General features: G+C 44.9%; 2 protein-coding genes, 1 long non-coding RNA gene and 14 pseudogenes across 6 annotated transcripts; 12 read left to right on the plus strand and 5 right to left on the minus strand.

Annotated features, from left to right (window-relative positions):
- Positions 1-17,529: 17,529 nt before the first annotated feature.
- On the minus strand, positions 17,530-20,667 carry LOC136536439 (uncharacterized; annotated as a pseudogene).
- A 9,159-nt stretch (positions 20,668-29,826) lies between these two features.
- LOC136538653 (presenilin-like protein At2g29900) lies at positions 29,827-31,401 on the minus strand. Its single transcript, XM_066530621.1, has one exon. It carries the CDS (start codon positions 31,330-31,332, stop codon positions 29,971-29,973), a length of 1,362 nt encoding a protein of 453 aa, XP_066386718.1. The 5' UTR covers positions 31,333-31,401; the 3' UTR covers positions 29,827-29,970.
- A 6,609-nt stretch (positions 31,402-38,010) lies between these two features.
- On the minus strand, positions 38,011-44,387 carry LOC136538654 (pentatricopeptide repeat-containing protein At5g55840-like; annotated as a pseudogene).
- Positions 44,388-61,134: 16,747 nt separating this feature from the next.
- LOC136536440 (AT-rich interactive domain-containing protein 4-like) lies at positions 61,135-62,587 on the plus strand (annotated as a pseudogene).
- A 418-nt stretch (positions 62,588-63,005) lies between these two features.
- Positions 63,006-64,556, plus strand: LOC136536441 (AT-rich interactive domain-containing protein 4-like; annotated as a pseudogene).
- A 358-nt stretch (positions 64,557-64,914) lies between these two features.
- Positions 64,915-65,799, plus strand: LOC136536442 (AT-rich interactive domain-containing protein 4-like; annotated as a pseudogene).
- Positions 65,800-66,069: 270 nt separating this feature from the next.
- LOC136538655 (AT-rich interactive domain-containing protein 4-like) lies at positions 66,070-67,009 on the plus strand (annotated as a pseudogene).
- On the plus strand, positions 67,010-67,591 carry LOC136536443 (AT-rich interactive domain-containing protein 4-like; annotated as a pseudogene).
- A 199-nt stretch (positions 67,592-67,790) lies between these two features.
- Positions 67,791-69,387, plus strand: LOC136536444 (AT-rich interactive domain-containing protein 4-like; annotated as a pseudogene).
- Positions 69,388-70,133: 746 nt separating this feature from the next.
- On the plus strand, positions 70,134-71,688 carry LOC136536445 (AT-rich interactive domain-containing protein 4-like; annotated as a pseudogene).
- A 447-nt stretch (positions 71,689-72,135) lies between these two features.
- Positions 72,136-74,058, plus strand: LOC136536446 (AT-rich interactive domain-containing protein 4-like; annotated as a pseudogene).
- Positions 74,059-74,805: 747 nt separating this feature from the next.
- On the plus strand, positions 74,806-76,360 carry LOC136536447 (AT-rich interactive domain-containing protein 4-like; annotated as a pseudogene).
- Positions 76,361-77,161: 801 nt separating this feature from the next.
- Positions 77,162-80,312, plus strand: LOC136536448 (AT-rich interactive domain-containing protein 4-like; annotated as a pseudogene).
- Positions 80,313-86,309: 5,997 nt separating this feature from the next.
- Positions 86,310-88,070, minus strand: LOC136522969 (uncharacterized). The gene is made up of 3 exons (XR_010776031.1): positions 87,708-88,070; positions 87,015-87,247; positions 86,310-86,625 (listed from the first exon to the last, which is right to left on the minus strand). It is a non-coding gene; the product is annotated as an uncharacterized lncRNA (long non-coding RNA).
- Positions 88,071-89,667: 1,597 nt separating this feature from the next.
- Positions 89,668-112,246, plus strand: LOC136538656 (uncharacterized; annotated as a pseudogene).
- Positions 105,050-108,488, plus strand: LOC136522974 (probable NAD(P)H dehydrogenase (quinone) FQR1-like 2). 4 transcript variants are annotated; one of them, XR_010776034.1, is made up of 5 exons: positions 105,050-105,472; positions 107,134-107,249; positions 107,665-107,734; positions 107,812-107,892; positions 107,970-108,026. XR_010776034.1 is itself a non-coding variant. In XM_066516761.1 (4 exons), exons 1-4 carry the CDS (start codon positions 105,120-105,122, stop codon positions 108,038-108,040), a joined length of 621 nt encoding a protein of 206 aa, XP_066372858.1. In that variant the 5' UTR covers positions 105,050-105,119; the 3' UTR covers positions 108,041-108,488. The 4 variants fall into 4 exon arrangements, 3 of the variants coding, with proteins under 3 accessions (XP_066372858.1, XP_066372863.1, XP_066372872.1); XM_066516761.1 differs by lacking the exon at positions 107,665-107,734 and having other exon boundaries at positions 107,970-108,488; XM_066516766.1 differs by lacking the exons at positions 107,134-107,249; positions 107,665-107,734 and having other exon boundaries at positions 107,970-108,488.
- A 1,717-nt stretch (positions 112,247-113,963) lies between the features above and the next one.
- LOC136536449 (F-box/FBD/LRR-repeat protein At1g13570-like) lies at positions 113,964-114,874 on the minus strand (annotated as a pseudogene).
- Positions 114,875-119,421: the final 4,547 nt, after the last annotated feature.

The raw sequence follows: 119,421 nt of genomic DNA on the forward strand, positions 1-119,421 counted from the left end.
ACGCCCGCGCAATGTGGTGTGGAGGCGTGGTGTGGAGTGGAGGCGTGGTGTTGCCGTGGTCTGTCGGGTTGCCGTGGTGTGGTGTGAGGAGGCGTGGTGTTGGGAGGGGGAGTTAGAGTGGCAGATAGAGTTGGGAGGCGTGCGGAGTTAACATTGATGAATAAAATTTTCGGGTCCGGAGTATGCATCAGTGCCGGTTCCGTAATTCAACCGACAGTAAATAGATATTACTGTCGGTTTGAATTAATAACCGGCAGTGATATGGTCCTTTAGTGTCGGTTTTAGCCCAGCCTCAATCATTTTCTCGTTTTCAAGCCTGGAAGCGTACATCACTGTCGGTTCTCACGAATCCGACAGTGATGAGGCCGGCAGTGATGTCTAAATCTGTAGTAGTGAAGAACAAAATTTTGATATGGTATGATACAAAGATAAATAACAAATCACAAAAGTAACAAATTACTTGCATTAGGTTGTTGTATAAGAGCATTGTCTAAAATTATCTTAAAATTCAGGCACCTGAAATATAGGAGAAGTGAGTTTAAAAGTAATGAAAAATAGGAGTACTTCATATTGTGTAAGACACATGCAAATACACTTCCCAAAAGATGCTTTAAGAAAGTGACGTTTTTGAGTGTTACAGGTGATGATCGACATTAAGACACCTACGATAATTTTGTTAATTTTAAATTTGCGCGTAATATTTCAGTGCACATGCATCCATTAAGGAGTGTCTAGGTGTATGTGCGTGAGTGTATTTCAAAAGAAATTTCACAATGATGGTAGACTTCATTTTTCTCATGGCCACCAGAGCCCCTACTCTGTTGCTATGCTTGCCATGGCGCCAACCATCTGTTGGTTCTCTCGTGCGTCTATGTTTTCTTTAATTGTCGTTGTCATTATCATCATCATCATCATCATCATCATCATCATCATCATCATCACATGCCGGTGCCTCTGCTACAATGGTTTGGGCCACCTGGCCCGTGCCTGTAAGCGTCCGCGAACGGTTCCTGCTCCAGGGGTCGACGACGGGAGCCGCCGGTGTCGTCGCTTGGGCATGCAGGCTGGTCGTCGACTACAGCCACCTGCCCTCGTCGGTCCGGCGGAGTTGGGTGGGGCTATGTATGTGCCATCAGCCGGTACGCCTGTCGGCCGAGGACGTCGGCGCTGACGCACGAGGCACCCAAGACGGCCACAGGAAGGCACCAACGCCCCCTCCACCGACGCAGCGGCCGACCTTGTGCCAACCAACGGGATGTGCCTTCCTTGGGTTGACCCGTTGACACCACAGGTTGGCACCAATGCCCCCTCCACCGACGCTGTGGCCGACCTCGTCATGCCGGCCAGCGGGACGTGCCTTCCTTGGGTTGACCCGTTGATGCTGTTTGTTTGGCCTCACGACGTGCTCCCTGTTCGCAACGCCGCGGATGACCCGATGCTCGAGGAGTTGGTAGCCTCGATCGCCCCTAGCCGGATCGATCCACTGTTCGTCGTCTTGGAGGAGCCTTCGGGTGTGGGGATCCCAGCAGGAGGGTCGCTCCTTCCGGCGTAGCTTTGTGCTGGCCCATCTCACTCGGCCCCTTCTTTGGAGGAGGAACACTCGGACCACGCGAGGACGCCATCCAGAGTTCCATCCCCACATGTGGCCTTGTCGCCCATGGGCGCGGCGGCGGCTGTGGCGCCAGCTCCGGTGTCACCAAGTGGCATCTCGCAGTATCTACGGTCACAACTTTGCTCTGCCATCACGGAGCCGATCTTGGTCGAACCTCCATGTCTTCGTGTTCCTAGGAGGCGTCGTGCGGTTGAATGCACATCCTCACCGCCACGTCGTAGTGGGAGGCTTGCAGCCAAGAGCAGATGCAGAGCCTCCAACCTGATCGTGCAAGCCCAGAATGTGATGATGGCAAAATGGGGACTCTGCCAGTAGGATCAGGCGCCGTAGGCAGATGCGGAGGGTGATTTTGATAAGTACATGGCCGTATTCAGCGAGCCTCTCTCGGAGTCCAAGCACGAGGCAATTAGGATGCTCTTCCTGGCAGGCTACGCGATTGATGGCATCCAACTAGTGGAGGGGGTTGACCTCGAGGTTTAGCCTACCTTGGGGTACCCGCTCTAGGTCGTCCAATCGTTGCCTATGGCCTAGTTTACTAGCTCGCTGTACCTTAGCCCGTTATTGCTTTTAGTTCCTCTTGTGGTAGTAGCCGGGCTTTGTCGTAGTTTTCTTTACTTTTTTTGCTTCTGTTTTTCTTCCTTCTCCTCGCCTAGGAAACCTTTGGTTACCTAGTGTTGAGTCGTTTGTTGTTTGGTTCGATGTTGTCTACTTCATCTTAATGAAATACGTGCTACACGGCATGTTTGAGAAAAAGAGAGAGAGAGCGATGGATACTGTGATCACAATGTCCCTGTGTCTACCCCAGTGACCTTGACGTATGGGATGGAGGAGGTGAATGTTGCACGTGTTCTGATGATGATCTCAGGACATTCTGGCATGGACTCAGCTTATGAGCATTGCGGTGAGGATTATGAGATGGATGGCAACTTGGCCTACCTAGAGTAGAAGAGTGAGATGTGTTGGATTGATCTCTAATCCTAACTGGACCCAATGGCCTAGTTGGGCCTTTGAATCATGCCCTGATTGGGGGCGCCCAGCCCACCATGGCTGGAGGGCCTCTGTCACCCTGCGCTATAAAAAGAGGTGGGGGCCGGTGGCTCTAATCACGAGGTTGACCTGAGCCGAGCTCCCCACCGACATCTAAACCCTAATCCGATTAGAGAGGGGTGTAGCCAGTGATGGGAAGCCACCAGCCGCGCCACCCGCTCCATCGACACTGTCTTCACCACTGGTCGCCATCGCGCATCTCTAAAGCCTTCTTCACCGGCTGTTGTTGCCCTAGCGCAGACATCGACTCCATGGCGTCCACTGAACCCTCCACCCTGCGGTGTCAGGTTCAGCACCTTCTCCCTTCCCTCTCTTTCTCTTGTTCTACATGCTCTAGTAGATGTTCTAGGTTTCATGATACTATTCAATAGCAAGTAGCCCCTCGGATTTATCCCTAGTATGATCTACAGTTCTAACAATGGTATCGGAGACCGTGTTTTCTAGGGTTTTAAATCTAGAACGGGTTATCGACCTAACCCTAACTGGGTAATTAAGAAAAGAATAGAGGGTTCGGTTGAACCCTAACCATAATTGGGTTAAGGAAAGGAGAAGAAGAAGAGGGTTTCAGCCTTAAGAACGTAAGAGCCGAACCCTAAACCCGTGAAGACATCATGGGGAAGATAAACAGTGAAACCTAAAAAGAAAAGAAACCCTAACCCTAACTATCCCCAATCGGTTGAATCCAAGAACAGAAAAGAGAAGCAAATCCGAAGGGGAGGAAGGGGAAGGGGTGGCCTACCTCGCCGCCATGCAGTGCTACTGCCTCGCCGGCGCACGGGGAAAAGAACACCGAGCCTAGGGCGCTGCTCGCCGGGCTCTGGCTAAAGGGGCGTCGTAGCTAGGCCGCTCGACGGCGGCGCGCTCAACCGCTGGGGAGCTCGCACACCGATGAGGGGGCCGGCGACAGCGCCATCGCTCCACCGCTTCGCCTCGCTGGGACTCGCTCGGTTGCCGCTGTGCTGCACTAAGGAGAGAGGCGAAGAGAGAGAGAGAGAATGGCATAGAATGACCGCTAGGGTTTCGAGGGAGCCACTGCGGTCAGCGTTTTGATCATGCAACGCGCGCAGACGGCCGTCGGATCGGCGCAGACGGCCGAGACTGATCGGGCCGACTCGTGGCCTAGGCGAGAGCGCGTGGGCGGGCGGCTTTGCCGGCCCAGGCCTAGGTTGCGGCCTAGGAGGCACAACACGCGCGTCAAGGGAGTTGGGCCGGGCTGTTTTGCCGGCTGGGCCGAATGAACAGTGAGGAAATGAATCAGTTTTTTCTTTTTTCTTTTTCCAGTAAATATTTATTCCACGGAAAATGAATAAATGGCTTAAAGAAAATAGAAAAAAGAATTTTCTTGTGGGTAAAATTCACTAAATTGAATTATTTTCCATTGCGTATTTAAAGATGTTATTTTCATTATTAAATTCAAACCAACGGGAGAATTTAATTTTGAAAATGGATATGTTTTAATTGATTATAATATTGTTATTATTCTGACCAATATTGATTAATGGCAATATTATGATGTTTTGTCTTGCATTAATTCTATTTCTACCCAACGGTGATGTAGAATTAGTGTAGAGAACAATTATATGTTTTAATTTTGACCAACATTGGAACTAAGGCATGCAATTGTTATTGTTATTATTTATGTTCTCACTCTATTTGAATTATGTTTTCAGGCGGATACAACTTGATGGGTTGTATCAAAGAGATCCCCACTCTCAAAGGTAATAACTACACTGAGTGGAAGAAAAAGATCGACCTGGCCTTCATCTTGGATGAGGTGGACTGGGTAGTCACCACACCGTGTCCCATAGAGCTTGTGGCATCGGTGAGGGAGACAAACGAGGCTGATGCCGCTTGGGCAACTAGAGAGAGGGATTTTGCATCCCAAAGAATGTCCTATGACCTTGAGCATAGAAAGTGGGTCACTGCCAACAAGAAGTGTTTGATTGTGATAAAGAACATGATTGAGCCTGCAATTATGGGCTCAATCCTAGAGTTTGACACCGTCACCGAGTATCTCAAAAGAATAAAGAGTCAGTTCACTGGCTCTTCAAAGACATATGCTACCCAGCTGATAAAGCAGCTGGTGACAGAGAGGTACTCAAGTAATGGTGGCATAAGAGAGCACATACTAAGGATGAGCAATTTGGCATCCAAGCTAAAACCAATGGATCTGGCTCTCAATAATGAGTTCCTTATCCATCTGATTTTTGCTTCCTTGCCAAAAGAGTTTGACATTTTTGTTGTCAACTACAACATACAGCCCGAGAAATGGGACATGGAGAGGTGTGCAAGAAGAGGAGAGAATGAAAGCTGCCAATGGTGGCTCTATCAATTATTTGAAAGACAATAAGAAAAAGAATAATAATGCTAACTCCTCTTCAAAGTCAAAGGGAAATGGTCCCATGATGCATCAGCCTCAGCAAAACAAGTTCACAGCAGAGAAAGATCAATGTCTCTATTGCAAGAAGACGGGACATTATAAGAAAGATTGTCCCGATTACTTAAAGATGATCATGGCAAAGAAAGGTGAGAACATTATTACGTTCATAAATGAATCCCTATATGTACAGTATTCAAAATCTACTTGGTGGATTGATTCAAGTGCAACTGTTCATGTTGCTAATTCTTTACAGAGATTTCGTTCGACGAGGACTACGCAAAGAAGCGAAAGACACGTTAAAGTTGCGAATGGAGTCCGAGCAGAAGTTGAAGCCATTGGCGATCTTTCTCTAGAGCTTGCTGATAGTTTCAAACTTATACTTAGAGATGTTCTTTATGTTCCCTCGTTACAGAGAAACTTAATAAGTGTTTCATGCTTAGACAATGATGGATACGATTGCCATTTTAGAAATGGCAAATGTAAGATAACATTTAATAATGCATGTGTTGGTCTTGCTATCTTACAAAATGAGCTTTATTTGTTATCACTACGTGATGATGTGAATGTTGTATGCGATAATGGGAACGTTGCGTGCGACAATGTGAATGTATCCTCGTCTGCGGATGTAAACAGAAAACGAAAGAGAGCTCACGATGCATTGTTGAAATTATGGCACTGTCGTTTAGGCCATATTTCGAGGGGGAGAATAGAAAGACTAGTTAAGAATGATATTCTTCCTCCATTAGAGCTCTTAGATTTAGAACAATGCAGAGAATGCATTAAAGGAAAGTATGTAAAGAAAATTAAGAAAGATACCAAAAGAAGCGTAGGAATTTTACAGATTATTCACACAAACATCTATGGTCTGTTTCCTATAAAGAGTGTGGATGGTTATGATTCGTTCATAACATTCACAGATGATTACTCCCGTTATGGCTATATTTATCCAATCAAAAAAAGAACAGAAGCATTGGATAAATTTAAGATATTTAAGGCAGAAGTTGAAAACCAACACAACTTAAAGATTAAGATAGTCAGGTCCGACTGTGGGGGGAGTAGTACGGTCGGCATACCCCATATGGCCAAGTTCTTGGACCTTTTGCAAGGTTCTTATAGGAGAATGGCATAGTAGCCCAGTATTCTACACCGGGCGAACCTCAGCAGAATGGAGTAGCTGAAAGATGCAATCGTACCCTAATGGATATGGTGCACGGTATGATAAGTTACTCCACCCTACCGATGAGTCTGTGGATGGAGGCGTTAAAAACCACCATTCATATTCTCAATAGAGTACCAAGTAAGCCTGTGTCCAAAACGCCGTATGAGTTGTGGATAGGAAGAGTACCCTCACTAAACCACTTACGTGTGTGGGGGAGTCCTGCTGAGGCTAAAGTATTTAACCCAAATATTGGGAAGCTAGATCCCAAAATAGTTAGTTGCCATTTCATTGGTTACCTAGAAAAGTCAAAAGGTTTTCATTTGTACTATCTAGATAGACATGCAAAGTTTGTGGAAATGAGACACGCTGTCTTCCTAGAGGATGAAATGATGATGGGGAGCACGGTAGCTTGAGAAATTGACCTTGAAGAGAAGTGGGTGTATGCGCCCACTCCGATGATTCATGAGCCATTTTTCTCACTACCTGCTGTCGCTGCACCAACAGTACAAGATACTGTGGTGCCAGCGCCTGTTGTTATTCCGCATGTGGCAACAATGAATGACGATGAGGAACCTGTTCTTCAGGATCCTATAGAACCAATTGCCACACATGAGGAAGAGCAACAACAACCTCAAATAGAAGATGTGCCAAATGTGGAGGCCCCTAGAAGGTCTCAAAGATTTAGAAAATCAGCTATTCCTGCTGACTATGAAGTGTACAACACTGAGGAATTTCAAATGAAGGATGATCCCACCTCATTGGAAGAAGCCATGAGAAGTGATCATTCATCAAAGTGGCTTGAGGCCATGGAAGATAAAATGAAATCTATGAATGCCAATAAAGTTTGGGATTTAGAAATAATTCCTAAAGGAGCCAAAACAGTAGGTTGTAAATGGGTCTACAAAACAAAACTTGACTCTCAAGGGAATATAGAGAGATATAAAATGCGACTTGTGGCAAAAGGCTTTATGCAAAGAGAAGGGATTGATTACAATGAGACCTTTTTTCTAGTCTCATGTAAGGATTCCTTCAGAATCATAATGGCATTAGTGGCACATTACGATTTAGAATTATATCAGATGGATGTAAAGACGACATTTCTCAATGGGGACTTGGAGGAAAATGTTTACATGGCACAACCGAAAGATTTTGTCATGGAAGGAAAAGAACGAATGGGATGCCACCTAAAGAAATCCATTTATGGATTAAAACAAGCTTCAAGATAGTGGTACTTGAAGTTTGATCAGACAATAAGAAATTTTGGGTTTAAAGAGAATGTAGAGGACAATTGTGTCTATACAAAGTTTAAGAATGGAAAGTTCATCTTCCTTGTCCTGTATGTGGATGATATCTTACTTGCTAGTAGTGATGTCAGTCTACTACTAGAGACAAAGAAGTTTTTGTCCTCAAAATTTGATATGAAAGATCTTGGGTAAGCTTTGTTCATTCTAGGGATCGAGATTCACCGAGATAGAAGTAAAGGGGTATTAGGACTATCACAAAAGGCATACATAGAGAAAATCTTAAAGAAATTCAATATGCACAAATGTAGTCCCTCACCTGCTCCTATAGTCAAGGGCGATAGATATGGGGATTTTCAATGCCCCAGGAACCAATATGAGATTGATCAAATGAAAGCAGTTCCATATGCTTCGGTTGTCGGAAGCTTGCAATATGCTCAAGTATATACGCGCCCTGACTTGGCATTTATTACCGGGTTACTTGGCAGATTCTAGAGCAATCCTAGAATAGAACACTGGAAATTAGTAAAGAAAGTCTTGCGTTATTTGCAAGGAACGAAAGGCCTCATGATGACGTATAGAAGATCTGATTCACTCCATATAGTGGGGTATTCAGATTTTGATTATGCGTGAGATGATAGAAAATCAACATCTGGATATGTATTCACTCTCGCAGGGGGAGCTATTTCATGGAAAATCTCAAAACAAACTATCACTACATCGTCCACAATGTATGCCAAGTTTGTAGCGTGTTATGAGGCAATGGGGCAGGTGAACTGGCTAAAGAAGTTCATACCCGATTTGAAGGTGGTTGACGACATCTATAGACCACTTAAGTTATACTACGATAATAATCCGGCAGTACAGTATGCTCACAACAATAAGTCAAGTGGTACTACCAAACACATTGATATAAAGTATTATGTTGTGAAAGATAAAGTCCGGGATCAAGTCATAAGTCTTGAGCATATAAGTACAGTAAAGATGCTCGCGGATCCGCTTATAAAAGGCTTACCACCCAACGTGTTCAGAGAACATGTAGCCGGCATGGGTTTAAGGGAAAGCCTATAATTTCTAGACAAAAGAAGGCCCAAAGATAAATATCTATTTCAGAACATAGTAGTGTGTTGTAGCTGTTAAATCTATCGGCAATGGACCATGACGATGAGACATGCTCTATGCGCTAATCTGTAATGGAATGAACAAAAGTAAATGATATGAAAGTAAAAGATGGAAAGAGATCAAGGGGGAGATTGTTGGATTGATCTCTAATCCTAACTGGACCCAATGGCCTAGTTGGGCCTTTGATTTGCGCCCTGATCAGGGTGCCTAGCCCACCATGGCTAGAGGACCCTATCACCCTACGCTATAAAAAGAGGTGGGGGTCGACGGCTCTAATCACGAGGTTGACCTAAGCCGAGCTCCCCACCGACATCTAAACCCTAATCCGATCAAAGAAGGGTGTAGCCAGTGACGGGAAGCCACCAGCCACGCCGCCTGCTCCATCGACACTGTCTTGACCGCCGGTCGCCACCGCGCATCTCTAAAGCCATCTTCACCGACCGTCGCTGCCCTAGCGTAGACATCGACTCCATGGTGTCCACTGAACCCTCCCCCCTGCGGTGTTAGGTTCAACACCTTCTCCCTTCCCTCTCTTTCTCTCGTTCTACATGCCGAAGCTTGGGTTGCATGGGCATCTACGCCCTTCGGCCAGGTCCCATCCGGCACATCGGAGACATACACAGCATGATCCTGTCCACAAGTTTTCAAGAAGATGTTTCAACATCAACAAGATTTGACACTACAAGGACTACCAACTATATACTCTTACCAGTGGTGGTGTATTTGTGATGCTGTATGCCACTTGCTGCCCTATGTTGCTTAGTTTGGTGTTACTTGAAAAGAGCTCTAGGAGGCGAATATAGGCGTCGCCCTTATTTATCTTCTCGGGGGCTTCCCGAGTGGTATCTTCATCACCTGTTGAAAGCTCTAGTTTAGTTTTGGTAAATTAATGAAACCCTAAGTGCTAACCTAGTTTATCAAAGTAATCATGACATAGGTAGCACATTCAAAGTGGTGAAGCAAATGAAGATCATGACATGATGATGGTGATGCCATGGTGATGATCAAGTGCTTGGACTTGAAAAAAAAGAAAGACAAAAACAAAAGGCTCAAGGCAAAGGTATAAATGGTAGGAGTCATTTTGTTTTGGTGATCGAGACACTTAATGAGTGTGATCACATTTAGGATCAATAACCATACTATTAAGAGGGGTGAAACTCGTATCGAAATGCGGTTATCAAAGTGCCACTAGATGCTCTAACTCATTGCATATGCATTTAGGATCTAGTGGAGTGCTAACACCCTTGAAAACATTTGTGAAAATATACTAACACATGTGCACAAGGTGATACACTTGGTGGTTGGCACATTTGAGCATGGGTGAAGAAGATACAATTGAAAAGGAGTTAGTCATGCTGGTCACAGTGACCGGACGCTAGGGTCCTACTTCCAGTCAGTGCAAGCTACAAAGACATTGGCGACGGTCTCTAACCGGACGCTAGGTCACTTAGTGACCAGACGCTGGAGGATTGCGTCCGGTCCTGCTGATGTGGCAGTGCACAGGGGAGACGCCGAGTGACCGGATGCTGGGTGAGTCCGATCAAGCATGACCGGACGCGTCCGATCATGATTTCTCGCTTCTGGATGCTTACTGGAAATGACCGGACGCTGACGTCCAGCGTCCGATCACTTCACAGCAGCGCGTCTGGTCGCCACTTAACCGTTGGGATCGGGCACTCAGTATTTGAAGAGAGGGGACACGTGGCATGCATCGCTCGATCGGACGCTAAGGTCCAGCGTCCGATCAATCTGACCGGTGCATCTGGTCGGCCTGTGTTCAGTGCAGTGAGGAGCCCAATGGCTCTATTTCGTGGGGACATCTATTTAAGCCCCATGGCCAGCTCAAGCTCACTCTCTTGGATATTTGCATTGACATAGCAACCTTGTGAGCTTAGCCAAAGCCCTCCCACTCATCTCCATCATTGATTCAATATCTTTGTGAGATTGGGAGAGAATCCAAGTGCATTGCTTGAGTGTTTGCATCTAGAGGCACTTGGTGTTCGTGTTTCACTGTGGGATTCGCTTGTTACTCTTGGTGGTTGTCGCCACCTAGATGGCTTGGAGCAGCGAGGATCGTCGAGCGGAGGTTGGTGATTGTCTTCGGCTCTGATGGTATAGTGCTAAGCACTCTCCATGTTCTCCAACGGTCAAGTGCTAAGCACTCTCCATGTTCACCACGGTATAGTGCTAAGCACTCTCCATGTTCTCCAACGATAAAGTCCTAAGCACTGTCTATGTTCTCCATGGCATAGTGCTAAGCACTCTCCATTTTCTCCACGGTATAGTGCTAAGCACTCTCCATTTTTTCTCCATTTTTAAGTGCTAAACACTCTCTATTTTCTCCACTGTATAGTGCTAAGCACTCTCCATTTTTCTCCATTTTAAGTGCTAAGCACTCTCTAATTTTCTCCAACGGTAAAGTGCTAAGCACTCTCCATTTTTCTCCATTTTTAAGTGCTCAGCACTCTCCAAATTTTACTCCAATGTCCAGTGCTAAGCACGGGGATTTCATCCTTTTCACTTGTTTCTTTGATCCTGTTACAAGATGCTGCTCTATCTTACAACAGGCTCGGAGACTAAGTGTGTACACTTCACCTAGCAGTGAGTGTATTGTTTTTCCTCTTACTAGTCTTCAGCTAAGCTGGGGGCTGGCTGTGTGCTCGGCTAAGCTAGGACTCAGTTGTTCTGATTAACTGATCGTTGTACTTCTTTGATCCTGACACCAGGTGCATTCTTCACCTACTGTCAGGCTCGGGGACTACAATGTATACATTGCACCTTGCGATGCTTGTATCAAATTTAACGGTTGGCTAAGTTCCTGTTTTCTTTCTCAATCATTGATATTCTTTGATCCTGACACCAGGTGTCTTCTTCACCTACTATCAGGCTCGGGGACTAGAATATATACATTGCATGTTGCGGTGCATGTATCAATACTAACATCCTCTTTGACTAAGTCATGGATGATGATCATCTGACTTCGTCAACGAAGCCTAAGTGTGTACACTTCACCTAAGGTGAAGAATTTTTTAAATTTTAAACTTGAGCTCTTTACATCCTTCTGGCAAGGCTTACTTGAGTATGTTCGAGGCCGGTTGACCAGTTAAACTGGTTGGCACTTCATTTTGTTGATCGGATTACCAGTTAAACTGGTCAAATTGCCAGATTAACTGTCTGACTCCAAGTGAAACTGCTCGGACATGCTCAAGATAGTGTTGCTCAGCAGATACAATGCGCTCGGGGACTAGCTGTGGGGGGTATAACCCTAAGTACCCACGGCAATGGACATGGACCGCACCACCAGGGGAGGTCCATCCCATAAGATCAAGGCCTACGGTGCTCGGCTCTAGTCGGTGTGCACCGCAAGACAATCAGAAGACATCTTGGCAATGAAGGAAGATCTGTTCGGATATGATAGATATCGTATTCCTTGTAAATACTTACCTTATAGCCAAATAGATCTAGACCTAAACCGACCTGTAACCCTACCCTCCAGACTATATAAGGCAGGTAGAGACCCCCCTCGAATGCATCTCATATTCAATACAATCCATCAAAGACACAGGACGTAGGGTATTACGTCGATCAGACGGCCTGAACCTGTCTAAATCACTTATCTCTACGCTTGTGTCACCATCCGTCTCCTATTACACGCACCTCCACCGATTCATCTACTACCATGGGCATACCCCTCGGTAGACTGCCGACCATATTTCATCGACAGTGACCACTGGTCGACTCGCGATGAGCGAGGCGGCAAGCTCGTCTAGCATGGGGTCAACCGAGTCGAGCCAAGCTGGAGGTCCTATGACCTCACACAGCGCCTCCACCGGCGAATCTGGCTCAAGGAAGTAATGTGTGGTAGTCGAAGCAGCGGCGTCATCAGCGTAGTTGGCAAACACGCCCATGCTGATGTCTATCTCCGACTCACCCCTGCGCCGTCGGTGTTGTCTCCGGCATCGATGACTACCATATGCACACCCCACGACTCCCTGCGCGGTCCCATCAGAGGTCGATGGATTGCCGAGGGGTGCATGCTGGGAGGCCGGTGGGACGTCGACTCGAGGCGAGCGACGAGGCAAGCCACCACCCTTAGGCGTTGACTTAGACCGCTTGCAGTCCCTCACGAGGTGGTCGAATATGTGGCAACGCATGTGAAAGGATCAAGATGCCCAAGAGGGGGGGTGAATTGGGCTAATTCGAAATTCTCTTGCAATAAACAAATCCTACGGATAGCCCAATTAACCCCTTGTGCCTAGAAAAGTGTTTCTATCAAACTAATGCACAACGAACTCACAACCTATGTTCCAACCTTACTCTTAGCAAGCAATTCTATGGATGTAAAACAAGTATTGAATTGCTCAAAGTAAATACTCAAAGTAAGTGCTCAAGGTAAATAGAGAGGGAAAGGAACGCGGCGATGTTTTGCCGAGGTATCGAAGAGTCGCCACTCCCCACTAGTCCTCGTTGGAGCACCCGCGCAAGGGTGTAGCTCCCCCTTGATCCGCGCAAGGATCAAGTGCTCTCTACGGGTTGATTCTTCGACACTCCGTCGCGGCGAATCACCCAAAGCCGCTCACAACTTGAGTTGGGTCACCCACAAGCTCCGCCGGGTGAACACCAAACTCCCAATCACCACCAAGCCGTCTAGGTGATGGCGATCACCAAGAGTAACAAGCACGAACTCTCACTTGACCACGCGAAGCCTAATGAGAAGATGGATGCACACTTTGCTACTCTTGATTTGCTAGTGAGGCTACTCTCTTGGATTCTCAAATCACAAACACCTCACTAGGATCTTGCTCTTCTTGGCACTCACAAACGTGTTTCTCAGCTGTTGGAATGAGCAAAGGATACTCCACTCACGAGTGGAGCTTCTATTTATAAGCCAGCCTGAAAAACGAACCGTTATGAGCTTCTGCGGGATGACCGGACGCTCCGGTCGTGATGACCGGACGCTCTGGTCAGTTCAACCCGCGAACCAGTAGTAACGAGTCGACCGGACGCTGGCAAAGTCCGGTCAGCACTGACCGGACGTGTCCGGTCGCATAAAACCCTTACTGGAACCTTACTGGACTCGACCGGACGCTGAACCCTCAGGGTCCGGTCAGCACTGACCGGACGCGTCCGGTCACTCTTTTCCAAGTCTGGACCCTTACTGGAGTCGACCGGACGCTAGCCCTCAGCGTCCGGTCACAAGACCTTCCAGCGTCCGGTCACAACAGACTTAACCACCTCAGTCAAATGAACTGACCGGACCCTGCGGCCAGCGTCCGATCGCACCGGAGCCAGCGTCCGGTCAGTGTTTGACCCTCCATTCACTTCCAACTTTCGAACATATGTGAATGAAGTTTGCTCCAAAGGATCTTAGGCATTCATAGGAGCTACCTAGATCTAGTTTTAACAAGTGTGCACCACACCTAACTCACTAGACTCAACTAGGTCAAGCTACCCGTTCATACCCCCCTTCATAGTACGGCCAAAGGAAAAACAAAGTCCTAAACTACTCTAAGTGTCTCTCCAACTCCAATCGACACTTAGAACTAGTCATCCTTAACCTTGTCGTCCATCATTTGAAAACCGAAACGATTTCCATCGTAGGGGCATGACAACCTCGATTGCCCAATCGATCTCCATTACCATGACCTAACTTAATTGCCTCTGCAAAACACACGTTAGTCATAGTAAACTTGTATTGACATTAATCACCGAAATCCAACTAGGGGCCTAGATGCTTTCAGCATGCAATGGTGTGGCAATCGGCAAGTCGCTACCCGGTGCGAGTAGGAGAGGCAGTTGAAACATCTGTCGTGGAGTTGTGTGGGGATCTTCTGAGTCTCTACGTGCAGACCCGGGCCACGGCGAGGCTCAACTGAGATGGCCACAGGTCTCGCCTCCTGTCGAGGTAGGATCTCCCGCCACCCATCGGTGTTGGGGACGGAGACCTGTCTGCGGGCGCTGAGGAGATGGGGGCCGAGACCCGACCATCCACTAGACGAGCAGGCAAGCCGTGCACTAGCTGAGGGCGCGGCCGGCTGCGCTTCCTCCGCCTTCGCACAGGTCCCTGTCCAGCGTCCGCTCCGCCGCGCCCCAGGACAACGATCGAACGAGTCTGGGCGTGCACGGTGGACACGGTGGTCAGCTTCGCCGCACGACGAGCGGCCTCCAAGTAGGTTGTGGGACGGTCATTGTTGGACTCGTCGCCGTCGTCGTCCACTCATCGACGGCTCTTCGTGCGCCCTCCCAAAGCCACGGCCGGTGAGAGCGTGGAGCCCGGCGTCGGCGATGGTGGAGACTGAGAGGGAGTCTGTGGAGGCGCTCCAGAGCCGGATCCCGCTGGGGCGGGCTCGATGGAGCTGCTGCTGGAGGTGGTGACCATGGCGCAGGGGCCCGGCGCCATCGACGGCGTGGACGGGGAGGACGTCCCCAGGGGCGCTCCCGCGCCGGAGGTGGCAGCGCCGGCTGCGGTGGAGGTGCCCGACGTCGTCGTTGTTGGGGGCATGGAGGGCCGCGGGACGGGGGCGCTCCAGCGCTGGAGGTTGCTGCAGAGGTGGGGTGCGCCAACGTCGACGTTGGCGGTGGCATCCCAGCGCCGGCCGCGGTGGCCACAGTGGCTGTGCTCGGCGTCGTCGGAGGCGGGAGCGCGGAGGGCTGCGGAGGCTCCCCAGCACCAGATCCCATCAGGGAGGCCTCGGAGCTGCTGCTACTGGAGGCGGCAGCCACGGCGGCGGGGTCCGATTCCAGCGGCGGCACGGACGATTGGGGATCCCCCAGGCCAGTGCCGGATCTCGCGGCTGCGTCGGTGGTGGGGAGGAGAGGGGAGATGGAGATGGAGATGGAGGGGGAGGCGGGGGCGCCGGCGCCGGGGTGGAGCCATCAGTGTCGGGCCTTCCTAGGGTTCAGCCGGACCAGAGGTTTCCTTGTCCAGTGAAAGTGAAGGGCAGGGCCTCTCGTTGTTGGTTTTCCCTTAGGGCAAGCAGGCCCTTACAGATTATTGCAAACTTGCAATGGTTCTGCCCCTCTGTCGTAAATGAGACGCTTGTGAATTTGTTCAGCCCATTGGCTCATTACTCATTCTTATCTTTCATTTGGAATGGTCACTATCTAGTACAGTACGTACGTATCCTGCAGTAATGCAAATGATATTTATTTTGATTTTTCGTGGTATTACGAGTATGACATGGGCTCCGTTCGCGTGCCCTTAAACCCAGCTTGATCCGTTTTTTTTTATTCAGAACAGTGTTTTTTTCTCTTACAAATTCCTTTAGATTTATCTAGATTTCTCCATATTCCTCCAAACGAACAGGGCCATGGTACGCATGAGTCACTGTTTCTCCATGGTGGCTTCACTGCTTTTCTCTCTGTCCCTTTCAGCAGCTTTTGTACCATGATGCTTTTATACTCATAATCTAATCTATGTTTTTTCTCTATAATATGCACGTGATCCACCAATGTTGATGCAAGGAGAGAGTCTATCATAACTCACTCCTGGACACTCAGCCGCACCGCAGAAAACGTTGATTTGATGCCAAGAAAAAAGTCCATAACTCACCCCTCCTTTAACGAGAAAATCAGCAGTATTGGCTGACGCCACATCATCTGCCTTACGTGGCGCCACAAGAGAGTTAAATCCAACTTTTTTCCTGTTTGGCGGGGCTTCTTCGACGGCTTTAAGGAGCCATTTAAGGTTTTTTTTTTTGCTAAATGAGGTAAAACAAAACGGCTTCATCAAGAAAGCCTCTTAAATCGTGCTCTCACAAAGATTTGAGGTGGGATGGAGCCCAAAATAATACCTTCACCCGGCTTCACCTTATCCTACATGACGTTCTGTGATAGCATGTTTTAAGAAACTCAATATATGAAGCTGTTTTGCTAAACGATTTACTAAAACGGCTTCAGCTTCACCGATGGAGCTATTTATAGGGCTGCCCAAAAAAAATAGCTTAACTAGTGAAGTGGAGTCGTGCCAAACGGGGCTTTAAGATACTTCATAAGAGTAAAAAAATTACAGAAGTACTTTTAAAAAAAGGCTATCTAAATATTATTTCTGGAATAAATATGCATTTAAAAATAGTAAAATTCTGATTTAGCTGTAGAAAATTTGTTTCCAACTCAGAAAAATAGGAACTACTTACATTTTTTTTCTCTCTAAAATTATGATCTTGGCCGTTGTATCCAGATCGGTGTATCCGGCGCCATAGCCCACTGGTGCCGAAACGCTCGGATAATAATTGAACAGAATACTGAGAAGTTATTATAACCCGCAATAGTACAAAACACACATGGCAACCGCTGCATTCGGATGGCAAACAGAGACGGCACAACGCCTAAGTTCTCACTTTTAGTTAGCTATAGAAGTATACCCCGTGTGTTGTCATGGGATTTTCTTAAAAATAAATCTATTATATACATAGCATTACTATATGGTATTTCGTATACTGTGTATACATATATATGAATTTAACTTACATGTTATTTTATTTATCAGATCCGGTAAAAAAATGAGTAAGCTAGCAGAATAAAAACCAATATAATATTTGATTACATTATAGAGGAACATGTGAAGAAACAAATAGCGTATCTCAGTGACTTGTATGTTAATAAATTAAAGATTTAAAGTATTTTCACATGATAGAGATGGCATGGATATTTTTTTGTAATCAATAAAGGATGACATGGACTTAGTGGGAAATGATGTTGACACCTTACATGAAGAGATATAACATTTAGTGGGATCACCTAAGGGGGAATGACGTGGACACCTTACGTTAAGAGAGAAATCATTTATTGGGGTCTAGCTTTATAAGAATAAGTTTAGCTTTATAAGAGTAAATGATACATACACCTGTCCTTGCCCCCAGAATAACATGTTACCACTATCCAACTATGAAAACGCCTCTGTAAGTTTGTATCAGCATGTATAGCACTGAAGAAATTCAGAGGCACACGAAGTTGAGGATTACTATTACTAAACAAATCTGGGACGCTGCATAGCTATGGCACGGGCATTCAAGAACTCTGCACACTTGGCATCCCTACTGGCATCGAAATAGATGCAAAATCGTCCTCGCATATGTCAACAAAATCAATTATGAAGTCGTTGTCACAGAACCTTTACTCACGTTACTTTTGCAAGCCATGCTCTCAAAGGCAATGTCACGCCCAATGTACTTCTCTAGATCTGGATGGATAATCTTTGCCCCTTCATTCTCAGAGTAATAACAGCGACCTTTTGCACACACAAAAAAACAGTTATCAGTTCAATCATCTGTGAAAAGGAAAGGCTATCGTCAGTTCGCCACTTCATAGATTGCATACTTATAAAAGGAAAAGAAAAGGTAAATCACTAACTGCAGCATATAGCAAAAATGCAGACAACCCAAATGTACACAAAGAACACTGGTAACCGGCATGTAATAAAATGTGTTCAAGCCTACTAATTCTGAGAGTACTCTGAATGTTTCCCGCGTAGAAGCAGCTCTAAAAGGCCAATATGCTGTTCTCAGATATGTATGCGACATGCTTCATGTGGCAATAAAATTAAGGATGGTGGCAATTTTAATGAGTTTAGGCTGTCTCTAGGCCCATCAGGAAACCAAAACCTAAAATGGGTCTCTAACAGAATACCTATAGCCTCCAACAAAGTACCTATATGGAAGACCTATTTTGGGTGTCAGGAGAGGTATAACCCAAATCTGAGTATCCTCTCTCCTAGAGACTCATTTATAGAAAGGGTTCTCTTTTGGGTCTTGTTGTTGGAGAAGACCAAAAATAGGTATTGAATCCTTTGTCTATAGCTCTATCCAAATGTAAAATAGGTCTTGTATTTTGAGTAGCGGCTCTTGGAGACGGTCTTAGCAACTTTGAGAGTGATGCACTGCCATTGCCCATTGGTATTTGGACCCTGCTGGCGTGTTAGTGCCGGAACGTAAGTGCAGTAGTATTTTATGGTGAGGTGCCTTTCCGTGTATTACTGCTGTGACAACTACGTGCATACAGAGGTGACAGTTCTACCCAGTCAGATGCCTTATTCTACCCCTTTTCTTTCCTTCAAACATTTTTAGTATAATCTGAGTCACCGCTGGCTTACACAAGACATTGTCAAAAAGAGCATATGTAAAAGGCTAATATGGTATATGTCTTAATGAACATATGACTTAGAATATTCAAATGGAAAGAAAGCATACCAGGATGTCCCATGACTGGCCAGCAGGACAATTCATCGATGGCATCTTCATCGTTGGAGCACTCGGCAAAGAACAGTATAGGAACTGTGTCAGGAGAATGCAAATCTCTCGGCCTTGCCAAAAAGTTAATGTGAGCTACGTTTGAATTCAGGCCACAGATAACTTGAAGCTCATACTCAGGTCCCTATATATATGCATAATAACATGGTACAGAAAGAGTCAGTGGTTACTATTCATAATAGTTTATATAATACTTTATTGCTCGCAAAAAAAAAAAGTTTATATAATACTTTATAACTGGAGTAAGCACAGAACATAGCCCAGTTTGCTGCGTGTATTTCTTCAGCATGGCATTAACCTTCCTGCAGACGAAGCTTTCCTCTTCCCTAAAATCTTTCAGAATGCTCGACAGGAGCTTGGATGCCCCTGCAGAGAGTACAGGAACTGTAGTCTCAACTGAACCATTGGGAGTGGACCAGTATTCAGACAGCAACTGCACGATGAGCTCCACATCCAGCACAAATGAATTCCTCTCAACCGGTAAGGGCACCATTGGGAAGGTTGACACGAAAAAATTTACAACTGCATCAGGATCCGGATGCTGTGCTGCGGTGGCTGCAGCCTTGTATGGACTATACACTATACAGGCTCCACATAGTTCTTTCAATGTGTCCTTGCTGCCTTGCCATTTCGATTGCTCCCCAGAGATTGACCTCGGTCGAGAGCAGACAGCGCATGCTTGGTGTTCAGACATCATGCGAAAGCAAGTGCGGATGTAAGCAACAAGGACACGAAGGGAGCGGCGTGCGACCAGAACAAGGCTCCTTGAGCAGATCATGGTGGTCATAGCGAGCTCTCCTTCTGGCCGCGGGAACATCGCCTCGTACCAGAGAGTGTTGAGCACAATGTTGCAGACAGGATCCGTCAAAGGCCCGTAGCAGTGGCCAGCCTTAAGGAGACCCCGGTAGTAGCGCATACGCAAACCATCCGTCGGCAGAATCGCAAACGCCTTGAGGTAGAATCCATAGATTTTGTGAAGTTTGTGAGCACAAACGGTGGCTGCTTGTTCTTCTTCTCCTCAAGGAACTGAGGCGGAGTAACTCCGACAAGGCTTCCAAGCTTCCGATGGGGTTTGATCAGCAATCCATTGATATTCTCGATGGCGGTGCAAGAGAGGCAGCCGCCGCCTTCGGTTGTCATGAGCTGGCGCAATTGCTCCATGCGAGAAGCGAGCGAGTAGGACCTGTTCACGAAGGCTCTTGGCTTGGGGTGACAGGCAGCCAAGGCGGCGCACTTGAGGGCAGTCTTGGTCGTCCGGGAGCCGAAGCTGAAGCCCCTCTGGAGTTGCGGTCCTCCTCCACGAGCCGCACGGCGCAGAGAAGGTCGGCATTGGCCAGGTGGAGATACTCGAGCGCCTCGCAGCCGGGGAGGGCGCGGAAGTAGTAGGTGAGGAACGCGACGAGCGCCACCAGCGACCACCCGGCGATGGACATGTCGCGGAGGAGGGAGCGAGCCGGCGGCCAGCAGTTGACCTTTGTGGGGCCGTTGATGGCCCGGGAGAACGCCTTCTGTCGCCGCCTCCTCGTCCTCGGCGTCATCTCCTTGTTGCCGTCATCGAGCATGGACGTCGACGTCACTGCGGATGCGGGCTCGCGGCGGTCGGGGACGCGGCGGCTGTAGGAGGAGATGGTGTTGACGATGATATTGGAGACGGGGTCGGCGAAGCCGACGCAGAGGCCGGCCTTGAGGAGGCGCGGGATCAGCCCTGGCATCTCGTCCACCGGCAGCCGCTCCAGCGCAGCGGCGTAGAACCCGTTGATGCGCAGCGCCGATTTGTTCTGGGAGATGCGCTTCGATCTGTTGCATCTGCAGGGGCGATCCGCGTGGGCACGCCCGCCCAGGCGACGCTTGACACCCATAATGCCAAACTACTCCATCACGCACGCCCTCCGCAGGCAGTTGGAAATACAATCGCTAAACGTGTCTATATATATTTTTTAAGATCGAAGCATGGAATTAGGCTAAAATCGCGGCTGTAGGAGGAGATGGTGTTGACGATGATATTGGAGACGGGGTCGGCGAAGCCGACGCAGAGGCCGGCCTTGAGGAGGCGCGGGATCAGCCCTGGCATCTCGTCCACCGGCAGCCGCTCCAGCGCAGCGGCGTAGAACCCGTTGATGCGCAGCGCCGATTTGTTCTGGGAGATGCGCTTCGATCTGTTGCATCTGCAGGGGCGATCCGCGTGGGCACGCCCGCCCAGGCGACGCTTGACACCCATAATGCCAAACTACTCCATCACGCACGCCCTCCGCAGGCAGTTGGAAATACAATCGCTAAACGTGTCTATATATATTTTTTTAAGATCAAAGCATGGAATTAGGCTAAAATACTTGTGCGCGCATATGTGGGCAAGCAAGGTGACCAAATATAGGCTGCAAAATAATTACATTCTTTGATCATGTAATAAGCAGCTAAGGGTGCACCGTTTCGATCTTTATCATGGAAATGTGGCAGGTTAATACATTTCACATGTCACAATAATGATGAGTCAGGCAACCAACATGGTGTGTATTGCTTTTCATACCTGAATTATGTCTAGCTCAGATGTTTGTCCTTCTGTTTGTGTTCACCAAAGCATGGCATAGATAAGCCAGGATTATGTATATGAATGAAATAAAAATTGATCACATAGATATAGTAGTATATACCTAGTCCCAAAAGGCATAGGAGGAGCAAGCATCATAGCAGGAATCTAAAAATCCCCAAAAATCCAATGGACGATGTGGTGCTTGGTGGTACTCTTTCGAGGTGCCAAGTTATAACCTCCACTGGTACCCCTCCTACTCACAACTATGTTGCCACTATCCTGGAAGCAATACACGATCACAACGTCTCTGTACAGACGAATAGTTTGATAGTCAAACTGTGTATGGAAATTTTACTTTGTTACCTACCGAATAGAGCAACAGCTAATAAATCTGTAAACTGAAGCTCAATTGAAGGAAAAAGATGTGATCATAACAGAAAAGCTAAATATAATAGAAAAGTCCAGCATGCCAGCACATGCACTTTCTCAATAAAGTTGAGGATCACTGAACCATAGTGCAGGAGGCAGGAAAAGAGGTCATGCTTCGTACAACCAGCAGTGTAGCACAAATTCGTTTAAAAAACAACAATCGTTAAAAAATCATTGTCCATTCGAACACATGGAGTTGTCAAATGTGCATGGAAAGAGATACAATGAACATAGAATTTATGGATGCGCTAAAATACAGGGGCAATGATGCTACAAATAGCGGACTGTATTTATCAAAGTAAACAAACACGATGCATCGACATGACAGAAATGGATCCACTAAACTAATATATAAGCAAAATAAGACGATAATCCTAATAACCAATCTGAACAAATTATCTATCTTTCAATAGTTACTAAGAGGAAATGTCATATTTACCTAAGAAGTTATCTGGTTGCAGCAGTTTAACCTCATAGTTCAAAAATAATAGCATACTCAGTCCTTGGCCTTACGATTCAATTACAGTCTGCAATGAATCCAAAAAATAAATTTGTATTAGGCATATAAGCTATGCACCTAGTTGCAAAGAAGAGAAGAATGATTAAGGAAAGAGCAGGAATCAGAGCAACAAAAGAAAGAGCAAGAATAAAAATATCTTAATATTGAATCGTAGCAATTTTTGCGGATAGCAGTGAAGCGCGGGAAACAAAATTGGATTGTTGTCGGGGAGAAGTAGGTCATCATTGCATATGCTAAAGTGTTTCAGTTCATTAATAATGCAAAACAGGACCATGCATATGTAATGGTTCGTATCACTCCATAGGCTAGATGCCTCAATTAAAAAAAAGTGGAATAGAAACATCATAAAATAGTGGCGGCCACCCCCCTACCCTCGCGGCACGGCGGCGCCGCGTCTTGAGAGATGGAGAGAGACGAAGCGGATAATAGAGTTGGAGGGGAGAGAAGCAGCGGTGTGTATAGAGGACATAGGAGCATAGGATATTTTTAGATGGCAGAGTGGAAAACGCCGGGGTGAAACACAACCACGAAACTGGAAGCAAGCGGCCAAAACTTTTCACCGTAACGTGGCATCCCTGAGCGCACGCCAACTGCAGCCGAAATGCAGGAAGCAATATATTGTCACTTGGGATCAGAAAAAAGATCATAAAACAGTGAATGACCGCATCTTCTCATATGGTATAGTTGAGAAGAAGATATTTGTTTCCAGCAACATTGTCATTGACATGTGGCCGAAAAAGGTAAAATAGCAATGGCATGTAAATATTGTCAGGTTTGGCATATGGGAATGCGTCACTAGCAACTCTGCAAAGATCATAAAAGGGTCGTAATCATGACTGCATACTCTTATTTAACTCTGCAAAGCGGATGGGATTTGCTCGAGGACAACCCATTCATTTTGGCAAAAATCACTTCGTATATTTCAGAAAAAGTTATCTATCTCCAGCATCATTGGCATTGACATATGGTCAACCAAAAAAATACAAAATAGCAAAGGCACAAAAATATGGTCAGGTTTATCAGAAGCACCTCACAGGTACCATCATATGCTCAAACTGCAATCGTTACATCATCAGCAACGGCATATGCTGAGACAAAAATAAATAAAGCAGCACCATAGGCACACTTATATATATTGATGAAAAGATTACAGCATCAACACAGTGGCACAAAACTTATGCGTAAGCAAAATAAATCCATATATACGGGAAATGAAATAAGGGATCAGAGACATAAGGTAGGAAAGGAGATAAAGGGAATTTTTTGGCACCTGATTCACTGCATAGATTGAATGGGGAGCGGACAAATCCAACCATGCAGCCGACAGATCCGGCCATCCGTCACCTGAGCCGGCAAGGGAAGGGGAGGGAAGCAAGAGAGAGAGCGCACCTTTACCTATACAGCGGCCGGGCAGTAGTCGGTCCATGGCCACCTCTCCCGCGGCCCGCGCCCACAGTGTGCAGCGGTGGCGACGGCCAATGGGCCTGGTCGCAGTGACGCGCTCGCACCCACCCCCGGCCAGGGGCATGGCCGCTGAGCATAGGCAACTAGGGTTTGGTCGAGCACACGCGGAGCGGCGGGAAGGGGCAGCGCGGGGGAAGCAGCGCCGGCGGCTACCGCATGGCCTAGTCGTGCCGCTCTGTGGCCGAGGATGTCCACCGCTGTCAGGGCGCCCACTGTGGGGGCCCACACGCGGCGCTACGCAGCAGGCCGGGGGCACCGTCGCCCCACCAGCGCGGCGCACGGTCGTCCGGTGGCACTGGGCCCAGCTGGCACACTACCCCGTCGGGCGAGAGGGATAGGGAGAGGGAGAGAGAGGAAGGGAAGGTGGGCGTGGACGCGACAGAGGCAATGTCTGTGGGAGTAGAAGTGTCGAGGTCGGGAAGGAGAAGAATCGAGAAGGGGAATCGTGTAGAAGTAGAAGCCGAAGCTAGGTATATATATGGTCTTGTGGATTCGGACGAGAAGACAGAGAAGCTAAAGGAAAGAAAAGAGGAAGCCGGAGAAAGTCACGAGAAGCGGTAGAAGCTGTTTTCGAAGAGAATCTGCTTCAAGCAATAAGGGCCATGGGATGGAGGATCGGACGGTTGGGGTCATTCAGGCCGACGTGGATGCTGTTTCTGGTGGCCAAAGTAAACTGCTTTGATAAGAGTAGATTTGGCGTCACTGTGACTTGGGAACCGACGGCGTCAAGGATCTTCTACTTCGTGGCCAGCGCTGGCGGCATGTTGCTGCCCCGTGGTCTTGAAAACGGACGGAACCTGAGTCCTGACCCACCCGTTTTTCCACATTTTATCCAGGACGGAAACAGGAAAGATTGCCCCGTGGCCCGTATGGAGAAACTACAAATCGAACCCTTTGGTGTTGAGGAGAATAAAGCAACATCCACCTTCCCTATGTCCTAAAAAACTTCATTTTTGCATTCAAAATTTATCTAAAAAATCATCATTATATGGTAGGGTATGTAATGAATACATTCACATTAATTTATCGCACCAATTAATTAGACCCAAGAATGGTAACTAATATTATAGTAGAAGGTTATTACCCCAACTCCGCCTATGTTGTCTCAACATAGCAGGTCACAAGCCCTGGTAAAGGAGGAGGGTTGTGATAGGCGTGGCGAGCCAACATTAAACCTAGCCATTCTAATGGAGATGAAACCCGAAAAAAAACTGTTGGGGCATAACCCGGGTATGGTGTTAAATGAGCAAGGACCAAGTCATCACCCCCGCGATGTGTCGTGTCACGATCTGGGCATGGTGTCAAGTGAGCAAGGATCGGGTCGTCGCATCCTTAGTGGCGCGCTACATCGGCGCCCAGGTGTAGTGAAAAATGAGCAAGGGTCTTCATATCTGAGTCGACGGGTGCGAAGGATAAGAAAGCTAGTCGAACCAACTAAGATCTATTTAGGTAGTTGGAATGTACGGTCGCTTACAGGTAAGTTAAGAGAATTAGTTGATACCGCGACTAGGAGGCGTGTAAATATATTATGTGTTCAAGAGACTAAATGGAAGGGTCAGAAGGCGAAAGAGGTGGACAATACAGGTTTCAAGCTTTGGTACACAGGGATAGTCGCAGATAGAAATGGAGTAGGAGTTTTGATTGATAAGGGCCTCAAGAATAGTGTGGTGGGAGTGAGAAGGCAAGGAGATATGATTATCTTAGTCAAGCTTGTCATTGGTGATATGGTCTTGAATGTAATTAGTGTGTATGCCCCCCAAGTAGGCCTCGATGAGAGTGCTAAGAGACAGTTCTAGGAAGACTTAGATGGCCTGATTAGAGCTGAGAAGCTTTTTATAGGAGATCTTAATGGGTATGTAGGTACTACAAGCACAGGTTTTGAGGCAGTTCATGGAGGTTTTGGGTATGGTACTAGGAATCAAGAGGGAGGAAGTTCTAGACTTTGTGGTAGCTTTTGACCTGATGATAGCCAACACTTTCTTTAGAAAGAGAGAATCTCATCTAGTGACCTTAAGTAGCGGACAACACTCTAACCAGATTGACTTTGTCCTCGCAAGAAGAAAGGACAAACGAGCACGCTTGGATTGCAAGGTGATACCAGGGGAGTGTGTTGTTTCTCAACATAAACTTTTGGTGGTAGACTTTTATTTTCAGGTGCATGCCCGTAGGGATAAACAAGCTAAAATTGAAAGAACAAAGTGGTGAAAACTGAAAGGGGGGACGTCAGAGGTATTCAGGGAAAGGGTTATCAAAGAGGGCTCTTGGAAGGAAGAAGACGACATAAACAACATGTGGGAGAAGATGGCAACTAACATTCGGAAGGTGACCTCAGAGGTGTGTGGAGTAACCAAAGAAAGTGGAGACGAGGCTAAAGATGGTGGTGGAACGAGGAAGTCCAAAGGGCTATTAAGGAGAAGAAAGAATGCTATAGACGCTTGTACCATGACAGGAGTGTGGACAACATAGAGAAGTACAAGGTGGCAAAGAAGACTACAAAGCGAGCTGTAAGTGTGGCAAAGGGTAGAGCGTACGAGGATCTTTACCAACATTTGGGTACGAAGGAAGGAGAGAAGGACATTTATAGGATGGCTAGGGTTCGTGAGAGAAAGACAAAGGACTTCAACCAAGTTAAGTGCATTAAGGATGAAAGGGGACATCTCTTGGTGAAGGAGGATGAGATCCGACATCGATGGCAAGAGTATTTTGACAAATTGTTCAATGGTGAGAATACGAACACAACCTTTCAGTTGGATGACTCTTTTGATGACACCAATAGGCGCTTTGTGCGGAGAATCCAAGAATCTAAGATCAGAGAGGCGTTGAAAAGGATGAAAGGAGGTAAGGCGATGGGACCGGATGGTATCCCAATCGAGGTATGGAGATGCCTAGGGGATATAGCTATAGTATGGCTAACCAAGCTGTTCAACCATATTTTTCGATCGAACAAGATGCCTGACGAGTGGAGAAGTATATTGGTACCGATCTACAAGAATAAAGGGGATATTCAAAGTTATACTAATTACCGGGGAATTAAGTTGATGAGCCATACTATGAAGCTATGGGAGAGAGTTATCGAGCATTGCTTGAGAGCAATAACGCGGGTCTCTATGAACCAATTTGGTTTCATGCTTGAAAGGTCAACCATGGAAGCCATTTTCTTAATAAGACAAGTTATGGAGCGGTATAGGGAGAAGAAGGACCTACACATGATTTTTATTGACTTGAAGAAGACTTATGATAAAATACCAAGGAATGTTATGTGGTGGACTTTGGACAAACATAAAGTCCCAACGAAGTACGTCGGACTCAGTAAGGACATATACAACAATGTTGTGACTAGTGTTCGAATAAGTGAAGGAGACACGAATGACTTCTCGATTAGGATATGACTACATCAAGGGTCAGCTTTGAGCCCTTATCTGTTTGCCTTAGTGATGGATGAGATCACAAGGGACATACAAGGGGACATCCCTTGGTGTGTGCTTTTCGCAGACGATGTAGTGCTAGTTGATGAAAGTCGGACAGAAGTGAATCAGAAACTGGAGTTATGGCGAGAGACTTTGGAGTCCAAAGGTTTTAGACTCAGTAGAACTAAAACTAGGTATATGAGATGTGACTTCGGCACTACTACTCGGGAGGAGGAAGATATTGGTTTGGAAGGTCAAGTAGTGCCTAGGAAGGATATCTTTCGATATTTATGATCAATGCTACAGAGACGGTGATATTGATAAAGATGTTAGCCATAGAATCAAAGCAGGGTGGATGAAGTGGCGCCAAGCATCTAGTGTCCTATGTGACAAAAGGGTACCACAGAAGCTAAAAGATAAATTTTATAGGACGGCGATTAAACCTGCTATGTTGTATGGTACAGAATGTTGGCCTACGAAAAGACGACATGTTCAACAGATTAGTATTACGGAAATGCGTATGTTGCGTTGGATTTGCGATCATACAAGAAGGGATCGAGTTCGGAATGATGATATATGTGATAGATTAGAGGTAGCACCGATTGAAGAAAAGTTTGTTCAACGCCGGTTAAGATGGTTTGGACATGTCCAACGGAGACCTCCAGAGGCACCGGTGCGTAGTGAAATCCTAAGCCAGGATAGTAACATGAAGAGAGGCAGAGGAAGACCGAAGTTGACTTGGGTAGAGGCAATAAAAGAAGACTTGAAAGGATGGAATATACCCAAAGACTTAGCCTTAGATAGCAGTGCTTGGAAAATAGCTATTCACGTGGCTGAACCTTGATTGCTTCTGCTAAGTTTCAACTCTAGCCTACCCCAATTTGTTTGGGACTTAAAAATTTTGTTGTTGTTGTTGTTGAAGGTTATTACCCCAGCGACAAGTCGATAACCTTGTTTTAGGGGAAACACCTCTAATATATAGGGGGTACTAGAGCTATTTCACTCTATACCAATCATGGAGTATTTGACAAGTTCATATGTCCATTTGCACATTTTGCAGCTTACTATATATAACCAAAGTAACAACCATACAAGTTGTTGCATGATGGGGTGCAATTTATTCTTTAAACAAATATTTGTTGAGCCATAGAAAAGGTGAACTTCTGGAACTTATGAAAAATAAAATAAAACAAACACCTGAGAAGAATCTAAGATCTAATTAATTGGACCCAAGGACGGTAACTAAATATTATTGTACAATAGTCTTAAAAGCGAGGCCAAAATGTAAATTGACCAATAGACATCAGTTCAGTTGTCACATGGAATTCAAGGTACAAGAGAAAACCATAATAAAAATGAGAGTATTAAAGCACAACAGCCATGAAGACATGGTGTTGGTAAAAAATAGTATCTCCATGTCACCATGTGTCAAAGTATACTGACATTATTGAGCTCAAAGAGCCAAAAAGAATGACCCGAACTTTTAAAGTTCATAACCTGATACCTCATGTCTCTTCACCCAGCTTATCATCATTAGGTTATTGCATCAATTTTTTATAAAAATGTCTGTGTACAAAAAGACCTATATTGAGTGAATCGAAATCTGTGAAACCCACTATCAACTTTTCTGTTGTAATCACAAGCCAAAAAAATAAAGGTCAAAGAGAAAAAACAGTTAGACTTCGAAATTCCAGACTCTAAAAATAATATCATATTAGCCGCTATTGTACTTTTTTCTATAACCAAGACATGTCAACAATGAACATAAGAAAATGGAATTGAAACTATTAGCTCCATAAGAAATGCAAACAAATCATTCTTGTGCTATACATGTGAAGTAAATCTGAATATGAGTTAGTTCTATCTCTGAAAAAAATAATAAATCAAGATCCATTCAAGACCTTACCATTTTAGGAGAAAATATAACAAGAATTATAAGGGTTTAGACTTTTGTCGAGGCACCCTGGTTTGAACATAACTCTGCAAAGGGAGATATATGAATGTATAGAGAATAAATGCTGCATCCTCATTTCTTGAAGAATAGGAAAAGCAGCAGGCTGCTAGTCCGCATCAACCTCCCTCCTTCAAGCACATCTGTTGTTGCCACCACTGCCAGACCCAATGCCAACCATTGCTTTGTTCCTATGTTGCTTCAAATACAGAAAGGGATGCAGGATTCTATGTAAGGAAATAAAGAAATCATTAGTAGCAGAATACATATAGCAATCAGAAAGTGAGGCACCCCATATTGAACTGGACTACCAAAGCAGTTCTCAGGTTCATTTAAATGGTGCTGAAAAGGCACCTCGGTCCTAAATTTTAAGAAAATAGCATCTTTTTTTTTTCATCTGTGCTGCCAAAATAATTTGAGAAAAGTTACAGCAGACTGAAAACAAAACCTTCTTCATCACCTACCTGCAGCCTGACAAACTTTTTTTCGTTCACATACAAAAAATAAAGAATGGTCCCTCTAGAAAAGGCATATTTATAGACTTATGGTTAGATAGTTCAAGAAAAATTCCAAAACATATAAAATGCACACAAAATGTTCGTATTGTTTTTATTACAAAGTCTCAGATGTTACTCCCCTAAAAAAACTCAGATGTTACAACATAAACAGATGGGCATGTACCTAAGTTGGGACATACAGAACAAGACTGGTAGTGGAAAATATGACAGGAATTCCAAATATCTTCATATAGGATGTGCTCGGACCAGTCAAATTAACATTTCCAGAAAATTAAGAGCTAATCAACTGGTAAAGGTGCCAATCATGAACTACAATAGTACAGCAATAAGCAATGTTCTGTTAATGTTAAAACATCAAAAGATTTGTGGAGCACTGCACAACAAATTCCTCAAGCAGTGTTCTTGTGAGCACATAAAACACAACGCCGAGGGCGATGGACACTGGTAGGGCAGGCAATGCCTTGCGGAAGAACGCCAGCAGGAGCAGAGTGATGCCAAGCCCTGCAATGATGGCAAGGTAGCAGGCATACACTGTCATGTAGTCATACATCGCTGCCCTACCGACCAAAACGCTGTAGAATATGAAGTCCCCCAACCCGAGCTTGATCGCCCCAGATGAGCTCAACCCAATGCCATCTTCATCTTCCACCGCCTCTTCCCCAGATCTTTGTGGGCGTGGCTGGATCAAAGGTACACTCATTTCAGCAACAGCCACTCTATGCTCTGGTAATGCTGAAACCTCCCCGGCTTGTGCAACAGTAGAATCAGAGGAGCTGAAAGCAGCCACCAATGTCACCCTGGGCCTTGAGTTACTAACATCACCGTCAGCTTCATTATCATGGGATGATGAACTGTTTCCAGAGTTGGCATCAAGATTCCTCCCCAATACCTCCCCAATCACCTCAACCGTGGAGCTGGCATCCAAATCTGCACCAGGTTGCGTCCCTTCCCTCCACAAGCGCCAATTCCGGCCATGGCGGGGATCCACCGGCCTGGCCTCGTAGACCAAGGCCGGTATCTCCTCGTTCCTCTGTATGGCGAGCTCAAGCAGCACCCTCAAAGGGCCACCAGGGAGCAGCACGGCCGCGAGGTCGTAGATGGCCATGGCGACGAGCAGCGCCCAGGTGGTCCACTCGGGCAGCAGCGTGAACCAGAAGGCGGTGAGCACGGCGATGGCGACGAGCGCGGCCTGGTGGAGCGCGATGGGGACGGAGGCCGGGGCCAGAGCGGCGAGCGCGAGCGCCCCCGCGGCGTTGGGCAGGAGGAGCGCGAAGGAGACGGCGTCGAGCGGGAAGCGGAGGCGGGAGAGGAGGAGGAGCGCGACCTGGCCGCCAAGGACGAGGAGGACGGCCAGCGCGGAGAAGCCGAGGTAGGCGCGGAGGCAGGGCGTGCAGCGGAGGTAGAAGAGGAGCGCGAGCAGGAAGGTGGCGGCCGTGACGGCGACGACGAAGGTGATGGCGGTGATGAGCGCGGTGGGTATGTCGTCGTCCCCTCCTCCGGAGACGCCGCCGGTGGCGGCTGCGATGGAGGCGGAGAGGGGCGAGGGGGAGGAGGGCGAGGAGAGGAGGGAGACCAGGAGGACGACGAGGAGCATGCAGGCGGAGACGGGGTAGACGATGCGGGTGATGTCCTCGCCGAGCGAGTCCAGCACGGTGGTGCCGGCGGGGGCATCGCCGGGCACGGCGGCCGCGGCGGCGGCGTCTGCCATTTGGTGGATGTGTAATGGGGATCGCTTCCGCTGGCGTTGGGCGAGTACTGACTTGTTTGCGTCGGCTCAGTTCAGTCCTCCTGTGTACCTCCCTCTTTTTCTGTCTGGTGCCTCTCTTCCCATAATTCTCAAGTTTTTTTTTTTTTTTTTTTTTTTTTTTTTTTTTTTTTTTTTTTTTTTTGCCGAGTCTAAATGCCTAATGCCCTACTTCGTGAAATTACTTGCATCTAGAATTTTCGGGTATAACTAATTCTCCATCTCTGTCCAGCAAAAGTGATTTGCAAGTTTGTAACAAACTGTGAAACAAGCTTACTATGCCCCAGGGTACAGGAAATGTGGCCATGGCCCTCACTCAATTCGCTGGCATCGAACACAGTTCAGTATTGAGGAACAGAACTGCACTACTGCAGTGCTACGTCTGAGAACACTGACCATTTCTAATACCAGAGTACTGCTGCTAAGTAGCAGCATGTTCGTTTGGTCATAAACGATCGTAAATTTTCAGTCAGAATAGTATTTTTCTCTCACACCAAACCAACCAGCAGTAATAATCTACGATCGTATCAGCACCAGCCGAACAGGCCGTAAATCTATCAAGGGCATTCATGGCATCAATATCCTTCACATTAGTATGCGCAGAAAAAAAAATATCCTTCACATTAGTAGCTAAGTTATAGTTTTTATTTTTTTTGTCACCGAACTGATACGGAATAACAGAAACCACCGAAAGCTAACTTTTGGTTCAGGACCTGTTTGTTTCCGGGAGTGGGTAACGCGCGGCCACGTTGAGCGAACGCAGCTCCGGGGCCGCATTCGCGATTTCCCACCGTCCAGTTCAACTTTTCGCGTTTCGTGTCGCGGGCGGCCGGCCAACGCGCGTCGGACGCGGAGCGTTTGGCGGGCTGTTTTCGCGTTTGCCGCTCAAACGCGCCGCAGAAGTGGAAACAAACAGGCCCTCAGACTTTGGACTCCTGCTGCTGCAGTTCCTGTCATTGAGACCTGAAAGGTTGAGACAGAGCAATTGGCTACCCACTTCAAGCAGCTGCTTTCCTGCTTGAGACGCTGCAGAGTTGGGTGATGCTGCAACCTTTTCATGATCAGAAACTTCCTTGCGGCTTGCCAATCCTTTGCTGGATGTGAAGACCTTGCCGTAGAGGTTGCAATCGTGGGTTGCTGAGTTGCTGTCACCGTCAACACTTGCGAAAGACCGATGAATTTCAGCTTCACATCAGAGTTACGGCTTTCTGGCATCAACAACTCAGCATCCCCAGTTTGGAGGTGACCAGAGTAATCCAGCTCCATCTCACTCTTCTAATACTCATACTAATACTTATAAGCCGAGTGCCTGAGTCCATGCCAGAATGTCCTGAAATCATCTCATCAGAACACGTGCAGCATTCATCTCCTGGCCTCCTCTATCCCATATGTCAACATTATGCCCCCCCTCTCTCTCCCTCTCCCTCTCCCTCTCTCTCTCTCTCTCTCTACCCATTGCGGGAGGCGAAAACCTTGAAGCACAATTGACATTGTCTTTGGGACCAGTGTCAGGTATGTTAGATAATCTATTGCTTTCTTGTATGAACACACAGTAAGGGAAGGTGGCGTCGAAAAGACTCCCTGTTGTGGTACTATAGCCGCTGTAGAGGCAGACGCCGAACAGCTCACATGCCGTATTGTAGCCACATGCAGGGACAAGCGTAGAAGTTAGTCCCTGCTGTATTATCTAGTACCTATTGCAGCATAGAAGCTGTACTAGGACTAGATAGATAGAGTTGTATATATAGTTTGCTACTGCAACTCAATAAAGAGAGTTTAGTTTTGCCATCTCCTATACAGGGCTCCGGCCAACGCTGGTGCTTATACTGTGTGTATGCTCTGTTTCCCTCTTCTTCTACCTCTAGCCATAGAGCGTGTGGTCGGACAACCTCCGTCTTGCTCGGCCGTGGTCGGCAAGACTGGTGAGTGGTCGACTCACCTGAGCCGGTGATCCTGTGGGCTAACAAGTGGTATCAGAGCCGTATAAGAGTCGTCGCTGAACAAACCGCTGACGATGACGAACGGTTCGGAAATGGATGACAACAGTGGTACTATTGTGGCTGCCCAACCACGACCGGAGGTCGTTGTTCACATGGTGCGGGAGATCAGCGGCACCAGTTGGCCGACGCTGACTTGCACCAACTATGGAGAGTGGTCGGTGACCATGAAGGTCAAGCTCAAAGCCCGATGGCTTTAGAATACTATTGACAAGGGCACCGACAATGAGGAAGATGACATGTCAACGTTGGAGGCTATCCTCGCTGCTGTACCGGCGGAGTATAAGGAGCCGTTGGAGGTGAAGAGCTCTGCTAAGGAGGTGTGGGAGGCTATTGCGGCGATGCGCGTCGGTTCCGACCGCGCAAAGAAGGCGACGGCCCAGCTTCTGAAACAGGAGTACACCAACCTCAAGTTCAAGGATGGTGAAACGGTGGAGGATTTCTCCCTCCGCCTGCAGACGCTCATCAGCAAGCTGAAGAGCCATGGCGTCACCATCGACGAAAAGGAGGCGGTCTCCAAGTACCTCCACTCCGTGCCAGCTAAGTACATCCAGATCGCTCTCTCCATAGAGACGATGCTGGACTTGTCCACCCTCACCATTGAGGATGTGACAGGCCGTCTGCGGGCAGTGGACGAGTGCCTAGAGCAGGCGACAGCAACGAAGGACAGCGGCAAACTGCTGCTGACAGAGGAGGATTGGGCTGCTCGGAGGAATTCCGGGGTAGCCTCCTCTAGTCGCGGTGGCAATGGCAAACGCTGCGGCAAGGCTTCTTCGGTGAAGAAGAAGCAGGTCGACCCCAACACCTATCGACGCTGTGGGAAGACAGGCCAATGGGCACGGGAGAAGAAGGCTGAGGCTCATCTGACGCAAGCTGATGATGATGATGAGGCCACTATCCTGATGGCGATGTTATGTTCACTGCACGACGTCGAGGCCGAGGAGAAGGAAGAGGCGACGACGGTGGAAGGACCTGGGAAGGCCCTGAAGGCTGTCAACCTCGACGAACCACGCGCCCAAGACCACCTCGGACGTGTGGACGCCGACTAGGAGCAGCGGTGGTACCTGGACTCTGGTGCCAGCAACCACATGACAGGCTCCAAGGCATCCTTCTCCGAGCTCGACGACGATGTTACCGGTACAGTGAAGTTTGGTGATGGCTCAAGGGTGGCAATCCAATGGCGCGGCACCATCATCTTCAGGTGCCAGAACGGGGAGCACCACGTGCTAACGGATGTATATTACATCCCGCAACTACGTTCCAACATCATCAGCATTGGTCAGCTAGATGAGCGTGGTAGCGAGGTACTGATCAAGGATGGAGTCCTTAGGATCAGGGACCGAGAGCAGCGACTTCTCGCTAAGGTGAAGAGGTCCCTGAACCGGTTGTATCTGCTCAACCTGAAGGTAGAGCAGCCGGTGTGCCTGGTAGCAAGGCACACCGAGGAACCGTGGCTATGGCATGCTCGGTTCGAACATCTCAGCTTCGACGCACTTGGTCGGCTGGAGAAGATGGTCTGAGGGCTACCCCACATCAAGCACGGAGGCGAGCTGGGTGACAGCTGCCTGGCCGAAAAGCAGAGGAGGCTACCGTTCCTAAAGGCGGCCAAGTATCACGCGAAGGCTCATCCACGGCGACCTCTGCGGGCCAATCACGCTAGCTACAAACGGTGGTCGGCGGTACTTCCTCCTGCTCGTGGATTATTGCAGTCGCTACATGTGGCTACAACTCCTGACGAGCAAGGACGAAGCGACGGCGGCGATCAAGAAGTTCAAGATGCGCGCGGAGGTCGAGAGCGGCAGGAAGCTCCACGTGCTGAGGACTGATCGCGGTGGCGAATTCACTTCGGTGGAGTTCGTTGCGTACTGCGCGGATCAGGGTGTGGTGCGACACCACACCACGCCATACTCGCCACAACAGAATGGCGTGGTGGAGAGGCGAAACCAGACGGTGGTCGGCATGGATCGATCCATGATGAAGGCCAAAGACATGCTAGCAAGGTTCTGGGGTGAGGCAGTGACCACGACGATGTTCATTCTCAACCACGCTCCGACCAAGGCCCTGACGTGCAAGACGCCGTTCGAAGCTTGGTATGGGTGCAAGCCAAGCGTGTCCTTCCTCCGAACATTCGGCTGCATCGGCTATGTTAGGAAGACGAAGCCGGTCCTCACCAAGCTGGAGGACAGGAGCACACCGATGGTGTTCCTGGGCTACGTGGAGGTTACCAAGACGTACTGGCTCTACGACCCACGCGGAGACAAGGTGCTTGTCTCGCGCGACGTCGTGTTCGACGAGAAGGCGGCTTGGGACTGGAGCAGTCCGAGCATGGGGAAAGCTGGCGGCTTCACCAGCACTTTCGTCGTCGAGCACCTGGTCATCCACGGTGGTGGAGACGCTGGGGAAGAGGTGCCGAGCACTCCAGGAGGAGTGCCGAGCACTCCAGCAGCATAGCCGAGCACTCCTGGGACAGTGCCGAGCACTCCTAGAGGGATATCGAGCACACCAGGAGTGGTGCCAAGAGGTTCTGCAGTGGTGGCGACCACTCCAGGACGAGTGCCGAGCACTCCCGTAGCGGAGCCAAGAGGTCTTGCAGTAGTGCCGACCACTCCAAGACTAAGGCTGAGCACTCCTACAGTGGTCCCGAGCACTGCAAGAGTAGTGACGAGCTGTTCAGAAGTAGTGCTGAGCACTGCAGGAGTAGTGACAAGCTGTCCAGAAGTAGTGCCGAGTACTGCAACCAGGGTGCTGAGCACTCCAGGTGCTGTGCCGAGCACTCAGGCGGAACAGGGAACTCCATCGATGCCGATCGAGTTCGCCTCACCTCCAAGTGACATCAATGAGTTCGTGGATGCCTTCCACGAAGGTGAGGAGGTGCGGTTCCACAAACTAGACGACATCGTCGGCGACACAGGGCCCTTAGGCCTGGCTGGTCGGCTGCTCAATGATCAAGAGCTGCTGCTCGTCAGTGCAGAGGAACCACCCATGTTTGCGCTGGCCGAGCACGACGGAAACTGGCGACGGGCAATGCTGGAGGAGATGAAGGCGATCGAGGAAAACGAGATATGGCAGCTCGTCGATCCACCTCTAGGATGTCGTCCGATCAGCCTGAAGTGGGTGTACAAGGTCAAGAGAGACGAGCTCGGTGCCATTGCCAAGCACAAGGCGCGCCTTGTCGCCCGAGGCTTTGTTCAGCGCGAGGACATCGACTTCGAGGAAGTCTTTGCACTAGTAGCGCACATGGAGTCTGTTTGTTTGCTACTAGCCTTGGCAGCAGTAAAGGACTGGCACGTCCATCACTTGGATGTTAAATCGGCCTTCCTCAACGGTGAGCTGGCGGAGACGGTCTTCGTCAGGCAACCTCCAGGTTTCGCCGTCAAGGGAGAGGAGCACAGGGTGCTCCGACTGCGCAATGCGCTCTACGGGCTGCGGCAGGGCCCACGAGCATGGAACGCCAAGCTTGACGTCACGCTGGACGAGCTTGGGTTCCAGCGGTGCACAACCGAGCACACCCTCTACACACGACGACGAGGGAAGGAGGAGCTCGTCGTCGGCGTGTATCTGGACGACTTGATCATCACCGACGCGCACACGGAGGGCATCAATAGCTTCAAGCACGAGATGGCAGCTCGTTTTCGAATGAGCGATCTTGGCGCACTCTCCTACTACCTCGGCATCGAGGTGAGACAGGGGAAGGAAGAACTCACGCTCGATCAAAGCGCGTATGCCTCGAAGCTGTTGGAGCGGAGCGGCATGGCTGAGTGCAAGCTATGCGTGACTGCAACGGAGGAGCGGCTAAAGCTGACGAAGGCCAGCACCACGGCAAAGGTGGATGCAACACTCTACCAGAGCATCGTCGGCGGTCTGCGCTACCTAGTTCACACGAGGCCGGACATTGCGTTCACCGTGGGCTACGTCAGTCGCTTCATGGAGGATCCCAGAGAGGATCGCTAGGCTGCGGTGAAGCGGCTACTGCGCTACGTCAAGGGGACGGTGGATCATCTTTTCCAAGACAGGCGGGAGTAGGCTGCAGCTCACTGTGTTCAGCGATGCAGACATGGCGGGGGACATCGACGGACGGCGGAGCACCTCTGGAGTATTCGTCTTCCTCGGGTTGGCTCCAATTTCATAGTTGTCGCTGAAACAAAATGTCGTGGCGCTATCTACATGCGAGGCAGAGTACGTAGCGACGGCCACAGCGGCGTGCCAAGTTGCGTGGCTGCGCCGGCTACTGGGCGAGCTGACCAGTGCGAAAGCTCACCCACCAGCATTGATGGTGGACAACCAGCCCGCCATCGCCCTCGCGAAGAATCCGGTTCTGCACGACCGAAGCAAACACATCGACGTGAAGTTCCACTTCCTCAGGGACTATATCGATGGAGGGCAGATCGTCATCGAGTTCGTCGAAACTAGTCAACAACACGCGGACGTCCTCACACGCTCGGACGTCTTCGACTCATGGAGCTGAAGGAGATGATCGGTATGAAGGGGATACAAGGGATAGCAGTAGGATTAGGGAAAGAATTGTTAGATAATCTATTGCTTTATTGTGTAAATACACAGTAAGGGAAGGCAGCGCCGAAAAGACCCCCTGTTGTGGTACTGTAGCCGTTGTAGAGACAGGCGCCGAACGGCTCACCTACCGTACTGTAGCCACATGCAAAGTCAGGCGCAGAAGTCAGTCCTACTGTGTTATCTAGTTACTGTTGCAGCATGAAAGTTGTACTAGGACTAGATGGATAGAGTTGTATATATAATTTGCTACTGCAACTCAACAAAGAGAGTTCAGTTTTGCCATCTCCTATTCAGGGCTCCGGCCAACGCCGGTGCTTGTACTGTGTGTATGCTCTGTTCTCCCTCTTCTTCTACCTCTAGACTAAGCCGGTGATCCTGTGGGCTAACAAGGTACTCGTCGTCGCTAGAATCACACATTCACACAGCAACCAGGTACAATGTCGCCTCTCCAGGAGACCATACCCGTGGCACCATCTCTGATGTTGGGAAGGCTAGGTATGGTCTTGGAGAGCTTCTTTTGCTTGCGTTTGCCGTTGTGAAGATTCATGTGGCCTCTGAGTGAATAGTATGATGGGAAGCTTTTCCTGCATAGCTATGCACCAGTGCTTCCTTCCTCTTGGTGGCATCCCTGAAATGTACAGAGCAAGAATCAAAGAAGTGATGGACATGGTATGGATGCAAGGAGGAAATAAGATCCAGGAACAGAAACGCTACACGGACAAGCATAAATCTTGATTCATGATATGGATGCAAGGAGGAAATAAGATCCAGGAACAGAAACGCTACACGAACAAGCGTAAATCTTGATTCTTGAAACCACTCCTCGCAATAAAGTGGTTATTTGTTGCAGAAATAAATTTGGGAAACCCCTTGTTTTGAAATTGACTACGGTGTGAACTTGCAAAATGCCTTGAATTTTACCCAAAACCTTGAGCTTTTTCCTCCCTTGAGGAAAAGAAAAGGGGATTCCTTTTGGATACAAAAAGAAAAGAAGAAGAGGATATTCAATTGGATTGGTACCAAGAGAGAATAGGCATCATGTTCAGTGAACGACAAAGTGATGAAACCTGAAAATTTCCAATTCACAGTGCTGAACTACAAGTGGGACCAAGATCGATACCATTGCTCAAGCGCAAACACAGGCTGAGCTCAGCACAGCACTGGGTTCCACCCCCACACAGTTCCTATCTGTGGTTTAGTAGGCTCTGCCTGGGACCAACACACTGTTGCCCTCCACTGATCATCCTCTGCAGCACAATGTTATGAGAAATGTCCTGATAATGTGACGTGTGGTTGTTCGAAGTATTTGAGATGATGACAGCTTTTTGCAGGTTCTTTTTTGCTGCAGATTGATGATAAGTTCATCTGTGGAACAAATAAGTGAACCAGAGGACAAGATGAGAGGAATGCTCACAAAAGAATCATGAAGCAAGTGAGCAATTAATCTGTACAGCATATAAAAAACATTAGGAGAATTCGAAATGTGGTTTCCCGAGTGGCTTACTTGTCTATTTAATGTGGTTTGGATTGTATAGTTATGTTTGTTCTTATGAACTGAATGGTAAGATACAGGCAAATGAAGATACAAACACGGAAATTGCTCAAGCACGATCAACAGAAAAGTTGTTTCTATACGTCTATAAAAAAATACCTGGTAACACCCAACTCTGCAGGACTGCAGCTATAATAGTTGGATTTTAGGGAGATATGGTCATTAATATTCCTCACTCTAGCCAACCAATGCAGATAAAAGATCCACTGAGATTCCATGCATAATTGTTAGCAATACTAACTAAAAGAAGGGGTCAACAAGCACATAAATGTAGATACAACAATTGGCATAGTAACACTTCTTACTTGCGAATGCCTGCTGTAACTTATGCATATCATACCTAATATCACGGATCAGCACTCATAATCCCATTTACCTGCCCCTAGGATCCACTGAAATATGTGAGGTTCCTCTTTCTCCCTGGGTAATTTTGTATTTCTGCAAACACCAAAGTACCAAACAGATGATAAAGTGAAGACATAGTATTATCACAAAAAAAATACACAATAATAAAATTAACACAATGCCTAACCTGAATTACCTTTTAAGTAAAATCACATATTCAACATATCTAGAAATGGTTCCATGGATCCCTCAGTGGAGGAACACAACAATGTAAGGCATCACAAGCACTACTCAGAAAAGATACCAATAGTTTTGTACCAACAATACTGGTCAAATGCTCAAATTCCTTTACGTTGCCGAGATTCAGTGGGATTACAATCGCTAGCAGCACTACACACGGGTTCAGGATCTACAGGTAGTAGCTCAACACCTCTAAAAGGCACTTCCTTTCTGCAGTTTCTTATCATGTTCAGCCTTCTAATTGCATCCTCCATCCGTCTTTTAAGATTTTCAAACTGCTTATATGCCGGAACAAGACCCCTTTCTGCTATATCCTCCAGTAGTTCCTCTCCATTCTGCATTCTCCCTGTCGAATACATAGCTCCAGTGAGTGTGATATAGGTAGTAACATTCGGCCAAAGACCCTTAGATTTCATCTCTCCATAAAGATCAAGTGCATCAGAGATATGGTTGTCTTTGCATAAACCAGTAATTAGAACATTAAACATCAACCTTCAATCTACACAACTCCATTAGCCTCTTCAAGTGCAAAGCATCAGCAATCTTGGATTCTTTGCAAAGACTGTGCATTAGAGTAGTGAAAGTAGCAACAGTTGGCACCATTCCTGAACGCATCATACTACTGAAAACTATGACTGCCTCCTCAAGTTTTCCACATCTACAAAGTCCTCTAATAATTGAGCTCTCAGCAACTTCAGCAGGCACAATGCCAATAGCTTTCATTTCTTCTTTTAGCCTGAACGCTCTATCAATCTCACCAACCCGACATTTTGCATTGACCAATGCAATATAGTGTGTATGGTTTGGTTGAAGCCCTACTTGTAACATCTCATGTAAAACTTCATGACTCTGGTCCAAGTAATTTTTTCTGATCAATCCATTTATCATGGCACTAAAAGTTTGACTGCTGGGTGACATATGTAACCACTTCATACAATTGAAAAGTTGTAGTGCATTATGCATCTTGGATTTCTCACTGAAAGCTGTAATCAGTATATCAAAAACTAACCTATCAGGGAAAATGCCTTCTAAGATAATCTTCTCCAAGAACTTAACTGCAATGTCAATCAACCCACACTCAGAAAGACCAAGAATGAGCAAGCGATATGTAACATTGTCTGGCCTGATTCCTTTCCTCACCATATATTTGTACAGATATAAGGACTTTGAAAATTGTCCCCTCTTGACATACCCACGCATAAGTATGTTATAGCTAGCAGAGTTTGGATAAACCTCATTCTGATACATATCGGACATCATCCTTTTTATAGTATTCACGTTTCCACCCTTGAGGTACCCATTCATCACTGAATTATAGGCAATACAATCTGCATACAGGCCTTCCTTGCATATGATCTCCTGGAAAACATAAGAAGCAGCCTTCACTTGGCCTTCATTGATCAACCCATTCAGCAAGCAGGTATATGTAACAGTATCAGGGACTACTCCTTTCTCCAATATCATCTGCAACATGACTAACGCAGGCAAAATCTTACCTTTCCTGCAAAAACCACTGAGAAGAATGGTGTAGGTATGGATATCAGGTAAACAGTTGTTTTTTATCATTTTCTCACATAGATCCAAAGCTTCATCTAGGGTTCCATATTTGCAAATCCCAAGAAGTAGTGCATTGAAAGTTTTCTCATCAATAGCAGAAGGTATGTCAAGAAGACAGAACATAAACTCCTTTGCTTGTACCAAGTGCCCTCCTTGACATAATCCTCTAAGCAAATTCTGATATGTGCAAACATTTAGAGAATGGCCATATCTAACCATATCATCATAAACTGAAAATGCCTCAACTATGTTACCTCTGTGGCAATAACTATCAATTATGCAGTTAAAGGAGACAGAATCAAATGATATATTCATCCTGGACATGTATTGTCTGAAGTGTTCAGCCTCTGTAATCATTCCCTCTCTATAGAAAGCACGTAATAATGCATTATGGATAACTGGATTGGCAACTAGCCCCCTTCGATAAATGTCCACAAAATGCTTTAGTGCTTCCTTGACATACCCTGCCTTACAATAGTAACAAATCAGAGTTGTATATAGCACATCATTAGGTAAAATTCCACTTTTCTGCATCCTTGACAAAATTTCTTTTGTTTCATGCAACTTAGCCATCCTGCACATACCATTGATCAATGCTGAATAAGTGACGACATCTGGATCAATTCCATCCTCAAGCATACTCTTCAAAATTTGTTTAGCATTGGAAATCTCACCCACTTGACAGAAACCATCAATGAGAATAGTACACGTCGTCTTATTGATGATAATACCTCTTGATTTCAGATCTTCCATAAGATCTAGAGCAGGTCCCAACATGGAAACTTTGCAGTAACCGTTCAACAAAGCACTATAAGTTAGTTCACTTGGCAAGACACCAGTAATTTGCATTTCCGACAGAACACTTAGGGCCTCATCAATTCTCCTGTTTTGGCAGTACCCATCAATCATTGTAGTGTAAGTAGCTACACTTGGAACCAAAGTTTGTCTCAGCATATGATTAAAGACATAGCGAGCATGATTTATCTTACCTTCACCAAAAAAACCATGGATCAAAGTATTGTAGGTACATTCATCAGGTGTTAAGTCATCTTTCCTCATTGTTTTGAGCAAAAGGAAAGCACGCGCACTCCTCTTTATTCTACATAATTTATCTATCATGATGTTATAGGTGTATATATCTGCCTGTATACTATCCCTCTCCATATCTTCTAGAACACACAGGGCAGCCTTAAATCTCCCCTTCTTAACACACCAATGTAGTATTGTATTATAAGTGACAGAATTAGATAGGTGACAGCTCTTCATCTTCTGAAGCATATCTTCAGCCTTTCTAAATTCACCATTGGTGCATAGGGAATTCAGAAGAATGTTGCAAGTGGTAACATCCAGAGGAAATTTACGAGCCAAACTCTCTCAAGAACAACCAAACATACTTTGATTCCCCTTCCTCCACAAGTGCCTTAAGGATGGTATTGCAAGCAACAGGTGAAGCCTTAAATCCACAGTCATCCATAAAGAAAACTGCCACAGCTGCGTCTAGCACTTTTCTTTCCTTGACATACGCTTTGACAAGGAGTTCAAAAACGACATGATTGGTGGAATCAAAACGTGAAATGGTCTGCAAGAGGGACGTAAAGATAGCAGTGCAGGAGAAGCCCGTCACAGCAAGATGCCTCAACACTAACATTGCTTGCGAATGCATTTGAGCCTGGATGAGAATTGGAACAGCCATACAGTAAATGTAGGTAATTCGGTCTAAACCTGATCGCTCCACAATAGAACTCAGTATCTTCAAGGCCAGCTTTCCATCAGACTTGCCAAGGCTCCCAAATTTGTAGGCCATGTGATTCAGGGTCTCCCACCACGTCATAGTCTGAATAGTAATTATGCTACTATCAATTCCATGTGCTGAAAGAAAGAACCAAATCAATGAAACAGCGATTTGATACCACCCAGAAAGAAGAATAGCACTCAGGAATCTGATGGGGCTTAGAGTTTGACTTCTAACTTCTAAAGGAAATGCTACTTCAGTCTCTAGGATTGGCATCTGGTACTGGAGTAGCGCACACTATCATATGCAATTTATGTACATTTCTCTGTGGAGATAATCTTGAGTTGAACTGATTGACAAACAGAGAACAACCCTAATCAGAGTTTGACATGTCCATTATTACAGTGATTATTATCAAACACATTAAGGAATCGGTTTGCAACAGATGCTACAAATAGATGATGAGAGGATCAAGATAGAAAACATGTGTGGAATGCACAACCACCAGCATTCTGAAATCTTCAGATTTGCACGATGTAATGAGCGCTTCTAGTAATTGCAGAAAGCATGAAGTCAGGGTAATTCTTATAGGTCTGGGGTTTCCATTTTGCACTAGAAAGATCAACTAAAGTACTAATACCCAATATCTTTCCCCCTAATCCTTAGAATTAACGAGCTACGGAACATAGAAATAACATGCACACAAATTTGCTGACTGACTGTGACTGTTCCTATTTGCTGACACTGGTTGGGCTCAGGCAGTTTGCGTTTTCGCAGAGAATTTTACCTGAGGTGGTGTTGGAGCTAGCAGCGATACGGGGGCGGGCGGGTGGCCTAGCCCAGGAAGGGAGCTGCGAGGAGCAAGCCGCCGCATTGCACTCGACGATCCTGCGGCGATACGAGGAGTGCGCCAGCGACGAGAACGGCCGCCGTGCCATGGTAGCTGAATAGTTAGCGAACTTCTGGCGTTGGCGTGATGAGAAGAGGGGACTCCGGCGCAAAGGCGAGCCTGTCGCACGGCGGGGTGTCGAGCGGCGGCGCTGTGGGAAAGCCGGAGTAGGAGAGGAAAGGGAGTCGAGTGACTTGCGTCTACAAAGCCACGCGCCACATCCACCTTCCAATTTTTGATCCGATGGTCGCCAGCGTTTCAAGGAAATTTAACTATAATCTGCGAATGCAGGATAATGACTGCTCCGGCGTCTCTATGTCCGGACGAACCAACCCGCTCGCGTCGTTCACCTAAGCCCCGCTGCTCCTTCCATCAGGTCTACTACGCGGCGAAAGATCCGGTGATGATAAGCAGCATGTTCGGCAGGCGGTAAACGAAGGTGGATTATTTATTGTTCGCTGGTTTGGTGTGTGTCGTAAAACCGACCAATTTATAAGAGTACAAGTACAATGGCAGCCTGCAAGCGGTCGCACTGTCATACTTGATCGAACCCATATAAACCCGGTAGTCCGTCGAGTACCACCAGTGGCGGATCTATGATTGGGACAAAGGAGGGGCTGAACAAAGAAGATTTAGGACTAAAGCTAAAAATTAAAGGTGAATTCACACTAAGCTACAGTATTAATGAAGGATTAAGGCAGCTTAGGGGGGCTGTAGCCCCGGCAGCCCCCCCCTTTAGATCCGCCACTGAGTACCACGACGTGTCTCGATAAACGATTTACAACAACCAAGATCGTACATGATTCAACATACATGTTACATATTACATAAAGTTCACAGATACATTTCATCATCAGAGTATGAATAACAGTTATTACAAACCGAGTTTGATAGATAAAGCGGAAGCAATTAAGTTCGAAAATAAAGTTTCCAACATAGTTTGATACAGTGCCAAGTAGGATCACGGTCCACAAAAGCAAAGATAGGGATTAATAAAGAAGCCTGCCCAAGGCTCACTCCTCATCCACGGCGGGATAGAAGCAACTCTTGCAATAACCATGATACACAGTGCCATCTGCAACAATGGAAAATAAAACCCTGAGTACGAGAAGGTACTCAGCTAGACTTACCCGTCATAAACCAGAAATAAAATAACTCTAAGGATTATGCAATGCTGTACAAGTGGAGATAACTCGACAACATTTTGCATAAAAACAATTGACTTAGTTGTACCATTACGATTTCTTTATCAAGTTAATTATAACTATCCATTTCTAGATTAGCAGCTATCCTGTGCCAAACATGTGGTATATCAATTTAGAAGCATACAATAGTAACCATAGCAGGTATTGTAATTCCATATTCATCCGAACCATCATGTTCCATAACACAGTTACTACGATGTTGGGACTAGCCAAGTTTCTCACTATCCGGAAGAGACGGCTATTCGAATCGATTTCAACCAGCTGGGAATTTATTCCTAACATAAACCCAGGCATACCGCGCGAAGGCAGCCTTAGGTCACATTTGGTACAACTCAGATCTACATTTCGCGGGTCCGTACCGCGCCACACAATCTGGGACACCAGATGCTAGGATGTTCAGGCCTAGTCTGCCCTTGGACTCAGTCTGATCGCCCCCCGCAAGGAGCGCACAACAAAACGGGTCCCGGCCTGAGTTGAATTACTCGGCTTCGGGGTCGGAACGAGTTATCCGGCCAGCTAAGTGAGAGGCATGCGTTCAATCTTGTCAGAAGCGCCAACAACGGTACGGTCCTTAATCGACACAGACGATGATAGATCCACACCCAAGACCTCCATGTCTTGTTGCTTCTCTATCGACATCCCGCCCAGTCTCGATTTTCTTTTACCCCATGGTTCTGTTCCACGATAGCAATATAGTCAACCGTGCTCCGGTATCCACCTATATCTCGCAGGTGACAGGACATCACTCGACTTCTACCGGTCTAAGCATGGCTAAGCATATATTCGATCCTGGACCTATACCGGTTAAAGGTGTAATATCTGGACAAGGAATGTATATGCATCAAGTGGTTCCATTCAACTCTTATAACCTAATGCATCAATCATAAGTACTTAAGTTATTTCAGCAACGTTATTTCTTCCTCCGATCTGGTCCCCTTCCTCTACCTCGTCGAATTCCAGCAACGTTATTTCTTCCTCCAATCCTAGATGCATGAATATGACATAAGATATAGCGAATGCATATATGTTAACAAGTGCATCATGTTCTACTGAGTAGGTGCATATCTCTTCTTGATTATGTAAATAATTACTTCGACAATGCATCTACTACTTCACAAACAACAGCTACTTATTTTACTCATAACTGGAGTTCTAATTATCCAAATGCAGTGATCTTAGACTTTCTGGAAAGCTTATAAAATTACCCACAACTTTGTTATTAACTATTTTTACAGCAAACATAAATTTTTAACATGCAACTTATCAAACTCCAGAATCTGTACGGAAACTATTCTAATTTGCATTACAATGTAACAATACTTCTACTTCATGTAATCATTCATAGTTTGACAACACAAAGTCTACCACCAGTTTAAGCACACCAAATACACTCAAGAAAATATAATGGTGAAGCCCAAACTATTTCTTTAAATGCCTTTATCATTTTATTTAGATACATAGGTTAAATAATAAATATATATCAAATGTGCATAATAAATTCTTAAAAATTTACAGTGCCTTACTAATGCTACCAAAAGACTACTGTAAAAGTTTCATGCCATTTTATTCAGTAAAACACTATATACAAAAAAGACAAAGCATAAAGGCTTAAAATAGCATAAATAGAAAACCTTAGTGAAAAGTGTCAAGCAACAGATTTTCTATTTTTCTTAGCATCCTTATGGTACTAGGATTACCCCCAACAAATTTCATGAATTTTGGATTCATAATTAATTTATAAAAAATCATACAAGGATTAACTATTTATAAAAGAAAAATCTATAACTATAAATCTACACATGCACTGATCCTCAAATTTTTACCAAAGCTCATACATGACAAGAATAGCTTACCACAAAAATTTCATAATTTTTGGAGCACAGGAACTCAAGATATAAAATAAACAAATTTGCATGCATTCAAAAACACATTTCAAACTTCCATTTAAATCTTCCAAAAATTCTACTATAAGTGTCAAGACTATATTTTTCCTAAATACTACACTTCCTAAGGAACATAACCAAATTTATTTCATAATTTTTGAAGCTACCAAATTAGAGATCTAAAAATTACAAAACACACACAAATCTAGAATATTTGAACTATCCTATACTCTCACTACCGCTGACTGGTGGGACCCGCTGGTCAGAGGACCCACGCGTCAGTGAGACAAGAATAGAGTCGCTACGCTGCGCGATGGTGGTGCGGCCAAAGCTCGCCGACGGTGAACTTGCCGGCGGTGACATCATTCCGAAGGTGATCTACTCAACCTCGCGCACACGTTGCACTACTTGGTGGGACCTCTCGTCGGAGCTAGCGACTACGGCGGCGTCAATGGCGGCATGGAGGTGCGGGTCGACGACGTTATGCTGATGGAAGCCACGACGACTCAATCAAACACGCCTACACGCATCGACACACGACTACGGAGCTATTTCACTGGCTATCGTTGCTAGAAGTGGTCGGAGATGTCCCGACCACGGCGTCGTGGCGCGACGGCGAACTCCGGCGAGGCTGTGTGCGGGGCTGGAGCTTACCAAGCACCGGCAGCGGGCACGGGTGGATACGGTGGGTTGTTGGGGAGCTGGTTGAGGGGTTGCGGTGGCAATTGAGTAGCTAGATGCGGCTTGTGCCGTCAACGACGATGGTGGCGCTGCGGTGCTGCTGCTGTGCTTGCGGTTGCTGCGGACGGCGAAGGAGGAGACCGAGGCGAGTCGACTAGAGAGCATGGCTAAGTGTGGGTGGGTGCGGGCGATGTTAAGGCGCGCACTGGCCTGCCCTGGCCACACGTGGCGAGGCTTCAGCGACGCGCGGCGCTTGCTGGCCAACACGCGGCGGCTCGGCTCTGAGCCGGTCGGCCACTGAACCAGAGTTCAGTTTGTCAGTTAACCCCAAAGTCAAGTCTGACAGCGAGTTTACACGGCGATTAAACTGTCAAACCGTAGCTCCTTAGCGTAAATGATCTACATGACTTATGTAGTCCTATGTACCAGCTACATCTTTTGTTAAGAGATCATGCTCTAATTCACAACCAACACTGAGTAATGTCATCCCCAATGTCAGCCTATCAGTCTGTCAATGAACAATGACTTAGAAAAATTTCATAAGTGTTGAAATGTTTGTTTTGATGATTCTTGTGATCCAATTTCAACTATGTTAGGAGCTGAATCATTCAATGACCCAAAAATAAAAGTTGTTTCTTATCTCAAATACTACAACTTTGCTTTAGTGACCACCTCCATGCAAGGTCTCTAACACCTAGTTCAAACTTGGTCAAACATGTCACATTTAAATGTTGATACACTTCAAACTATGGCTTAATTACCTATTTACCCTTAACCATGAACATCAAAGTTGCTCATAATGATACTCTAAACATGTTTAAGCAAATTGTAAGGTCACACAATCATTTCATGTATTAGTCACTCATAGAGCTATTTAGTGTAATCACATGAAACATGACTTAAGGGCTTGATCATGGGAAGTGACATTCATGAACCATGTTCCATTTGCTAACCTAAGTATTGCCAATATATTTTTGTGACTCATATCAACCATCTACATGTATACACTCATGATCATATGCATAGACACATGGAGACATGAAATAATGAGAAAGTTGCATATGTTCAAGGAAACATGCGATAACAAGCAAATGTTGCAGATGTTTCAATCTAATGTTTCAATTGTAAATGCTTGTTTATGAATGCTTGATGCTCATGCTCATGTTATGCAAGTCAAGTTATGCAAGGCTAACACCCGAGGTGTTACAGCCCCTCCCCCTTATAAAAATCTCATCCCGAGATTTGCAAGACCTACCATTCTTGGAAAAAGGCAGGATAAACTTCTCGTAAATAATCTTCTCTTTCCCATGTAGCATCTTGTTCACTATGATTGTTCCACACCACCTTATAGAACTTAATAATCTTACTCTGTGTTACTCTTTCCATCTCTTCTAATACTCGAATTAGCTTTTCCTCATAGGTCAAATCCGATTGAAGCTGCACGTTGGTGGGTGCAATAGCTTCTTCAGGTACTCGAAGACATTTCTTCAACTGAGAAACATGGAAGACATCAAATATTGCACTCATCTCTGGTGGAAGTTGTAACTTATACGCAACATTTCCTTTCTGTTCCAAAATCTTGTATGGCCCTACATATCTTGGTGAAAGCTTCTTTTTCATCCCAAATCTCTTCACACCTTTCATGGGCGATACTTTCAAGTATACATAGTCACCCACTTCAAAAGTTAGTGGTCTTCTTCTTCTATCAGCATAACTCTTTTGTCTTGACTGAGCTACCTTCATATGTTGTTGGATGACACGTACTTACTCTTCAGCTTCATTGACAAAGTCAATACCAAAGTATCTCCTTTCATCGGGCTCAATCCAATTCAATGGAGTTCTACATTTTCTGCCACATAATGCTTCAAATGGAGCCATCTTGATACTCGCTTGATAACTGTTGTTATAGGAGAACTCAGCTAAAGGTAACCATTTCTCCCATGAACCTTTTGAAGATATAACACAAGCTCTAAGCAAATCTTCTAGGATTTGGTTCACTCGCTCCGTCTGTCCTAAAGTTTGCGAATGGTATGCCGAACTTCTTATTAGCTTGGTTCCCAAGGTCTGGTGTAAGTGCTCCTAGAAACGAGCTATGAACTATGGTCCTCGATCTGAGATTATAGTCCTAGGTACTCCATGTAGTCTCACGATCTGGGAAACATATATCTCAGCGTATTTCCCAACTATATACCTTGTGTTCACGGGTATAAAATGTGCTGACTTGGTGAGACGATCAACAATAACCCATATTGAATCGTGACCTTGTGGTGTCATTGGAAGGCCTGTGATAAAGTCCATGCTGATTTCCTCCCATTTCCAACCTGGAATAGGCAATGGCTGAAGTAATCCGGTGGATTTCATATGAACAGCTTTTACTCTACTACAGTTATCACACCTAGCGACATAGGCTGCGATCTCTTTCTTCATCTTAGTCCACCAAAAATGGGTTTTCAAATCTTGATACATCTTACTACTACCCGGATGGATAGACAATTTGGACGAGTGAGCTTTATCTAAAATTTGGTTCCTCAGCTCACGGTCTTTTGGTACCACAAGTCGGTCCTCAAACCATAAAACACCTCTTTCGTCCAATCTGAAAGGCTTGGTCTCTTGCTCTTGCATTTTTCTTTTGATGTGACTTATTCCTATATCTGTCTACTGCAGCTCTATGATTTTGCTCTCAAGTGAACAACTGATCGTGATATTGTGTAGTACAGCAGGATGTAACAAGTTGAATCCATCTTCCAATAATGCTTCTATAGTGTTGCAATGAGACTTTCGACTGAGTGCATCTGCTACTACATTAGCTTTTCCCGGATGGTAGTGCACTTCTAAATTATAGTCCTTAATCAATTCTAACCATCTTCGTTGTCTCATGTTCAGCTCTGGTTGGGTAAAGATATACTTGAGACTTTTGTGGTCAGTATATATATGACATACATTGCCCAACAAATAATGTCTCCATATCTTTAATGCATGAACAACTGCTGCAAGTTCTAAATCATGTGTAGGGTAGTTGACTTCATGCTTTCTCAATTGCCGAGAAGCATATGCAATAACTCTTTCTTCTTGCATGAGCACACATCCCAAACCTATTCCCGATGCATCACAAAATACATCGAAAGGCTTTTTAATGTCTGGTTGTGCTAGCACAGGTGCTGTAGTCAACAAAGTTCTGAGGGTGTGAAAAGCTGCTTCACATTCTGGTGTCCATTTGTACTTCTCATCCTTCTGAAGTAGTCTGGTCATAGGCTTAGCTATCTTTGAAAAATCTGGAATAAAACGATGATAATACCCTGCTAACCCTAGAAAACTCCGAACTTCATGAACCGAAGTTGGGGCTTTCCAATCCATGACCTCTTGTACTTTTGATGGGTCTACAGAGATTCCATCCCTTGATAAGATGTGACCTAAGAAAGGTACTTTGCTCAACCAAAATTCACACTTGCTAAATTTCGCATATAGCTTATGCTCCCTTAATCTGGATAAAACAATCCTCAGATGCTCTTCATGATTTGACTCATTTTCTGAATAAATCAATATATCATCGATAAACACGACCATGAACTTGTCGAGCTCAGGCATGAATACCGAGTTCATCAGGTACATGAAGTAGGCTAGAGCATTTGTTAGTCCGAAAGACAACCAAATACTCATATAAGCCATACCTAGTAGAGAAAGCAGTTTTAGGTATGTCCTCCGGTCTGATCTTTATTTGATGGTAGCCTGATCTCAAATCAATTTTGGAGAACACCTTTGCCTTCGCTAGCTGATCAAACAAGATGTCGATGCGGGGCAATGGATATTTATTCTTGATGGTCACAGCATTGAGTGGTCTGTAATCTACACACATTCTTAGTGACTTGTCCTTCTTTTTCACAAACAAGGCTGGACATCCCCACAGAGATGAACTAGGTTGGATAAGACCCTTGTCCAATAGATCTTGCAATTGAACCTTAAGTTCCACTAACTCATTAGGTGGCATTCTATAGGGCCTTCTGGATATGGGTGCCATACCGGGCACTAACTCGATCTTAAATTCCACATCCCTATCAGGTGGTAAACCTGATAATTCCTCTAGAAATACATCCAGAAACTCACAAACCACTAGGATATCACAAAGTGTGGTGGTTTGGATAGCACAAGCTAAATGTTGGAGTTCAAAATTGCAGGAGAGTTGTACTAGAAAAGCATTCCCTCCCATGGGTTCTCTCAATATAATAGTATGGGTGCTAGTGTCAATAAGAATACCATGATGCTTCATCCAATTCATGCCTAAGATTACACTTATCGATAACCCGGGCAATATTATCAAATCCATTGTGTACTCCCTCCCTTGTATAGAGATGAGTACATTTTTGACTATCTTTTTGGTAGTAATAGTACCCCCTGCTGAACTTATGTTATAACCCCCTTTGCTTACTTCAATTATTTCTTGATCATGTCTAGATGCAAATGCTTGACTCATAAATGAATGAGAAGCTCCCGAATCAAATAAAACAACAGCGGGATGCTTGTTGACGAGAAACATACCAGTCGTGACAACTTCTCCAGCGGACACTTCCTCAACAGCGGTATAATGCACGTATCCCGAACGTGCCCTTGCGTTTGCCTGCCTCTGATTGTTCTGATTTGGGTTGCCATTCTTCTTGGGGTGGGGGCATTCCTTGGCCCAATGACCCATTTGGTTGCAGTTGAAGCATGGCTGATTATTCCGAGGTCCTGTGGAGCTCCCCTGACTGTCAGTCCCTTTTGGTAAGGCAATAGTGAACGCCTTACAGAATGGTTTCTGAGGTCTGCCGTTCTGAGCCTTAGGTGGTGGAGGCCTAAACTTGGGTGTAGGTGGACGGAATTGTGGCCTAGCTGTGATAGGTGCTTTTGACTATGAAGATCTGGAGGCACCTGCCTCATATGCCCTCTTGCGACCCTTAGCAACGACATGCATGTTATTGTGGTTTTCTTGGGTCAAGGCATCACTAATAAACTCATTGTACATGGCACACCTAGAATTGGCCATGGTCTTCATCAGTTTGGTACCCAGACCCCGCTTGAAACTCTCTATCTTTTTCTCCTCGGTATCCACAAAACCTGGAGCGTATCTGGACAGGTTGTTGAATGCATGCATATATTCTATGAGGGTCTTCGTTCCTTGAGTGAGCCTCATAAATTCAGCCGCTTTCATGCGCATCAGGCCCGGGGGAATATGATGTCCCCTAAAAGCCAGCTTGAACTGTTCCCAGGTCACTCGCGCATTAGTAGGCAAAGACGATAGGAAATGTGTCCACCAGATCCCTGCTGGTCCTTGCAGCTGATGAGAAGCATACTCAGTTTTCAGATGCTCTGTGACCCTTAGTAGACGAAACTTTTGCTCAATGGTATTGAGCCACTCGTCAGTCTGTAGTGGTTCCTCAGCCACCTTGAAGATTGGAGGCTTCGTATCCAGAAATTCCTTGAATATACTATGCTGATTTGGCTTGGCCCCTGGTTGATGTGGGTGGCCACGAGCGGTGTTTTGCGCGATGAGGCGTAGAGCTTCTTCCATTGTCCTTTGGCTCCCCAAGAACTAGGTAAAGAACTCCTGAGCGGACAGCAGCGGTGGTGGTGGTAAGTCATCATTATTGCCATCCTGGCTGCCACCAGCTCCAGCACAGGTGCGCATCATCTGCGATGTTGCAACAATAAGCGATTATCGGTTGATGCCACAAGATTGCAGATGAATCATAATCATGCCAAACTGAAATTACTGTAGAAAACTCTCAAATTCACAATAAAAATAGAGGCATAACAATTCATTCTCGCAACATGACATCACCAATTTGATCGCTCATTGGACTCGTAGCATGTTAATATCCAAATCATGAGCTCAGATAGCTCAACTGGAATTAGGGTTTTAACCGGACGTGCGATAGTCATGCAAATAACAATTTTACCTGATAGTTTGAATTACCAATACCAATTCCTAACTATAGGTCCATTCCAAATCCAATGATGATATATTAGGCACTTATACTAAATATTACATGGTCTAATCCTCGTCATGATCACTATCGAGGTTAGAAATAGGACCATCTCCTTCCTCCGGCTCCACCTCTTCCTCTTCCGATTCTGCTTTCCCCTCCTGCCAGAACGGCGGTTGTGTGCGGGCTGGTATAGTGAGCCGCACCTCATACCATGGCTGTCCTTCTAGGTACTCATCAATCCAATGATAAAAGGGGCAGTTCATGGTACCCCACAAAGTGCAGAACTCTCCACAAAAGGGTAGGTGTTCCGAAACATTCAGGAAATTCTCACTCCCAACGGTTGCTGCCATCTGTACCATCAACATGTACTCTTGGTGAGACAAGGCCATAATGGATAAGGGTTACATAACCGAGTAAGAATTTTATAAGGGGAGGAACAATGTAATTATGTGAATGATAATTATCATGATGCATGCTCGTTCCATACGTCCTCACAAACTTAGGAAAAATTTGTTTCTAACGGTAGACACGGTGGCATACATATGTTCTCTCATATATAGCGTAAGTAGTCGAGCTACACGTTTTGTTGTTAGTGTACCTGCATAAGAATTTCATTTCAGCCCAAACCCATAATGAAATATGTAGAATGTAAATTTAAATACTTCCATATACGTATACCCATACATATACTTCTGTATCAAGCTACCCGATAATAATTTAAACCCACAATTAAATACGTACCATATACACATGCAAGCATACATACATAGCCATACCAAAGCTAACTCTCCCCGACCGCACGCCCACATCTTGCGGTCATACACTCATCATCTTACCTTGGTGTAGAGGCAGTTGATCCATATATTACCATTCAAGTGAATGGCATCCATACTATAGCACACCGTATGGACGACGAATTAAAAATCCCCATGTTAGTACTTAAATAGCCACCTAATAGTCCTTAATTTGGGCATAAGGAAAGTGATCATTGGCACACTTTAGATTTCAAATACCTATTAATATAACTATTAGTTGCTAGAGAAGGGTTTTTGGAAAACAAAAACTTTTGTTTTAAATACACTTGTGACAATTAACGTTGAATCTTGCTCTGATGCCAGCTGTCGTAGAACCGACCAATTTATAAGAGTATAAGTACAATGGCAGCCCGCAAGCGGTCGCACTGTCATACTTGAACCCATATAAACCCGGTAGTCTGTCGAGTACCACGACGTGTCTCGATAAACGATTTACAACAACCAAGATCGTACATGATTCAACATACATGTTACATATTACATAAAGTTCACAGATACATTTCATCATCAGAGTATGAATAACAGTTATTATAAACCGAGTTTGATAGATAAAGCGGAAGCAATTAAGTTCGAAAATAAAGTTTCCAACATAGTTTGATACAGTGCCAAGTAGGATCACGGTCCACAAAAGCAAAGATAGGGATTAATAAAGAAGCCTACCCAAGGCTCACTCCTCATCCACGGCGGGATAGAAGCAACTCTTGCAATAACCATGATACACAGTGCCATCTACAACAATGGAAAATAAAACCCTGAGTACGAGAAGGTACTCAGCTAGACTTACCCGTCATAAACCAGAAATAAAATGACTCCAAGGATTATGCAAGGCTGTACAAGTGGAGATAACTCGACAACATTTTGCATAAAAGCAATTGACTTAGTTGTACCATTACGATTTCTTTATCAAGTTAATTATAACTATCCATTTCTAGATTAGCAACTATCCTATGCCAAACATGTGGTATATCAATTTAGAAGCATACAATAGTAACCATAGCAGGTATTGTAATTCCATATTCATCCGAACCATCATGTTCCATAACACAGTTACTACGATGTTGGGACTAGCCAAGTTTCTCACTATCCGGGAGAGACGGCGATTCGAATCGATTTCAACCAGCGGGGAATTTATTCCTAACACAAACCTAGGCATACCGCACGAAGGCAGCCTTAGGTCACATTTGGTACAACTCAGGTCTACATTTCACGAGTCCGTACTGCGCCGCACAATCTGGGACACCAGATGCCAGGATGTTCAGGCCTAGCCTGCCCTTGGACTCAGTCTGATCGCCCCCCGCAAGGAGCGCACAACAAAACAGGTCCCGGCCTGAGTTGAATTACTTGGCTTCGTGGTCGGAACGAGTTATCTGGCCAGCTAAGTGAGAGGCATGCGTTCAATCTTGTCAGAAGCGCCAACAATGGTACGGTCCTTAATCGACACAGACGGGGATAGATCCACACCCAAGACCTCCATGTCTTGTTACTTCTCTATCGACATCCTGCCCGGTCTCGATTTTCTTTTACCCCATGGTTCTGTTCTACGATAGCAATATAGCCAACCGTGCTCCGGTATCCACCTATATCTCGTAGGTGACACGACATCACCCGACTTCTACCGGTCTAAGCATGGCTAAGCATATATTCGATCCTGGACCTATACTGGTTAAAGGTGTAATATCTGGACAAGGAATGTATATGCATTAAGTGGTTCCATTCAACTCTTATAACCTAATGCATCAATCATAAATACTTAAGTAATCATTTGTAAAATACTGGGAGACTTAGAATGCTCCGGGGCTTGCCTCGCAGAAAGGAAGTGGGGTGATGGTTAGGACACTCCGGAAGCTCTTCTGGATTCTGCTCCACGCCTTCGGGAGCTGCGACTTGAGGATTCTCCGGCTGGTCCCCTTCCTCTATCTCGTCGAATTCCAGCAATGTTATTTCTTCCTCCGATCCTAGATGCATGAATATGGCATAAGATATTGCGAATGCATATATGTTAACAAGTGCATCATGTTCTACTGAGTAGGTGCATATCTCTTCTTGATTATGTAAATAATTACTTCGACAATGCATCTACTACTTCACAAATAGCAGCTACTTATTTTACTCAGAACTGGAATTCTAATTATCCAAATGCAGTGATCTTAGACTTTCTGGAAAGCTTATAAAATTACCCACAACTTTGTTATTAACCATTTTTACAGCAAACATCATTTTTAACATGCAACTTATCAAACTCCAGAATCTGTCCGAAAACTATTCTAATTCGCATTACAATGTAACAATACTTCTACTTCATGTAATCATTCATAGTTTGACAACACAAAGTCTACCACCAGTTTAAGCACACCAAATATACTCAAGAAAATATAATGGTGAAGCCCAAACTATTTCTTTAAATGCCTTTATCATTTTATTTAGATACATAGGTTAAATAATAAATATATATCAAATGCGCATAATAAATTCTTAAAAATTTACAATGCCTTACTAATGCTACCAAAAGACTACTGTAAAAGTTTCATGCAATTTTATTTAGTAAAACACTCTATACAAAAAAGACAAAGCATAAAGGCTTAAAATAGCATAAATAGAAAACCTTAGTGAAAAGTGTCAAGCAACAGATTTCCTATTTTTCTTAGCATCCTTATGGTACTAGGATTACCCCCAACAAATTTCATGAATTTTTGAGTCATAATTAATTTATAAAAATTCATACAAGGATTAACTATTTATAAAAGACAAATCTATAACTATAAATCTACACATGCACTGATCCTCAAATTTTTACCAGAGCTCATACATGACAAGAATAGCTTACCACAAAAATTTCATAATTTTTGGAGCACAGGAACTCTAGATATAAAATAAACAAATTTGCATGCATTCAAAAACACATTTCAAACTTCCATTTAAATCTTCCAAAAATTCTACTGTATGTGTCAAGACTATATTTTTCCTAAATACTACACTTCCTAAGGAACATAACCAAATTTATTTCATAATTTTTGAAGCTACCAAATTGGAGATCTAAAAATTACAAAACACACACAAATCTAGAATATTTGAACTATCCTATACTCTCACTGCCGCTGACTGGTGGGACCCGCTGGTCAGAGGACCCACGCGTCAGTGAGACAAGAACAGAGTTGCTACGCTGCGCGATGGTGGCGCGGCCAAAGCTCACCGACGGCGAACTTGCCGGCGGTGACATCATTCCGAGGTGATCTACTCGACCTCGCGCACACGTTGCACTACTTGGTGGGACCTCTCGTCGGAGCTAGCGACTACGGCGGTGTCAATGGCGGTGCGGAGGTGTGGGTCGACAGCGTTACGCCGGTGGAAGCCACGACGACTCAATCAAACATGCGTACACGCATCGACACACGACTATGGAGCTATTGCACTCGCTATCGTTGCTAGAAGTGGTCGGAGATGTCCCGGCCACGGCGTCGTGGCACGGCGGCGAACTCCAGCGAGGCTGTGTGCGGGGCTGGAGCTTACCGTGCTCCGGCAGCGGGCACGGGTGGATACGGTGGGTTGCTGGGGAGCTGGTTGAGGGGTTGCGGTGGCGATTTAGTAGCTAGGTGCGGCTTGTGCCGTCAACGACGACGGCGGCGCTGCGGTGCTGCAGCTGTGCTTGCGGTTGCTGCGGACGGCGAAGGAGGAGACCGAGGCGAGTCGACAGGAGAGCGTGGCTGAGTGCGGGTGGGTGCAGGCGATGTTAAGGCGCGCACTGGCCTACCCTGGCCACACGCGGCGAGGCTCCGGCGACGCGTGGCGCTTGCTGGCCAACACGCGGCGGCTCAGCTCTGAGCCGGTTGGCCACTGAACCAGAGTTCAGTTCGTCAGTTAACCCCGAAGTCGAGTCTGACAGCGAGTTTACACGGCAATTAAACTGTCAAACCGTAGCTCCTTAGCGTAAATGATCTACACGACTTGTGTAGTCCTATGTACCAGCTACAACTTTTGTTAAAGGATCATGCTCTAATTCGCAACCAACACTAAGTAATGTCATCCCCAATGTCAGCCTGTCAGTCTGTCAATGAACAATGACTTAGAAAAATTTCATAAGTGTTGAAATGTTTGTTTTGATGATTCTTGTGATCCAATTTCAACTATGTTAGGAGCTGAATCATTCAATGACCCAAAAATAAAAGTTGTTTCTTATCTCAAATACTACAACTTTGCTTTAGTGACCACCTCCATGCAAGGTCTCTAACACCTAGTTCAAACTTGGTCAAACATGTCACATTTAAATGTTGATACACTTCAAACTATGGCTTAATGACCTATTTACCCTTAACCATGAATATCAAAGTTGTTCATAATGATACTCTAAACATGTTTAAGCAAATTGCAAGGTCACACAATCATTTCATGTATTAGTCACTCATAGAGCTATTTAGTGTAATCACATGAAACATGACTTAAGGGCTTGATCATGGGAAGTGACATTCATGAACCATGTTCCATTTGCTAACCTAAGTATTGCCAATATATTTTTGTGACTCATATCAACCATCTACATGTATACACTCATGATCATATGCATAGACACATGGAGACATGAAATAATGAGAAAGTTGCATATGTTCAAGGAAACATGCGATAACAAGCAAATGTTGCAGATGTTTCAATCTAATGTTTCAATTGTAAATGCTTGTTTATGAATGCTTGATGCTCATGCTCATGTTATGCAAGTCTAGTTATGCAAGGCTAACACCCGAGGTGTTACAGTGTGGTGTGAGAGAAAAGTACTATTCTAGCTTATAATCCACGATCGTATACAAGCAAGCGAACAGACCGAAGGACTGCAGTGCCAGGTGTACGATCTGTGTGTCCGAGCCCAGGATACCAGTGGCCTCGAAGGGTCCTCGCCGGCTATGCGGAGTCAATTTGGTCGAGGGAGGCGACAGCGTGGCTGCGAGCCTCCATTTCATAAGCAACAAATATATGTTACACTTTAAAAGCTCATGTTGTAAGCTTCTGTTTCAATTATTGCAGATATTCTAGAGGTATGTTGCAAGTGTTTTATATAGATGTTGCAAAAGTATATCGTGATGTTGCATATATTGCAATGGTTGTTTCATTTGTTTTTTCAGACGTATGTTGCAAGAGTGTTTATCTGGATGTTGTATATGTTTTACACATATATTGCAAGTGTTTTATCTGAATGTTGTGTATATTTGCAATGATTTTAAGTATTTTTTCAGGTGTTTTTGCAAGTATTTCAGATGCATGTTTTAAGTGTTTCATTTTTCTTCATACGTATGTTGTAAGTGTTGCATCTAGATGTTTTAAAAGTAGATCGGGTGTTGCATCTCACTTCTCGCCTTCCACTGACTCACCTCAGTGCCTCTTCCTCATCTTCTCTTGTCTTGCATCCTTCTCAAACTACGGAGGGGCACGCCGGGGCTGATGGAGGGGGCGCGTCGGGGTTGGTGGCGTGGACGCGAGCGCACACGGGGGATGGTGGTGCGGACGCAAGCACGCTCCCTCCCTTTCTTTGTTATGCGGGCAGGCCAAACGTCCTAATATGGCTAGAGGGGGTGAATAGCCTATTTAAAATTCTACAAAATCACTAGAGCAATTTGATTAGTAAAACAAACGGCGAAATATAAACTTGCTTTAGCTCAACAAGGGTTGCAAGCCATCTACCCAATAATTTTAGTTGCAATGATATCTAGTCATACAAGTGGCTATATCACTACTCACTAAGAGCTCTCAAGAAGGCTACACTAAAGAGCTCCACTAGATAAAACTAAGCTACAAAGCAAGCTCTTAATTCTAGCTACACTAAAGAGCTTGCTACAACTAGTTTACGGAAAAATAATGGAGTGAGTAAGGTGATTATATCACCACGGCGAGGAATGAACCAATTACAAGATGAATACCAATTAATCACCAGGAAAAATCCAAGAGACAAGTGACACCAATTTTTCTCCTGAGGTTCATGTGCTTGCCGGCACGCTGTTTCCCGTTGTGTCGACCAACACTTGGAGGTTCGGCGCTAAGAGGTGTGCACGAATCTCGTCCACACAATTGGACACCGCAAGAATCTACCCATAATTGAAGTAACTTAATGACACGAGCAATCCACTAGAGTTACCTTTTGGCTCTCCGCCTGGAAAGGTACAAGACCCCTCACAATCACCGAAGCCAGCCACGAACAATCACAACACGTGCCAAAGCTCCTTCGCTGCTCCAAGCCATCTAGGAGGCGGCAACCACCAAGAGTAACAAGAAATCCACAGCCACAACGATCCCTAAGTGCCACTAGATGTAATCACTCAAGCAAATGCACTTAAAATCAATCACAATCTCACTATGATAATAAATCAATGATAGAGATAAGTGGAAGGTGTTTGCTTAGGCTCACAAGAATATCAAGTATGTCAAAGTGCCAAGAGTGTGAGCCCCAAGCCAGCCAAACAAATACCATCCCTGCTAGTAATGAAGTGTTAAGAAATAATTACATATAAAGTGTTAAGCTTGGCCCCCGCCTACCTGGCGATGCTCCGAAAACAAATGTCATCCCTGCTGGTAATGAAGTGAAAAAGGAAGAAGGGTGTTCTCAAGGTTTTCAAGGTAAGAAGATGTGGACATGAAATTTCTTGTCTGCGGAGTACCATGCACCCTGGATGCATGTTTGTTGGGCGCACTAGAAGAAGGTTTGAATGCAATGTTGAATATTGAGATTCGTGCGAGTAAACTTGAGCCAGTGCACCTCCACCTCTTCAAGCTAAATCTTCCACATGGAGTTGTTACAATGCGCTACGATATCACAACTTGCAGTTCCGCACACGTGTCATTTCTTGTTTCTGGCTGTGCCCAAACTTGTTTTGATATCAGCTTCTAGAGAGCCATATCAAGAGTGAAATTATTGAGAAGAGGCAGTTAGTTTGTGCTCTATTGAATAGTGAGGATAACAAGCCATCTTAATATGAGCCTTTACCATCCCTGTGCGTGACTTGTGGAGCTCCTACTTTTCAAGTCTGGATAACCCTGCCTAAATGGGCAGCACATGTTTTGAAACATCTTGCACCAGAAATCTCCTACAGAAGCTTGGTTGCACTTGGAATCACTTGGGTAAATGGTACACCAGTGTCCTCATTTGATAGGCAGGATGTTGATCGACTTCTTTTCTTTTGCTCTAACCAATGTAGAGATCAAGCTATTCAAAATGTCTCCCATGCCCCTGTATCAAGCTGGTCAGCATCATTTACTAAGGATAGAACCACTGGAAGTATCGACTCAAAACAGATGTCACTTGGTGCAAAAGGAGTTCGAGGGGATAATAAGATGTCCCCATCATTGAAACCAAGGTTAAAGCCTGCAACAATGAGACCCCTTCCCCACTCTCGCAAGCAACAAATCCATCCCTTTATGGGGTTTCCTCAAACCATCATTCATGATGCTAGTCAAGTTAAGCCTAGCTTGCCAGCACCTCATGTAAAGCACAATGTAGTACCTGTTTTCGTAGTGACTTAAAGAAAATCATCATCTAGGTCACCACCATCCTGGTCATGTGTTCAGCCATCAATCCCATTGAATCCTCTACTAATGAAGAAGCATGGGCGCAATCAGTTGCCTATCCACATTCGCTCTGAAGAAGACTTGTTGAAAGATGTCATGCAGTTTCTTCTTCATAGGGGCCAAATCCGACTTGTACCTCTAGGAGGACCGATAGAATTTCCTGATGCTGTGTTAAATGCAAAGCGTCTTGATTTATATAACTTAATAACTTATACAAACAAGTGGTATACCTTAACGCAACGCACGAACAGCTGGCTGTTCCGCTGCAACCCGAAAAGCACCCTAAATAAGAAGCGAGCAAGCCATTAATTTATGTATAGCACACTTTTTTGTGACGACATTTCCTATCCTATACATCTAGAGAAGTGTCAGACACAATTCTGGATAAAAGTGTCACAAACACTTCTAGATGTTCTGAGACATTTAATAATTCGTGAAACATTTCATCGAGAAATATGTAAATTTTTTTTAAAAAATTCAAGTTATTTCTGTGGACTCCAAACATCAGAGAAATATGTCAAATGGTTCACAAATGATCAAACTGTTCACAAATTATTCGCAAATTTCACAAATTGTCACGGCGTAGTACCTGTTCTTGCGCTGCTGCGCGCCGCGGTAGTTCCGCACCGGCCGTGTGGCCGCCACCCCCGCTGCCCACTTGGCCCTCATCGAGGCCACCGCCTTCCTCGCGAGCTCGACGATGCCACCGACGCCTTGCATCCTGGATATGAACTCGAAGTTAATAGGTAGGCAGTGAATTATTATCCAGCTAATATTAACTATGTGCAATTAGCTAGCTAACTACTATCAGCTATTGGATCAAACAGGCCTCAGAAGCGAACAAGCCCTTTATGTATAGCACACCCTTTTTCAATGATGACATTTTTCCTATCCTAGACATCTAGAGAAGTGTCAGAAACACTTCTGGATTAAAGTGTTAGAAACACTTCTAGATGTTCTGAGACATTTAATAAGTGGTGAAACATTCCACTAAGAACATCACACATTCACACTCATGGTATAGTATAACCCACTTGATTTAACCTTCATCATGATTTCACAAAAGTCAACATGTTCAAAGCAATCTTTGGCTATAAATAGCACTAGACACACACACCATATATGGTATATTGGAGGAATTCATTTTCATCTTATACAACATCTCATTTTCATCATGCGTTAATGATGGTCATTCAGAGTTTCTGCAGCCATACATGGGATGCATTTCAACTTGCACATGCCTCCTTTCGACTATACTGTGTAAGAAATAATTACGTACAAAGTGTTAAGCTTGGCCCCCACCTACTTGGCGATGCTCCGAAAACAAATGTCATCCCTGCTGGTAATGAAGTGAAAAAGGAAGAAGGGTGTTCTCAAGGTTTTCAAGGTAAGAAGATGTGAACATGAAATTTCTTGTCTGTGGAGTACCAAGCACCCTAGATGCATGTTTGTTGGGCGCACTAGGAGAAGGTTTGACTACACTGTTGAATATTGAGATTCAGGCAAGTAAATTTGAGCCAGTGCTCCTCCACCTCTTCAAGATAAATCTTCCACATGGAGTTGTTACAATGCTCATTTCTTGTTTCTGGCAGTGCCCAAACTTATTTTGATATCAGCTTCTAGAGAGCCATATCAAGAGTGAAATTATTGAGAAGAGGCAGTTAGTCATGCTCTATTGAATAGTGAGGATAACAAGCCGTCTTCATATGAGCCTTTACCATCCATGTGTGTGACTTGTGGAGCTCCTACTTTTGAAGTCTGGATAACCCTGCCTAAATGGGCAGCACAGGTTTTGAAACATCTTGCACTAGAAATCTCCTATAGAAGCTTGGTTGCACTTGGAATCACTTGGGTAAATGGTACACCAGTGTCCTCATTTGATAGGCAGGATGCTGATCGACTTCTTTTCTTTTGCTCTAACCAGTGCAGAGATCAAGCTATTCGAAATGTCTCCCATGCCCATGTATCAAGCTGGTCAGCATCCCTTACTAAGGATAGAACCACTATAAGTATCGACTCAAAACAGATGTCATTTGGTGCAAAAGGAGTTGGAGGGGATAATAAGATGTCCCCATCATTGAAACCAAGGTTAAAGCCTGCAAAAATGAGTCCCCTTCCCCACTTTCGACTATACTATGTAAGAAATAATTACATACAAAGTGTTAAGCTTGGCCCCCACCTACTTGGCGATGCTCCGAAAACAAATGTCATCCCTACTGGTAATGAAGTGAAAAAGGAAGAAGGGTGTTCTCAAGGTTTTCAAGGTAAGAAGATGTGAACATGAAATTTCTTGTCTATGGAGTACCATGCTCCCTGGATGCATGTTTGTTGGGCGCACTAGAAGAAGGTTTGAATGCACTGTTGAATATTGAGATTCATGCGTGTAAACTTGAGCCAGTGCTCCTCCACCTCTTGAAGCTAAATCTTCCACATGGAGTTGTTACAATGCGCTGCGATATCACAACTTGCAGTTCTGCACATGTGTCATTTCTTGTTTCTGGCTGTGCCCAAACTTGTTTTGATATCAGCTTCTAGAGGGCCATATCAAGAGTGAAATTATTGAGAAGAGGCAGTTAGTTTGTGCTCTATTGAATAGTGAGGATAACAAGCCATCTTAATATGAGGCTTTACCATCCATGTGCGTGACTTGTGGAGCTCCTACTTTTGAAGTCTAGATAACCCTGCCTAAATGGGCAGCACAGGTTTTGAAACATCTTGCACCAGAAATCTCCTACAGAAGCTTGGTTGCACTTGGAATCACTTGGGTAAATGGTACACCAGTGTCCTCTTTTGATAGGCAGGATGCTGATCGACTTCTTTTCTTTTGCTCTAACTAGTGCAGAGATCAAGCTATCCAAAATGTCTCCCATGCCCATGTATCATGCTGGTCAGCATCCCTTACTAAGGATAGAACCACTAGAAGTATCGACTCAAAACATATGTCATTTGGTGCAAAAGGAGTTGGAGGGGATATTAAGATGTCCCCATCATTGAAACCAAGGTTAAAGCCTGCAACAATGAGACCCCTTCCCCACTCTCGCAAGCAACAAATGCATCCCTTTATGGGGTTTCCTCAGTCCATCATTCATGATGCTAGTCAAGTTAAGCCTTGCTTGCCAGCACCTCATGTAAAGCACAATGCAGTACCTGTTTTCGTAGTGACTTAAAGAAAATCATCATCCAGGTCACCATCATCCTGGTCATGTGTTCAGCCATCAATCCCATTGAATCCTCTGCTAATGAAGAAGCATGGGTGCAATCAGTTGCCTATCCACATTCGCTCTGAAGAAGACTTGTTGAAAGATGTCATGCAGTTTCTTCTTCAAAGGGGCCAAATCCAACTTGTACCTCTAGGAGGACCGACAGAATTTCCTGATGCAGTGTTAAATGCAAAGCGTCTTGATTTATATAACTTAATAACTTATACAAACAAGTGGTATACCTTAACACAACGCACGAACAGCTGGCTGTTCCGCTGCAACCCGAAAAGCACCCTAAATAAGAAGCGAGCAAGCCATTAATTTATGTATAGCACACTTTTTTTGTGACGACATTTCCTATCCTATACATCTAGAGAAGTGCCAGAAACACTTCTGGATAAAAGTGTCAGAAACACTTCTAGATGTTCTCAGACATTTAGTAAGTGGTGAAACATTCCACCAAGAACATCACACGTTCACACTCAAGGTATAGTATAACCCACATGATTTAACCTTCATCATGATTTCACAAAAGTCAACATGTTCAAAGCAATCTTTGGCTATAAAAAGCACTAGACACACACACCATATATGGTATATTGGAGGAATTCATTTTCATCTTATACATCATCTCATTTTCATCATGCGTTAACGATGGTCATTCAGAGTTTCTGCAGCCATACATGGGATGCATTTCAACTTGCACATGCCTCCTTTCGACTATACTGTGTAAGAAATAATTACGTACAAAGTGTTAAGCTTGGCCCCCACCTACTTGGCGATGCTCCGAAAACAAATGTCATCCCTGCTGGTAATGAAGTGAAAAAGGAAGAAGGGTGTTCTCAAGGTTTTCAAGCTAAGAAGATGTGAACATGAAATTTCTTGTCTGTGGAGTACCATGCACCCTGGATGCATGTTTGTTGGGCGCACTAGAAGAAGGTTTGGATGCACCGTTGAATATTGAGATTCGTGCGAGTAAACTTGAGCCAGTGCTCTTCCACCTCTTCAAGCTAAATCTTCCACATGGAGTTGTTACAATGCGCTGCGATATCACAACTTGCAGTTCTGCACACGTGTCATTTCTTGTTTCTGGCTGTGCCCAAACTTGTTTTGATATCAGCTTCTAGAGGGCCATATCAAGAGTGAAATTATTGAGAAGAGGCAGTTAGTTTGTGCTCTATTGAATAGTGAGGATAACAAGCCATCTTAATATGAGGCTTTACCATCCATGTGCGTGACTTGTGGAGCTCCTACTTTTGAAGTCTGGATAACCCTGCCTAAATGGTCAGCACAAGTTTTGAAACATCTTGCACCAGAAATCTCCTACAGAAGCTTGGTTGCACTTGGAATCACTTGGGTAAATGGTACACCAGTGTCCTCATTTGATAGGCAGGATGCTGATCGACTTCTTTTCTTTTGCTCTAACCAGTGCAGAGATCAAGCTATTCAAAATGTCTACCATGCCCATGTATCAAGCTGGTCAGCATCCCTTACTAAGGATAGAACCACTGGAAGTATCGACTCAAAATAGATGTCATTTGGTGCAAAAGGAGTTGGAGGGGATAATAAGATGTCCCCATCATTGAAACCAAGGTTAAAGCCGGCAACAATGAGACCCCTTCCCCACTCTCGCAAGCAACAAATCCATCCCTTTATGGGGTTTCCTCAGTGCTTCATTCATGATGCTAGTCAAGTTAAGCCTAGCTTGCCAGCACCTCATGTAAAGCACAATGCAGTACCTATTTTCGTGGTGACTCAAAGAAAATCATCATCCAGGTCACCATCATCCTGGTCATGTGTTCAACCATCAATCCCATTGAATCCTCTGCCAATGAAGAAGCATGGGTGCAATCAGTTGCCTATCCACATTCGCTCTGAAGAAGACTTCTTGAAAGATGTCAAGCAGTTTCTTTTTCAGAGAGGCCAAATCCGACTTGTACCTCTAGGAGGACCGACATAATTTCCTGATGCAGTGTTAAATTCAAAGTGTCTTGATTTATATAACTTAATAACTTATACAAACAAGTGGTATACCTTAACACAATGCACGAACAGCTGGCTGTTCCGCTGCAACCCGAAAGGCACCCTAAATAAGAAGCGAGCAAGCCATTAATTTATGTATAGCACACTTTTTTTGTGACGACATTTCCTATCCTATACATCTAGAGAAGTGCCAGAAACACTTCTGGATAAAAGTGTCAGAAACACTTCTAGATGTTCTCAGACATTTAGTAAGTGGTGAAACATTCCACCAAGAACATCACACGTTCACACTCAAGGTATAGTATAACCCACATGATTTAACCTTCATCATGATTTCACAAAAGTCAACATGCTCAAAGCAATCTTTGGCTATAAAAAGCACTAGACACACACACACACCATATATGGTATATTGGAGGAATTCATTTTCATCTTATACAACATCTCATTTTCATCATGCGTTAACGATGGTCATTCAGAGTTTCTGCAGCCATACATGGGATGCATTTCAACTTGCACATACCTCCTTTCGACTATACTGTGTAAGAAATAATTACATACAAAGTGTTAAGCTTGGCCCCCACCTACTTGGCGATGCTCCGAAAACAAATGTCATCCCTGCTGGTAATGAAGTGAAAAAGGAAGAAGGGTGTTCTCAAGGTTTTCAAGCTAAGAAGATGTGAACATGAAATTTCTTGTCTGTGGAGTACCATGCACCCTGGATGCATGTTTGTTGGGCGCACTAGAAGAAGGTTTGGATGCACCGTTGAATATTGAGATTCGTGCGAGTAAACTTGAGCCAGTGCTCCTCCACCTCTTCAAGCTAAATCTTCCACATGGAGTTGTTACAATGCGCTGCGATATCACAACTTGCAGTTCTGCACACGTGTCATTTCTTGTTTCTGGCTGTGCCCAAACTTGTTTTGATATCAGCTTCTAGAGGGCCATATCAAGAGTGAAATTATTGAGAAGAGGCAGTTAGTTTGTGCTCTATTCAATAGTGAGGATAACAAGCCATCTTAAAATGAGCCTTTACCATCCATGTGCGTGACTTGTGGAGCTCCTACTTTTGAAGTCTAGATAACCCTGCCTAAATGGGCAGCACATGTTTTGAAACATCTTGCACCAGAAATCTCCTATAGAAGCTTGGTTGCACTTGGAATCACTTGGGTAAATGGTACACCAGTGTCCTCATTTGATAGGCAGAATGCTGATCGACTTCTTTTCTTTTGCTCTAACCAGTGCAGAGATCAAGCTATTCAAAAGGTCTCCCATGCCCATGTATCAAGCTGGTCAGCATCCCTTACTAAGGATAGAACCACTAGAAGTATTGACTCAAAACAGATGTCATTTGGTGCAAAAGGAGTTGGAGGGGACAATAAGATGTCCCCATCATTGAAACCAAGGTTAAAGCCTGCAACAATGAGACCCCTTCCCCACTCTCGCAAGCAACAAATGCATCCCTTTATGGGGTTTCCTCAGTCCATCATTCATGATGCTAGTCAAGTTAAGCCTAGCGTGCCAGCACCTCATGTAAAGCACAATGCAGTACCTATTTTCGTAGTGACTCAAAGAAAATCATCATCTAGGTCACCATCATCCTGGTCCTGTGTTCAGCCATCAATCCCATTGAATCCACTGCCAATGAAGAAGCATGGGTGCAATCTGTTGCCTATCCACATTTGCTATGAAGAAGACTTCTTGAAAGATGTCATGCAGTTTCTTCTTCAGAGGGGCCAAATCTGACTTGTACCTCTAGGAGGACCGACATAATTTCCTGATGCAGTGTTAAATTCAAAGCGTCTTGATTTATATAACTTAATAACTTATACAAACAAGTGGTATACCTTAACACAACGCACGAACAGCCGACTGTTCCGCTGCAGCCCAAAAAGCACCCTAAATAAGAAGCGAGCAAGCTATTAATTTATGTATAGCACACTTTTTTTGTGACGACATTTCCTATCCTATACATCTAGAGAAGTGTTAGACACACTTCTGGATAAAAGTGTCACAAACACTTCTAGATGTTCTGAGACATTTAATAAGAGGTGAAACATTTCACCGAGAAATATGTAAATTTTTTCAAAAAAAATTCAAGTTATTTCTGTGGATTCCAAACATCAGAGAAATATGTCAAATGGTTCACAAATGATCAAACTGTTCACAAATTATTCGCAAATTTCACAAATTGTCACGGCGTAGTACCTGTTCTTGCGCTGCTGCACGCCGCGGTAGTTCCGCACTGGCCGCGTGGCCGCCACCCCCGCTGCCCACTCGGCCCTCGCCGAGGCCACCGCCTTCCTCGTGAGCTCGACGATGCCACCGACGCCTTGCATCCTGGATCTGAACTCAAAGCTAATAGGTAGACAGTGAATTATTATCCAGCTAACATTGGCTATGTGCAATTAGCTAGCTAACTACTATCAGCTATTGGATCTAAACAGGCCCTCAGAAGCGAACAAGCCCTTTATGTATAGCACACCCTTTTTCTATGACGACATTTTTCCAATCCTAGACATCTAGAGAAGTGTCATAAACACTTTGGGATAAAAGTGTCAGAAACACTTCTAGATGTTCTGAGACATTTAATAAGTGGTGAAACATTCCACCAAGAACATCACACGTTCACACTCAAGGTATAGTATAACTCACATGATTTAACCTTCATCATGATTTCACAAAAGTCAACATGTTCAAAGCAATCTTTGGCTATAAATAGCACTAGACACACACACACACCATATATGGTATATTGGAGGAATTCATTTTCATCTTATACAACATCTCGTTTTCGTCATGCGTTAATGATGGTCATTCAGAGTTTCTGCAGCCATACATGGGATGCATTTCAACTTGCACATGCCTCCTTTCGACTGTACTGTGTAAGAAATAATTACGTACAAAGTGTTAAGCTTGGACCCCACCTACTTCGCGATGCTCCAAAAACAAATGTCATCCCTGCTGGTAATGAAGTGAAAAAGGAAGAAGGGTGTTCTGAAGGTTTTCACGCTACAAGAATATATGAAGAAGATGTGAACATGAAATTTCTTGTCTGTGGAGTACCATGCACCCTAGATGCATGTTTGTTGGGCACACTAGAAGAAGGTTTGAATGCACTGTTGAATATTGAGATTCGTGCGAGTAAACTTGAGCCAGTGCTCCGCCACCTCTTCATGCTAAATCTTCGACATGGAGTTGTTACAATGCGCTGCGATATCACAACTTGCAGTTCTATACACGTGTCATTTCTTGTTTCTGGCAGTGCCCAAACTTGTTTTGATATCAGCTTCTAGAGAGCCATATCAAGAGTGAAATTATTGAGAAGAGGCAGTTAGTTCGTGCTCTATTGAATAGTGAGGATAACAAGCCATCTTCATATGAGCCTTTACCATCCATGTGAGTGACTTGTGGAGCTCCTACTTTTGAAGTCTGGATAACCCTACCTAAATGGGCAGCACATGTTTTGAAACATCTTGCACCAGAAATCTCCTACAGAAGCTTGGTTGCACTTGGAATCACTTGGGTAAATGGTACACCAGTATCCTCATTTGATAGGCAGGATGCTGATCGACTTCTTTTCTTTTGCTCTAACCAGTGCAGAGATCAAGCTATTCAAAATGTCTCCCATGCCCATGTATCAAGCTGGTCAGCATCCCTTACTAAGGTAGAACCACTGGAAGTATCGACTCAAAACAGATGTCATTTGGTGCAAAAGGAGTTGGAGGGGATAATAAGATGTCCCCATCATTGAAACCAAGGTTAAAGCCTACAACAATGAGACCCCTTCCCCACTCTCGCAAGCAACAAATGCATCCCTTTATGGGGTTTCCTCAGTCCATCATTCATGATGCTAGTCAAGTTAAGCCTAGCTTGCCAGCACCTCATGTAAAGCACAATGCAGTACCTGTTTTCGTAGTGACTCAAAGAAAATCATCATCCAGGTCACCATCATCCTGGTCATGTGTTCAGCCATCAATCCCAATGAATCCTCTGCCAATGAAGAAGCATGGGTGCAATCAGTTGCCTATCCACATTCGCTCTGAAGTATACTTCTTGAAAGATGTCATGCAGTTTCTTCTTCAGAGGGGCCAAATCCGACTTGTACCTAAGGGAGGACCGATAGACTTTCCTGATGCATTGTTAAATTCAAAGCGTCTTGATTTATATAACTTAATAACTTATACAATCAAGTGGTATACCTTAACACAACGCACGAATAGCTGACTGTTCCGCTGTAGCCCGAAAAGCACCCTAAATAAGAAGCGAACAAGCCATTAATTTATGTATAGCACACTTTTTTGTGACGACATTTTCTATCCTATACATTTAGAGAAGTGTCAGACACACTTCTGGATAAAAGTGTCACAAACACTTCTAGATGTTCTAAGACATTTAATAATTGGTGAAACATTTCACCGAGAAATATGTAAAAATTTTCAAAAAACAATTCAAGTTATTTCTGTGGATTCCAAACATCAGAGAAATATGTCAAATGGTTCACAAATGATCAAACTATTCACAAATTATTCGCAAATTTCACAAATTGTCATGGCGTAGTACCTGTTCTTGCGCTACTGCACGCCGCGGTAGTTTCGCACCGGTCGCGTGGCCGCCACCCCCGCCGCCCACTCGGCCCTCGCCGAGGCCGCCGCCTTCCTCGCGAGCTCGACGATGCCACCGACGCCTTGCATCCTGGATCAGAACTCGAAGTTAATAGGTAGACAGTGAATTATTATCCAGCTAATATTAGCTATGTGCAATTAGCTAGCTAACTACTATCGGCTATTGGATCCAAACAGGCCCTCAGAAGCGAACAAGCCCTTTATGTATAGCACACCCTTTTTCTATGACGACATTTTTCCTATTCTAGACATCTAGAGAAGTGTTAGAAACACTTCTGGATAAAAGTGTCAGAAACACTTCTAGATGTTCTGAGACATTTAATAAGTGGTGAAACATTCCACCAAGAACATCACACGTTCACACTCAAGGTATAGTATAACCCACATGATTTAACCTTCATCATGATTTCACAAAAGTCAACATGTTCAAAGCAATCTTTGGCTATAAATAGCACTAGACACACACACCATATATGGTATATTGGAGGAATTCATTTTCATCATGCGTTAACGATGGTCATTCAGAGTTTCTGCAGCCATACATGGGATGCATTTCAACTTGCACATGCCTCCTTTCGACTATACTGTGTAAGAAATAATTACGTACAAAGTGTTAAGCTTGGCCCCCACCTACTTGGCGATGCTCCGAAAACAAATGTCATCCCTGCTGGTAATGAAGTGAAAAAGGAAGAAGGGTGTTCTCAAGGTTTTCAAGCTAAGAAGATGTGAACATGAAATTTCTTGTCTGTGGAGTACCATGCACCCTGGATGCATGTTTGTTGGGCGCACTAGAAGAAGGTTTGGATGCACCGTTGAATATTGAGATTCGTGCGAGTAAACTTGAGCCAGTGCTCTTCCACCTCTTCAAGCTAAATCTTCCACATGGAGTTGTTACAATGCGCTGCGATATCACAACTTGCAGTTCTGCACACGTGTCATTTCTTGTTTCTGGCTGTGCCCAAACTTGTTTTGATATCAGCTTCTAGAGGGCCATATCAAGAGTGAAATTATTGAGAAGAGGCAGTTAGTTTGTGCTCTATTCAATAGTGAGGATAACAAGCCATCTTAAAATGAGCCTTTACCATCCATGTGCGTGACTTGTGGAGCTCCTACTTTTGAAGTCTAGATAACCCTGCCTAAATGGGCAGCACATGTTTTGAAACATCTTGCACCAGAAATCTCCTATAGAAGCTTGGTTGCACTTGGAATCACTTGGGTAAATGGTACACCAGTGTCCTCATTTGATAGGCAGAATGCTGATCGACTTCTTTTCTTTTGCTCTAACCAGTGCAGAGATCAAGCTATTCAAAAGGTCTCCCATGCCCATGTATCAAGCTGGTCAGCATCCCTTACTAAGGATAGAACCACTAGAAGTATTGACTCAAAACAGATGTCATTTGGTGCAAAAGGAGTTGGAGGGGACAATAAGATGTCCCCATCATTGAAACCAAGGTTAAAGCCTGCAACAATGAGACCCCTTCCCCACTCTCGCAAGCAACAAATGCATCCCTTTATGGGGTTTCCTCAGTCCATCATTCATGATGCTAGTCAAGTTAAGCCTAGCGTGCCAGCACCTCATGTAAAGCACAATGCAGTACCTGTTTTCGTAGTGACTCAAAGAAAATCATCATCTAGGTCACCATCATCCTGGTCCTGTGTTCAGCCATCAATCCCATTGAATCCACTGCCAATGAAGAAGCATGGGTGCAATCTGTTGCCTATCCACATTTGCTATGAAGAAGACTTCTTGAAAGATGTCATGCAGTTTCTTCTTCAGAGGGGCCAAATCTGACTTGTACCTCTAGGAGGACCGACATAATTTCCTGATGCAGTGTTAAATTCAAAGCGTCTTGATTTATATAACTTAATAACTTATACAAACAAGTGGTATACCTTAACACAACGCACGAACAGCCGACTGTTCCGCTGCAGCCCAAAAAGCACCCTAAATAAGAAGCGAGCAAGCTATTAATTTATGTATAGCACACTTTTTTTGTGACGACATTTCCTATCCTATACATCTAGAGAAGTGTTAGACACACTTCTGGATAAAAGTGTCACAAACACTTCTAGATGTTCTGAGACATTTAATAAGAGGTGAAACATTTCACCGAGAAATATGTAAATTTTTTCAAAAAAAATTCAAGTTATTTCTGTGGATTCCAAACATCAGAGAAATATGTCAAATGGTTCACAAATGATCAAACTGTTCACAAATTATTCGCAAATTTCACAAATTGTCACGGCGTAGTACCTGTTCTTGCGCTGCTGCACGCCGCGGTAGTTCCGCACTGGCCGCGTGGCCGCCACCCCCCGCTGCCCACTCGGCCCTCGCCGAGGCCACCGCCTTCCTCGTGAGCTCGACGATGCCACCGACGCCTTGCATCCTGGATCTGAACTCAAAGCTAATAGGTAGACAGTGAATTATTATCCAGCTAACATTGGCTATGTGCAATTAGCTAGCTAACTACTATCAGCTATTGGATCTAAACAGGCCCTCAGAAGCGAACAAGCCCTTTATGTATAGCACACCCTTTTTCTATGACGACATTTTTCCAATCCTAGACATCTAGAGAAGTGTCATAAACACTTTGGGATAAAAGTGTCAGAAACACTTCTAGATGTTCTGAGACATTTAATAAGTGGTGAAACATTCCACCAAGAACATCACACGTTCACACTCAAGGTATAGTATAACTCACATGATTTAACCTTCATCATGATTTCACAAAAGTCAACATGTTCAAAGCAATCTTTGGCTATAAATAGCACTAGACACACACACACACCATATATGGTATATTGGAGGAATTCATTTTCATCTTATACAACATCTCGTTTTCGTCATGCGTTAATGATGGTCATTCAGAGTTTCTGCAGCCATACATGGGATGCATTTCAACTTGCACATGCCTCCTTTCGACTGTACTGTGTAAGAAATAATTACGTACAAAGTGTTAAGCTTGGACCCCACCTACTTCGCGATGCTCCAAAAACAAATGTCATCCCTGCTGGTAATGAAGTGAAAAAGGAAGAAGGGTGTTCTGAAGGTTTTCACGCTACAAGAATATATGAAGAAGATGTGAACATGAAATTTCTTGTCTGTGGAGTACCATGCACCCTAGATGCATGTTTGTTGGGCACACTAGAAGAAGGTTTGAATGCACTGTTGAATATTGAGATTCGTGCGAGTAAACTTGAGCCAGTGCTCCGCCACCTCTTCATGCTAAATCTTCGACATGGAGTTGTTACAATGCGCTGCGATATCACAACTTGCAGTTCTATACACGTGTCATTTCTTGTTTCTGGCAGTGCCCAAACTTGTTTTGATATCAGCTTCTAGAGAGCCATATCAAGAGTGAAATTATTGAGAAGAGGCAGTTAGTTCGTGCTCTATTGAATAGTGAGGATAACAAGCCATCTTCATATGAGCCTTTACCATCCATGTGAGTGACTTGTGGAGCTCCTACTTTTGAAGTCTGGATAACCCTACCTAAATGGGCAGCACATGTTTTGAAACATCTTGCACCAGAAATCTCCTACAGAAGCTTGGTTGCACTTGGAATCACTTGGGTAAATGGTACACCAGTATCCTCATTTGATAGGCAGGATGCTGATCGACTTCTTTTCTTTTGCTCTAACCAGTGCAGAGATCAAGCTATTCAAAATGTCTCCCATGCCCATGTATCAAGCTGGTCAGCATCCCTTACTAAGGTAGAACCACTGGAAGTATCGACTCAAAACAGATGTCATTTGGTGCAAAAGGAGTTGGAGGGGATAATAAGATGTCCCCATCATTGAAACCAAGGTTAAAGCCTACAACAATGAGACCCCTTCCCCACTCTCGCAAGCAACAAATGCATCCCTTTATGGGGTTTCCTCAGTCCATCATTCATGATGCTAGTCAAGTTAAGCCTAGCTTGCCAGCACCTCATGTAAAGCACAATGCAGTACCTGTTTTCGTAGTGACTCAAAGAAAATCATCATCCAGGTCACCATCATCCTGGTCATGTGTTCAGCCATCAATCCCAATGAATCCTCTGCCAATGAAGAAGCATGGGTGCAATCAGTTGCCTATCCACATTCGCTCTGAAGTATACTTCTTGAAAGATGTCATGCAGTTTCTTCTTCAGAGGGGCCAAATCCGACTTGTACCTAAGGGAGGACCGATAGACTTTCCTGATGCATTGTTAAATTCAAAGCGTCTTGATTTATATAACTTAATAACTTATACAATCAAGTGGTATACCTTAACACAACGCACGAATAGCTGACTGTTCCGCTGTAGCCCGAAAAGCACCCTAAATAAGAAGCGAACAAGCCATTAATTTATGTATAGCACACTTTTTTGTGACGACATTTTCTATCCTATACATTTAGAGAAGTGTCAGACACACTTCTGGATAAAAGTGTCACAAACACTTCTAGATGTTCTAAGACATTTAATAATTGGTGAAACATTTCACCGAGAAATATGTAAAAATTTTCAAAAAACAATTCAAGTTATTTCTGTGGATTCCAAACATCAGAGAAATATGTCAAATGGTTCACAAATGATCAAACTATTCACAAATTATTCGCAAATTTCACAAATTGTCATGGCGTAGTACCTGTTCTTGCGCTACTGCACGCCGCGGGTAGTTTCGCACCGGTCGCGTGGCCGCCACCCCCGCCGCCCACTCGGCCCTCGCCGAGGCCGCCGCCTTCCTCGCGAGCTCGACGATGCCACCGACGCCTTGCATCCTGGATCAGAACTCGAAGTTAATAGGTAGACAGTGAATTATTATCCAGCTAATATTAGCTATGTGCAATTAGCTAGCTAACTACTATCGGCTATTGGATCCAAACAGGCCCTCAGAAGCGAACAAGCCCTTTATGTATAGCACACCCTTTTTCTATGACGACATTTTTCCTATTCTAGACATCTAGAGAAGTGTTAGAAACACTTCTGGATAAAAGTGTCAGAAACACTTCTAGATGTTCTGAGACATTTAATAAGTGGTGAAACATTCCACCAAGAACATCACACGTTCACACTCAAGGTATAGTATAACCCACATGATTTAACCTTCATCATGATTTCACAAAAGTCAACATGTTCAAAGCAATCTTTGGCTATAAATAGCACTAGACACACACACCATATATGGTATATTGGAGGAATTCATTTTCATCATGCGTTAACGATGGTCATTCAGAGTTTCTGCAGCCATACATGGGATGCATTTCAACTTGCACATGCCTCCTTTCGACTATACTGTGTAAGAAATAATTACGTACAAAGTGTTAAGCTTGGCCCCCACCTACTTGGCGATGCTCCGAAAACAAATGTCATCCCTGCTGGTAATGAAGTGAAAAAGGAAGAAGGGTGTTCTCAAGGTTTTCAAGCTAAGAAGATGTGAACATGAAATTTCTTGTCTGTGGAGTACCATGCACCCTGGATGCATGTTTGTTGGGCGCACTAGAAGGTTTGGATGCACCGTTGAATATTGAGATTCGTGCGAGTAAACTTGAGCCAGTGCTCCTCCACCTCTTCAAGCTAAATCTTCCACATGGAGTTGTTACAATGCGCTGCGATATCACAACTTGCAGTTCTGCACACGTGTCATTTCTTGTTTCTGGCAGTGCCCAAACTTGTTTTGATATCAGCTTCTAGAGAGCCATATCAAGAGTGAAATTATTGAGAAGAGGCGGTTAGTTCGTGCTCTATTGAATAGTGAGGATAACAAGCCATCTTCATATGAGCCTTTACCATCCATGTGCATGACTTGTGGAGCTCCTACTTTTGAAGTCTGGATAACCCTACCTAAGTGGGCAGCACAGGTTTTGAAACATCTTGCGCCAGAACTCTCCCACGGAAGCTTGGTTGCACTTGGAATCAGTTGGGTAAATGGTACACCAGTGTCCTCATTTGATAGGCAGGATTCTGATCGACTTCTTTTCTTTTGCTCTAACCAGTGCAGAGATCAAGCTATTCAAAATGTCTCATATGCCCATGTATCAATTGGAGGGGATAATAAGATGTCCCCATCATTGGAACCAAGGTTAAAGCCTGCAATAATGAGACCCCTTCCCCACTCTCGCAAGCAACAAATGCATCGCTTTATGGGGTTTCCTCAGTCCATCATTCATGATGCTAGTCAAGTCAAGCCTAGCTTGCCAGCGCCTCCTGTAAAGGACAATGCAGAAAATCATCATCCAGGTCACCATCATCCTGGTCATGTGTTCAGCCATCAATCCCATTGAATCCTCTGGCAATGAAGAAGCATGGGTGCAATCAGTTGCCTATCCACATTTGCTCTGAAGAAGACTTCTTAAAAGATGTCATGCAGTCAAAGTAAAAAAAAAGCGTTAGGCGATATCTAGTGGTAAGCTCCTGCCTAGAGCTTAGGCACGCCTAGGCAAGCCTACGCGTTCTCAGCGTTTCCTAGGCGATGCAGAATTGTAGAGACATGCAAAGGAGCAGAGGAGACAAAGAGACAGCAAGACAAGGAGCAGAGGAGACAGGGAGACAAGCATACAGGGAGCAGAGGAGACAAATTGATCGTATCGGCCTGCGCGGCGAGAGTGGTCGCATCAGAGGGAAGCGGCAGCTCAGGGGCCATAGAGATAGGGAGATAGGGAGTTGAAGGAGACTGCAGGATCTTAAGAGTCTCGTGATACCATGATAGAGGATGAGCTAGCTCTTGTATTCATACATGTTGAGTAAACCAAATTACAGGGATTTAGATAGGAGCTAGACTAACACAAGAGAGAGAGAGAGGGGGAAGCACACAGGCGACAGCCAGGGAAGATTCCCAGGCATCAGCCATCTAGCAGCAAAACGAGAAGTAAATACTAGTAGTAAAGAGGGGGAGTAAGTAGTGACAGCCAGGCGAGGTTCCTAGGCAGTCAGCTAGTAATAAAGGAAGTAGTAAACATGCTAACAAAAATATCATGACACACAGTAATGGAATAGATGGTGCAACCTTTTGCAGGTGGTTGCCTCCATGGACTGGCCACAAGTCACGACATATAATGCTCTGGCCTCGGCAAAAACACATAGGGAGGAGATGACACATAATCTCTTCTGGACTGGTACTGATCCAGAGAAGGGCACTCCAGTAAATGGTAGAACGATAAGGTAATTTGCATCGTTTGTGTTCATAAGTAGGTGGCATTGCTGTACATGTATAACTTAGGAGTAGAATGTGTGGTAGTATAATTATAGATGGACTTGTACTCTGTGAGGGCCAAAACTCGGTGCTGTTTTAATTTGCTGGTTATGGATGAAACGTGGATAATTAGCTAAGTGGTTGTATTTTAATACGGGCTTAATAAAATTATTACCAACATTAATTTAAATTATGGATGCCATGGATGTCATGGACCATTCTCATGGTTGTTTCCCATGAACATTTCATAATTTTTCCCCGTTGCAAAGCACAGGCATTTTTGCTAGTATAACTTAATAAATTATACAAAGAAGTGGTATACCTTAACACAATGCACGAATAGCTGACTGTTCCGCTGCAGCCACAAAAGCACCCTAAATAAGAAGCGAACAAGCCCTTAATTTATGTATAGCACACTTTTTTTGTGACGACATTTCCTATCCTATACATCTAGAGAAGTGTCAGACACACTTCTGGATAAAAGTGTCACAAACACTTCTAGATGTTCAGAGACATTTAATAAGTGGTGAAACATTCCACCGAGAAATATGTCAAAATTAAAAAAAAAATCAAATTATTTCTGTGGATTCCAAACATCAGAGAAATATGTCAAATTGTTCACAAATTATCAAATTGTTGACAAATTATGTTCCATATCATGGCGTAGTACCTGTTCTTGCGCTGCTGCACGCCGCTGTAGTTCCGCACCGACCGTGGGGCCGCCACCCACGCCGCCCACTCAGTCGTCGCCGAGGCCGCCGCCTTCCTTGCGAGCTCGATGATGCCACCGACGCCTTGCATCCTGGTCTGTGTTCAGCCATCAATCCCATTTAATCCTCTGCCAACGAAGAAGCATGGGTGCAATCCGTTGCCTATCCACATTTGCTCTGAAGAAGACTTCTTGAAAGATGTCATGCAGTTTCTACTTCAGAGGGGCCAAATCCGACTTGTTCCACAGGGAGGACTGGCAGAATTTCCTGATGCAGTGTTAAATTCAAAGCGTCTTGATTTATATAACTTAATAACTTATACAAACAAGTGGTATACCTTAACACAATGCACGAATAGCTGACTGTTCCGCTGCAGCCCGAAAAGCACCCTAAATCAGAAGCGAACAAGCCCTTAATTTATGTATAGCACACTTTTTTTGTGACGACATTTCCTATCCTAGACATCTAGAGAAGTGTCAGCAGAAACATTTCTAAATGTTCTGAGACATTTAGTAAGTGGTGAAATATTCCACTCAGAACATCACACATTCACACTCAAGGTATAGTATAACATACATGATTTAACCTTCATCATGATTTCACAAAAGTCAACATGTTCAAAGCAATCTTCGGCTATAAATAGCACTAGACACGCACACCAGCGGTGTGTTCTACTTTAAGTAAACACTCCTCAGCCTCGTTTAGGGTCTAACCCCACAGGTGATCAACTAAGAAAAGCACAATAATTGTGAATCATTTTATCCCAGACAATTTTAACGAATTCCCAAGAGCTGTCAGCATGTACCTTTGGCATCAACTTTGCACTCCTAGCTCGAAGGATAATCCTTCCCAGGCAATTGTGGCCTCTGACGCCTCCTTCTCTATAAGGCGATTGAGCAATCATGGCTAAAGAAACATTGGCTCCATCTTTCCAGCACCATTGACCACCAGAGATAGACAAAAACCATCAAGCACACGCAAGGTTTCAGCTCCGGCTGCAAGCTGAGCAACGTCTTTTCAGTGTCATCCACTACATTGCTCAATTACCATGTTCACAAAGCCTTATCAACCTTCTTGATACATATCTGGGTCCTGAATCCTGACACATGTGTTAGGCATTTCAAAGTCCAGCAGCCACTCTAGCAGAAGCATCATATCCCCCGAATGCCAGTAGACTCAAGACTGGCTAAAGCGGCATGCATTGTAATAGAAACCCAGGAAGCGTGAACGTGTCATGAGACTTCAGTTCAAGGCGAAGTCTATGTTTCATGTGCCACAAGTGACTCCCACTTTATGGCCTTATGGGTCACACACAACCCTAGCATGGCATCAGTAGAAGGTAAATGTGAGAAAACCTTCCCAAGTCCAAACTTTGATAACTACGAATAAGGACGACGTTGAAGATAATGGAATCACCATGCTTGTATCTAAAGATGAGTGTTCCAAAAAAAGACATAAGGGCATGTTTCTATTGCTAATATACAGCAAACGACAATAAATGCAGTGAAGGTCTAGAAAGGTAAAACCAAGATGCATTGGTCAACTAATGAACTTGTTAATTATCCACAAATTCACAGCCACAGCTGATCTAAACCTCCCAGGCTTTTATTCTGGAGTGGAGATTATAGGGTCTCAAATATTCTGTGGCAAATTCTCATAGCTTCAATGAAAGAGCAATATGTAAAAGAGGGAATTGTGCTAATGCAAAAAAAAGGCAATATGACTTGTACCACATGTATACAAATATATAATATAAGTTCATATATTGTATAGAGACACTAATATTTGTACTAAGATAATTCCTATACAAGCAGTGAGACACATGTAGCAGGTCAAAGACGAAGTTTAATGTGCTACGTACTTACTAATATATCAGCTTGTTTAAATCACAGCACACGATTGTTTAGTTCCTTTAAGTAGATAACAAGCTAAATAAAGTAATTTTACTTTTGCAGTAGTTTATATCATCTAATTAGAAAATGGATATGACACCAACATGCACTAATGGTTAAAGGTTGAAACTAAAAATCACTACTATTCTAGCTAGCAAAGCTTCCCTGACACGAGAACCAATTGTTCACTCTCCAAATGGGTATGTATATTAGGCAAAGGATATAGTTTAACGGCTCATTCACAAGGTTATCAGGAGTATTTATGTTACCAGTTTGGTTTAAGTATAGGAAAACAATGCTGTTATCTAGGCGATTGGGTGCTAGCATAGTTCCCATTGTAAAGACTAGAACCCAACAGCCAATAAAAAGAACAACCCACAGGAGCATTTACTCAAACATTGTAAGCGACAAGTTTGTGCAATATAGTACAAGAGAACCTGCAACACCTAGAGTTGCACTACAATGGCCCTGTTTAGAACAGCTTATTGGGCTGTTTTGCTTAAAAGCTAAACGGGGGGCAAATGCGTAGCTTGGCCTTATTTTTTTCAGTGTTTTTTTTGCAAATGAACTAGGACTGGCCTTTTCCAACAAGCCCACAGAGAGGAGCTTTTCCCGTTCCCAGAGGTTCAATTCCTCCTCCGCCTTTCCTCGCGCGATTCTGACTCTACCGTTTCTCGCCCGAGAGGCCGCTGTCCCACGCCAAAGCACCCCTCCCCCGCTGGAGCCCCTCCCCAGCCGGAACAGACAGGCACCCCCAGTCCTGTACGGTGGTGAAATATTTCTCAATTTAGGTTTCAGTAAGGAGCTGCAGAAGGGACTTAACTCCCTTGTCATCCTTAGCACTTGGTTTTATGGAATCATCATAATATATGTCTTTGATGGGGTCCCTCCCTGCTTGGCTAGAGCTTCGCTAGCGAAGAGCTGCAGTTTTGGAGTTTGGCCAGGGCTCAAAGTATTTCTTACCTCATGGCCCTTGTGCCGGAGTAGTGCGATGCTTTGGACAGGGTCATTTATGTTTTCCTCCCGGTGTGTGTGAGGGCTCTTCCCATTGTTTCCTCTAAGATAATGATACACTGCTCTCCTGTGCGTTCAAGAAAAAATTCTCAATTTCAAGCAAATGTTTCAAAAATTGTCTAAATGATGTGATCGGCACAGAAAAGCTTAACACATACAAGCTAGCTAAAAAATTATAGTCTTGATTTATGGCATATTGTATGTTCAGCATGTAAATCTAAAAGAATTTAGTTCACAACAAAATGAATACTCTTGTTCAATTATGCTAGTTCAGACTTAAAATACTACAATTAATAGATACACCTGACATGGTAAGCAAGTAAGGTTGCCAACCCAACAACAAAACTCGAGCTTTCGGCGCATGCAGGCAAACAATAAATGGTACATTTTGTGTCACAAGTTTACCACATAACTCGTTATGGTATTGGACACAAACAGAAGCAACGCTACAGTGACTACAATAACCCTGAGTGGTTGAGTTGCAGTTTCTACATTGCTTCCCTTGGTGTCAACCCTCCCTTGTCTAAGCATCCTCCTTCCCTGCTACTTCAAGGCAATTGTGTCCTTTGATACATCATTAATTATCTCTAATGCTGCAATTGCGGCTAAAGAAACAACACTGCCTCCATCTTACCAGCACTATTGTCCACCAGCAACCGACATAACCTAACAAGAACACGCCACAACAAGCTTCAGCTGCAAGCCAAGCAGTGACTATTCAAACTTCATCGACTGCCTCACTTGCCATAAACACCCCACTAATATCTCTACTAATCCTGGAAGGTCCAAATAATACAACCGATTAGCAAAGCTCCAAACTAAAACACCAGTATACATTGGTGAAAACTTCTAGCGCTTATGAATCCTTAATGTGAAGCCTCAACAACCGTGGTTAACAACTTTGATTGTAACAAGAGTAAAGAGACATCTCAATTTTATGTTATCCATGCTATGTCGGATAAAATGACATTGCATCTATGTCCACTGCAAAACCTTACAACTTGTGCCCACCAGTCCCCGATCCATGTGTAAATCCTAGCATTGCCCACATTGCTAAAGCTGGCTGTATCAGAAACTTTGGCATAGCTAAGCAAAGTGTGTCATGAGACGCTAGAGCCACCGAGGCAACTAGGTGCCATCAAACATGGCAATATACCTCAGAGCAAGGCTAATAATACAGCCGGCTTGCTGGCTGTAAGGTTCCTTGCAGCCTTCTCTCAGCCCACTCATATAATAGTTAGCTCTTTACAGTTAATACATGGTCCACTTGTCTCTCTCACAGACTTTCTTGGTTCTTGTGCCCAAGTCGGCTGTAAGCTTACAGCCCGCTTCTCCTCTCTCTCCTCCTCTCTCTCCTCCACCTCAGCATTTAGTCGGCTTACAGCCTGCTATTATACTTGCTCTCAGAACGCCGGAGACGAGGAGTCAGTGGCCAGGGGAGACGGCCCCTAGGCCCCAGGAAACCTCCTCGAGAGACTCTGGGACTGCAAGACGTGGCACAACCTGGAGATTGCGCGGCCGGGAGGACGGCGCTGAACGCGGCGGGCGGCAGAGGTGACGAACGCGCCCAACGCCAAGAGGTGCGCGTAGGCGAACCTCGCCGCCGCCTCCAGCGTCTGAGCCACCGCCGCACTCGACACCTCGCGCCCATCACCCCACGCCCTGGCTGCTGCTCATGTATGCACTCCCCGCAGCTATCTGGTAGAGAACCGAGCTTTACTCCTGGTGGGGAACCCCCTCTAGTCCCGGTTCCCCACCCGGGAGCAAGCATCCGGGACTAAAGGGGGGTCCTTTAGTCCCGGGTCAGGAACCGGGACTAAAGGAGGACCTTTAGTCCCGGTGGGTAACACCAACCGGGACTAAAGGTGCCTCCTGACATGCCACGATGGCCGGCACCTTTAGTCCCGGTTGGTAATACGAACCGGGACTAAAGGTTTTTTTCTTTTTTCTTTTCTTTTCATTTTTTTGTTTTCTTTTCAAAATAGGTTTTCGAAGTCGTATTGTACGCTGTTAATTATACATTTATACGCGCATATAGTATTTTTCGGTTCAAGCACAATGAACGTATTAAATCACACAATTCAAGCATAGAAATATATATATATATATATATATATATACATATATATATATATATATATATATATATATATATATATATATATATATGCATGCATGCATCATATATATATTTACATGCATGCATGCATATGTGTATTTTACATTATATTATTTCATGTGCATATATTACAAAAGATTGCATTATAGTTGTTGTGACATAACAAGTTTCCTCTCATCCTCTAGCTTGGCTTCAATGGCAGTGTTGGGTCGAAGTAGAACTCACCCTTGGAATCGATGACCTGCTCATTAAAAAATCCAGCTATAGACTCTTGAATTGCTTTGATTTGGTCTTGCCGTATGACCTTTTTCTCCAACCATCGAGTCTTTGAGACCTTTTTCTCAATAAGGACGACGTTGAGACCTTTTTCTCAATAAGGACGACGTTGAAGATAATGGACTCACCATGCTTGTATCTAAAGATGAGTGTTTCAGAAAAAGACATATACAGACATGTTTCTATCGCTAATATACAACAAACAAAAGTAAAGGTCTAGAAAAGTAAAACCAGGAGGCATTGGCCAACTGATGAACTTGTTAATTATCCACAAATTCACAACCACAGCCGATCTAAAACTCCCAGGCTTTTATTCTGGAGTGGATATTATAGGGTCTCAAATATTCCGTGGCAAATTCTTAGAGCTTCAATGAAAGAGCAATGTGTAAAGGAGGGAATTGTGCTAATGCCAAAAAAAGGCAATATGACTTGTACCACATGTATAAAAAATTTAATATAAGTTGATATATTGTATAGAGACACCAATATTTGTACCAAGATAATTCCTATACAAGCAGTGAGAGACATGTAACAGGTCAAAACCAAAGTTTAATGTGCTACATACTTACTAATATATCAGCTTGTTTAATTCAAAGCACACGTTTGTTTAGTTCCTTTAAGTAGATTACAAGCTAAATAAAGTAATCTTATTTTTGCAGTAGTTAATACCATCTAATTAGAAAATGGATATGACACCAACATGCACTAATGGTTACAGGTTGAAACTAAAAAATCACTACTATTCTCGCTAGCAAAGCTTCCCTGACACAAGAACCAATTGTTCACTCTCCAAATGGGTATGTATATTAGGCAAAGGGTGCGGCTCGTTCACAAGGTTACCAGGTGTATTTGTGTTACCAGTATGGTTTAAGTATAGGAAAAACAATGCTGTTATCTAGGTGATTGGTTGCTAGCATAGTTCCCATTGTAAAGACTAGAACCCAACAGTCAATAAAAAGAACAACCCATAGGAGCAGTTACTCAAACACCGTAAGTGCCAAGTTTGTGCAATATTTGTACAAGAGAAACTGCAACACCTAAAGTTGCACTACTATGGTGGTGCGATATTTCTCAATTTAGGTATCAGTAAGGAGCTGCAGAAGGGACTTTAACTCCCTTGTCATCCTTGGCACTTGGACATTATGGAATCATCATAATATTTGTGTCTTTGATGGGTCCCTCTCTGCTTGGCTAGAGCTTCACCAGCGAAGAGCTGCAGTTTTGGAGTTTGGCCAGGGCTTGAAGTATTTCTAGCCTCATGGCCCTTCTGCCAGAGTAGTGTGATGTTTTGGTCAGGGCCGTTTATGTTTTCCACCCGGCGTGTGTGAGGGCTCTTCCAATTGTTTCTTCTCAAGATAACCATACACTGCTCTCCTGCGCGTTCGAGAAAAAAAAATCTCAATTACTTCAAAGTTTGTCCAAATGGTGTGATCGGCACAGAAAAGCTTAACACATACAAGCTAGCTAAAAAATTATAGTCTTGATTTATGGCATATTGTATGTTCAGCATGTAAATCTAAAAGAATTTAGTTCACGACAAAATGAATACTCTTGTTCAATTATGCTAGTTCAGACTTAAAATACTACAATTAATAGATACACCTGACATGGTAAGCAAGTAAGGTTGCCAACCCAACAACAAAACTCGAGCTTTCGGTGCATGCAGGCAAACAATAAATGGTACATTTTGTGTCACAAGTTTACAAAATAACTCGTTATGGTATTGGACACAAACAGAAGCAATGCTACAGTGACTACAATACCCCTGAGTGGCTGAGTTGCAGTTTCTACATTGCTTCCCTTAGTGTCAACTCTCCCTCTTCTAAGCATCCTCCTTCCCCTGCTACTTCAAGGCAATTGTGTCCTTTGACACATCATTAATTATCTCTAATGCCACAATTGCGGCTAAAGAAACAACACTGCCTCCATCTTACCAGCACCGTTGTCCACCAGCAACCGACATAACCCAACAAGAACACGCCACGGCAAGCTTCAGCTGCAAGCCAAACAGTGACTATTCAAACTTCGTCGACTGCCTCACTTTCTATAAACACCCAGCTAATATCTCTACTAATCCTGGAAGGTCCAAATAATACAACCGATTAGCAAAGCTCCAAACTAAAACACCAGTATACATTGGTGAGAACTTCTAGCTTTTATGAAACCTTAATGTGAAACCTCAACAACCGTGGTTAATAACTTTGATTGTAACAAGAGTAAATAGACATCCCAATTTTATGTTATCCATGCTATGTCGGATAAAATGGCATCGCATCTATGTCGGCTGCAAAACCTTACAACTTGTGCACACCAGCCCCCCATCCATGTGTAAATCCTAGCAATCCCCACATTGCTAAAGCTGGCTGTATCAGAAACTTTGGCATAGCTAAGCAAAGTGTGTCATGAGACGCTAGAGCCACCGAGGCAACTAGGTGCAATTAAACATGGCAATATACCTCAGAATGCCGGAGACGAGGAGTCAGTGGCCAGGGGAGACGGCCCCTAGGCCCCAGGAAACCTCCTCGAGAGACTCTGGGACCGCAAGACGTGGCACAAGCTAGAGATTGCGTGGCCGGGAGGATGGCGCGGAACGCGGCGGGCGGCAGAGGTGACGAACGCGCCCAACGCAAAGAGGTGCGCGCAGGCGAACCCCGCCGCCGCCTCCAGCGTCTGAGCCACCGCCGCACTCGACACCTCGCGCCCATGACCCCATGCCCCAGCTGCTGCTCAGATCCAGAGCTTAGGGTTCGAGGGGAACAGTCAATTGCGCCGCTATTTCGGCCTGCAAGTCGGCGGACATTGGAACAGGTTAATCAGGCGAGGACTAGGGTCACAGTGAATGGGATTCAGAAATTTGCCAGATATTTAAATTGTTTTATTTTTGCCACACTAAAATGCCAGCTTTAGAACTTTAGAATTTTTTTTCTGTGCGCGGCCAATTTTGTTTTGAAAAAAACGTGTTATTCATGCACCAGCTACTGAGAACTTTAACCAGCTACTAAGATTTATATTTTCGAAATTTTTGCTCATGAGGCACACGAAAGCATTTAGAACGTGTTTGCTTTATGGCTGATCGATGTCTCCCACAAGCACCAAGATTAGGCATTGAATTTCATACATGTGGACCACATGCACACCTACAATGAGTTTCTTTCTAGATATAAGGTTCCTCATAAAGCTTTTCGACGCCATACGCATGTCCCGGCGTCACCACATCTGAATAAATAAGAGTTGCCTAGACTTTGCAAGCAGTTCCTATAGAATTTTAGCAACGCGCTTCATGTGACTCGTGAGGGCAAATAAGCTTTAGATGAATCTAAAGTTGCCAGACATAAATGTCACTTTGGCTCGCCACCTATAATGTTAACTACACTGGTTGCAATTGGCACATGAGAAGGCTGGCGAGGACCATGTTCGAATCACGGTGTCAAGGAGTGTGGGTGGTCCCCCGTTGCAATCTATGATGGTACGAAGGATCTTAACACTATGGACTTCGTTGCCTCACTTTACCTGCTCACATGGTTTATTGGTAGCCTATGTATTTTTCATCCTACTCATAGTTAACCCATGCTGACTTTATCGCCTCACTCTACCTGCTCATATGGCTTATTGGTGAGCTACGCATTTTCCACCCTACTCATAGTTGACCCATGCCTCGTCCTCATTGCTAGCTTGAGCGTGCTAGCCTACCTATGCCCCTGGTGTGCGTATCTGCTTGCCCACAACCATGCACAGTCAACTTTGCATTTAAATCTCCACATTTATACTGAACAACTCCTTAATTAATGGACAATATGCCACATAGACCATTGTAAGAGTTGCTCCTTACTTATTTTATGAATCATTCCACAATCTATCCTCACTCGTTGAAGTTAGAAAATAAATATAATGTACATAGACCTTTTGTATTCAGGTGGTTTCTTATGTTAATTTATAGAATAACATCATCTAGGACATAATTGGTTGTCCTAGTTAATGCAAATAGCTCAGCAATACAAGCAAGACATATACAAGAAAACAATATATAACTATGACTCCCCTCTTTAAGCACCCATGAATCCATGGCTCTCCGTGCTTCTGGTACTATTCATTTTCTTTTTTTATTTTTTATTTTTATTTCTTTTCTCTCTCTTTTTTTTCCTTCTCGTGGATTTTTTACCTCTCGAAAGACCGGCGCAGCGTCGTCCTATCTAGCTGGTTCTAATTATGGATTGTCGAAAAAAAATTATGCACGATTAGCATAACCAGAGTGTCTCAAACAACCGCGGGTCGTCAACCCACTCCGTACCATATATTATCCATTCTTCCCGTCGTCCGTGCTCCCCAAAACCCCAAGCCGCGCCATCCATCTATTTCTTCCTGGAGCCTCGCCGCTGGCACCGACAAGAAGGTTCGATTCGGGGAAAGAGCAGGAGAATGGGTGAGTTCGATGACTACTGGGCGCGGGCGTACAGAGGCGACTATGGGTCCTGCACTCCAACCCGCAGCGCCTCGTTTCCACCTGGACGGGCGCCTTCACCCTCGGCGCCGCGGCCTACGTCCACCACCGCGCCTCCGCGCTCGCCTCTCACCTCAAGTCCCTACCCACCAGGTGAGCTTCCGCATCCACGCACACGTGCACTTAGAGTTTGTTCCTATTCTCCTGTTCTTGCTTGCGGTTCGGACCATGTTGACACCAGGGATCGCAATTTATCACTAGATACATATGATTGGGCCTAGTCCTGCATGTATGTGCGATTAATGTGATATGTTGAGCTAGTTATGGATGAGATGTGTGTGTTCTTAAACCAGCAATGCAATTGCCATCAAGATGCCTGTGTAAAAGTTCTATGAATTTAGTATATTGACCAGGCCACTAGACTAAATACCTCTTAAACCCGTTATGTTTGGACCAGAAAATTTCTTTGTTGGACATACTCTGTCTAAAACTGCTTTTAGTCTACAATGGATCAAGAGACTTGTCCATTGGAGATATCTTGAGGGGCTGGCCCATGGTACATTATGGACCTTTCCGTTTCTGTAAACTTGACATTGCTGAAAACTCTTAAACACAGACTTGATATGCAACAACTAAATATTCATATCCTGATCTTGTATAACTACCACCAGTCCACTACTTTGTGATCATCCAAAGATAAGGCAACGCCATGGTATATTGTCTTGATACACTTCCCCTAACCATTTTGGTTTGTCAGTGAATTGTTGTTTATGCATAATCGCACTTTTGTGTGAATATATCAAATAAATATACTATGTGCGTGCGTGGCCAAATTTAAACAGACCTAGAAAGTTCAGCATCGATCCTTAATCCCTTTTTGGTACCAAACATGCATATTGGTTTTGAGGGTGCATAATATTTCTGATGGGTCTATTGTGCTTTGTCTGTGCTACTTAATTCTATTTTTGGATGGGAATGTTAGAATAATCTACTGCTTTCTTGTGTGAACACACAATAAGGGGAAGGCGGCGCCGAAAAAGCTCCCTGTTGTGATGCTGTAGGCGCTGCAGGTGCAGGCGCCGAACGGCTCACCTGCAGCACTATAGCCATATGCAGAGGACGGCGCAGAGTCAGCCCTGCTGTGTTATCTAGTTACTATTGCAGCATGTGCGTTGTACTAGGACTAGATGGATAGAGTTGTATAAATAGACTATCACGACAACTCAGTAAAGAGAGTTCAGATTTGCCATCTCCCATACAGGGCTTCGGCCAACGCTGGTGTCTTATACTGTGTGTATGTTCTATTCTTCCTCTTCTTCAACCTCTAGCCATAGTGTGTGGGGACGGACAACGCTTGTTCATGGTCGGCTTAGCTAGTGGGTGCTCGGCAACACTAGTGGGTGCTCGGCAAGACTGGTGAGTGGTCAACTCACCTGAGTCGGTGATCCTATAGGCTAACAAGTGGTATCAGAGCCGTACAAGCGTCGTCGCTAGACTAACCGCTGGCGACGACGGGTGATTCAGAAGTGGGCGACAGCAGTGGCACTACTATGGCTGCCCAGCCACGACCGGAGGTCATTGTTCACATAGTGCGGGAGGTCAGTGGCACCAGTTGGCTGATGCTGACTTGCACCAGCTATGGAGAGTGGTCGGTGACCATGAAGGTCAAGCTCAGAGCCCGACGGCTCTGGAATGCTGTTGACAAGGGCACCGACAATGAGGAAGATGACATGTCAGTGTTGGAGGCTATTTTGGCTACTGTACCGGTGGAGTACAGGGAGCCGTGGGGGCGAAGAGCTCTGCTAATGAGGCGTGGGAGGCTATTGTGGCGATGCGCGTCGGTTCCGACCGCGCAAAGAAGGTGATGGCCCAGCTTCTGAAGCAGGAGTACGCCAACCTCAAGTTTAAGGATAGTGAAACGATGGAGGACTTTTCCCTCCGCCTGTAGATGCTCATCAGCAAGCTAAAGAACCATGACATCACCATCGATGAAGAGGAGGCGGTCTCCAAGTACCTACACTCTGTGCTGGCAAAGTACATCCAGATCGCTCTTTTCATAGAGACGATGCTAGACTTGTCCACCCTCATCATTGAGGATGTGACAGGCCGTCTGTGGGCGGTGGATGAGCGCCTAGAGTAGGCGACAGCAACAAAGGACAGTGGCAAACTGCTGCTGATGGAAGATGAGTGGGCTGCTCGGGGGAACTCTAGGAAGGCAGCCTCCTCCAGCCACGGTGGCGATGGCAAGCGCCGCAGCAAGGCTTCTTCGGAGAACAAGCAGATCGACCCCAATGCCTATTGGCGCTGCGGGAAGATGGGCCATTAGACACAGGAGTGCCTAAATTGCAAGCAGGAGAAGAAGGTTGAGGCTCATCTGGCGCAAGCCGATGATGAGGATGAGGCCACTATCCTGATGGCAACGTTCTGTGCACTGCACGACGTTGAGGCCGAGGAGAAGGAAGAGGTGACGACGGTAGAATGACCTGGGAAGGTCTTGAAGACTGTCAACCTCGAATGAACCACGCACCTAAGTACACCTTAGACGTGTGGGTGTAGACCAGGAGCAGTTGTGGTATCTGGACTCTGGTGCTAGCAACCACATGATGGGCTCTAAGGCATCCTTCTTCGAGCTCAACGACGATGTTACTAGTACGGTGAAGTTTGGTGATGGCTCAATGGTGGCTATCCAAGGGTGCGGCACCATCATCTTTAGGTGCTAGAACGGGGAGCACCGCGCGCTAACAAATGTATATTACATCCCACAGTTGTGTTCTAGCATCATCAGCATTGGTCGGGTGGATGAGTGCGGTAGCGAGGTACTGATCAAGGACAGAGTCCTTAGGATTAGGGACCGGGAGCAGTGACTTCTTGCCAAGGTGAAGAGGTCCCTGAACTAGTTGTATAAGGTAGAGCAGCCAATATGCCTAGCGGTAAGGCACACCGAAGAACCGTGGATGTGGCATGCCCGGTTCGGACATCTCAACTTTGACATGCTTGGTTGGCTGGAGAAGATGGTCCGAGGGCTACCTCACATCAAGCACGGAGGCGAGCTGTGTGACAGCTACCTGGACGGGAAGTAGAGGAGGCTACGATTCCCAAAGGTGACCAAGTATCACGCGAAGGATGCTCTTGAGCTCATCCACGGTGACCTCTGCGAGCCGATCACGCCAGCTACAAACGGTGGTCGGCGGTACTTCCTCCTGCTCATGGATGATTGTAGTCGCTACATGTGCCTATAACTCCTGACAAGCAAGGACAAAGCAGCGGCGGTGATCAAGAAGTTCAAGATGCGCGTGGAGGCCGAGAGTGGCAAGAAGCTTCACGTGCTGAGGACTGATCGCGGCGGTGAATTCACTTCGGTGGAGTTCGCTGCGTACTGCGCGGATCAGGGTGTGGTGCGACACCACACCACGCCATACTCACCACAATAGAATGGCATGGTGGAGAGGCAGAACCAGATGGTGGTCGGCATGGCCCGATCCATGATGAAGGACAAAGGCATGCCTGCAAGGTTCTGGTGGGAGGCGGTGACCACGGCGGTGTTCATCCTCAACCGCGCTCTGACCAAGACCCTGACAGACAAGACACCATTTGAAGCTTGGTATGGGCGCAAACCGAGCGTGTCCTTCCTCCGTACATTCGGCTGCATCGGCCATGTTAGGAAGACGAAGCCGAACCTCACCAAGCTAGAGGATAGGAGCACACCGATGGTGTTCCTGGGCTACGCGGAGCGTACCAAGGCGTACTGGCTCTACGACCCACATGGAGACAAGGTGCTTTGTATCGCGTGATGTCATGTTCGATGAGAAGGTGGCTTGGGACTAGAGCAGTCTGAGCATGGGGGAAGCTGGCGGCTTCACCAGCACCTTCGTCGTCGAGCATCTAGTCATCCACGGTGGTGGAGACGCTAGGGAAGAGGTGCTCGGCACTCTTGGAGGAGTGACGAGCACTCCAGCGGCAGAGCTAAGCACTCCTAGGGCAGTGCCGAACACTTCGAGAGGGATGCCGAGCACTCCTAGAGGGATGCCAAGCACGCCAGGAGTGATGCCGAGAGGTTCTACAGTGGTGGCAACCACACTAGGATGGGTGCCGAGCACTCCCGTGGTAGAGCCAAAAGGTCTTGCAGTGGTGCCAACCACTCCAAGACTGAGGCTGAGCACTCCTATAGTGGTGCCGAGCATTGCAGGAGTAATGATGAGATGTCTAGAAGTAGTGCCGAGTACTGCAACCAGGGTGCCGAGTACTCAAGGTGCTGTGCCGAGCACTCCGGCGGAACAGGGAACTCCATCGATGCCGATCGAGTTCGCCTCACCTCCTGGTGACATCACTAAGTTCGTGGACACCTTCCACGAAGGTGAGGAGGTGTAGTTTCTCAGGCTGGATGACATCATCGGCGGCACAGGGCCCTCAGGCCTGGCGGGTAGGCTGCTCAATGACATAGAGCTGCTGCTCGTCAGCACAGAGGAACCACCCACGTTCGCGCTGGCCGAGCGTGATGGAAACTAGCGACGGGCGATGCTGGAGGAGATGAAGGTGATCGAGGAAAATGAGACATGGCAGCTCATCGATCCACCTCTAGGATGCCGTCCGATCAGCCTAAAGTGGGTGTACAAGGTCAAGTGGGACGAGCCTAGCACCATTGTCAAGCACAAGGCGCGCCTCATCACCCGAGGCTTTGTTCAGCGCAAGGGCATAGACTTCGAGGAAGTCTTTGTGCCGGTAGCGCGCATGGAGTCAGTCTATTTGCTACTAGCTTTAGCAACAGCAAAGGACTGGTGTGTCCATCACTTGGATGTTAAATCGGCCTTCCTCTATGGCGAGCTGGCGGAGACAGTCGTCGTTAGGCAACCTCTAGGTTTTGCCGTTAAGGGAGAGGAGCACAGGGTGCTTCGACTATGCAAGGCGCTCTACGGGTTGCGGCAAGCCCCACGAGCATGGAACGCCAAGCTTGACGCCACGCTGGGTGAGCTTGGGTTTCAGTGGTGCGCAACCGAGCACGTGCTCTACACGCGGCGACGGGGGAAGGAGGAGCTCGTTGTCAGCATGTATGTGGATGACTTAATCGTCACTAGCACGTGCACGGAGGACATCAACGGCTTCAAGCGTGAGATGGCGGCTCATTTTCGAATGAGCGATCTCGGCGCACTCTCCTACTACCTCGGCATCGAGGTAAGATAGGGGAAGGAGGAACTCAAACTCGGTCAGAGCACGTATGCCTCGAAGCTATTGGCCTAAGCCAAAGCCAGAGACTAGAGCCTCGGCCAAAGCCAAAGGCCTCCGCCCCTTTCTCTTACTCCCACTTAGCAAAACCCTTCTAAGTCCCTCGTTTAGCAACGATTTACCTGAAACCTCCGTCGAGGGATCTCGTCCGACAGGCGTGCGTTCGGGGGCCTCCGCCCATCTTAGGCAGAGGCAGACCTCCGCCCATCTTAGGCGGAGACCCCAACCTAAGACGAAGGCCTCCACCCACTTCTCACTCTTGTTAGAAACCGATGTTTCAACAGTGGCGCCCATTGTGCTCGGCACGAATTTTTTTGTAGAGCTAGAAGTTGGAGCCTTCGTCGGCGGGCCTTCTCTAGCCCATCCTTCGCCAATCACCACTGGCCTTCATCGCCGACATTCTCTGGCTAGACCTTCATCAGAGGACCTTCTCCGACCTGCCTTCGTCGGCGCACCTTCTTCGGCTTAGCCTTTGTTGCAACGACTTCATTAGTAGATTGGCAGTGAACCTCAAAGGATGGTAAGAACCTTTGGGCGAAGGTATGAGTGTATGACATACTTACACCTCCGTAAAGACTATCTGAGATCTAAAGAGAAAGAAAAGAAGAAGAATTTTTAGCCGAACTCCTAAAGCCTTCGGCCGCTACTACTTAAAAAAGTTTCTACAAAGATTAGAAGGCTTTCAGAAATAAAAGCAGCACTACCCTCTGATTTCATCTTTGCTCACATTTTTATATTTTGACAACTCCGTACTCTGCTCTTATTTCTATTTTTGCTAATAACTTTGCAAAATCCAGTAAAAAGTTTTATGAGTCTGGATTTCGTAACCAGATCTTCTCATCATATTGATCATACAACTTCCGCTAGCCACTATGATGCCTTTACTCTGTTTATGAAAAGATGTGCAGAATCTATATAAGCCTTCAGAGATTTGGATCACATATATGCTACCTTTGCAACCTTTGCGATCCAACGCATACACCACACCTAAGGTACCAATCTAGTGCGAGAGAATAATTCTTGCCAGTTTTTAATTAATGCCTAGTACTCTTGCTCTTATGATTTATTTTGACGCATTCTTGATCTAACCTTCGCCTCTTAAGGCAAAATTTAAATACCTTGCATACAACTTGTCACCAATGTGACCAAAAATCTTCTCATGGCCTTCGCCACAATCAAAGCATGGCCTAAGTGGCTATACATGCTTGGTACTGACCCGGCTAAACTTAAAACAATTTTCAACTCTTGTCGAATCTCTTTTTCAATAACATGCAGGTCACCAGTACTGTAAGTATCTCTTATCCTCCCTTAGAATATATTTTCATTCGTTATATGCGTGTTTTCACCTCCTCAAGCCAAATCAATCAATACTCTACAGCAGGCAATTCTTCTCGTTAAGTGATCAGCCTTCGTCACATATCTGTCCAACAATTATATGAATCAGTCAATAACCTCCGTCAGTCAGTGGTTCTCATGGAATATTCAACACTTATCAGATAACTCAGTGATCCTCTATGAGTAAGTGAATATTCATCTACAAATGGCCTTCTCCAGTAAGTGGTATTCAACAGCCAACAACCTCCGCTCGTCTTAGGCGGAGGCCAGCCTCCGCCCATCTTAGGCGGAGACTGGTCTTCATTATATGTCAGTGCAGCCTCCGTCATCAGTCAGTGGGCAGCCTTCAATCAGTGCAACCTCCGTCATCAGTTAGTGGGCAGCCTTCGATCAGTGCAGCCTCCGTCATTAGTCAGTGGGCAGCCTTCGATCAGTCAGCAACCTCCGTCATCAGTCAGTGGGCAGCCTTCGATCAGTCAGCAACCTCCGTCATTAGTCAGTGGGCAGCCTTCGATCAGTCAGCAGCCTCCGTCATCGATCAGTGGGTAGCCTTCGATCAGAGCAGCCTCCGTCATCAGTCAATGGGCAGCCTTCGATCAGTCAGCAGCCTCCGTCATCAGTCAGTGGGCAGCCTTCGATCAGTCAATAGCCTCCGTCATCAGTCAGTGGGCAGCCTTCGATCAGTCAGCAGCCTCCGTCATTAGTCAGTGGGCAGCCTTCGATCAGAGCAGCCTCCGTCATCAGTCAGTGGGCAGCCTTCGATCAGTCAGCAGCCTCCGTTATTAGTCAGTGGGTAGCCTTCGATCAGTCAACAGCCTCCGTCATCAGTCAGTGGGCAGCCTTCCATCAGAGCAGCCTCCGTCATCAGTCAGTGGGCAGCCTTAGATCAGTCAGCAACCTCCGTCATCAGTTAGTGGGCAGCCTTCGATCAGTCAGCAGCCTCCGTCATCAGTCAGTGGGCAGCCTTCAATCAGAGCAGCCTCCGTCATCAGTCAGTGGGCAGCCTTCGATCAGTGCAGCCTCCGTCATCAGTCAGTGGGCAGCCTTCGATTAGTGCAGCCTCCGTCATTAGTCAGTGGGCAGCCTTCGATCAGTCAGCAGCCTCTGTCATCAGTCAGTGATCAGCCTTTGATCAGTTAACAACCTTCGTCAGTCTTTGGCCTTCGTCAGTTTGGGCCTTCGATAGTCATGGTCTTCATGAGTTAGTGGACTTCACCTATTATTGGTTTTTAGCAACCTCCATCAGTCATAGGCCTTCGATAGTTAGCAAACTTTGTCAGTCAGTGGCCTTCGTCAGTTAGTTGGTTTCCATTAGCATTACACCTTCGGCAGTGACTAAACCTTTGAGCCCTCTAACGCTAACACTTTCCCTCATTTTTGCAGGTGGCGTTGTTCAATCTCTTCCTTAAAGTATTTATAACATATTAATATGTATCAACCCAATGTTATTTTGTCTAACCTTCGTAAGGAACTGATTACTTATATATTCAATAATAGTTACGTCCATACCCGTGCAGGTCCTCAAATGGCAGCCTTCGCAAGCTATCTAAACTATAACCCTCTCATATAATGCAGAGCTTATCTTTTATTCAAACTTTACCATCATTTTTGCAGGATGCATAATAACTTTACACCTTTTAAATATTTTTGCGCAAATGCTATCATTCTCATCATCACATACATATATTGCGTAAGTACATTGCAATGCATGGCCCGGGCCACCCGGAAGAAGTCCCGAGAATACACGGGCGCCATGACTCTATGCATCAAAATCCTGGAAGAAGTCCTGAAACAACACGGGCACCAGGTCACGAAGCTAAGGCTATCGTGCTGAGACATCAAAATCCTAAAAGAAGTCCTGTAACAACACAGGCACCAAGCCACGAAGCTAAGGCTGTCGTGCTGAGACATCAAATCCTGGAAGAAGTCCTGAACCAACACGGGCACCAGGTCATGGAGCTAAGGCTCTCGTGCTACCTTCACGTATCATATAAATGACTAACCATCTTTTGCAGCTAGTGGGAAAGCCAGTGCCTTTCCAGGTGTCGAAAGACTTGCAAAGCAAGTCGATATTCGACAAAGCTATAATGCCCAACCTAAATCCCTAAAAATGCAGGAGATCAACTCAGTTGCATTTTTACGACTTCTCCGGCCTTCGACATGTGGCATCGGCGTCTATGTAGGCATCGCCTTCGCCAAGCTCTTCGGCATGAGGGGCTCCGCAACCATCTTCGGTAACTTCACCAACATCGCCTCCACCAAAAACACCTTTTGGCCTTCGCCAAGCAGCTTTGCAGGAGGACCTTCGGCAAAACCATGATAACTAGCCTCCGCCAACACGACGGCATGAGGGGCTTCATCGACACCTTCATCGTGTACAACAACATCGCCTCTATCAAACAACTTTTGCAATATGGCTCAAGAACCTCCGTCGACACCTTTGACACCAAGTTCTACAACACCTTCGTCGATGTCTACATCGGCAAACTTGGTTCTAAACACCTACTTCCACTACTACAACTGCGTCGCCTACACCAAGCATCACTAAGGACCTAGTCACGAGCACTAGCCAAGAGGGGCTAGGGAAGCACGCGGACCAGCTTCTCCGGGGCATCAAGTCTTTTTGCCTGGTGCTCGTGAGCAACGGTTTGAAGGCCTCACAACAACCTTCTACCTCGACTACTACGACTACATCGACTACACCAATCACGGCTAAAAACTCGGCCACAAACGCCACCCAAGAGGGGCTAGGGGAGTGCACCAGAGGACCAACCACTCAGGAGCGTGAGGCCTTTTGTCTGGCGCTTGTGAACGAAGATTTATTTGAAGGCCTCCACCCAAAGAAGGATCGAAGACGAAGACCTCCGCCTGAAGAAAAGACGAAGGCCTCCACCCACAGAAGGATCGGAGACGAAGACCTCCGCCTAAAGAAAAGACAAAGGCCTCCACCCAAAGAAGGATCGGAGACGAATTGAAGACCTCCGCCTGAAGAAAAGTCGAAGACCTCCGCCCAAAGAAGGATCAGAGATGAAGACCTCCGCCTGAAGAAAAGTCGAAGGCCTACGGAGGCCAGCTCACCAAGACGATACCAGACTCGGAGGTAAAGACCTCGGAGATGAACACCTGCGAAGGCTTTGGAAGCAAAGGCATGCGCATCATGAAGGCACTAGAGGCGAAGACCCCAGAGATGAAGACCTGGGGAGGCCTCGGAGGCGGAGACCCGCACGCCGAGATGACACCAATGGCGGAAGACCCGAAGGTGAAGACCTCTGCACCGAGAAGAGACACAGACGAAGGCTCATACAATCGGGCCTTGGAGACACACCTACGCGCCAAAAAGACATTAGAAGCAAAGGCCTCAAGGATACAGACCTACGCATCGTGAAGGTCCTAGAAATGAAGACCAGAGCACTGAGCGAAGCCGATGAACCATGCTATAGAAGCAGCAAAAGGAGCCGAAGGCCATAGATGAAGAAATCTGGAAGATAAAGGCACCCAGAGCTGAAAACCTAAGGAATTAGTGCATGTATAGGTTAGAGTCATGCGCGTGCTCTTTTCTCCATGTCCTTTTTCCCACGGGGTTTTTGGGATGGAGTTTTTAGCGAGGCGTGCATGAACGGGTTGCGGAGGGCAATCCTCGCAACCAAGATCTGGGTTGTATAGTGCCTCTTCTTGTATGAACATCTACCAGGTCATGTAGTACCATCCATAACCTAGTAGCTGAGGGGCTACTGTTGGGGGAGCCCATACGGAGTATGGGTCAACTCCCCCTCGAAGAGGCCTGATGAAGGAATAATGGCAGAGGCCTAGCCGACGAAGGCTCTCCCCAAGACGGCGGAGGCCCTGACGGTGGAGGCTTCCCCCCAAGACGGCGGAGGCCCAGCCGGCGGAGGCTCTCCCCAAGACGGCGGAGGCCTAGCCGGCGGAGGCTTCTCTCCAAGACGGCGGAGGCTCTCCCCAAGACAGTGGAGGCCCGGCCGGCGGAGGCTCTCCCCAAGATGGCGAAGGCCTAGCCGGCGAAGGCTCTCACCAAGACGGCGGAGGCCTAGCCGGGGAAGGCTCTCCCCAAGACGGCGGAGGCCCAGCCAGCGGAGGCCTAGCCGACGGAGGCTTCCCCCCAAGACGGCAGAGGCCTAGCCGGCGGAGGCTCTCCCCAAGACGGTGAGGCCTAGCCAGCGGAGGCTCTTCCCAAGACGGTGGAGGCCTAGTACAAGAATGATGGTGGAGTTTCTCCCCGGGATGGTGGAGGCTCTCCCCGGGTCAGCGGAGGCCAAGCGCTGTAATCATAACGAAGGTGTTCCCTAGGGCGGTGGAGGCCCATCAAGAAAGATCAGGTTAGCAAGGCATACGTGAGGATAGTTGATGGGCCTCTAGTGGGCGTCGGCTTAGGCCCAAGATGAAGACATCACGAGACGGTGTGATGAGAACACCCCTGAGGTTAGACACTAGGGTTGGAATATTCCTGGAATGTACCGTAGCAGTTGAGGGACACTGTTGTAAACTCTATAAAGTGGTAGTTGAGCCCTATAAATAGGGAACACTTGTAACTGTGAGGGGGAGGTTGGTGAAGCAATTATGAAACCCTAGTTCTTATGAGTCGGTACTTGATCCTCACTCTCTTCTTCAGGCAAGCCTGAGCCAAAGCCAGAGACTGGAGCCTCGGCCAAAGCCGAAGGCCTCTGCCCCTTTCTCTTACTCCCACTTAGCAAAACCCTTCTAAGTCCCTCGTTTAGCAATGATTTACCTGAAACCTCCGTCGAGGGATCTCGTCCGACAGGCGTGCGTTCGGGGGCCTCCGCCCGTCTTAGGCGGAGGCAGACCTCCGCCCATCTTAGGCGGAGACCCCAACCAAAGACGAAGGCCTCCGCCCACTTCTCACTCTTGTTAGAAACCGATGTTTCAACACTCATGAAGAATCCGGTTCTTCACGACTAGAGCAAACACATCGACATGAAGTTCCACTTCCTCAGGGACTGTGTCGATGGAGGCCAGATCGTCATCGAGTTCGTCGAAACTAGTTGGCAACTCGCGGACATCCTCACCAAGCCGCTCGGACGTCTTCGACTAACGGAGCTGAAGAAGATGATCAGCATGGAGGGGGTACAAGGGATAGCAGTAGGATTAGAGGAAGAATTGTTAGAATAATCTACTACTTCCTTGTGTGAACACACAACAAGGGGAAGGCGACGCCAAAAAGGCTCCCTGTTGTGATATTGTAGCCGTTGTAGGTGCAGACGTCGAACGGCTCACCTGCAGCACTGTAGCTACATGTAGAGGCTGGCGTAGAGCCTTGCTGTGTTATCTAGTTACTGTTGCAGCATGTGCGTTGTACTATGACTAAATGGATAGAGTTGTATAAATAGACTACCATGGCAACTCAGTAAAGAAAGTTCAGATTTGCCATCTCCCATACATGGCTTCGGCCAACGCTGATGTCTTGTACTGTGTGTGTATGCTCTGTTCTCCCTCTTCTTCAACCTCTAGCCATAGTGTGTGGGGACGGACAACGCTTGTTCGTGGTCGGCTTAGCTAGTGGGTGCTCGACAAGACTGGTGAGTGGTCAACTCACCTGAGCCGGTGATCCTGTGGGCTAACAGGGAAGACCATTGGGTGGGGCCCTATTATTAGTTTGAGCGAAATTAAATATGTGTGAGAAAAGAAAGTAACGAAGTCAATGTGGCATAGCAACAGTGCTTGTAAAGGATTAAGACATGGTCAAGTGCTTTACATGTATATGCCTATTAAGCACAAACACTACTAGAAATGTGTTCATCAATGACGATTCAGTCGTGACGCTTACAAATTTCGTCACAGAACAAGCGCCTTCTATGATGAAATTTCCAGCTTCGTCATAAGTAACAAGTGACGGAGCTTTGGCACGAAGAATAATGACGAAAACAAAAGAATTGCCATAAAACAACAAAACTAAATCGTCATAGATCGTTTGGCTCGTGTACCACCTCGAGGACGTGGCGTCGTGGTCCCACCAGCAGGTCCCACCTCGAGGACGTGGCGATGTGGTCCCACCATTGGGTCCCAACCTCGAAGACGTGGCGATGCGGTCCCACTAGCGGGTCTCAGCCTGAGGACGTGGTGGCGAACAAGTGGGGCAGCGTGGCCCACACGGTCCAAGTGGACCTGCATCCTTCTGCCTCCCTTTTTTTGCCAAAAAATAGCGCACGCAGGGAGATTCGAACCCATGACCTGCTGCTAGACATGTTGGTGCGTTACCACTGGAGCACTCGCCGTTTTGTGATAAAGGCATGCATGTTTTTCTATTTGTAAACATATAACATGATAATTGATGATTTTTTTTCTAAAATTTTCTAAAATCATTCTCTATCAATTTGTTTTGTTGGTTTTGTCAATATATACATATGAAAAGTTTGAGCAATTTAAATTTTGAATTTCAAAAAAATGCAACTTCAGACAAGATTTTGGTTCCCCAAATGATTTTAGCTGAAAAAGTGATAAATACCAAAGTTGAATAACTCATCAAGATCTACAACTTTTGTATTGGTCATTTCTACATATGACAAAGTGGTAACGACATTGTTCACAAATGTGACACATCTCTCATAAGGTTTTAGAAACTATATGAGACATGTGTAAGATTAGTGAACAATGTGCACTAAGAATTTGTCAAATGAAGAAATGACCAAAATAAAAGTTGTAGATATTCATGAGTTGAACAACTTTGGTATTCATTGCTTTTTATGTTGAAATCAATTTGGGTCTCAAATTTTGGTTCGAACTTGTCGTTTTTCAAAATTTCAAATTTGAAAGGTTCAAATTTTGTCAAATGACAAGATGACTAAAATAAAAGTTGTAGATATTAATGAGTTGAACAACTTTGGTATTCATCACTTTTTATGTTGAAATCATTTTGGGTCTCAAATTTTGGTTCGAACTTGTTGTTTTTCAAAAATTCCAATTTGAAAGGTTCAAATTTTGTCAAATAACAAGATGACTAAAATAAAAGTTGTAGATATTAATGAGTTGAACAACTTTGGTATTCATCACTTTTTATGTTGAAATCATTTTGGGTCTCAAATTTTGGTTCGAACTTGTCATTTTTTAAAATTTCAAATTTAAAAGATTCAAATTTTGTCAAATGACAAGATGACCAAAATAAAAGTTGTAGATCTTAATGAGTTGAACAACTTTTGTATTCATCACTTTTGCATATGAAATCATTTAGGGTTTGAAAATTTGGTTTGAACTTGTCAAATTTTGAATTTCAAATTTTAAAATGTGTAAAACATTGTCACATCCAAGTTTGATCAAACTTAAATGATGAAGCATGATTTTAGAAATTTTTAGGAAAAAAAATATCACATTTAGAGTTAGTATGAGTGAGAACAACTAGTTACAAAGTTTACCCATAGATTAAAAAGAAAAATCATACTGTTCTAAATGATCCTTACATGATCTTAGTGAACAGTGCGATTTCTTTTTTTAATCCGTGGGTCAACTTTGTAACTAGTTTTTCTTCCTCATACTAACTCCAAATATAATGATTTTTTTCCTAAAATTTTCTAAAATCATTCTCTATCAATTTATTTTGTTGGTTTTGTCAATATATATATATGAAAAGTTTGAGCAATTTAAATTTTGAATTTCAAAAAAATGCAACTTCAGACAAGATTTCGGTTCCCCAAATGATTTCAGCTGAAAAAGTGATAAATACCAAAGTTGAATAACTCATCAAGATCTATAACTTTTGTATTGATCATTTCTTCATATGACAAAGTGGTAACGACATTGTTCACAAATGTGACACATCTCTCATAAGGTTTTAGAAACTATATGAGACATGTGTAAGATTAGTGAAGAATGTGCGCTAAGAATTTGTCAAATGAAGAAATGACCAAAATAAAAGTTGTAGATATTCATGAGTTGAACAACTTTGGTATTCATCGCTTTTTATGTTGAAATCAATTTGGGTCTCAAATTTTGGTTTGAACTTGTCGTTTTTCAAAATTTCAAATTTGAAAGGTTCAAATTTTGTCAAATGACAAGATGACTAAAATAAAAGTTGTAGATATTAATGAGTTGAACAACTTTGGTATTCATCACTTTTTATGTTGAAATCATTTGGGTCTCAAATTTTGGTTCGAACTTGTTGTTTTTCAAAAATTCCAATTTGAAAGGTTCAAATTTTGTCAAATAACAAGATGACTAAAATAAAAGTTGTAGATATTAATGAGTTGAACAACTTTGGTATTCATCACTTTTTATGTTGAAATCATTTTGGGTCTCAAATTTTGGTTTGAACTTGTCATTTTTTAAAATTTCAAATTTGAAAGGTTCAAATTTTGTCAAATGACAAGATGACCAAAATAAAAGTTGTAGATCTTCATGACCTCTATAACTTTGATGTTTATCAAATTTTCATTTGAGATCATTTGGTGTCTCAAAATTATTGTATATATAAATATATCTATTTGAGGTCATTTGAAAGGTTCAATTTTGCAATTTTAAACTGTTGTAGTTGTTTTAGTTATTGTATATGTAAATATATTTATAAAAAAATAATTATAAAATTTTGTATTGTATTATTTATTATTTACATGTGAATAATTTTTTTCCCGTTTACAGCTCTGGGCAATATTTTAGGACCAAAATATCTATTTCGCCTTTAGCCTGATACTTGAGATCGGCCCAATACATCTGCAGGCCCAGCTGGAACCTTCCTCACCGTGAGCCGTTGATCTAGATCCAATGGTTGACATCTGACATGCCTCTCACGAACCCTAGTATATAGCCGGAGAGGACGCACATCTGCGCAGCCCTCTTGCCCGAGGAGGAGGTGGCCAACGCGGCTTTGCCGACGGCCGCGCGGAAGTTGCGGCTCTACATCGTGTTCTACTCGATGTACGGGCATGTGGAGTCCCTGGCGCGGCGCGCGGCGGCTGGTGCCGGCGCGGTGGACGGCCTGGAGGCTGTGCTGCGGCGGGGCCCCGAGACGCTCCCGCCGGAGGTGCTGGAGAAGATGCAGGCGCCGCCCAAGGACCCCGCGGTCCCCGTCATTGCGTCGGCCACCGAGCTGCAGGAGGCCGACGGGGTGTTGTTTGGCTTCCCGACGAGGTACGGCGCCATGGCCGCTCAAATGAAGGCCTTCTTCGACTCCACCGGCTCGCTCTGGGAGGCGCAGAAGCTCGCTGGGAAGCCCGCCGGGTTCTTCGTCAGCACCGGAACGCAGGGCGGGGGCCAGGAGACCACGGCGTAAGAATTGAACACTCTTTATTACTCTTTCAGGTTTCTTTTATTTAATACCCGTTACATGCTCTTGAAGGAAGAATCGAACACTTGCTATTCCATCGATAGGTCGTTTCTTAAAACTGAAAACAGGCCATACTTCTTGAGATTAATTACTATACTTTGTTGCTATAAAAGTGTTTAACTGAACCTCCAGTACAGGTCTATGACTTCTTTTCCTTCTGTTTTACTCAGGGTTAAGCAAGCCTACAATAGTATAATCCTGATTCGTTAACTGGCTGAAGGATTTGTGATGTTTTCACTGCCTGATGGTTTAGGCTCCATGTGTGAGATAATCAAGTCATGGATTAGTTTAGCACCTCACTCATTTTTCTGCTTTTGTTTGAAGTTGTTTGTGTTCCTTCACCCCAATTATTAGAATACCTGTTTTTATTGTATGTTTGATAATTTGCACTTCCACTCCATCCTCCGTTGTAGTTAATTCAGTGAATGCGAGTTTACAACTAGGAAATGTTATTAAATAGTATAATAATATACACTGTGGCGACCAACAATGTGGTAAGCTACATAGAAACACTGCGATTAAAATTATATATTGCCAGTCAAAGTTCTAGGATATGCTGGCAAATTTTTAAAACTTTCATATCACACTGAGCCAGCAAAGAGCTTGCTGACCAACTTAAGAAAAAAATTTACAAAGCACTAGAAGGACTACTCCATGATTGAAGAAAATCCCAATTAAAATGGTGTAATATGCTGGTTTAAACATCTGCAGTACCATTTCCAAGCAGTAAATATCAATTGTGCTACCTGGTTTATATATCAATTGACACGGACATATCATGATTTGCATTTTGACTTTTATTTACGTGAATGAATATGGAATTTGATGTTATTCTAATTATTGCATTATGTGTGGAGCTCTATGGTTTTTAATATGAAGACGGCTAACTAGAACTTTTTAACAGAAATGTTTTGCTCTAATTTTCTGGTAAACATCGTAGCAACAGAGAAAGCTGAGTTCAGGACCTCAGCTCAGCCAAGTCCGTCGGCACCAGTATTGCATAAAGTGAACAGGTAAGTAGCTAATCGGCTAGCCTGTATCTTCTTTGTTTAGTTGCAGCAGATTGCGTTTTGTTTAGGCCAATCATCTTGGTTTTTTCAGCTAATCAGTTCAATTTTTTATGCAATACAAAAAATTGTATGAAACCTGAACATATGTGCAGATGACAATTTTGATAGCTAAATAAATATTGAAACTAATCTTTACTTTGTGCTACACACATATCATTCAGTTCTTAATTGATTGGAATTTCTTCTGTTGATTTGTAGTGTGGCATTAGTTAATGGGACTGTACTGCTAGCTTAGTTCTGTTCGGCTGAAGAGGGGATAGTAACTGTTCGTCCAAATCCAGTCAGTTTCACAAATCCTGAAATCCATAAAGAGGGTGCACGTACTTACTAATTTACAAAGGGGAATTTAAACATGCATGTCATTATTTTTTTCCAAGTTTATGTTGCTCCATTGGCATATGGCTAGCCAGGATGAAAATATTAGTGTTGTGCTGTGTCCATTAATAAGCAAGCTTATTGGAGTTTCTTTTTCTTAAAAAGAATCGTATCCAGTGGCTGGCTGAAGTCTAATTCACGGGTGTTCTTGGATTCAGAAGCAGGCAAGCACATGCTGTTGTTCTCTACAAGTACATGCCCAACAAAAGCTTGGATGATCCACCCGTTATACTAAAGCTCATCCTACCCTTTCTTGGAGATTGTGCCGTACAAGGTCTCGAATACCTCCACGAATGAGTCTCTACCAGTATATAATGCACCGGTCGGAGATCGCTTTCTTGCTGCGTAAAGCTCCCATTCATTCATCATATGGAAATCCTGGATAAAAGTATTCGCTTGCTGCTAACCTACTCTTCTTTGATTGGTTGGTGACGGCGAAAATGCTGACCTCTTGCTGCATGAACTCAGATCAATGCATTCTAACTAGGATTCCTGTGGTCCTAATTAGCGGTGTTAGATAATTTGACTGTTGATTGCATACGAAGTTTTATCATAAAAAAGACTTGCAAGGTTTGTTAGGAGGGTGGGGTTGGTATGCTTTTGTGAGATAGATGTCTTTGTCAAATAGGTGCGATTGTTGATTTGCATTAGAACGACAAATCCAGACAATTTTAATTTGTTGAATGCAGGTGCTGAATGTAACTTTGAGGATGACTCTGTTACCTGTATTCCTGCAATGTCATGAATCATGATCCTAATGTCAGTAGAGTTTTCAAAGTAGACCATTTCAGATGACTTGGCTTTCTTTATTTATGAGCAGATTGTGCTTGATGCAGGTGGTCACTTTCTGAGGAAACTTTTGCTGGATGGCAGGAGATTCCCAAAAAATGCATCCCGATCTACAGCAGTTTCTTTGGGTATGAGTTCTCTCTCAAGTTGTGTTGCTTATAATTTGGCTTTGAAGTTCTCAAAAAATGTGGTTTCTTGATTTCAGTTAATCTATGGAACCAGTGCCATCCTCTAAATCATCATCATCAAATGAAAGCGAGCTTCGGGAGCAACTAGCAACTGAAGCTACGATTGCTGTACAAGGTGAAATCGATGAACTCAGGAAGAGAAGTGAAGAAGCTGAGGAAAAGCTGGCGAGGACACAAAAGGAGATGGAGGAGTACAAGAAGTTGACAGAGATAAACAACAAGGCAATGGAGGAGAACAATGCGCTGCTCAAGCGTATCTTGGCCATCAACAATGCTTCTTCGACATGAGCGCTGCTCGTAGCTGCTGGTTCATTAAGCAAGGGGTTTGCTGGTGATTTTGTTTATGTAGTAACTTATATTGCTGGTGGTTGGCAACTTTTTATTATTTCCTGTGATAATGTGAACTGAGATGAAACTAGTAGTTCAAATGTGATGTCTAGTGAGTTATGTGAACCGAGTTTAGAATTGTTGATTAAGTTGTTGGTCATTGGAATACTGGATCTGTTAATTTATGGAAGCTTTTGGTCATTCCAGTATTATTTGCATTCTGTAATGAAATCAGCATGTGCACTTGTGATGAATTATCTGACCTTTCTGTGACGATTTGGTAATTGATTCTGTGACGAATTTTTATTTACTTCAGTGACGAAAATGAGAACCTATCACAGCAAACCTTGTGGCCCAATAAAAAGTAGACACATGGACCATCCACATCACTGGCCACGTCAGCTGCCACGTGGTCGGACACGTCACCTGCAATGTGGACGCGCCACATGGACAAGACACGTCAGCTGCCAGCGTGGCAGACGTCATCTGGCCGCCTAACAGACGACAAGTCATGACGAAAAAGGGGCTATATCAATGACGAAAATAGATCATCATAGAAAGAATACACTTCTATGACGACGGCCATTTCGTCATAGAACAAATGCACATCTATGACGAAAATAGACGTTTCGTCACGGTAGGTAAAATATGACGCGCATTCAATGACGAATACCATATCGTCACAAATTCGTCATAAAATAATATATGTGACGATTTTGGAGTCTTCAGTGACGAAAGAAGAGCATCATTGATGTACACATCCCTAGTAGTGAAAATGTCTCATTATGTGCTCTGTGGCCCTTGAGGGATAGAGAATTATGAAGATCTACTACATACTTTTTTCTGCGAGTAAGCTGCTACATAAATTTAATCAACAGTTGCCATTCCAAATCACTTTTTATTTTGGATTTTGATCCCTGCAAGGCTGCAATTGACTATATGAATATGGTGGTCTATGTAGTGCAGCACCCTCCTAAGTTCATAAAAAATCTTGACATGATAGATGTACGGTGTACTCCCCAACATGTAATTCCATCTCAGATGTGGACAACAACACACTGAATTTGTAAATCACCATTCCCTCAGGGTCACCCTGCCCTGGGAACTCAAAAGAAAGGGCAATAGAACTTGCTCTCCCTGCAATGCATAGCGAAAAATGGGCCACAAGCCCACCTCAATGTCAAAGGGGAGCTACCAATGTGTTTTATGCGGCTTATGCAATACTAGCTTCGCCAGCTCTGGCTGTGTCTCCTTCCATGACCTCACTTGATTGCCCAAAAATCAGTGGTGGATGCAAGATAGAAATTTATGGGTGGGGTGCCACCTCTCCCTCCTGCCCCTCCTCTTCGTTAAAGCACCAGCTGGTAGCCACACGTCCCCCCTCCTTTTATAGTGTGTAGTCTGTACGATGTCCACTTCTGTGGATTTTGAAAATAGATGATTAGATTCTGTTGATGTGTGTGCATATCACACTTTCTGAGGCGCACTACTTTGTGGGACACCACTTCTATAGCAAATGCTCTTTGTGGACTTGGAAGCAGCGATGGGCTGAACCTTTCTGCTTGGGTCGATACTACACCTCCACAGGCTGTAGAAGGTACATAATTGCATGGAGTATGCGACATCCTTGGCGAGGATGTGCTAGCTGATGATCTTTGTTGGGCCGAACACTAGGGCAGCCCAGTCACTACTGCAATCAGCCTTAGGATTGCCAGATCAGTCATCGAATTTGTTGGATTCCAATCATGATAGTAGTATCACAGTGCACTTAGGCCTCGGTGGGGATCAAGGAAAGAAGACCAAGTCTAACTCATGGATCCCACTAAACTGAGGATCTATTCACCATGATTATCTAAATGCATATTCATATTCATTGCCTCTTGCATGCTCATGCAAATTGCCAGAGAGGAATGTTGATCACCAGCTAGACTAGGTTTTGGCCATGTCCTTCAGCAAATTTCACGATTGGGTGGTTTCCAACAATTTTTACCTATATGTTGAGGAAGGCAACAGCGATGGGCTTTATTCCAAGTTAACGATGTCCAGTGAGTGCTTTGGTAGTGCGCTGTCTAGTATGCGTCATGTTTGTCCACATTGCCAGCCTGCTCTAGATTAACCCCCAAAGGTCCATTTATACATAGTAGTCCATAACACACTGCCGAACCATAGTGTTTATCCTGAAACAAGCAGATCTCTTCCACATTGTGTAGTGACCATTTATTGTCATTGCGACAGACAGTGAGGTAGGTGGCAAAGGTGAGTAATCATTCTAAGTGAACTATGACGACATTATTTTCCAGTGTGTGTTTGTTGGTCCTCTGTGTACTTACCAGCTAGCAAGGCGCATCTGTGTCGTGCAGCATGTAAACTAAAACTAACAGAAGTACTCCCCGTAACAATAACAACCAAACATATCACATTTACCGATAGGTTTGCCTTTTAAAAATACCTCCTCAATGTATGCCGCTCCAGTTATTGGAATTGAGGCACACATGTGGAATGTGAGAGGTAAACTACCATTCAAAGCGAATAGCTCCAAGTGAGCCCTAACAGTGTTCTGTCCGGTGTGCGCCACAGGTCTGTGTCTGCTGAATTCATACTGGGCAGCAAGAGGCTGTCTTTATACAGTAAGTAGTATTCATTAGTACATTTCTGCATTATACTATGCAGGCTGCAAACAACTACCTCTGCCTCTGTCCACAGATTTAAGCATTTGCAGTGTTTAAAATTTCTCCACAAATGTAAGCACTTGTTGCCTAATCGAACACTCCCCTCCCTCATCATTTAATTAATGTTTGCCATTTGAGGCATTGGTTATCTGTGAGGAAGGTGTTGATCACTTGATTGAGGCCTGGGGTATCGTGGTCATTTCCTCTCCTTAATCTGTCCTAAAAATCCTAAAAATGCTTACATTTATGGATGGAAGAAGTATCATCAGGCTTTGCTTTATGATGACTGCCAACCACCAATTATATTTATCGGCATCTAACAAAACTTGTTCATTATGTGTTGCATTGAGGCGCACACTGAAAAAGTTGAAGGAGATGATCTGTCAACAATTACAGTGGCATATTTGACTACTAAATATTAAATGCTGTGTAGGCTATTAAAAGAATGATCTTTAAGTCTAGGAAGAAATGAAGAAACCATGCCCGTTTTTAGTTTCCTCCTTTATTAATGCAGCTGAAGCAAAAATGACTTTCAACTGGATAGAAGGGATCAAGGGAGTAGATATTTGTCTTGTGTCAGTCCCTGAGTTGCACATTGATTTGAAAATCACAAGGAGAGTCATGCAAAACCACCCAGAACTGTTGTTTAGTATAGGTCAATTGCAAACTTGACCATGATTCTTTCTTGCAGTGCTGGCTGAATTACTGAAGTTTGGGAGCTTCCTATTTTGAACACTTTTCGAACCATATATGATATCGCTGGGCTCTTTGGTACTGTTCAATCATATATATATTGCATGGTTTTTACAGAATCTTCTAAATTTTCACCAGTAGCATATCTATAAATTTTGCATGGTTTTTACAGAATCTTCTACCATGGAGTCTTAGGTTTTGGGACTCAAATGTTTTTTCATTGATCTGAATTTGCTAAGATTTTGTGGTCCATCTTTTTCATTCTTAGTTTCTTATGGAATGAGTCATTTGCCATTCTTTATTTTCAACTGTTCTAGTGTTATCCTTAGCATTTGAGATGCATGAATTGTTTTTTTCCTCATTGTGAAGGAATGGTATATTTTCTTATAAAATCCCTCTTGGTGGTATGTCTGTATCTATGGAATCCCATTTATTAACATTCGGTTCTTTTCCTTGCCCAATACAAGTTGATTGACATATGAAACCATTTATCTCAGCTGGCAAGACATGACATTGGTGCTTGATCAAAAGCGCTGGAAGAAAATTCTCGAGAAGAAGCAACAGCAAGCTTAAGGTGAGCCGATTTCTCCTGTCATATTAGCGTTAGTTGATGCACCTGCTCGCACTTATGTTTAAGTCAGTGGGGTACACTTTTTATCAGATAATGACAGTCGATACAAATCATGTCATGTTTTAACATGTTTCTGTTTCCTCTTGTGTGTTATTGTACTTTCCAACTCCTTGGGACAGTTGACTGAGCTTGTGTCAAGTCATCAATTGTGGTGCAGAAAGTTTAAGAGCTCTCTCTCCCTCTTTGTATTGGTTGAGGTTCTACTTTTTGGTCCCTTGTGTGGTGTTAAATAAAAAAATTGTTGTGTTTGCTCCAGCTCAAATCCTCAGACGACGTTCCGATTTCAGGATGATTTGTCCATCCGTAGAATCTCTATGATCTTTTTCAACATGCGATGTGTTATCCAGCATCTGCTGCATTGGGCCGATTGTGTACTCCAAATAAATTCTACCGTTTTTTTTTTATATAATAATTGCCGTTGCCGATCCTCTGGTAGTAACACATAAATAAAGATACAGAATTAAAGAAAACAACGTCATCTGGCTGTACATTCCTTCTAGTTTATGGAACTGGCGACGAGAACAAGAAACCATCATCACACGAGAACAAGAAGCCATCATCAGGGCGTACAGTCTATGAAGGGGTCTTCTCTAGAGATGACACAGCGGGGCAACTCCTTCCAGAGCACGAAAGGAAACAGAGCACATCTTGAGGCTCTGTTCTCAACATTGAGCTGACTGCAATGGTCTTCAAGCCATTCTGGAGTGCAACCTCCATTGACACAGAACTTCATGACCTCGAGGATCCTGGCTCTCTCAACAAAGAACTTTGCGAAATCAACCTGTGACTTCTCTCCTATATACGATTGCAGCACGATGGTCTTGAGGCTGTGGTCAAGACACTCGACAGGAGCAGATGGGTCACAGTGCACAGCATCTTTCGGACCAGTGGTCTTCCAGCTGGTATAACAGTAGAACTTGATCTTGAGCTTCTCCAAGCAAGGATAGCATCTTAAATAGGCTATGACAACCTCCAACTTTGGCAATTCAGGCATCTGTAATGCCAAGATCTTGACAGTGGAGAACCGCTCCACCAAGCTGACAGGAACCATGCTCTTAAAAATTGACTTGTCGTTGAGCGCAACAATGGGGAAGCCAGTTGCAAGGTAACCTATCAACTTGGAGGGAATTCGATGTGAGCCATTATAAAAGATTGTAATTCTTTGTAAGCCACTGAAAAAGTTCGGCGGACTTTAGCGTACTGCTCCATTTTTTTTACCTTTCATGCCACTGCCGTTAGATTGAGCTCTAACGGTGTCAAACTGCAGGTATAAAAAGTCAAAAACCCTTAGGTCTAAATATGTCATTAATTATTTTAGCGTCTTAACGACTTTAAAGGAAAAAAACTCAAAACTAGAAAGTTATAGATCTTGTTGGGATCTATAATTTTCATATAAAAATTATCTTCATTTAATTCCGTAAAAAAAGATATGATTTGATATGATTAATATATCTTAGAAAAATCATATCTTTTTTTAGTATTAAATGAAGATAATTTTTATATAAAAATTATAGATCTCAACGAGATCTACAATTTTCTAGTTTTGAGTTTTTTCATTTGAAATCGTTAAGATACTAAAAAAAACTAATGACATATTTAGACTTAAGGGTATTTTTAACTTTTTACACATGCAGTTTGACACCGTTAGAGCCCAATCTGACGGCAGTGGCATGAAGGGCAAAAAAAAAAAAAGTTATAGCAATGGCGCTAAAGTCCACCAAACGTTTTCAGTGGCTCATAGAAAATTACCATCTTTTTTTATGGCTGCACGGTGAATTCCCTCGTCATCTTAAGGTTTGTTGCACCGAGTATCCTTACCGACGGACCAGTCTCCATCGCATGCAGAAGAAGACGTTCCAAGCTTGCAGCATCCTCGACGACTAGATCGGTCAGAACGTTGCTGCTTGGCATGGGGCTGACCGAGACGGCCAGGTACCTGAGCCTCAGTAGGGAGAGGCGCAGCCGACGGTGGCCGGAATTGGCGTGAAGCACCAAAGACTCGATGCCGGGGCTATTGGAGATCATGCGCTGGAGGAGCTCCTCAGTGATGTCGACGTAACGGAGCGAGAGGTAGGTCAGGCAGGGGAAGGCCAGCGTCCCACAGCCGGACGGGAACGAACAGCCTCTGAGGTCAAGCACGCGGAGGGAGGCGAAGCGGAGTGCAGAGGCGGGCAGCTCATCGGGGCGAAGGCCGTTCAAGGTGAAATGGAGTACCAGGTCCTGGAGCGCGTCGAACACCGTCAGGCAGAGCCAATCGTCGTAGATGCGGATGTTGTCGTCGAGTTGGATGTTTGTGGTGGCGAGGCGGCGGACGGGGCCCGGGTGAGCAGCAAGGATCTGGGAGATGACCCGGATCCGATCTTCTTCGTACACGACCCCGCTGAAGCTGTGGTCAAGGTTGAGCGGCGCGGAGCGCCACACGGGGCGCCAGCTGCGGGAGAGGACGGCGGTGCGAGCGCCCTCCTCGGGTTTGAGGAGGGTGACTATGGCGCCGAGGACGCCGTACGTCCGGGAGGCAGCTGATCAGGTCCGGCCCGTCGTAACTGGGGATCTCTTTGTTGCGCTCCGGCTTCGGCTTTCTAGAGAAGAGGATGCGGTCCATGGTGGTACGGGGAGATCAGATCGGCATCCAGGAGGATGTCAACCCCGTCCCGATTTAGGTCCTAGGGTTTGGGCGAGGAAGGAAGGGGGCCAAGGAGCTGGAGGATGGTCGAGGGGAGGGGTCTCGTCCAATCCCTCTTCTAAGGCTCTCCTCTTGGGCTCATTGGCTGAGTGTATCTACATAATACTGTATCTGTTTAGCACAGGGCGATGATGATGCAGTCTGATTATAATTGTATATATGGTCACCATCCAGTTTCGTTGTTCGTTCATGTAAGATTTTTTTTCTTGATAATATCTGTGAGCTGCAAAGCCTTGGGACGCTGTTCCAAATGAAATCAGAATGGCATCCACAAGGGAAGAACTTGCTGATTGATCACCTTATTTGTAGCTATATGTTAGATTTAACTTCATGTGCTTACGTACGGTGTGTATCTGGTTTTGTCCTTAAAACCGGTTGCTACAATCTCTTCTGGTTCAACCTAATGAACTTTTTATGCAAAAATAAGGGAAGGAATTGTCTAATTTTTTTAGATGAACTAGAGGAGAATTGCGGATAACCGTTGGAGCACTGCCCCGTGCTCAGCGCATGTTTTGTAGAGCTTCTCTGGAGAAGCTCTACCAAACATTTTATAGGAGGAGCTGCTTTTCCAGTGAAAACATAAGAACCTGAGCTGTTTTAAACTAAAAAAAAGGCTCTGCCTCCTCTGAAGGAGCCCTTCCAAACACCCTCTTAGTGACATGATCCATAACCTATTGACCTTATATGGTTCCAATATAATAGGGAAGCTCCACAATTCTTTAGCTATATTTTTCTCGTGTGGATTAGGGGGCATGAATAGTGAGTGGTAGAGCAGGCAATAGAGACTCCCTTTTCAGAGGTTCTGGGTGTGAACTAGATGTCGGGAATGATTGGTTATGGAGCAGTTGGCGGTGGCATCGGTGTAGCACGGACGGAGGCAAAAAAGCTTCAAGCGGACTTATTTTTTGATTTTCTAGGCGCAAAGTACTAGAAGCCATTGGTGATGGGATTATTTTTCCATTTCCAATATTTATTGAAAAAGTTGCAAATTCTATTTTTAGGATTATTTTTTGGTATGTTGGAGATGCTCTTATATGCTACTCCGTAATATTGATTCGGCTAACAACCCTTTTTCTAAATTTGGTAAAAGGAGGAAACTAAACTCCTTGGTTATTTGTAGCTATGAACGAGGCATGAAGTTTTGGCCACACAAACAACACAGGGCACTCCCAACCCAAAAACCACATGGTTTCTATATTCATTAATTAGGGTGCCAATTAAGTAAAAATGAAAAGATGGCACTACAAGTAAAGAAGAGAGAGAGAGGAGGAAATTGTTTCTTAATAAGAAACCAAGTCTACACGGGAACCAAGACATGAAATGATATGATAGGTAGATGAGTGAGGAAGAAGACATGTAATTGGACAAAAGATCATCTTGTAGAAACTATCAATTGAGACCACAGTTTCTTTGTGTAGTGTCTACCCAAATTAAATAGACATGGAAACTACATATGGTTTCTAGCACTGGGAGTGCCCTTAATGACTCTATCGCCTATTAATTACTCACACTAGAACTAAGATGGGTGCAAAATTACATTGATTATTGTAAAATTAAGTAGTAGTACGATTGTACGAACATCATGCATGGAAAGGTAAGGCCAAAATAATGTACGGAGGTTATCACGACCTTATATTCAGTGCATTTGATTAAAAAAAAGCTATGCATGGCCGTGCTATAATCTAAGGGCATTTTTTGAGATTCTGCAGCATCTTCATGAGCAGTTCTGCATAGTTTTATTACCAAACGAGTGAAAAAGGAACAGCTCATCGCGTGGACCTGAAAAAAAAACCTTGTCTGATGAGGCGCGGACGATCGATGGAGCTGAAAAAACATTTTTTTCAAGATTCTTCTGGCTCTGTCGTCCTTGCTTACGGCCCCGAATACCCTTCCTCCATGCACGTGGGATGAGGTGCAACGGCAGAGGCGCCGATGAGGCGAGGCGCCAGGGCAGACGGAGGTGGGGCGAAGCTACCCATGGGGCGGCGGGATGAGTAGGGGTAGAGGAACAATGGCGTATAAAGAAGAGGGTAGGGGGAAATATAGAGAGAGAGAGGAAAGAAAAAGGACAATGCGGTGATATGAGAAGGAGCGAAGAATGAAGCGCGATCCGATGAGTAAGAGAATGGAGAGCGATTCGATGAGGAAGATAATACGAAAAAAACAGAGAGTAAATAAATAAATAAAGAAGTAAATAAAGAAAGATATTATGGACATTTTACAATTTTTATTTACTATGAGAATCTGAAGAAAAACTACTATGGCTCCGTTCGGCTTGCTGAAACTTGGTTGAAAGTGGCTGAAAAACACTGTTCTGGCTGAAATATTGTAAGAGAAAAACACTGTTCCGGTTGAAAAAAGAAGCCAAACAAACCGAATATAAGGTAAGTCGAACGGGGCCTATAGCGGTTAAACATAATGGTATCAAACATGTCCTAAATCACTTTTTTACGTTTTTCTTGCGAAAAACTTTTTTACGTTAGTAACTCTAAACAGTGAGAACGCTATACTGTGCACATTCCCGTAAAGAAACTCATTGCTAGCGGAAACTTGAAATTATTCGCCATCTTATTACCAGTCGCATTCAAAATTTGAAAACAAGTGCACCACAGCATCACCCGCGAAACCGAAAACGGTAATACTTTGGTTAGGGTTTCTGTCCGTCCGTCCGGACGCTTGCTTACTGGCGGACCGGCCCAAAACAATCTGCCTGTGGCAAATGCACATATATGGCCTTGTCTCCCTCACACACTGCTCCTCCCTCGTAGCATCGCAGAGTCATAGTACGTCTGAATTGTACATCGCGCACGAGGCTCTGGTGCTCCCCGCGGCGAGTGAGATGCGGGGGACCAGCGTCCGTGAAGGCAAAGAGCCGGCCACCATGTTTGGGGCTAAGGCGGCGCGCTCTACTTGCACGCGCTCAAGGTCTCACTCAGCGCCGACCAGAGCCGCCTCGCACTACGCGGTGTCGCCTGCGACGTCGATGAGAACCTCGGTCTGCTCCCGGGGATGCTTTGCAACCGGCTCCACCCCTGCGCTCCTCGGAACCGGCGCGTGCCTCCTCGGGTACGGCACCGCATGGCTCCTCATCTCCGGCGTCGCGCCCGTGCTGCCTTACTAGATGCTCCAACAAGCAGGCGAGGGGAGGAGCTTCGTGTGATGCCATCCCACCGGCGAGTTTCACGTGTCGCTATCGCACCAGCGAGCTCCATGCGCCGGCGTTGAGCTCGGTAACAACGAGCCTCCATTCGTCCGAGCAGCAAAGTGACATTGCGCATAAAGCGCATGTTACAACACTGTATGTTTCAAGTGTTTCAGACGTTTTAGAGGTATGTTGCAAGTGTTTTTATATTGATATTGCAAAAGTAGATCAGGATGTTGCACATGTTGCAATGGGCTATTCACGTATGTTTCAAGTGTATATGTTCCAAATCTTTCATCTTTTTCAGACGTATGTTACAAGTGTTTTATTTGGATGTTGCAAAACTAGATCGGGATGTTGCATATATATGCAAGTGTTTTTCATACGCATGTTGGTGTTTTATCTTGATGTTTGCATATGTTTGCAATTGATACACACGTGTTTTTAAGTTTTTTTTGGTGTTTTACAAGTGTTTCAGTAGTTTCGGACGGATCGTATAAGTTGCAATGTTAGAAGTGGAGAGAGGGGAAGCGGTCCCTGCGCGTGGACGCGTGAAATGCAGCTAGAGCGGGGCGTGCTGGCTGAGCATGAGAAAGAGTGCAGCCGAACCAAAAAACAAAAACAAACCCATGCCGCCGTGCGCATGCCACGCCCTGACATTGGGCCCCGCCTAACCCACAACTTGGGGAGGCGTTCGGCTGGCTGGTGGCTGGCTGGGCAGCTGGCCAGCGCACTCACATGATTTCTGTTCACGTGAACAGTGATTTCAGATAGAATATTATTTTTCTCTCGCAACAATCAGCCGGAACAGTATTTTGGCTTATTTTTCAGTCCTGCCGAACAGGCCCTAGAACCGCAGCGCTGTCCCGAACCCCTTGTTTGTCTATGACGCGTGGGTCCCATGGGAGCACTATTAATTATCGACCCGTCCCTTCCTCTTCACTGGTTCAAAGCGGCGGCCGGCGGCCCACGAGGCCACAACGAGGCAGCGTTGCTTCCGGCCGGCCGGGTTCCCTCGCGTCCTCGCCGCCGCAGGCGCAGGCATCGAATGAAGCTCGCCGGCGGGATGTCCAAGCGAAAGTCTCCGTTCGCCGAATCTGCCACCCGGGTAATTATTCGATGGCGTTACTATTTGACGTGTTCTTTGAGTGTGCAACCTAGTACCATTTTTGCAGATACAAACGCCAGAGTTGAAATGTCGATATTCTCCATCCACCTCTGGTTTGGTACTTTGGTTTAAGGAACTACTCTATGTTACAATCCATAGTGTGGCTCAACTCATTCTATTTCAGAGACCAATAAAACGTGAGGAGTGAGAAGACGA

Source organism: Miscanthus floridulus, chromosome 2 (assembly GCF_019320115.1).
Source record: "Miscanthus floridulus cultivar M001 chromosome 2, ASM1932011v1, whole genome shotgun sequence".
Taxonomy (NCBI): Eukaryota; Viridiplantae; Streptophyta; class Magnoliopsida; order Poales; family Poaceae; genus Miscanthus; species Miscanthus floridulus.

Excerpts from the sequence above, each read along its gene's own strand:
- LOC136538653 (XM_066530621.1), bottom strand. The coding sequence starts at position 31,332 with ATGGCAGACGCCGCCGCCGCGGCCGCCGTGCCCGGCGATGCCCCCGCC.
- LOC136522974 (XM_066516761.1), top strand. The coding sequence starts at position 105,120 with ATGTACGGGCATGTGGAGTCCCTGGCGCGGCGCGCGGCGGCTGGTGCC. Across the intron at positions 107,250-107,811 it reads TGGAGATTGTGCCGTACAAG|GTGGTCACTTTCTGAGGAAA; the intron begins GTCTCGAATACC and ends TGCTTGATGCAG. Across the intron at positions 107,893-107,969 it reads ATCTACAGCAGTTTCTTTGG|TTAATCTATGGAACCAGTGC; the intron begins GTATGAGTTCTC and ends TCTTGATTTCAG.